Source organism: Ursus arctos, unplaced genomic scaffold (assembly GCF_023065955.2).
Source record: "Ursus arctos isolate Adak ecotype North America unplaced genomic scaffold, UrsArc2.0 scaffold_14, whole genome shotgun sequence".
NCBI lineage: Eukaryota > Metazoa > Chordata > Mammalia > Carnivora > Ursidae > Ursus > Ursus arctos.
In genome coordinates, this window is record NW_026622808.1 from 28,172,260 (window position 1) to 28,283,749 (window position 111,490).

Consider the following 111,490-nt stretch of genomic DNA (forward strand, 5'->3'; position numbering starts at 1 on the left):
GATTGGGACACCTGGCTCAGTGGGTAGAGTATGCAACTTTTTTTTTTTTTCTTTTTGAGAGAGAGAGATAGAGAGAGAGAGAGTTCATCAGCAATTGAGGGGAGGGGCAGAGGGAGAGAGAGAATCCTAATGCAGACTTCCAGACTTCTCTCTGAGCACAGAGCCCAATGCGGGGCTTCATCCCCAGGACCCTGAGATCAGGACTTGAGCCAAAATCAAGAGCCCATGGCTTAAAGGACTGAGCTACCAGGTGCCCAGAGCATGCAACTCTTGATCTCGGGGTTGTGAGTTTGAGCCCCACACTGGGTGTAGAGATTATTTAAAATAAATAAAAAATGAACTTAGAAAAAAAGAGAGAAAGAGATGTAATCTTCCCGAGAGCCCCTTGAGATAGGGACTGACATTGCCAGTTCTTAGAAACTGATAAGACTCCTCCCTCATTTTATAGATAGGGAAGCAGGCATGTGTGTTTGACTAGCTTGCCCAAGGCTCAACAGCAACTGAGGGTCAGCCCGGAATCTGTGTGGTTGACCATTAGGCTATGTTGTTCTCAAACACAAGATGCACTCATCTGCGTCTACCTGGGAGGGTCTGTGGAACCAATCCAAGGCACGCGATGAATCTCTAGGTCACTCCTGGATACATGGATTTGGACTTGAGTTCATGATAGCGGTTGCCTGCGGCTGCTGGCTAAAAACGGTATTTTGTTTTATTTGTTAGGCTTTATTTGTTTATTTTTGGTAAGATTTTGTTGCTTCCTCAAGTATTTACTGAGTGCCTTCTGAATGCAGCAAAACTGGTGCCCTTGAGGAGCTGATGTTCCAGTGGGGAGGGCGCCATGAGCCGTTAAATTACCAAATTTAAAAGCGGTTAGGAAATAATAGTTCAATGGAGAAAAAGTTAAACAGAGTGCAAGGGGATTTGGAGAGCAAGATGGGGTGCTTGGCACCCAAAACCCACAGTTTTGAAAAAGTTAGTCAAAAAGACCTCCGGAGGAAAAAAAAATGCAGAAAAAAAGAGGAAATAAAAGATGTGCAGGTCAGATTCAAAATGGGAAGTTTTTGGGGTGGTAGGGGAACTGGGTGATTTTTTCTGTATTTTTCTCTCTTTTTTTGCCATGAAATAATTCAACACATAAAAATGGAAGTATATATTTGGAAGCTGACCTGGTGGCATGGGCAAGGTCAAGAGAAGCTGACAACATTCCAAGTCTGAAAGTTGAGATCTCAAGAGCTGTTCCAAAGGGGCACCAGGGCGAGGCCTGCGGGGACCCTCAGGAGTTGGTGCTGCGTGTCTCTGCTGTCCTCGTGTGGCCAGACTCAGAATTGCAAGTCCTGGTGACCTTGGCAGAGGCAGAAAATTGACCTCCAGACTCCACCCTGGCTAGGGAGGATGGTAATGATGGGAGGATGGTAATGACAGTTTGTGTCACAATCAGGCTGAGACCCCTGGGGACGCTGGAGGTGTTGGATCCCAGCACAGGGGGGCAGTGGTAATTTTTAATTCATTTGTTTAGCAACAGGTATTTATTGATCTCCTGCTGTGTGCCAAGCATTGTTCTAAGGACTGAACAAAACATTCAAATCCTCTGCCCTCATGGACCTCATGGATTACTGGGCACATGGGAAATAAATGTGCAAAAACAAGATTTTCAGGAAAATCCAACGTGACCCAGGTTGGAGGGCCTCTCTGAGAAGACATCGCTGGAGCTGAGGCCAGTAGGATGAAGAGAAGCAGGCTATGGGAAACAGCTCGGGGAAAGTTGTCCCAGGCAGGGAGAACAGACATACAAAGGCCCTGGGGTAGGGATGAGCTGGATGCATACAACAGGATCGTGGACAAAAAGTACCCAATTTCTGGTGCTTAGCAAGTATCCATTCCCCGATGTTGTTATTAAGCTGAGGGTCTTCCAAATGGGGGAAGAAAAGACTCCTCCCCTTTACTGCCCAGAAAGAGAGTGAGACCTTAGGGTGCCATGGAAACTCTTTCTTCTGCTGCAGGAAGAGACCGGAGCTCTGGAGAGGAGAGGTAAGGGAGGGGTGTTGACAGCGCACTCCAGAGTGGGACCTGGTCCTCCACTCTCTGCTGTGTCTTCAGGCAAGTTGCTTCCCTGTGCTGAGCCTAGTTTTATCTGCAGAACTTTCTCTGTAGCTGCTACAGGCTCCCCCCCCCCCCACATTCCTCTCTTCCCTGCTTCTCCCCCCAGGCCTGAGGTTTCCACAGAACGCCTCCAATTTCCCAGAGTGAGTATCCCAGACCCAGACAGGGCAGGCAGGCCAATGGGTGAAGTGCTGCCTCTAGGTCACCTATGGGACCCCCTCAGTACCTCTCAGGGCTCGGTTTCCCCATTCTATAACATGGGGAGAAGATAGGCTGCCTCTCCAATGAGGTTGCTGGGTGGATTTTCCAGGGATGATCTGATCCCAGGCCGAGCACACCAATTTCTAATGATTGGTTTAGCTCTGGAATTCAAGTGCAGGGAGGAGGGGCAGGAGGGGCATTTGTGGGCACTGGAGCCCCCAGAAAGTTCTGGAAGCAGGGCAGTGTACTGGCTCAGGCTCAGCCTTGTGGAGAATGGACACAGGTGCTGTGGGGGGAGCTGTGGGGTTGGTGGAGGCTTCTCCTCCCAGTCCTCATGGGTCCCTTCTCTCGCCTAGAGTTCCTCGCAGCTCTGCAAACTTGGGGGTTCAGTCGCCTCCTGCTCAAAGACTCACAAGCGGACCTGCACAGTCAGGAGTCAAACCCAGGCTCATCCTCCATCCGGGGACTTCTGCCTCCAGGCGATCGCTCTTAGAGTACAGGAAACTGAAACTCCAAAGGGTTGCGGCTCCTCTTCAGGGAGCCTAGCGCGTCTGAGCGAGCCTTTGCCCCCCACCAACTCCCCCCCCCCGCCCCAGGCACTGCTGGGTTGGGGGCCTTGCTCCTCCCGCCAGGTCTCGGAGGGAACTCCCACCCCTGCTCTAGCGCTCACCGGCTGCTGCGGCTTCTCCCTTCCCGGTGTTGTTTGTGTTTTAATTTTTGTGTTGCAGTTAGAAAATTACCCATAATTACAGCTTCTGAGACGAAACATCTCATGGCCCAGACCCTGCTCCCAGCTGTGGCCCGCCTCCCACGCTCGGCTGGGGCGGGGCTGCGGGAGCCGCCCTCCGGATCCTGGCCCCTCCCAAAGCCGGCCACTTTAATGAGGGGGGGGGCGCTGCTTCCATCTCCAGTGGAGAGGAAAAACCATCATTAGGAAAACCCAAACCAGACTTGCGAGCGACTCCTGCAACATATTCACCGGCCGCCAGGGCTGTGCCTGTAGGGAGGACAGATCCAGTGGGAGGTGGAGGCTGCCAGCAGATTCTCTGATGCACCATTTTATCGTTAACAGTGACAAATCCAACCAGGGCCAGTGCAGAATCCGTAATCTAGGGGAGATGGCCAAGGAAGGCAAATACAAGGGAGGGGAGGAGAAAGAGGGGAAGGAGGGAGAGGATGGGGGGAGAAGAAGGAACTAGAATAGGCCAGGCCAGAAGCCAAACTGCCCTCCAGGCAGCAGGAACAGCTAGGGTAAAGGCCGTGAGGTGGGCCTGTGAAGGGTGGGTATGAAGAATGGAAGGACTGGAAGGGAGTGGGGAGGGACAGCCTCCCCTCCAGGCAACCCCCCCCAGTCCGACAAGCGCAGCCAGTTTCAGGCCCCCCCCCAGGCACCGCCCCCAACCCCGCTGGTAATCCCAAGAGGTAGAGAATCAGCTCAAGGCTGCCCGCGCAGCCACACGGGGGCGACCGGGAGCTGGTGGAGGGATCGCAGGTCTACGATCCAGCCTAGACCCTTAGCCTTCCCTGCTTGCGGTCCCCACCGGGGCCCCTTAACCAATTCCCGGGCCTGCCATGTGTACTTGGGCCTCTTACCGGGGCAACCTCCTGCATCCTCCAGGCCATCCCAATCTAGCCAGGAGCCCCATGGAGCTTCTTAAAATCCTGTTGCAGATCCTGCTCCTCACGGCTACACACTTTCCCGTGGCTCCCTAGTGCTTTTGGAACAGATCTCAACCCGTCCCCTCGGGAGTGATCCGGCTCCTCTTTCCCCTGCTCCAGCCAAACTGCCCTCCTCGCTCTGCGTCCAAAACCTTAACCGTGCACCCACCCACCTCAGGGCCTTTGCACTTCTGTGACTGCAGTCTGAACATTTTGCTTTCAGATCTTTCAGATCCACCCCTCCCCTTATTAAAAAAACAAAACAAAACTTTCCTCCTCCTCCCCATGCCCCTCCTTCGTATGGGTGCGGCGGGGGGGGGGGGGGGCTCTTCTGTGGGTTCGGCTTTTGCAAGGCGTGTGCCTTGTTTGGATGTGCTTGCGGCTCAGCTTCCCTGACGCTGCGTGGGGCCCAGAGCTCGCTCTTCTCGGACTTTTCCGCCGGCACCGAGGCTGTGTTTGGAGAACCGTCCCCGTTGCCATGAGAACCGCGCTTGTCGCTCCAGCCGGCCGCGCCTCCCCCTTCTCAGCTCGCGCCTCCGTCTCCCTCCTCCTCTCCCCTCGCCTCCACCCTGCTCCGGGAGCCGGGCCCACTCCGCCGTCGCTTGGTCCTCCACCGGGAACCCCTCCCTCTGCCCAGCATGTGGTACTCCCTGAAATCATCCTACTGACTCGCCAGCTTTAGACGATCAGCCTTCCCCGTCAGAATCTCTGCTCCACAAGCAGTAGCAACGCGTCCTGCCTGGGTCCCCAGAGCCCTGCACACAACAGACGCTCAGTAAATGTTTGTGGGGAGGTTGGAGACTCACAGCGACTCAAGGAACGGTGGCTCAGAGAGGGCGAGGGACCCGCGCAGGACACAGAATCCTGGGGAGCCACGGAGCATTGAGATATAAATAGGGGGTGCCTGGGGGTGGCAGGGGAAGCGTCCGCAGGGCCTGGGTGTCCCAGTTGTCACCAATACGCTGTGTGACTTGGGTGAGCCACACTTTCTCTGTGTCTCGTTGAAAGTAGGCACTGGAGAGCGGTAGTGGGAGCGGGTATTACGATGAGGGTGCCCTTGAAGCCCACGTACGCCGGTGGCGTCCGGGGCGCTGGCAGTCGCCTGCTCAAGGCCCTACAGATGCTTGGCGGCCGCACCCCCACTACCTCGCAGCGCAGGCCCCTCCTTTACGCCGGCCCAGGGCTCGGGGGGCCCCGCGGGAGAGGAAGCGGGGGGAGGGGACGACCGGCTGGACAGGAAGTGGGAAGGGCTGGCGTCCCCCTCCAACCCCGGCGGAGGCCCCTCGGGGATGGAGGCGGGGCTGGGGCCAGCCTGGCCCTTCCCTTCCTCTCCGCCTGTCTGGAACCCCAGCGGCTCCCGACTTCCCGACTGCCAGAAGGCCGGAGGGGTGGGGATCTCCACTGGGGGGCGCAGCCTCTAAGAGGGAGGTATAACAGGGGGTCAGCTCACAGTGGGAGGGGGCACTCCCATCAAGACGCGCGCTCACACACACACACACACACACACACACACACACACGACCAAGAAACCTGAGCACACAATCACCCAACACGGGTCCCAGGGAGCTCGCAATCCACCCACGCGCGGAGGCACAGGCACATGCACACAAACGCACACACACTTGTGAACACAACCTGACGGTGTCACTCCGTCCCCACAACTGCCAAAGACACACAATCACTGGCCCGCAGAGCCAGGGTCAGGTGACCAGACAGCAACCTTTCACTGGGTCCCTTCCAACCCTCAGGCATAATGATGCTCACGTGCATTCACGCGGGAACTGCTTGTTCACACACAGACACACACTCAGTCATGCACAGGAAAAAAGAACACCTATGGCAGATATTCACAGAAACATCCAGACCTGGAATCACAACTGGACTGCCTCCCCCCACCCACGGCAAGCAGGTCCAGTGCACAGGCCTCCACCCCTCCCAGGCACCCTTGCCCTGGGGCCCTTACCTCAGTGTCTGCCCCCATCTCACACCCCCTGGAGGGAGAAGGGCCCCAGGAGGGGGAATGGGGTACCCACTGCCTACTGTCCTGACTCCTGCAGAGGGGCAATTAAAGGTGGGCTGCGCTCCATTTACAGCTGGCAACACAGAAGTTGAAAAATGGCAGCAGGAATGACCCAGTTGACAATCACCCAGCGACTACTATTGACACAGGGTGTGACTGTGGAGCCGTGCAGGATGGCTCCCTGGGTGTGACCCGGTATCCCTGTGTGGTTTTCTTTGTGTTTTGTGTTGTGTGTGTGTTGTGGGTCTGTGAGTGTCCACAGGCCATGTGACTGTATGATGCTGACTCAGCTGTGGCACTGTGAGACCCCAGGTCTGTGTGTGGAGCCCTGGATAGGCCCCAGGGGGACCACAAGTAGCTGCAAGGGCTCTTTCCCCAGCATGTCGGAAGCTGTAGCATAGCTGAGCCTCCTTGCGTCTGTGTGTTTGTGTGTCTATGTGAGTGGTGGTCTGCGTGTTTTGTTGTTCTGATAGCCACTGTGTAAACGTCCGTGTATATGACATTGTGTCCCTGGGTGAGCTGTATGTGCGGCGGTTCCCTCTCAAGCTGTGTAGGGGTAGTTCTAAGGGGTGGTACATCCCGTGTGACTGACTATTGCTTTATGGAACTCTCACTAATTGTTCCAGTAGCTATGTGGATCTGTGTGTGCAGAGTTCTGTGTCCGAGAGTGTAGCTGCAACTGTGTGTGGCTGCGTTCCTGGTGTACAATTTGGGTGGCTGGTCCTATCTGGGGAGTGTGTGTGTAGCCGTGATCATTTGTATCCTGTTGTGTGTCCCCAGGTGGCCGTCCCCACCCGTGCGTGCGTGTACCCGCCCCCCCCCCGCGGCGGGCACTGCGCGTGCGCGCCCGGCCCACGGTCCCCACAGCGGGACCCATCCGCGCGCCCGCCATCGCCCCTTTAAGAGCGGCGCCCGCGGGCGGCAGGGAGGCGGCGGGCGGGGGCGCGCGCGGCGGGAGGAGGGGGCGCGCGCTTCCCGGAACAGCCCGCGCTGAGGGAAGAGAGGAAGAAAATAAAACCCGTGGCTGGAGCTGAAGCTGGAGCTGCCGCCGCTGCCGCCGCCGCCGCCTTGGCCGTCTGGAGCTCCCCCGCGCGGACGATGCCCGCGGCGCCCGCGCGGGGCTCGGGGCGGTGAGGCCCGGGGCGCGGGGTAGCTATGGCGACCGCTAGCGCGGCCCGCGGTGCCGCCTGACAGGTGTGGGCCCCGGCGGCGGCGGCGGCGGCGGCGGCGGCGGCTCGGAGCAGCATGTACGCCAAGGGGGGCAAGGGCTCGGCCGTGCCCTCCGACAGCCAGGCCCGCGAGAAGTGAGTCGGTGGGCCGGGGCCGCGGGAGCCGGGGGCGGGGCTCGGCGGCCGCGCAGCTTCCGTGGACCCCAATGCCGGCGGGCACGGCGCGGGGCACGTGGGCGCGGGGGCTGGGCGTGCGGGGCCCGAGCGCGCTCGAGGGGTCGCGAGATTTGCGGGGGCGCGCGAGACCCGAGGGGCGCGAGATTTGAGGGGCGCACGAGGCCCGAGGGGCTCGAGGGGTCGCGAGATGGGTGGGAGTGCGTTGGATTTAAGGGGTGTGAGGAGCTTAAGAGCGAGATTTGAGGGGCGCGTGAGACTCCGGGGGCGCGAGGCGCGCAAGGAGTCGTGAGGTTTGCGAGGGGGTGAGCGAGAGCGGAGAGGTCGTGAGAGTTGAAGCGGGCGCGGGAGACCCGAGGTTCGCGAAATTTGAGGGGGCACGTGAAACTCGAGGGCTGGGGAGACCCGAGCGGCTCGAGGGGTCGCGACATTTGCAGGGGCGCGCGAGACACGAGGGCGCAGGATTTGAGGGGGCGCGAGAGACCCGAGCGGGACTCGAGGGTCGCGAGACCTCCCCGACGGTCGAGACTTGGGTGCGCGAGTTTGCGGTCGCGCGTGCGCGTGAGGTCGCGTACCCCGCGGCTTCCCACAGTCTCCGGCGAAGTTTCCGGGGCGGGCGACACTGACCATTTAGGGACCCCTGCACGTCAGGAAGAGCTCGAGAGAGGCGAGGGCCTGAGGGGTGCTAGCCCCAGCCCCGCGCTGGTAGCTGGGTGGGGCCCCCGGGGAGGCCACACTGGCTCACGGTGGGAGGATGGCTCGCAGTGGGAGGACGCTGGGATCTGCAAAAACACCTCATGCGGAGCCTAAAGGCCCAGTCGTGCCTGTTTTCCAGTGCCCTTGGTGGCCAGACCTGTCCTGGGCTCATCCATTGCTTACAGAGGGCCCCGTCTAAGCCTTGGTTTGGAGATAGGGTTCTGCTGCTGAAGAAAGTTGGGGAAAGACCTGATGGTCACCTCCCCTCTTTCATCCGTGGGGGTGCCCGGGCCCTGGAGAGGAAGCGATGTGCTGAGGTCTCAGGGTCTGGGGTGCGGGAGAGCTCTCAGGAGGCGGGAGTGGGGCTAGGAGCCCGGGCCACCCCGGAGAGGTCCCCTGGTTGCTCTGAGCATCGGTTTCTGAAATAGGGACAACTGGCCTTGTAGGATTCTCACAAGGAGGGGTGAGAGGCTGCAGGTAGAGCACCCCACACAGGCAGCCACCAGCCGAGCCACTTCCTGTCTCTGGGCCTCGGTTTCCTCCTCTGTGAAATAGGTGTGTGTGTGTGGGGGGGGTTACACTGCTCAGGTCCTCAGCTCTCTGGTACTGTGTTGTTCTCCCTGCTCGCAGTCTTGCCTCCTCCTGCCCGTCTTCCTTCTCAGGTCCCTGTCCTGGGCCTGCTTCTTGGTCCTCATCTCAACACTAGGTCTGGGACAGCCTGCCCCAGAAATGGACTGAGTACCTGCTGGGTGCGTGGATGGTGGATCCAATAATAAACACTCCCAGCCTACAGGGTAGCCTGGAGGGCACCTACCACCCGGAACTAGCACTTGCTTTTGGTCCTTGGTTTGGGGGCTTTTTAAATAAGAGGACGAAGGTGACAGGGATTGTCGAAGGCCCTTTTGTCCCCTTTATATCCTTCCGCCTGTGGCCCCAGAGGTTCTGCCCATGTGAAGGGCTGCCAGGTAGGTTTAAATAGTTCCATAAATGACAGCCGTGGTTGGTGTCTTGTGTTTTGGGACTGGTTTTGAGAAGGGGTGCATGACCGCGGGTAGTTTGTTCCTTAGCCCCTCAGGTGAGGGAATCACCTTGTGTTTGCTCTCTTGCTGGGCTTCCAGGTGTGGCTGTGGGCATCCTTGTTAGGAGGGCAGATGGGCAAGAGGTTCTTGAGAAAGGAACCCCCGAACTGAGTCCTGGAGGCTAAGCAGAGCCAGTGGACACAGGGAAGCTTCCAGGGAAAGACTTGAGAAGTGGAAGGAACAGGAGGAGGAGGAGACAGAGGGGAATTTGTGAGTGGGGGTCATCACCCAGGCCACTGGCTGGGCGAAGGGCTGTAAGGGGCAAGCATGGAGGCTGCCAGACAGATGGTGAGGAGACACCCAAAGGCCTGGCCTTGAGGGTGGGGGGGGGGGCTGGGGGAAGAAATGTGTGGGCTGGAGCGTCCCTCTGTTGGAAGTGACAGGAGGCCCTGAGTAGAGGGCGTCTCCCAGCCCCCAGAGCAAGTTCAGAGGCTTTAAGGGGGAGGAGGACGCTGTGCTAGTGCTCAGAGCCTCCGTTACCTCCCATAATTCTTGCTAATTACAGTGGTGGGGCCGCACTGTAGTCTCCGAGGCTCTGACACCCCATTCTGTCATCCGAGTAGCCCCGTGAGCTTTTCTTCCTGTGAGCACTTGGGGTCTGGGCTCCCCATATCCTCTAGGTCACTCGTTCCTTCCATCCACCTGCCCTCTTACCGCAGAAGCCCCTCCCATGAGTGTGCTCTTTGTTCTGTAGGTCATTTGCCAGCCTTGGTTAGGGGTGGGGAGGCCAGGATTTGGATCCAGAGCCCAGGCCCTTCCCTGTAACTGAGATCAGGGCCTGGACAGAGACACCTCAAGCTGGAGGCCGCGCATGGGGTGGCGCCCTGAAGGTCTCAAAACAACATGGTCAGATATCCAGGCTTCAAAAATTTTCACTCAAAACAAAACAAAACAAAACAGCTCATGATCCTTCCCTGAGACTCTATCCTGGTAAAAATTAAATATGAACACATAAGAGAAATCAGCAAAACTTAAAATCTTCTCTGGCTTCTCTTTGCTTTGGGGATAAAACCCCAAATCCTAAACGTTGAAATACTAAGCTAACTTTTACTGGTGCTTACCAGACTGCTTGTGTTAATCCTGACCTCGCAGGAGGGAGTCCCCGTGTTGGTTTGTTCATTCATTTCAGGTAGCTAGGGTCCTGAGATGCCCTGGGTGGTGTTGTAATTTCAGTAGTGAACGAAAGAGACCCAAGTCCCTGCCCTCCCAAAGCTATATTCCAGAAGGAGCTGCAGGCAGTGTGTCAGACTAGGGGGAGGATGGGGCAGGTGGAGGTTTGGTGTGACAGGGAAGACTGTGACAGGTGACATTTGAGCCACATAGGTCTCTAGGTGCCCGTGCCCTGGGTGGGGGAACACCCTGTGCAAAGGCCCTGGGGTGGAGGAGGGCCAGTGTGCATGTGTTGGGGCATTGGAGGGAATGAAGGAGGAGTGTTATAGGGTGTGTGTGCGCATGTAGACTAGAGGCTGGGGAGAGAGCAGCCCTGGGGGAGCCCTGTCGAAATCCAGGTAAGAGATGGTAGTGGCCTAGACCAGGTGTGGTAGAGGAGGCAGGAAGAGGGCTCCAAAGCAGAAGACAGAGCTTTTTCCTTAACTTTTTTCCCTAAATTCAGTAAGTGCAGTGATGTCAGGGGGATGACCGGGTGGGTATTCACACTCCTGTGTACCTTTGTGAGTCAAGGCCAGACTACCCAAGTCAGATTGGGGCGGGGGACAGGGGAGGTGGGAGAGGAAGAAGCTAGGTGGGGAGCATGTTGAGGATGGGCCACTAGATGTTACGTGATCCCCAAGTTCGGTGGGGCCAGGCTGGAGCACCGCATGGGGAGCTGCATGAAGATGTCATCAAAGCGAGAGAGGAGGCTACCCAGAGAGAGAAGCGAGGGCCCAGGGTTGAGCTGGGGCAGGGCTAATGGAGCGGGGAGGGGAGCAGGCAGGGGTGGGGTCCTGCATCCTGGATCAGATGCCACCCCTGAACAGTCAAGGGCAAAGGGGAGGTGTAGGAAGACCTGATGGCTGGCAGTGTGAGTCCTTGGTGGATGTGGTGGGAGCCAAGGGTCATTTCTTCAGGAAGCTTCCTGAGTCAGAATGTCCCCAAGGGCAAGACTGCAGCCTCCCTGCCCCTATCCTTACACCTGCCTACCTGGATCCCCCCATCCCATCTTGCTCCCTTATCTCTGGGCATCTCACCCCCAGACTTTCCTGCTTCCTGCAGTGACCCCCAAAAGGGGTGAGGGACTGGCTGGACCTCTCTCAGCCTCTCTCCTTGCCGGGGGGGTGGGGGCAGGCCTGGGCTGGTTGGCTCTGCTTCAGCCTGTTGGCTTGTCACGTTTGTTCCTTCACTGATGGACTGGGGGCTGGCAGATGCAGACCACTTGAAGGCTCAGGAAGCCTCTAGAAAGGAAGAGAATTATGGGAGTGAGTTGGACGGTTAAGCCTGGAGGCCATGGGGTCCAAGGGCTGAGAGGTGTGTGGTGACGTGGCAGAGTCTACAGCCAGTCTTGAGGAAAACCCACACTTGGAGTATCGTGACCACTGCGAGCCATACCCCTCTGTGCCCTGTCCCTGTTGGTGGCTGTCACAGCTCACTTGGTGTGGTGTAAGCCGGGGGCACACCTTGCCCTGGCACAGCTGCCCACCCCAGTCCCTCAGATGTCCACCTCTGTCCTTCCCTAGCACATGCTACCTTGGCTTGAACTGCCTCAGTGAGGTCTGAGGGCAGCTGAGGAAGGGGGGGTGAGTGGATGGGGGGCGGGTACATGAGGATCAAGAAGCCTGTCTGGGAAGGTGGGAGAGAACAGGAACATGAGTCAAAGCAGGGTTATTTTAGGATGGGGCCCTCAGCCAGGGAAGGGTGGCCAGCTGAGTGGGAAGGCATCCTGGAAGGGCTTCCAGCTTAGGCCCGCCCTTGGGGAGCCCCCCGGGTCTTGGATCTAGACCCTACCTTCCCAGCCCACCCCGGGGCCTGGACGGACAGTAGGTCCCTGGGAGCACGGGGAGGGGCCGGTAACTGTGATGGTTGGGAAATGGGTGACCGCAGGAGGCAGGCAGTTGTTTCTCTGCTTGCTGGTGGGGAGGACTGCTGAGGGGTGGTGGGCGCCGAGGGTGCGGAGGCTCAGAAGATGGTGTAGAGGGGCCGGGCCTCCCTGTGCGGCCTGTGAAGGACACCGCTGGTTGGGACGTGGCCTGTGTTCTCGGGGCAGGCAGCAGCCAAGCTGGTGTGTCCAGGGGTACTGGGCACTGTGTTTCCACAAGGCAGCGCCATGGCAGCCAAGTGGCACCGGAGGCCCTACTGCCCCTCACCTGCCCTTGCTTCTCCACGCTCCCTCTGCAGGGCTGGTATAGCTAGGTCATGGCCACCACAGGTGGATGGGCACTGGTCCTGAGAAAGAGAATGGGGGTCTGGGGACACCTGGAGGAGGATGACCTCAGGTTAGAGGGCCCCTTTCTTTGCCTAGCAGACAAGGCTGGAAGGAAGTTAGGTGTTGGCCCATGGCCACATGGCCTCGGGTACCCGCTGGGAGGCCCTACCCAGCGCCGAGTCTGGAGTGACCTCCAGGAGTCCTTTCTCTTGGCCAGAAGACCTCCCTGGGACAAAGGCAACAGCACTGGCAGGACAGCGCCAGGACTTAGTCCACGAGGGGATGTGGAACTGAGCAGAATGGATGGCTTGCAAGTCGGGGGTCAGGGACTGCTGGGAGTGCTGCGTAGAGGAAGGGCCTGCCGGCTGGGTATTGCTGGGTGTGTAGGAGTTGGCAGGTCTGAGCACCTGCTGAAGCCATCATGTCTGGGATAGATGGGGGGGCGTTGGTGAACCATTGGAGGGCAGTAAGTGAGGCTGAGGATGGTGTCACGAAGGGTTCACTGAGGCCTCTCCCAGGGACCCTTGGGGAGGGGGTTGTGGGGCCGGCCGCAGGCCTCCAGAGAGCCTGAGCCCGCCCCCACCCTTCCTGCCTGCAGGTTGGCGCTATATGTGTACGAGTACCTGCTGCACGTCGGTGCCCAGAAGTCAGCCCAGACCTTTCTGTCTGAGGTAAGCCAGTCTCGCCAGCAGAGCCCCCCGCCAGCTGGGTCCTTCCTTACTACCCATACCCCTTTCCATTGGGGCTCTAGTGGTGGGGTTGGGTTGCCCCTCTGCTGGCCCTGGGAACGGAGGGCTGGGGTGGGTCAGGGCCTGTGGGCTGGGGTCGAGGCATCTGTCTGGCCATCTGAGGATCTGTGCTCACTTCTCTGCCCCTTACTCAGTTGTCCCGGGCGCCGCACCCTTGCTCAGGGCTGCTGGTTCCCTGTTCCCCAGGCACCAGGATGGGCTGGGGCTGCCCCAGGTTGGAAGAAGTTGGGCAGGGCCGGGCAGCAGGCACCCTCACTGTCTTGCTTTCCCCCTGCAGATCCGATGGGAGAAGAACATTACGCTGGGGGAACCCCCAGGCTTCCTGCATTCCTGGTGGTGGTGCGTGTGGGGCTGACCAGGGTGGGCCATGGAGGGGGGCTGGGTGGGGACGCATGGGGAAACTATCGTCCCCCCTTGCCGCCCACAGCGTGTTCTGGGACTTGTACTGTGCAGCGCCCGACCGCAGAGAGGCATGTGAGCACTCAAATGAGGCCAAGGCCTTCCAGGACTACGTGAGTCCCTGCCCCAGGGACCGGGACCAGGGCTCTTGGGCATGGGCCGGTTTGGGGGCCTGTGGCCTTGGGGCTGGCTTGGGTGGGCAGGTGGGCCTGGTGTTGGGGTTTGATCTGGGAACTTGGCCGCTTCTGGGGAGTCCCTATGCCCTCTGCTCAGTCTATGGTCACTCATGGGGTGGGGGAGGCTCCTTCCATTGCACCCAGTCCCTGAGGGTCCCCACAGCTCCCCCCACACCTTCTGCGGCCAGCCCTATCTCTCCTCCCCCTCATCTGAATCCCTTGGGGAGCCAGGAGCTCTGCCTCCCCATCTGCCCAGCTGTGTGTGTGTGTGTGTGTGTGTGTGTGTGTGTGTGTGTGTCGCGCGCGCACACGCATGTGTTGGGGGTTGGGTTCACCACTGCATATCTCCTCCCACCCCAGCCTTCCCGAGCCCAGGGGGCGGTGCGGTTGGCTAACTGGCAGGTGCACCCTTGAGCAGTAGAGGCCCAGCACTGGTCACAGTTCCTGACTTTGCTTGGTCATTGGGGCTGTTGACCCCACCTCTTTGGCCTCAGTTTCCCTCCGGGTTGAGTGGGGCTCAGAGGCCTATCTGGAGAGGAGGGGGGATAACATGAAAGGGCTGGTGGCATCTCATTGTCATGGGGAGCAGATGGCCCCTGCCTTCATCCTCTTCGTCCTGTCTGTGGGGCTTGGCCACCTGGCTTCTCAGAAAGGTCTCCGGCCAGACGGGAAGGGCTTGGGGGGCTCTGGGCCCACTCAAGGGGGAAGCAGCGGCTCAGCTGTCGTCCAGGGGCGGCGCAGCTCTAGGCGAGTTCCCCCTTCTCCCCCTCCCCCTCGTGCACCCACTCTCCTACAGCTGGCGTCTTCACAGCCTGAGCAATCCGCCTTGCTGTGCCCCCTCGGGCCTCCCAGGGCGTGGCCGTCCCCATCTCGCTCTGCAATTGGTCAAGGTCGTGCACCGCCCCCCCACATAAAGCGCTCCCCCACCCCTCAAGGGCAGGCCTTTGTAGAGCCGGGGTGCAGCCCGCGAGGGGTGGGGGTTCATCGTGCCCCTGAAGACGCTTCGCACCCGCTGTACAATGTATATGGGAGCCAGGGTCACACTGATGGTCCCCATCGGGTTCTACTGCTCGTGTGCCGTCCCCCTGACTCTCTCCTGCCAGAACTGGGGCTCCAGGGGTGTCTGGAGCTGTGTGCGTGCATGACTCCGCGTGGGCGCGCACTCCCAGTCGAGCCCTAGCTCCTCCCAGCCTGTGCAGCGCCCCCTTCCCTCCCCACCCCTGCCCCTGGCTTCGCCTCTGCCCCCGCCTCCAGCGGCCTCTCTGGGCCCCTCTGGGGAGGGCAGGGCGGCGGAACGCAGTGTTCTCCACATCGACGGGAGCGCGCTTCCCGGGAGCGCGCTGGTTACCATGGCAGCGGAGTGCGTCGTCGGGGGAGATGGTGCAGGCACAGCAGGCGTGGGGTGGGGGGAGCGCCCTGGCCATGGTGTGACGGGTTCCCTGTGGCTGCAGGCGCACATCCTGCCCGGCTGCTGCTCTAACGTGGGGGGAGCGCCGTGCTTGCCTCCCCTGCGCGGTCGGGCCCCCTCCGAATAGGGGCTCAGTTCATCCCCTCCCGGCTCTGCGGCCGACCTCGGCGTCTCCAGGAAACGCTAGCGCGCCCAACCCATTGTCATAGCAACGCGGGATGGGCCAGGGCGTCTCCGAGTGGATGATTGACGTGGGGGGTCTAGCTCGGGCCTCCCGCCAGGGAGGGTGGGCCTGCCCTGTATTAACCCTTCTGGGCTTAGAGTTGGGGAGCCGCATTGGGTGAGGGGTGCCCCTTGTTCTCCCTGCCCCCACACCTCATCGGCAGCCCAGAGAGTAGCTCTTCTCCCCCGCCCCACCAGGAAATGCGCTGGCGCCTGCTGCGGCTTGAAAGGGGGGAACTGCTCTCCCACCCTCCCTGTGGGGTAGGTTGGGGGGAGCGGACAGACCGAGGGCTCAGAAGTACCTCCTCCAGCCACTGAGGCAGGCGCCTGCGAGAATACAAGAGCAGCTCCAGCTGTCAGGCTGTGTGTGTGTTGGGGGGGCGCGTTGTGAGGTGGAGGCAGGAGGGACCTGACAGTTTGGAGGGGGTGAGAGTTTTATCCCCCCATTCCTAGGGTCTCGGGCTTTTAAAAGGTTGGTGCTAGGCCCTGGGAGTGTTTTCAGTCACCTTAGGCCAGGGAAGGTGTCTGCCCCCACCCCCCAGCTTGGGGCCTGGGCAGGAGTCCTTCGGAGGTTCATCTTTGGGAAGGGGCAGGAAGGGAGGGGGGCAGCTTGCAATACCCAGGGGAAGGGTTGTGTCTCCAGGGGTCCAGCTCTGACCCAGCCAGAGAGCCCTCTCCCCACTTCCGTGGGGACAGGAAATGCTGTGTGACTGTGGGCAAAATACTTAACTCCTCTGAGCCGAAGTGGCTGCAGTTTTGCAAATTCCTGAGCGTCCCTGTGTGATGGCTTGTGCCAGCCCCAGGGGTAGCCACCACACAGACCATACCCTTCCTCTTGGATCCTGTTGGGGGTGGAGTGGGGCCAGATGATCCAGACAGACAAGAGTCAAGGGGCCCCCAGAGAAGTACTGTCTTTACTCAGTCCTTGCAGAGTCCTCCTCCTCTATCCTTTGATGTGTCCCCTCTACCCTGTAGGCTAGGCCTCCATTTCCCCCCTCCTCCCTGCTCTGTTCCCAAAGGCAGACAAGCCTGGGACTTGGAACCTATCAGAGGAAGTGGCCTGTCAGCCTGTCCCCCTGCCAGCTCTGGCCTGCCACCAGCATCTCCACCCTTGGCTGACATGGGAACTCCCTTGTCTAGCACCCGGTCTTCTTCCCTCCTCCAACTGAAGAGAGGTCTGGAGCCTGGAGACCCCACCCCAGTAGTCCTGCTCTTCCTTCCCCTCCCTGCTGGAGGAGGAGGGGGGTGGTCTGCTCAGCAGCTCCAGGGAGGAGCCCTCTGGGACGGAGTTTCATCTCGAAGCTGCCAGTTGATTTTTGTGTTTATTTGGGGTGTCTTGGGTAGAGCTGGGAGTCCAGCTAAACCACCTTACCAGCCAGGAGGATATGGGGCCTGTTGGGCCGGGGCTAGAGTCAGGGACGGCGCCCCCACTAGTCTGAGGTGAGATTTCGATGGAAAGAGCAAGTCTGTGCCAGATGCAGGAGGCACGTACCCACGGGGTCCTGGGTCATTGACGTTTTTAGACCCCCCAGAATCCTCAGGCTTGGGACTGACTCCTTAGGAGCCGGGATCCCCAGGTCCCTGGCCTCCTCCCTGGGCTGTGGGCTACGTCTCGCAGGGCCCCGATCACCTTCAGTATCTTGGGTACAGCAAAGAGGCAAAGCCTGGGTCCTCGGCCACACCGCACATTTGAGGAGGGCGCTGAGTCAGGGTTGCTAAAACCAGGGTGGGGACAGGGGCAGCTGCTCCTCCTTCACGTAGAGAACCTTCCAGGTCTCTTCACATCCTCACATGGGTAGGCGATCTGATGGCCCAGGTTCCTTGTTCTGCAGAGTGGGCTGTTTGCGGATAGGAGGGGACACTCAAGCAGGAAGTGACATGACCTGGCTCTCCTGGTCTTCCTCACCCCTGCAGAGTGCTGTAGCGGCCCCCAGTCCTGTGATGGGGAGCATGGCCCCCAACGACGCAATGGCAGCAGGCCCCATGGCACCCGGCTTCTTCCAGGTACAGCCAGGGCCGATGACCCTTGTTCTCCAACTCAAGTGGGCATGTGTCTCAGAGGGTGACCAGCACGGGCCATGATGGGGGTGAGGAGATCCTACGGGGAGAGGCCCCAGCCTCAGTGGGGTAGGGGGGTTGTCACTGAGGTGGGTATTTGCATGCAGGCTTTGGTGGTGCCGGCAGGGGAGGGGCCGCAGGGGACGGGTCGATCGGACCGGGCGCCAGTGCGGGAGAGGGCAGGGTCTCTGCGAGGTTGGTCTGCGCGGGCCTGGTTGCTCAGGGCCTCAGAGCATGGCTCTCTGAGCCATGGGTCTTGCCCGTGACTGTTCCCATAGGGCCCCTCACCCCAAACCCCGTCTTCCACTCGGAGGAGTGCAGGGCTGGCCCACCCTCCCGCCTCCATGGCGTCCCCTCACCCTCCCTGGCCAAGCTCAGCAGGGCCACAGAGAGCAGTGAAGCTTCGGTGGACCTCGCTCCTCCCAACCCACCTGGTTCTGTCCTCCTAGGGCCCCCCCGGCTCCCAGCAGCCCCCCCACAACCCCAACGCCCCCATTATGGGGCCTCATGTTCAGGTAAGGACCTGTGACGCCCTGCCCCTTTGCACACGCACGTCCCAGCCACTCGAGCCCCCCGCCCCATGCACTCAGGCACCGGGCACTGGCTGGCTGCGCTTTGCTGGCTGGTCCCGGAGGAGGGGGCTGTCCAGGCTGGGGCCCCGGGTGCTGCAGGAACGGGGTAGCTTTGGGGGGGGGTGAGCGGGTGGCGGGAGGTGCTGATCCCCGGCCCACCTCTTCCAGCCCTTCATGTCACCGCGGTTCCCAGGGGGCCCCCGGCCCACCCTGCGGATGCCGAGTCAGGTGAGAGAGGGATGAGGGGATGGGGGGCAGGAGTTGGGCCAGGGTGGGGGTACCCACACTCAGTGCTGCCACTCCCTCCCCCTTCCCGCAGCCTCCTGTGGGCCTCCCCGGCTCCCAGCCCCTCCTCCCTGGCGCCATGGAACCCTCCCCGCGTGCTCAGGGTGAGTAGGGAAGCTCCAGCTGCTGCCACCCCCCACCCATTAGGACCCCAGCTCCAAGTGCCTCGTCCCTGCTGCCTCCTGGTGCAGAACCACCCTCCTACAGCACATGTCCACCCTGGGGGAGTGTTACTGGCCTGAGCCCCCTTCCTTCTGCCCCCACTTCAGGGCATCCAAGCATGGGCCCGATGCAGAGAGTGACACCTCCACGGGGCATGGCCAGTGTTGGACCCCAGGTGAGGGCTGGGCCAGGAGAGGGGGTGCGCGTCAGGGGCTTCCCCCGACACCTTGAGCTGCACTCACAGCCCTTTTGCCTTCCCAGAGCTATGGAGGTGGCATGCGGCCCCCACCCAACTCCCTCGCCGGCCCAGGCCTGCCCACCATGAACATGTAAGGCCAGGAGAGACCCCTGGGGTGTGCCCGTGCAGGCCACCACCCAGCTTCATGGGCCAGCTCTGCTGGACCAGACTCAGTCTGCACAACAGCTCTGGTTGTTTACTCTGTTTTGGGTGGGGAAACTGAGGCCCACAGGCCAGTGAGTGATAGGCTGGGATTTGAAGGCTGACTAGAATCCATCCCTGGTTACCAACTCTCAGCCATGGTCTGCTGCTCTGCTGGCCTATTTGGGGGCACATGGGGCAGGGTGGGGCAGTCACGGAGTGTGTCGTGGGGGGCTGCGTACCACCTGGCCTCACCCCAGGGTCCACCCGCTATCTCTTCTAGGGGCCCTGGAGTGCGAGGCCCATGGGCCAGCCCCAGTGGAAACTCGGTGAGTGGCGGGCGGAGGGGGGCAGGGGAGGGGGAGGGTGGAGGGGTGGGTGAGCGGTGTGGGGGGTAGAGTGGGCCAGCTGCTCATAGCTGCCCTTCTTCCCAGATTCCCTATTCCTCCTCCTCCCCCGGCAGCTACACGGTGAGTGACGCTGTGGCTGGGCCGCTGGAGCCAGGAGGCAGGGGGGTGGTTGGCAGATGGGGGGGGGTCTTTCTCACCTTCTTTTGTCTCCTTCCTTGTGCAGGGACCCCCAGGAGGAGGTGGGCCCCCTGGAACACCCATCATGCCCAGCCCTGGAGGTGCTACAGCCTGGGCGGGGTGGGGGGGGGGTGTGCTTGCCTGGAGAAACCCTCCCACCCCAGCCCCTCACGCCCCAGTCTCCCCCCCAGACTCCACCAACTCCGGCGAGAGCATGTACACGATCATGAACCCCGTTGGGCCGGGCGCCGGCAGGGCTAATGTGAGTGTGGGGTCCAGGGTGGGGGCTGCGGAAGGCGGTGGCTCCGCCGGGGATCTGGTGGCCCGAGTCCCACGCTGCCCCCCCGCCCGCAGTTCCCGCTCGGCCCTGGTCCGGAGGGCCCCATGGCGGCCATGAGTGCGATGGAGCCTCACCACGTGAACGGATCCCTGGGTGAGTGGGCCTCCCGAGACACGCACCCCACGCCCCAGCCCCGCCGCTTCGCGAGCCTTTTGCGCCCCCTGGCGGTTGCTCCCGCCCCTCTCCCTGGCTCTTCTGTCGGCGTCCTGGTTGCACCCTGAGCCTCCGCGGGCCGCTCACTGACATGAGCTGCGATGGGGGGCACGGGGGGAGGAAGTTCCACTAGCTAAACCAAGAGTGCCATCACTGACCCCCGTCCGGACCCTCCATCCGGGACCCCCAGCAGCGCCCCAGCGGGCTGGGCCCAGAGACGGAGGCACGGCCGCGGGGCAAGTTCAGGCAGGGGTTAGTTGACCCTGAGCTGCGGCGGGGGCGGGGGGATTGGTGCTGGGCCTGGCGCAGGCGCATCTGAGCCGCGGTCTGCCGTCTGTCGGTCCACAGGCTCGGGCGATATGGACGGGTTGCCGAAGGTGAGGGGCCGCGCTCCTGCGTGGGGCGGGGCCTGGGGCTCCCTGGGTGCGGGGATGCGGGCTTGGCCAGAGTTGTGAGGCCTGGTTCGGGTTGGGCCGAGCGGTGGGCAGGGCCTGGCCCGCGGGGCGGGGAGTACTGCGCTGACCGCGGCCGCCCCCAGAGCTCCCCCGGCGCCGTGGCCGGCCTGAGCAACGCCCCGGGCACCCCGCGGGACGACGGCGAGATGGCGGCCGCCGGGACCTTCCTACACCCGTTCCCGAGCGAAAGCGTAAGCGACTGCGTCGACTCCCCCCCCGCGGCGGCGTCGGGCCGGAGGGGCCTGGCGGGCAGACCCCGGCGGGGCGGCCGGGGGGCCAGAGCAAGACCGTGACCGCGGCGGGCCAGGTGGGGGGGGCGGCCGCGGCATCCTTCCCCTCCCCTCTCCTCCCTCTCTCCCCCCTCCCGCCCTAATCTCACCGGCCCGCCCCCTATCCCAACCCCACCCTGGGACCCGCACCCCAGGGCGGTCTCCCCACGCATCGCCACCTGTCTCCTCCCCTCCCTCCGCCCCGTCCCCCATTCTCCCCGGGGGGCGGGTCCCAGTATAGGCCGGAGCTGAGCCCGCCTCCGCGCGCCACCCCCCTCGTCTCTCCGCAGTACTCGCCCGGGATGACCATGAGCGTGTGATGGGGCAGCAGCCCCTTGCCCACTGCCGGCCTCGGCTTCTGCCCAGTGCCCCTGCCTGGGACCAAGGTCCAGGGGCTCGGGCAGTCTGCTGGGTGAGGGTCTGAGGTCACACCTCGGGCGACTGTACTCCATCCAGTTCAAGGATTGGACAGCTGGGAGGCCCCGCACGAAGGACTCTCATTTTATAAGAAAACAAAAAACAAAACAAAACGCAAGGACCTCAGAGACGTTTTTTCCTGTATAGGCCCTTCCCGCCATTTCTATTTTGTCCCAGGGGGCTCCTTGTCCTTGGGGACCTCCTTTCCCCTGGACGGCAGGGGTGGGCCCCATCAATAAATGTAACTTGGTTTTGGTTTTTGGTATCTGGTCTCAGATTTCTTCGCTGTGGCTTGTGGCCACGTCCCCCCATCATGGGGTTAGGCAGAGGTTTCTAGGGTCCTAGAAGTTTCAAGAGCTGGGGCATCAGTTTCTCAAGGGTAGGTAGGAGCCTACCACGTGAAAAACGGGCGATAGGGCTGGAGTTGGGGGGGGTTAGGGTTAGGTCGCAGGCGCTGAGAACCCACAGGTGATGCTGTGGCTGATGGTGGCACTGGCTTTATTGTCTTCGGGGGTCTTGGAAGGGTTGGGTCCTGAGGGGCAGCCGGGGCAAGAGTTTTGGGGGAGAAGGATGGCCATGGCCTTAAGTGGTGGGCATCTGGGGTGCCTCGGCCTGCGAGTGCCCGTTGGCATCCCCTGTACAGCCGTTGGGGGCAGTTGGCGCCGGTCCTTTCTTGCAAGGCACAGGGCAGGTGACGACCACAGGCCCCACTCGCTTGAGGCCGGGGCGCTCCATCTTGTGCTCCAGAAGCATGTGGTTCTGTGGCGGGAGCCCCACACAGGCCCTGGGGGAAAGGCTGGGGCTGAGCGGGGCCAGACCCCGAGGCTGGGGACCCCACAGCCTCCAATCCCTAGAGTCCCGGTGCCGAGCGGGCCAGTGGACATGAGGGCCTCGGACGGGGACCCCAAAGCCGGGGCACACCTGAGGATATTCTCGATGCAGCTGCGCTGGCGGAAGAGCGCATTGACCACCGGGCTGCCCGGCGGCACCAGCGGCGCCTTGAAGAGGAAGCTGAGCAGCGACAGCACGGAGTGGAAGCCCTGCGGCTCGGGGTCGGCGTCCGTGCAGAAGCTCACGCGCTGGCACAGCTCGGTCAGCAGCACCAGGTCCAGCATGATGGGCGCGGCCAGGAGGGAGTCCTGCGGGGCCGGCGGGTCAGAAGGCAGGCGGGCCGGCGGGCAGCCCCACTCCCGCCCGGCGGCCCCGCACCTCGCACGTGTTGTGCAGCACCAGCGTGTTGGTGCCGCCCAGCATCAGCTCCGACGTGTACTCGTCCAGCGCCCGCTTGCTGTCCCCCACGTACGGCACGTACTTGATGACCACCTGGGGGGCGGCACGAGGTCACGGGGTCCCCGCCCTCCTCCGCCAGCCCCCCCCCCCCCCCAGCGGCCCCTGGCCCACGCACACAGTGGTCGGGCTCCTCCCCGGGCGCGTAGAGCACGGGGTTGCCCTGCACCAGGTCGTCCACAACGCTGCTCTTGGACACCTCCTTGGAGCGGAACTGTGGCGGCGCCGACAGGTTCTGCCCGTCATTGTTGCCCAGGTGGTTGTAGCTCACGATGGACATGGTCTGCGGGAGCAAGGGGTCCCGCGGCAGCTGCAGGCCCCACGGCGCACAAGCCCCGCGGCGCACAAGTCTGGTGCTTGGGGTCCAGGCCCCCCCTCCTGAGCTGTGCACCCCCCAGGCCCACACACCTTGAGGCCAGAGCCAATAAGGAAGTCCACGAGCACGGACTTGACCTTGGTCTGGCCGGACTTGAAGTCGTCTCCGCCCACGAAGACGCGTCGCTGCCGGGCCAGCTCGAGCGCCCCAGGCACCAGCGTGTTCTGCGGGGACCCATTGAGGAAGGCGCAGCCCTCCAAGATGCTGGCCACAGCGAAGAGAGTGGAGGGCGACACCTCCAGGCCCAGCTGTGGACGTAGGCGGGCCATCAGCACGGAGGGGTCCTTGAGGGCTTGTCCTAACCCCTCTCTCCAACCCTGGACGTACGCACCTGGATGGTACGCAGCAGGTTCTCGGCGGTGTCATTGAGGCCTGGGACCACTTCGCAGAAGCGCTCCGTGTTCGCTGTCCACAGCACGATGACTTTGTCTAGCCCAGCACTGGACCGGAAGTCACGGATGTCCCTACGGATCTGCTCCAGCTGGGCAGGGAGGGAAGGAGGTTGTACAGGCCCCTCGACCTGGGGAGGTCTGGGCTACTCGGTTCCCCAAGTGCAAAGTGAGGTCTGGAAGCTCAGGATGGGAACGAGGAGACAAAAGGCCAATAACGTGGGGGGCGGGGGATGGTAGGGGTGGTGGGTGATAACTCAGGGGCAAAAGGCAAGAGCAACAAGTGGCAAGGGATACAGGGCTTTGGGCGGGGCCGCACCTGCTGTGCGCGAGTGCCCAGTATGAGGTTGTCAGCGCGCGCACTCTGGTTAGCTGCGATGAACTCGGGGATGTAGACAGAGGGCCGCGGGCGCAGGGCCTCCAAGTGCGGCCACAGTTGCTCCTGCAGCCCCCAATCCAGTACCTGCGCGCGCCGCATCGCCTCAGCCAGGTTCAGCGAAGATATGTCCCAGCCTGGGGCGGGGGGACACCCTCAAGCTCCGCCCAACCCAGAACGTGGGCCCCTCCAGGCCCCGCCGCCCGCCCCAGCCCCCTGCCTAGGGCCCCGCCCACCGTCGAACACGAGGTCGTCGGGTGCCACCATGGGCAGCAGTGCGCTGAAAGGCACGAACACCTCCTGGCCCTCGGCGTCCAAGCCCAGGCTAACGGTGCCCGCCTGCGTCAGCGAGCCGTAGTAGTTGGCCTCCTGGGGGGCGGCAGGCGGGGCGGAGTGAGGTGGGGCGTGGCGAGAGCCACTAGCCGGCCAGGGCCCCGCCCGGCACCCTCAAGCTCCGCCTTCCTTCTGGGCGCCTCCGCTCAGCGCTCCAAGCCAGGGCAGAAGCCGCTCCCCGCTTTGGAGGTTCCCCCCACCCCCGGGAGCCCGCCGGCACCTTAAGCTCCGTTCCGGGAGGGTCTCCTCCTTCGTAGAGCTCCGCCCCCTAAAGGCCCTTCCCCCTCCGGCAGGGACTCCGGCCGAGCCCCACCCGACCCCCCACCTTGCGGCCGGTGCGCGTGGGCCAGGACAGGCGCAGTCGGTTGGCCAGCACGGCAGCGGTGAGCGTGGAGCCGTTGTTCCCGCCCCAGCCGACGAGCATGACCCCAAGCCGGGGCACCTGCCGGGCGGTCCGAAAGGTGAAGCGCGTGGACGTGGGGTATACCTGGGGGCGGGCGGTGCAGTGAGCCTGAGGCCACAGGCCCTTCCTCCCTCACTACAGGGACAGAGTCTTCGACGTTGGGTAATTCCCGTCCCCTCCCGGCTCCCTGGTTCCCCCATTCCCACCCCCCACCTCGGGTCCCTTGCCTACCTTGAGGACACTGCCCTCGCGGCTGACGCACGTTGTCCGGTACTCGTACTGAGCCTCGATGGCGTCGGGGCCGTAGACCACGTCGGGGCTCTCGACCACGAAATCGGCTGTGGCCTCCATCGCGGAGAGCTAGGGGCGCGGGGTGGACAGGAGGTCAGCGGGGACACGAGAGCCGGCGGACCGAGCCGACAGCGGTCCCCAGGGAGCCCGCACCACGCCCCGGGGCCGCACTCACCGGCGCGGATTCAACTCGTACAGTGGCAGACGGCGAGGGCTCGGGGCGCGCGAACTCCAGAGAAAAGAGCCGCGGCCCCGCCCCCGCCCCGCCCCGCCCCTCACCCCACCCGCGCCAGGGAGGAGGGGCGCGCGGGGAGGAGGGGCGCTCCGGCCTCGGACAGGGAGGACTAGGAGGACTCGGGTTCAAGGCCCCGTAGGCCCGAGCCATCGCTGCCCTTGGGTTCCCGCCCCACCGGGGGCGGCGGGATATCCACGTGGGCCACAGACCCCCGCCCGCGCACCGGGCGCGTGGATTCCATTCTCACCGCAGCCGGTTAGGGCGCGCGGCCACTTTTCCTCATTTTACAAAAAGAGGGCATTAAGGCTGCAAGAGAGCGCCAGGCCCAGCCACCAGGCAGGAGGTGGAGCTGGGCAGGAGGGCTGGGCACCTGGGTCCGAGACACTGCAGCGCAAACTGGAGCCAAAGACTGAGCCGGGGCTCAGACTCCACAGCCAGGCCCTCCTCCAGCCGCGGCCGCCTCTGCTCCCCCTTCCTGAGCGGGACTACCCCACCAGGCACGCCTGACAGGGCTCACACGGAGTGTGTAGGCGGCGCTGCGAGGCCTGGGTTTCCCTACCTGTAGCAGGAGGGCTTGGCAGGGCCTGGCTGAAGGGGGCCAGTGTTCGGTGGGGAGAGGAGGGGAAGGGAGGGGGCAGGGCCAAGGAGGTCAGCTGGGGAGGAGCTAGGCAGGCACAGCACTGCGCCCCCCTAGCACCCAGTGATAAGGGAGCGTGGGAACCCAGCGGGCGGGCGGGGGCGGCTCCCCCAGGAACTTTCCAAAACAAGCGGCCTCCTCCGGCTGGAAAGTTTCCACCACTGGAGCTGACCCAAAAGGTGGATAGTTGGGAACGCTCGCAGGAAACATGGTCAGGGCCTGGCCTTGGAGGTTGGGGGCTCCAAGGCTCCGGTTCCAGGCTTTGTCCTCAAGGGACTCCAGTGTGGGGGAGCCGGAAGGAGACTGGGGCACCCCTAGCCCGAGCCAACTCAGAAGTAGGGTCTGACCAGGCAGGTTGCTGGGAGGAGGTGGTCGCTGGAAGAGTCTTGAGACTTGAAGACGTCCGTTATCAGGAGAGATGAAGAACTGCCCTGGCAAAAACCTGGGGGAGAGGGTGCACAGGCAGATGAAAAGGAGGCCGGTGGGCGGGGGGAGCAGTTTGGGGACCAGTGCAGACCCGCAAGGCTGGGGACAGGGAATACTGTGTAATAAATACTAGGGTTTTGTTCCTGGTTTCTGGCTGGAGATGGAGTTCAGTCGCCAAAGGCTGGTGATTTCATCATACCTGCTAACGGAACCTCCATAAACACCCCGAAACCGCACATGGCGTGTGGGAGGGGGCACATCTGGAGAAGGGCATGGGCGCCCGGCGCTGTTCTCCACACCCTGCCTTCAGCATCTCCCTCCATGTGGCTGTTGGCAGTGTTTTCCTGAGCTCTGTGAGCCATTCTAGCAAACCTAAGAAGGAGCCGTGGGAAGCCCTGGTTTATATCCAGTTGCTCAGAGTATGGGTGGCCAGATACTTGGGGCAGGTGTCTGGAGTGGTGGGCGGTCTCGTGGGACTGAGCCCTTAACCTGTGGGATCTGATGCCAGCCCCAAGAACGGAAATACAGTTGGTGCCAGAGGGAGGGAGCGTGCGCCGCCAAGTGCCAGCTGACCCGGGAACGTGCCGACGCCCAGGCCTGGGGAGCCCTAGCGTGCACTGGGCAGCCTGTGGGAGGTGCCAGGAGGAGAGAAAGGGCAGAGCAGTCCGTCGGGCACCGGACAGTGATCGCAGGGACTGCCTGGGTGAGGGGAGGGGGGAGACTGTGTTGCCTTGGAGCAACTGGGGACCCCTGTCCCCACTATAACGCAGGCTCCTGAGGGCAGGGGCAGGGCTGTCTCCGTCACTAAGTGCCAGTGCCCAAGCGGAGCTCGGCACACAGGAGGGGCTATGGGATCAGAGTGCTGGTGAGATGGGAACCAGGGACCTTGGCCAGCAAGTGGCAGGCAGGGGTGAGTGGGCGGCCCCAAGCCCCTCTGCCACGCTACAGGTTGTGAGGTCGGGAAGATCTTTCTGGGGCCCCTGGGGGGCTGGATTTGTGGCATCCTTGGCTCAGGAAGGATCCTGATGGGACCCCCTGCAGCTATGGTGCACTCAGGGCCTGATGGCCACAGTGCCTCTGGGCAGTGGGAGGGGCTGCAGGGGAGTCGGAGAAGGGCCTATGGGAGCACGTGGGCAGGGCCAAGCTGAGGCATGACAGGGTTCAAGGAAGCAGACATTGGCCCTGGACCCTGTACTGTCGGGACAGAGAGGTTATCCCCTAAAAGGGGGAGCAGGGTATGCTCTGCCCCACAGGGCCCGCCCGACCTTGCCTCCTGCGCCCCTTGGATTCCCGGGCCACCTTAGAACTCAGGCCAAGGCTGGGGCCAGAGGGGCTGTCCAGGAGGTTAAGGCCCAGAGCCCCTGACCCCTGGACCCCTTTCATCCCAGGCTTATTCTTTGTCTGTTTTTCCTTTCTAAAATAAACACCCACCCACACCCTGTCCTTCAAGAGGAGGACCCTGACCCCCGCCTTCCTCTCCTCACCTGGAGCATGGGGCAAGGACAGCCATTGCTACCGGCATCCTGGGCCTGGGAGATTCCACTGGGCCTCGGCATCCCCATCCCCATCATGGGCACAGGGGCAGCCCCAGTGAGCCAGCCTGGCGGGAAGAAACAACAGAACAGTGCCATCACTGCCGTTTTCCCCAGCCACAGCTCATTTCCCCAGGGAAGGGCACTCCCCTGGCCCCATGTGTCCCTACTACTCCTGGGGGCTGTGGCACTTCGGAAGGCCCCGGCTGGACCTGGTCTACCCTGTCGTCGACACTGGGGGACACAGCCCTTCTCATATACCCACTGTGGCTCCCCACTGCCCCCGTATCCCGAGGCTTCATCCTTTCTTACCTACGACCAGGCGGTCTGACCTCATGCCTCGCACCAGCAGTGCCCATCGCCTCGGCCAGTCAGCCTCCACCTGCCGGCCTCCCTGCGCCCCCACCCCGGCCACACACCTGCTCATCGCCATGGTGCTCCAGGGCTCGGTACCCTCCTGACCCCAGCCCACCCCCACAAGGGAGCCAAGAGGCCCCGGCTGTGACAGACAAAAATGCTCCCAGGCACTTGGGGCTTCTAGGTTCGGTTCAGTGAAATTTATTGTAGGTTGAAAAAATCAGCATTCACCTGGTTTAGTGTACAAAAAGGACACTAGATCTTTTAAGAAAATATTAGGAAACTGAAGACGCGGATGCCTTTCAATAGTAACATTTTGGCAAAAGTGAAAAGTTCTTGTAAACACCAACTCCATGGCTCAAAATAGTTTTTCTCCACAGTACAATATTAAGGGGGGGGGGAACACAGTATCAATAAGTTAGACCATATTTAATCAGCTAGAACTTTTGTCCATCAACCCCCAAAGCACAAAACTTTTCTTAGCTTCATAATTCCTTAAAAGGAGAAAAACAACAACAACAAAAAAACAACAAAAAGCCAACAACAAAAAGGAAATTCAACTTGGAGTCCCTTGAACTGGTTCCCAGGGTGGAGGGCCGGGTCAGCCCTCCAACTGTGGCCTCCTTAAACAATCCTTCAGCCGAGTCTGCATGTCCGGCCGAGTAGTCCGCGCACACGACTCGGCTGTCTGCAGAACTCGGGGATCCCTGGGGTCCGCTCGGCCCTCCCCCCACTCCATCCCAAATGAAAAAACAAAACAACAGCTATTGAAACATGAAGGATCAGCTCCCTCGGTGCTCCGGGCATCCCAGGGGTCCCAAGGAAGGAGCCGGTGGGGGGGGGGGGCGGACTGCAGGTGCCTGCTCTTTGGGAAGCCATTAGGAGACATCCCCGTGGCTTAGAAAAATAGACACGTCTACTGAGCATTTCTGCTCTCCCTGCCTCGCTAGTGTTGGCGGCAGCAGCCCCCCACCTCCCCCCGCTGGCGAGCCCCAGGCTCCAGGTTGCAGCCACTCCCTCCGCCTTCCCCAGTCCTGGGTGGCTTCGCTGAATGTGGCCCTGAATGTGAACACACGCCTCAGGCCCCACTGCACCCCGGCGGGGCCCCTCACACACACATACACACATACACGCGTGCACATGCGCGCACACACACGCACGCATGCGTGCGCGTGGTCCCCCGACACTTTTGGGGACACTAGACTAGGCACAGCTACTAAGCAGCAATTATGGTGTCCATGGATCCCCTGCCCCCAGAGTGGGCGGAGAGGGCACGTTTTCTGAGCTCGCTCTCGGGGGGTCCCCTGACCCCATCGACCCCCAGCCCCTCCCTGAGTGCAAACCCTGCGGTGGCTCTGCTAAGATGACCCCAAGACCCACAAGCAAACTGAGGGATGGAGTGAGGTCAACAGCATGGAGACCACACGGTCTCGGCGTGAAAAGAAAAGCAGCAGCAAAGGGGAAATCGAGAACATAATAAAATAAAATTTGACACTGTTGTTGCAGTGTGAGCTCGTAGCACAGAAAACCCCCAGTGACCCCCTACAGCTGAGGGCCTGAAATAGCAGGGCAGGTCTGGTGGGCTGAGAGCTGCTCTGCTCCCGCAGCTTGGCAGCTGCTGCTCGGAGGCCAGCTGGAGTTCTCGAAATAGACCTGGGCGGGCCTCCACCCCCTTCGGGCAGAGACCCCGTCCTTGCCTAGGCGGGGAGAGGCTGGAGACCAGAGGGAGGGCTAGCGGCAGGAGCACAGCCAGACCCCAGCCCGGGAGGCGAGCCGGCTGCACCTCCCCACCCCCCACCCGCCACCCCCTCCTCGGTTCTCTCCTCAGCCCTCAAGAACAACTGAACTTGCCGCCGGCATCTGAATACTGCAGGAAGGACACAGGGTGGCATCCGGACCCTGGTGTCCAGGGAGGGGGGGCACAGGTTTAGAAAAGATGCTTTCTCTCTCATACAAAAATAGACGGAGTCTCAGAAGCAGTAGCTAAAAGTGGCTGTCTCTGTAGAAAACTAGAAAAGGCAGGCAGGCTGGCCCTGGAGTCTTTCCGTGAGGGGGCACTGAAGCCCCTCGGGCTGCGGGCCGGAGAGGAGGTGGGCTTCCTGAAGAGCCCATCCCGGGTGGGGGCTCCTCAGACGTGGGGGGGCCGAGGGAGTGGGATGAGACGCCGGCCCCCCCACCTGAATCTGTGAGCTGCGGGCACCAGGTCTGCGGGGCTCCCCTGAAAGCCGGCGTTGCTGGCTCAGATGAACGTGGTCTTCCTCGTATTTATTTTTTTAAATAAATCTCTTTTTCCGTTCTGTAGCTCCCCCCCCCGCCCCCGCCCCAGCTCCCCCGCCATCCAGAAGGGTCAGCCCGGCAAGGGGAGCTGGCCTAGCGGGCCAAGCAGGACCTCCTGCCCCGCGGCCTCAGGCTAGGGCCAGGCCTGCAGCTGCCGCTGGTCGTACTCGGCGATGAGCCTCTTGATGTGGGCCAGCTTGCTGTGCAGGTACTCGCAGCGGTGCTTCTCCTGGCTGTAGTTGGTGTTGGTCTGTAAGAGAGCGCAGGCCTGAGCCGCGTCCTCCAGCCCGCCCGGCGTCCCAGAGCGCGGGGGGCGAGGACAAGCACTGCCTCGTGGGGCGCGTGCCAGCCTAGTGCCAGCCTACGGGCCACCTTGGGCTCCCACTCCCCCTGCCTGGAGGCCAGTGCCCACCACACAATGACAAGGACCCTTGCTCTACCTTAGGCCAGAGCCCTGGGCGGGTATCCCTCCCCAAGCCCCATCCTGGGAAAGAGGGTCACTGCCAGGATGAGGGTGGCCAGAGGCAGGATTGTCATGAAGCCTCCTTCCTGGGCGGGGGCCTGGCTGGCACAGAAATGCCCTGGCGCACAGGGGCACACACGTGGTGAACCCACAGCTAGTGGCCTTCGGAGCGAGAACTGATAGAGCCCTGAGGAGACATTCCTTCTAGTGGCACATCTGGGGGTGGGGAACTTGAGCTCCTCCCTTGACCTTGGAGGGAGCTGGCAAGAGCCTGGGGGCTGCAGTCACTCGAGTGGGAGTGCCCAAGGGTGCTTTGCTGCCAAGGGAGGGATGGGCTGAGCTTCTTGCTGTAACTGGGGGGGAGGGGGCAGGAGCTGCTTTGAGGACCTGAGACCCCAGCCCCGCCAAGGCCCTTCTCTAGGGCAGCTCACCTTCAGGAGACAGCTTCGTGTGACCCCACCCCACCCCCCACAAGGGGTGGAGACTTACCTTTTTGATTTTTCGATATTCTTGCAAGATCTGCCCCCGAGTAGTCTGGAGGAAAAACAAAAGAGAAAGCGAACAATGCCTTTGCCTGCAGAGGCCCCCACTGAGTGATCCCTTCTCCCCGATAACCTGTGACCTGCAGAGTCACCGCCAGCCTTGAGACAATAGCCTCAAGAGAAGCTGACCAAAGTAAAGAGAGGCAGGCTGGGGGGGGGGGGGGTGAGCAAGGGGAGGTGGGGGAGGATGCCAGGCCAGGGGAGTGAGGGGCAGGGGCCGGCCTCAGCAACAAACACAATGGCCAGCACAGTAGGAGGGAGAGGGCGAAGAGCACGCTGGGCGGCCTCCTTCCCTCACACCCAGCTGGCCCGTCCACTGTTCAAGGTCAAGCACAGAACCCCCCCTCCCCACACCTGGGGATACAGGGGGATATTGGGGAATGCTCATGCGGGGGCTGCAGGAGGGAGAAGAGTAAGACCATGGGATTCCTCTGTCCCAGACCCTCAGAACCCTCATTGCTTCTCTGATTATGGGCTGTTTCTTCTGGAAACCGAAGTGGCCCCCCCAAGAGGAGACAGACCCCAACACCCCAATTAATCAGACTTGCTCTGAAAGGTGGTATGAGGGGAGGCTGGTGACCAAGGGTGGAGCTCCCCCCACCCCCAGCAGTGAGCTCCCAACATGGGCCGGCTTGGGGAGTGCCTTTGATCAGAGGGTGAGGGGGCCACAGGGACTCTTCAGCCCCATCCCTGTGGCTCTGACAGCATGGATGGGCTGTGAGCTGCAGGGAGGACCCCAGGCACTCTTGCAGAGGGACCCATGTGACCCAACTCTACAGGGCCTGGCTGTTTCAGTGGCTCTGAACACGACTCCTGCCCCAATGGGTCATCTCCCACCTGTGGAGTCAGTCTCCAGTGTCCCCACTGTACAGAAGGCCGAGCTGGGCCCGAGAGCCTGTGGACTCCCATGGCAGAGCCCCAGGGACGCCCACACCAGCAGCCAGGGACAACGGCCTGCCAGGCCCTGCCAGGAAGAAACACTGGTAGACCTCCTCACCTGGGAGGGGCAGCGGCCAGACTCTGGGGCCACGGGTGGGGCTGGAAGCCTTGGGTTTGGCTGCACCCACGAGAAAGGGCCCATCTCACGCAGGTCGGGTGCAGAGCATGGGAGGAGAGCACACCGCGGTGGGACGGGGAACACTCGCGCCGTGGTGCGGGGGGGAGGGGGGCAGCTATGGGCGGGGCTCTACCTCATACTCCTCAGAGCCCTGCGACAGCTGCCGGAGCTGGGCGTCCAGCTGCGTGAAACGCCGTGTGATCTGCTCGATGCGAGCGTGCAGGTCCCGGTACTCGCTATACTCCGCGTTAAAGTCGTTTTTGTAGCTCTGGCGCTGCTCCGAGGAGGAAATGGTGGCGTATTTTCTGAGGAGATGTAAAGAGGGTCTGGCAGGGCTCAGGGCACTGCAGGGAAGAGGCTGGAGTCCCCACGGCTGCCTGGCAGGCCCCACCCAGGCCTCAAGGTCGCAGGTGACTTCCTGGCTCCAGCAGGAAGGTTGTGTGGCTGAGAATCCCCCCCCACTCCATCCATGCAGTGCAGGGGAGAGTGCGGGGCGGGGAGAGAGCGGGGGCCAGCGAGGGAAGTACTCACAGCAAGTAGTCGGGTGTCTCTGAGGTCGACGTGGGGACGCTTGAACTGCTGCAGGTCCCGTTCAAACCTACAAAGAAAGAGCAAAAGGTCTGTTGTCTGAAGGAACGGAGGGATAGCAGAAGGGGAGTCAGGATGGGCAGAGGGAGTGAGGGCCGGGCAGGGACCACCTCGGGGGCCTCAAGGGAGGACGTGCAGAGAGCCCACGGGGTGCCGCGTGCATGTGTTCAGCAAGCAGCTGCAAGGCCAAGTTCATCACAGGGCCAGTGCCTGGGCAACCTGGCCAGAGCCTGACCACCCAGAGACCCTGCTGCCTCTGCGGACTGCACGTAGAAGGTCATTACTCTGGGAACCAGCAACCCCCCTGCCCACCTCTGGCCTGGCGGGACAGAGACAGAGGGCCACCTGGGGAAGCCCTGGCTCCTGCCCGCACCCCAGGCCACCCACTAAGTGGAACCGAAGGACACGGGACTGTCCACGGCACTTGGTGGGCAGTTGACCAAAACTACAATCTAGCCTATTTCCCAGCACAGAAGAGATTTTGTCACCATGCAGCGTGTCCTCAGTATGCACCGTGTGTCCCTCGGACAGGAAAGCACCTGGGACTCCCTGTGCCACAGGACTCCCACCAACGGACGGAGCACACGTCTCCCACCTCTCGGGGCTGCAGGCCAATGACCACACATGTGACGGCTTACTCCATGCCGCCACCACACATGCTTTGTATGAGATGCCTTCCAGAGTGTTCTGCCATTTGTGGGCCCAGTCAACATGGCCTCATTTAGCCCTTCTGAGATCTTTACCAGGTGAGGGAACAAATAGGGAAACCAAGGCTCAGGGACAGATTCTCCTGGCACCTAAGACACCCTTGAGCTCTGGCCTGAGGCAAACCTCAGAGGCCCTGCTCCTACTGCAGCCCTCGCTGTGCTTGGGCCATCGTTCAGCCCCGGCTGAGCTGGTTCCCACCACGGGGCCTGGGCCTAAAGCGAACCCTCCCCACTGCTGCTCTCATCTGCCCCTTCCACTAGCTTCTCCTGTTCCTCCCCCGGGTCTGGGCCCCATGGTGAGAAGGCTCCCCCGCCCCCTGCACACCAGCCTGTCCAGGAAGGCACGCGGAGGCAAGAGGAGGGGTCCACGGACGAGCAAGAGTGGGGAGCAGGCACGAGGATGGCCAGAGGGCACAGGGGGACAGGTACCCTGAGGGGCATGAGTTGGGGCTGTGAGTGCAAGGGGGCGCCAGCGTAGGGCCGGCTAAGGAGAGCATCTGCCGGCCAGGCGGGGGGCTGCTGCTGTCTGGGGCAGAGGTGATCGCGGGGGGCGGGGCCGGCCCGTGCCACACAGAGGAGTGGGTTAATCGACGCCGTCCCTCCCACAGGAGTCACGAAAGCAAGGAAGCTTCCTCACGTGCTGACCTGGAACTTTCTCCAGCGCGTCTGAGGGAGGGGCACGGTGCACAAAGAACAATGCCATTGTTAGAGGGAGGTGGGCGGCTCCTGCTGGAGCGGCTGCCTGCACAGGCAGAGCACCCTGTCCCCGAAGGAGCCCGGGAGCGGGCCGGGAGGCCTCCGTGCTCAGCCATTACTGTTACATTTGAGGCGCCGGCCAGACGCAGATTAAGATGGATAAAGCAGTATTTAGTGCCTTAGTTGTCCTTATCTCTTCCCTTGGGCCACCTACTCCCTGGTTTGCCTGAGTCCAAATCTCACTTTCCCCACTTAACCTGGGGACAAGCTACCCAGGCCAACGTGCCCTGGGCAGGATTTGAAGCTGTGTGAGCGCCATGTGTCCTCCTTCCCTGGGCCTTGCTTTCACCATTTGGGATGGGACGTGCTGCGTGGCTGGGCCTGCTCAGGGTTTGTCTCTCCGGGCAGGTTCTCCAGGGAACCTTGCCTCACCCAGCAGCTGCCAACACCTGCCCTCCGACCAGAGGAGGGGCTGGCAAAGGCCTTTCTGGAGTGCAGTTGAACAACTCATTAAAAAGCCTTAAGGCGAAAGCAGCTCTACCCTTGCCCCAGGAATGCCTCCTGCTTGGATCCTTCCTCGGAAATAAGCTGAAAGCAGCAGCGAGTTACACAGACGGGTCGGCGTCTTGGCTGCCACCATGCTGATGAGGTCAGCAGCCACACAGGGTGCCCAGCTTGGGCTCCCCGGGCTATGAACTCCAGGTGGCCCAGGCCCTGGGGGTGAAGACCCCTACTCCCACCCCAAGTCTGACCTGTCCACACACCGCCCCAGTATCTCTGGGCCTAACAAAGTTTCTCTGGCTCAGCAGCACACAGCCCCACCAGCCTCACACCCCTCTCATCCTGCTGCTATGATCCCAGATCTCTGAACGTCTGGCTTTCTCCCCTGCTCTGTGACCTCCTTCTGACTCCTACTGCCTGCTGTTCTATGGACAGCTTCCCAAACCCAGTCTCCATGGGCTGGAATGTTCACTAGTCAGCAGGCTTACCAGAGGCCTGTGGCAGTCCAGGCACTGCCCCTCTCCAGCCAGGCCCTGTACCCTCCTGCCTTCCTTGAACTCCAGCCCCACCCTGCTCCCTTTCAGTGTCTGCGACCTCCCTACAACAGAGCTGAGCCTGGAACTAATTCCTCTCCAGGTGCACTGTCCCCTCCCATGGGCCCCAGCTCAGAGGTTCTGTGCTCCCAGCACTGGCCTGGCACACAGCAGGACCGCAGAAGGCTCCAGGGCCGAGACCACTGAAGCATTCACAACCTTGTGTAAGAACACAAGGTGCAGGGGCACCTGGGTGGCTCGGATCGTTAAGCCTCTGCCTTCAGCACAGGTCATGATCTCCAGTTCCTGGGATCGAGCCCTACATGGGGCTCCCAGCTCAACAGGGAGTCTGCTTCTCCCTCTCTCTCTGCCTCTCCCCCTGCTCGTGCTGTCTCTCATAAATAAATAAAACATCTTAAACAACAACACACAGGGTGCAGGGATGCCTGGGTGGCTCAGTTGGCTAAGTGTCTGCCTTTGGCTCAGGTCACGATCCCCAGGTCCTGGGATCAAGCCCTGCATCAGGCTCCCTGCTCAGCAGGGGAGTCTGCTTCTCCCCCTTCCCCTGCTCTCTCTTCTCTCACTCATTCTCTCTCTTTCAAACAAATAAAATCTTAAAAAAAAAAAAGAACACAGGGTGCAAAGAAGCTGAATGTGTAGGGCGTGCCAGTGTGGGGGCTCATGGGGTGGTAGAGCCCCTCTGAGCAATGGTGGGAGTGGGCTGGAGCGTCGCCCATCCCAGGCCTGCTTCCTGGTACGTACCCGGGGCGTCTGGTGGGGCTCCTAGGGGGCTGGGCATGTGGTCTGGCAATCGGGCCCGGTGTCTGTCCTCAGCGGCTCTCTCCTTGTCTTTGTGCTTCTTGGACTTCTTCTTGGATTTGCTGCGCGATGAGCCACCGTGGGGCCTGCTGGGCTGGGCACAGTCCGTCAGCAGGGGCAAGCTGAGGCACGTAGTCGGGGCCGGGGTGGCCACTTCCCCGTGCTCGCAGTCCCGGCCACCGTGGCCCAGGTCATTGCTGACGTCAGCCAGAGGGTCATGGGCCCTTGGGGGTTCCAACCTTGGCGGCTCCAACCGCGGGGGCTCCAACCGCGGGGGCTCCAATCGCGGGGGCAGGTGGGTGTCTGTGCCAGCTAGTGGGCCCGGAGTGGGCAGCAAGGCCTCACGGCCATGGGGTGCACTCAGCTTCCCATTGATGGGAGGCTGAGCTCTCTGGGTAAAATGTGATATCCTGGTTTTCTTGCTGACCAGGGAGTCGATGAAATCAGGAGGCTGTGATCGTTTCTGCAATGGGAGGGAAACAATTTTAAAAGGGAGACTGTGTCTGGAGCCACTGGTGTCTCCTGAGAAGTGGCTGGAGAACAACAGGCCTTGAGCTCATGAGGCCCTAGGAAATCCAGTGTCTGCCTGCAAGGCCCACTCTGGCCACAAGGGGGAACCCAGAAAAGAGCCAGGCCCTTGCTAACTTAGGCTCAGCCCACCCTGAGGACAGAGCCAAGGAAGGGCAGCATCCGCCGAACTGCCCAGCTGAGCACTCAAGAAGGGCCACCTCCAGGGACTGGTCTGCAACATTGCAGCGTTCAGTATCGTCCCTAGGTGATGGGGATGGTGACAGAACCAAGTCTGAAGGACACATGGCAGCCCCACCAGCTGGGACTCCCCCCACCCCCCACCAGACCCAGGACTACTTGGATCCCCAAGGGACTCCCTGTGACATGGTGCAGGCCACACCCCCACTTCACAAGGGAGAAGGCTGAGGCATGTGAGGCAAGGCCAGACCACAGATTGCCCAGACCCTAGGAAATGGCTAGAGAGTAAGATGGTAGGTGGCAGGCCCACCACCGGGGGGCAACAGAGTAAGGAGGCTGTCAGCCCTCTACTTTGGCCCAGAGCCAGGGCAGGCACAGACCTGACCTCTTCACAAGGAGGATTCAGGGCCTTGGACATGGGCTGGGAGCCTCCAGGGCAAAGGAGAGAAGGGGGGTAAATAAGGGACATGGGACGAGGGACTCACGAGCCAGAGCGTGCAGCTGGGGACACCTGACTGCCCGTCCTGACTACTGACTAGATCAGCAGTGGCCACCACTCACGGGGCTCTGTGCCTGCAGCCGGCACACTCGATTTTACGGAAACTTCACACAGCCTGGAGGGCAAGGGCACCTACCGTGCCTGCTGCACACAGGGCACGGGGCTTGGGGCAATCCGGGAGGCTGCCCTCCCTTAGCCACGGCACCCACCAGTATTCGAGGGAGCTGCACCAGGGACCCAGGAGTCTGGGGACAGCCAGGCAGTTGCTCACTCACTGAAGAAAACACCCAGCTCTGAGCCAAGGGCCCCATGGGCTGCCCAAACACTGAGGTCAGGCCTGGCCCACTGGCCCTTATCCTGCCGCTCCTCCCTCGCCACTGCCATGGCCTCTGCGCGTTGTCACATCCTCGCCCACCGCTCCTACCTGAGGGGGTGAGGCTGAGCTTCCGTGTTCTCTGGGAGGACTGGAGGCAGCAGAGTCTCCAGGGAGGCCAACTGCGCTCTGTGGCTGGCAGAGCTTCCTACGAAGGAGAGCCAGGGTAGAGGTAAGGCTGCACAACGTGCGGGGCGCGCCCAGGCCCCCCTGCCTTCCCACAGACACCACACTGTCCCACCTGCACCCAGAGATCTGCACTGGGCCCCACTGTCCCGATGAACCAGAACAGGGTCAAGTACACTGGGTACCTCAGGGCGTGGCACACAGCTGCCCAAACACAGCCCACCCCAGGTTCATCCACAGCCCGAGGACTGTCCCCTTGGTGTCCTGTGTGCCCAGAGAAGGGTCAGTGGACCAGCCACTCATGTAGACACCCAGAGACCCAAGTAAAACTGACGGAGTATACAAGCTTTGTGCTGTGTCCCTGTGGGAGCCGGGTACACTGGGGCACGGGCCCCTCCTTTTAAAAACAATCATTCTGGGGCGCCTGGGTGGCTCAGTTGGTTAAGCAACTGCCTTCGGCTCAGGTCATGATCCCAGGGTCCTGGGATCGAGCCCCGCATCAGGCACCTTGCTCGGCGGGGAACCTGCTTCTCCCTCTCGCTGCTACTCTGCCTGCTTGTGCTCTCTCTCTCTGTGTCAAATAAATAAATAAAAATTCTTTTAAAAAAATTCTTCATCCTAATAATGCTTACTGCAGAAACTTTATTTTATTTTATTTTTTTTAAAGATTTTATTTATTTATTCGACAGAGATAGAGACAGCCAGCAAGAGAGGGAACACAAGCAGGGGGAGTGGGAGAGGAAGAAGCAGGCTCATAGCGGAGGAGCCTGATGTGGGGCTCGATCCCATAACGCCGCGATCACGCCCTGAGCCGAAGGTGGACGCTTAACCGCTGCGCCACCCAGGCGCCCCACTGCAGAAACTTTAGAAAATGCTGAAGGGGACTGAGATGCCCTCGCGTGACAGGAAGGCCTCCCGGATTCAAGACCCACCTTCTTGGGAGCCAACATGACAATACCTCCTCAAGGATGACAGGGGCAGCCACCGGCCTAAGTACCTGAGCATGATGATGCAGCCGGGGATGAGGGAGGAGACAGCCCGACACTCAAAGGGCAAATGGAGGCCCCACTAGTGACCCTGGCTTGAGGCCCCTCTCTGATCCCCTCTCATATTCCCAGAGATGCGAGTCTCATGGGAGCCCTGCAGCCAGCCCGGTGTCCTGTGCGGTGCCCTGCCGGGGTCTGGGGCTATGGGGACCGCGTCTGCACTCACTGCTCTTAATCAGTGATGAGCCAAGCAGACCTCCTTGACTGACAACCACATGATAGACCGCTGCTGCTGTTCCCTCCGTGGTCGCCCCAGATGTAAGGAGAGCCCCAGGAAAAGTGCCTGCAACGTGCAAGCACTCACCAGGGCAACACGGTCCAACGCGGCCAAGACAGGTACCTCGAGTCTGCTGTCCAGCCACACAGAAGCAACCACAGGCATTTACATCTGCTCTCTTTCCAGCCCCCACTAAAAAGGTATGACGGAGTAAGGGAAAAGAGAGCAGCACGATCTAACGCTGAAAGCAGAAGCGGTGACTATCCTATAGAAACCAAGAAAATGGGGCCCCAGGCTGTAAAACCCCACGGGTCTGGGCTCAGAGTCTCAGAGACCTCAGAGACCTCAGAGAAGGGGCTCCTGCAGGGCTGTCCCTGCTCTGCTCTGGGGCTCTGGGGCTGTGGGGAAGGAGCTCACAGTGTGTCCAGGAGTGAAGGAGCCCAGCCTTCTCTAGGAAGCCAGGAGGCTGCTCAAGCCACCCCTGGACAACAGGATAGACAGACGTGTGGCCTCAGGAGACGAGGGAACAGCGGGGCCCGTGGGGGTTCAGAGAAATCTCAGCAGCTCTCCTGAGGAAACGGAACCACTCAGGAAAGCCTGGAAGGGCTGCACCGAGGCTTCCAGGTAACAAACGTCAGAGTTCAAAAGAGAGAGACAAGAGAATGCATTTGAAAGGGTAGAGAGACTCTATAAGCAGATGAAAACTTCAAATCCACAAGAGAAACACCAGCCTACTATCCACAGAAAGACAAAGGACTTGAATAGATGTTTCTCCAAAGAAGATACACAAATGGCTAATAAGCACATGAAAAAGTTCTCAACATGATTAGTCGTCAGGAAAACACAAATCAAAACCACAATGAGATATCACCTCACACCCACCAAGAGAGCTAGAATAACACAAAACAGAACAAGAACATAACAAGTATTGGTGAGAAAGTGGGGAAAGCAGAAAAACCTTTCTGTGTGTTGCTGGTGGGAATATAAAATGGTGGAGCTATAGTGGAAAAAAGTCTGGCAGTTTTTCAAAAACCTCAACTCCACCCCTCCCCCTGTACTGGAGAGAAGTGAGAATCTACGTCCGGACAAACCCTTGTACACGAGTGTTCTCAGGAGCACTGTCCACAATCGCCAAAAGGCCGAAACGACGCAAGGGTCCAGCAGCAGATGAGTGACGGACGGACGTGGTGGCCGTCCGCACACGGCAGCGCGCCAAGCCGCAGGCGGGAACGCCGCTCTGACGCGCTACAGCCGAAGTGAGCCTTCAGAACCGTATGCTGAGTGCGAGAATCCAGACACAAAAGGCCACATGCTGTAAGATCCCACTGATATGAAACGTCCAGAACAGGCAAATCCACAGAGACGGAAGGATTAGTGGTTGCCAGGGGCTGCGGGGCGCCTGGGGATGGGAGTATCTGCTAACGTGGGGTTCCGTTTTGGGTACACGTTCTGGAACTAGCAGAGACAGCAGTTGTACAACACTGCGAATGTAATTAACACCACAGAATTGTGAGAAAGAACAACAAGGTTGGAGGCATCACAAGCCCAGATTTCGAGATACACTAGAAAACTATAATAGTCAACACAGTACGGTACTGACACAAAAATAGACACACAGATCAATGGAACAGAATAGAGAGCCCAGAAATAAAGTCGCGCTTATATGGTCAATTAATCCATGACAAAGGAGGCAAGAATATACAACGAGGAAAAGGCAGTTTCTTCAATAAATGGTGCTGGGGAAAGTGGACAGCTACTCGCAAACGAATGAAACTGGACCACGTGATTACACCATACACACAAAAAAAACCTCAAAATAGATTAAAGACCTAAATGTGAGACCTGAGACGATAAAATTCCTAAAAGAAAACACAGTCATCTCTTGTCCATCAACCTTAGCAACATATTCATGGATCCGTCTCCTGAGGCAAGGGAAACAAGGCACAAATAAACAATCGGGACTACACCAAAATAAATGTTCCTCAACTAAGGACAACATGCAGAACAGGAGAGGATGTTTGTTTTTTGGTTTTTGTTTTTTTTTCCTGGGGAGAGAATATTTGTAAATTATATATCCACTAGGGGATTAATACCAAAAATATACAAAGCACTTACACAACTCAACACCAGAAAGCACAAATAATCTGATTTTTAAAAGGGCAGAGGACCTGAATAGACGTTTTCCCACAGACACACAGACGGCCGGCAGACATAGGAGAAGACGCTCAACATCACCCATCATCAGGGAAATGCAGACCAAAACCGTGAGCTAGCACCTCACACAGGTCAGAATCTCTAGTATCAAAAAGACAAGACTTAACCGACTGGGTGGCTCAGTTGGTTAAGCATCTGTTTTCAGCTCAGGTCATGATCCCAGGGTCCTGGGACTGAGCCCCGTGTCGGGCTCCCTAGTCAATAGAGAGCCTGCTTCTCCCTCTCCCACTGCTGTTTCCCCTGTTTGTGCTCATTCTCTCACTCTTTCAAATAAATAAATAAAATCTTAAAAAAAAAAACAAACAAAAACCACAACAACTAAGTGCCGGCAAGGATGGGGAGAAAAGGAACCCTCATGCCTTGCTGGTGGGAATGTAAACCGGTTGCAGTCGCGGTGGAAAACAGGATGGATGTTCCTCAAAAAGTTAAAAACAGAAATATATGATCCAGGGGCGCCTGGGTGGCACAGCGGTTAAGCGTCTGCCTTCGGCTCAGGGCGTGATCCCGGCAATCTGGGATCGAGCCCCACATCGGGCTCTTCTGCTATGAGCCTGCTTCTTCCTCTCCCACTCCCCCTGCTTGTGTTCCCTCTCTCGCTGGCTGTCTCTATCTCTGTCAAATAAATAAAATCTTTAAAAAAAAAAAAAAAAAAAAAAAGAAATATATGATCCAGTAATTCCACTACTGGGTACTTACACAAAGAAAACAAACAAACAAACAAAAAACAGTTTCAGAAACACACAAGCACTCCTATGTTTATAGCACATAATCTACAGCAGCCAAGATAGGGAAGCAGCCCAAGCGTCCACTGAGGGGTGGATGGATAGAAAGATGCGGTATATAAAAACAAAGGAATATTACGCAATCATAAAAAAGAATGAGATCTTGCCATTTGCAACAATGTGGATGGACCTAGTGGGCATAATGCTAAGCGCAACAAGTCCGACAAATACCACATTATTTTGCTTACGTGTGGAATCTAAAAAATAAAATGAACAAAGAAACAAACAGAAACAGACTCGAGTTCAGAGGACAAACTGGTGGCTGCCAGAGGGGAGAGGCATGGGGGGATGGGAGGAATAGCTGAAGGGAAGGAAGAGGCACAAACTTCCAGTTACAAGGTAAGGAAGTCACGGGGGCAGGCACGTGGAGTGCAGCACGGGGACTGTGGGCGCTAACGCACTGACAGTGGGCTCTGGTCACAGACAGCGACTACGCTATACCTCTCACTTCTCGTGGTAAGCACCGTCCAAGCACTGTGCCACACGCTGGGAACTGATGTAACACTGTAGTCAACTAGACTTCAACAATAACAATTTTAAAAATAAAAATTACATCATTCCCATGGCATAAGAATGTGATACTACAAAAGACCAGAAGCTAGCGGGAATTAGAAACAACGGCGAAGAGATGTGCTAGGAGGAGTTGAAGGGAGAAGCTGAAGAGGCAAGCAGTGACAATGGGAAAGGCAAGAAGGTGACAATTTACCGAGCATAGCCCCCCAGGCTGTGCCTCCCACCCCCCACCCTATGTAATGCGAGGACACCCAAGGGGCACAGGAAGCCTTTTCGGGAGCACAGGCAGGGTTGGAAGAAGGATGGGGTGAGTTTTCTGGCTGTGAGGGCAGAGGCGCTCGCCCCCCAGTGCCTGCCAGGTCACCCTGTGACCACAGACATGCACGAGGCTGGGTGGGGACCCAGCAACCCCTGGGGGCCAGGCCTTCAACATGGAGGCAAAAGTCCTTGGGATCTGAAGGTCCAGACCCGGCCAACTGTCAATCCAATTTGAGCACGCTATGGTAAAGGGACCTCCCAAAGCCCTTTCCTCAGGAGCTGCATGCCTTGGACACCAGGGCAGAGCCAGACCCAGGAACAGGAGAGCTCGCAGGAGAGTGAGCGAGAGGGGAGCGGCTCCTGCAGGAATCCACAGGACCTCTGATCTGCTGAGCGTGACAAAAGGCCATGGGACCACTGGGGGAAGCTTGGGGTTGGAGTGAAGGACAAGGAGGACGCAGAGCAGAGAAAGCAACAGTGCAGCTAAGCAGGTTAGCAAGTCCACGGAAAGCACGTGTGATGGTGACCGTGGCTCGGCGCATGGTGCAGACACCTGCCCCCGGGGAAGCAAGGCCAGGACAAGTGCAGATGGCAGTGGGGTTGAAGGGAGTGCCTGCAGGGCTGGGCACAGTTGCCGAGGCCTCATCGTGCACTGGAACACCTGGGACAGGACGGGCCCCAGCAGCTACACGCACGGGGAATAGAAACACAGAGGAAGAATCAAAATGATGCTGGAAGGGGCGCCTGGGTGGCTCAGTTGGTTAAGCGTCTGCTTTTGGCTTAGGTCATGACCCCAGGGTCCTGGGACCAAGTCCCGCATTGAGCTCCTTGCTCAGCAGGGAGCCTGCTTCTGCCTCTGCTTGTACTCTCTCTGACAAATAAATAAATAAATAAAATCTTTAAAAAAAAAGATGCCGGAGTGGGTATCCATATAGAGCAGAGCCTGAGGGGTCCAGCCGACCCTGGAAGCATCAGCATGCGTAACTCAGGTATGAATTTTGAACAAGCTGTAGGAAAAGGAGGTGACCCAGCTTCTGGGGTGATATTGGTCCCCACCAGCAGAAATACCCCCAGGCCCTATTTTTCCTTCTTGCTGCAAGGCTTCAAGAACCGCTGTAAATGGGGTTTTCTTCAGGGAGGGAACCACCTAAACTGAAGAAAAAAAGACTGCGCAGATGGGTGGCTGGGGTGACCTTCAGTATGGCTGCGGGCATTGAGGATGCTGACCCTGACCTTTGCAAACCAGCCGGTTCAAGCTTCCCAGGACAGTAGGCGCTGCTGGCAACAAGCGGTCTGGGCACGGCTGGTCCCTAAGCTGGCCCGTGCAGACAGAGAGAGGAACACCAGGGGTGCCCAGGAGAAAGCGAAGTGCCTTGGGTTCACACAAGTCCTAACCGCTCATTCAGCGGAGCAGGGAGGAGTACGAGCCCTGAATTACACAAAGCTCCAGAGCCGAGATTCCTACTGACCCCACCTACACACACACACATACAATAAGGCTACTTGCTCTTGGCCATGCCCCTTCTGGAGAGCTCAGTGTGGCCAAGGCCCTTGGGGTCCGAGAACAGCAGCTACCTATCTCTGAACGGAGGGAGGGCAAGAACAGCCATGCAGTGTCCCTCGTCACCTCAAAGCAGTTGGGTGGGTAAATTTGACCATTTCAACACCAGACTCTTTGTCCAAAAATGTCTGATGAATGAAAACACCTGTAGGAGGTGACAGTACCGACCCTAGACGTGTTTAGCCAGGGCAACAGGAGACGCCAGAGAGGGGACAGGGGGCGCGAGCGGTCTTCTGCTGAGAACAGCTCCTCAGCCTCCGCAAGACCTTCGGACAGTCAGAGCGGTGACCCCGGGCTGGCTGGGAAGCAGGTGCTGGCTTGGGGAGGAGTGCCCTGCGGGGTTGAGGAGAAACTCCCGGCTCACCTAGAGTAGCCCCAAGTCTACATGCAATTACTGCTTTAAACAGCTGAACTTCAAAAAACCCAAAAAACACAACCTCATAAATAACTCAAGTCCCTGAGAAACCATTTAAAGACTAATTAGTGTATCAACCTGCTCTGAACGGCGCTTCACAGCCCGTGCTCCCAAGTCAGGCATCAGTTGAAAAGGAAATCATTAATTGCTCGCCTGAGCCAGGCAGGGGCCTACTTAACCACTCCTCCCCTGAGCCACCAAGGCCACTCCTGACCTCGGGTCCCAATTAATCTGAGAGGGAATGTGTTTAATTAATGCTGCTCAATCACGCCTGTTGGGAGTTTTGTTTTGCTTTGTTTCTCTCTGCTTCAAGTTCTTGAGAGGTTCTTTTTAAGAAGGAGGCAGCCTGTAGCTGAAGCCCGTGGTGATGCGCAGGTTTTGGAAGGAGCTTGATGGGAAAGCAAGCGTGGAACAAGCTGGGTGGACTGAATCCTTCTGTCTGGGCCTTCTGGTGTTCGGGTGCATAACCCGCACCCTCCACTCCACTCCACAGGGGCTGGCCTTTCCCCCAACAGGAAGCCACAGTGGGCTACCTCAGCACTTGGCATCCCAGGTAGTGGGAAAGGCTGCCAGAGTCTCCACAGATCCTTCCATCCTGCTCAAGGGCCCTATGGCCTTCGGGACCACACAAGACCATCCAGGCATCCTCAGGATGCCATCTGTCCCAGAACCAGGGTGCGGGGACACACCCAGGCGTGGGAGGCAGCATTACCGGACAAGCATCCGCTTCAGTAGCTGCTGGTCCCCTTCCGAGTATCCAGGCCAGTCCTTCTGCACGTCCTTATACACACAGTCCTTCAACGTGCACGTGCCATCCTTGGCATTTACGTTGGCCACCTGTAAGACAGAGACAGGATCACCTTGCTGGAAGCCCAGGAAAGGCAGAAGTTACTGGAACTATTTGATGGAGGGTGGGAGACAGAGACATACAAGGGGAAAGAGGACAGCACCCCCCCCCCAATCCCCTGCACACTGGGGCAGCGAGCCTTGGGATGCAAAAGGATCAGAACATCAGGTCCTGATGCACATGTCTTATAGCTGCTAGAAGACAGGTTGGCTCCAAAGCCGGGGGGACTGCCGACTACACTCCCAGGACCCCATCACCAGCCTCCCCTGTTATGGGCTGATTGTTTTTGTCTTACCAAAATTCATGGTAAATCTCAACACCCAAAATGATGGTAGGGCCTTTGGGAGGTGATTAGGTCATCTGGGTGGAGCCCTCAAGAATATGAACAGTGTCCCTATAAAAAAGACTCCAGAAGGCCCCCTCCCCACCCCTGCCAAGAGATGACACAGTGAGAAGACAGTCTGTGAACCGGGAAGGAGGCCCTCACCAAACCCCCAATCTTCTGGCACCTTGATCTTCGACTTCCCAGCCTCCAGAACCGTGAGAAGTAAACTTTGTCTGCTGTTTGTAAGCCACCCAGTTTATATTACTCGGGTACAGCTGAACAGACTGACACCCCCCTCTTGGATAGGCACTCTTGTGCCAGAGATGACAGCAGATAGGGGAGCCGGGGCCTCCAGGGACCAGGCTACACCCACCTTCCCCGCAACCAGCTAGCCCTGCTCGGGCTGATTAACAATGGCTGAGCTTGTCTCCAAGACCGCAAAGATGGACTCAGGACATTGACCTTAAGGATGCTTGGAGAAGTGCAGGCCCCGCTCCAAAGTGGGTGCTCCCGTGACCATCTCGCTAGGCCTCTAGCGCATGGCCATGGGGAGCTGACGCGCCAGCTGCTGTTTTTCACTATCACAGGCTGTTAAGAGGACTCTAGGTCACAAGGGTTTCCACAGGGAGCATTTTTTAATGGCTGAGTAATATTCCACCAAGCAACTGCCTTGTGATTTACTCAGAGATTTCGCCTTTGTTGGATGCTGCCGCCACTTGCAGTTTCCCCGTAGCATAAACAGACACCATTGCGGGCAGGTTTTTCCACGCTTCCTTCTGCCAGCTTTCCAGAAGTGGGATTAGTGGGTCAGAGGCTCTGAACATTTTTATGGCTCTTGATGCGTTTTGCTAAAATGCTCTCCAGAAGAGCCACCCACCCATCAACACTCCCACCCACAGAGGATGAGCCTGTGGTTTCTGTGGGCCCATCCAGCACCCAAGACAGATGCTTTCAATCTTTGCCTCGGATGTTTTCACAGAAGGCAGAGGGAAGGTGCCTTTGAAGAGTGTGGTGTCATCTGTGCTGCTCATCGGAATCCCTGATCACTTAGGGGAAGCTGGAAATGACCAGCCCCGGCAAGGCCCAGCCCATAGTTTCCCCCGAGACCTTCCCCTCCCTCAAGCTGCTGGGGTGCCGCTACTGCCCACAGCCGCCGGGGAGGACACGCTGGGTAGTAAATACAGAAGCGCAGAGCAGACGGGGCCATTCAGAAGAAATGGGAGTAGACACGGGGAGAGCGTTCTGCCCACAGACACCAGATCGGCTGCCCCCCAGGAAGCTGAACCCAAATCAACCAGAGAAGCCAGAGCCCAGCATGGTGCCTCACTGATCCCAGGAAAGGGCTGGGAGCAACAACAGCATCTGAGAGGTTAAAAAAGCGGGCACCCCTGGGGTGCCTGGGTGGCACAGCGGTTAAGCATCTGCCTTCGGCTCAGGGCGTGATCCCGGCGTTATGGGATCGAGCCCCACATCAGGCTCCTCCGCTATGAGCCTGCTTCTTCCTCTCCCACTCCCCCTGCTTGCGTTCCCTCTCTCGCTGGCTGTCTCTATCTCTGTCGAATAAATAAATAAAATCTTAAAAAAAAAAAAGTGGGCACCCCTGGCAGAACGACATCAGTACCAACAGACAGATCCCCATCTCTTTGGAAAACCGAGCCTGGCACTCTGGCCACATTGGAAGATTGCTCAGAGGGTAAATCTCAGGTCTAACCGTGTGCTTGGAAGGCCAAGTTTCACATTCTGCGTTTGAGGGGCTCATGTGCTGATTTTTTTATTTTGGGCACAAACAGGACAAGAGAGGAAGGTGGGAGCAAGGGCATTTCCAAGAACGCTACACTAGGGGCTGATGGCGGCCTGACCGGACAGCAGTGTGGGCTGCAGGCACGACCAGGGGCAGGCCTGTGTCTTCAGTCCTGGCTCACGTCTAAAGACCCAGCATTTTGCCAGCCCTGCCTCATTCTCTCCAAGTTCTAGCCCAGGGCGAGGGCCTCCCTTGTGCTTCCCTTGAGTTTCCAGGGATAAGGCTGACACCTGTGACTTTCCAAGGAAACAAGCCCCCTAGGAACATCATTCCTGGTTCTGGAGCTTTCTGGATGCTTTGGCAAGTCCCTCTGCCAAAGAAAACTTCAAAGCCACGAAGCTACCTATTTTCTAATAGGCCTTGGGCCAACTCATATGCTCAGAGGGAGGAACTGTGCAGTTTGGTCCTCACCTGCATGAGCTCTGAGTAGGGGACAGTGGCTCAAGAGGCCAAATCCAGGGGCATCTGGGTAGCTCAGTTGGTCAGGCGTCCGGCTCTTGATCTCAGGGTCGTGAGATCAAGCCCCATGTCAGGCTCAATTCTAAGCCTGCTTAGAATTCTCTCTCTCCCTCTGCTCCCCTCCCCCTGCTTGTGTGCACACTCTTAAAAAAAGACCAAAAAAAAAAAAAAAAGAGGCCACATCCACAGAGAGTTTCCTGGCAAGGCCCCTGGGGCCAGGGTCCGGGTGACAGGGGGCAGCGAACCTCGCGGCTCATCCTCAGATACGACTACTGATTATCGCAGCATGTGAGTTTGCACTGTCTGTGCGCCCAGAGCGTCCAAGGCAGGAGGCAAGAGGGGCAAGTGAGCTGTTGGACAGAACCCCTAGAGATTCGACCATGCCTCCTCTGCAGGATGGGACCCTCACCGCGGGGCTCCGAGGTACCTGCATGGCCCAGCTGATGTGGCGATGCCGGAGCAAGCTGCCCCCCTTCGCAGGGGTCCTCACGATCCCTCCATGGGCTCTGGGAGACAGGAAGGGCCCAGGGAAAGCAGCCAGGCCTACAGCTCTTGCTCCAAAGCCCGAGCTGTTCCGTAACAGCAGGCTCCATCTGTTGCCATCACGCGCCCTCCAGCTCAGCCTTCCACCCCTCAAGAGGTGATGCAGTCAAGCTGCGGCCACACACGGCAGCCCGAGGGTCCACAAAGGAAGCCCCTGGCCCAGAGCCACGGCTGGTGAGTGGCAGGGAAGCCCACCTGACTGAGGAGCCTGAGCTCTTGTTAATTTATTCTGTGGTTCCCCGGGCTTCTTTTGATTCTAAAATCCTCAGGCAACTGAAGTCTAGGACCCTCTGTGCTGCGCCTGCCGCCTGTGCATTAGTAGATGGTGAGGAGGGTGCGGACCTCACTCTGAGCCAACCTCAGGGCCACTGGACAGCAAGCATCACGGCCAGGGACACGTCCGTGCCAGCCCTAAGCACGTCCTAACCCAGGAGGCCGAGGCTCTGAGGCAGCTGAGAATCCTGGAAGAGACCCGGGAAGAGCCCTTCCCAGCTGTCCTGTGTCCAGACTCTGTGCAGAGGCCACTTGAGGCTGACCGGACCCTCAACCTGGCCCCGGGCAAGCACGAACCTGCTGGAGGAGGCCATCCAGCGCATCCTTGTCCGCCTGGGCCAGGCCGTCCTTCTGTAGCCGCAGCAACAGCTCGGCCTTCCGGTAGGGCCTCAGCGCCAGGAGGTGCAGCACCCGGTCCCGGAAAGGCCTCTGAGACACCCCACTGCCCCCGCTAATGCCACCGACACTGCTCTTCTTGATGGCACTCGCCAGGTTGATGGGGGTCGCCCGCTTCCGGGAGGGCACAGCATCCGTGGCCCCCGGGGCTGGTTTCCGAAACTGAACCTTCTTGCCTGCAACAAGAGCCAAGGCATTAGGGATGTGAACAGGTGAGGGGGTGTGGGCCTCTGTGTCCCTCTGCCAAGTTCTGAGCGAGTGTGTGGATGCCCACTGATGGCCGCCAGCCCAAGGGGAAGGCAGTTCAAGCCCTGCCCAGCCTGGCCAGGTCGATGGGGACCCGGGACAGCTGAGTGCACCACCTGCTGACCACATACAGCTTATCGGGCGCTTGCAGGGCCCCCAGGGTCAGAAGCAGGAGCCGCAGGAAATGGACTTCATCACGGGCAGCCCGACCACTACAGGGAGAGGGGGCTGACGGTAAAAACAGTGGGGTTCTGGAATGGCCAGAGGCAGGTGCCCCCAGAACCTACACATCACAGCACCGTGCTGTCCTTACAGGATCTCCCATTCTCTCTCAAGAAAAAGGAGGAGTGAACAAAGGTATCAGGCTGCTGGGGCAGATTCTCTGGAGACCCCGGGGTATGAGCAGCTCCCCAGCTGCAGCCCGACCAAGCGCTTCTTGGGCGGACATGGCTGTGCTCAGAGTCCCAGGGGCAGCAGCCTGATTCCCCACCCTTCTAGAGCAAACAGACTCCAGCTCTACTCTGGAGGGAGGGGCCTCCACTCAGAAACTGTTAACTCCATCCTGGACAGCAGCACTGCCACGGAGAGAACACGCTCAGCCAAGCGAGGGCAGCGCATGCCTCGGGACCTTGGGCCAGAAAGCTCTCCGTGAGGATTTTTTTGTTGTTGTTGTTGTTCTCATCCCTTAAATCTCATTTGTCAAATTAATACAGGAAGAAGTGCTGTCAGAATCCTCAGGGCCAGGGAGAGGCCTGACACAGTGGGACATGGACGTCTGTCCTCAGAGGCCAGGGGACAAGTGCCTCCGGCAGAACCGAAACCACAGCAAAACTCTTGCTGCACCCAAAGTGGCAGAAGAAGCCACATTTCTGACCAAGTTTTAGGCCGAAAGACCAGAAATTTACTGAGCTGTATACGCATGTCCACATTTGCACCTCGAGGTGAGAGCAGGCAGAGGAAGCATTTTTGGATTCTGGCTGCTGCTCTCGGGCGGCTCTGTCCCCAGCAGCGGCTCACAGCCCAGAGCACAGGCTCCCTCGGCACACACGGCCACGTCCACCCGGACACAGTGTTGGCAAGCTAGTGAAACCCCTTGCTCCTCTGGGAGGCTTTGAAATCCTCCTACCTTTTCTTAAAAAAGAAAAAACCTCAAAAGCCATCAAGGTCCTGGTTTGCTGTAAGACATTTTACGCCTCCCTCAGGACTAACACCCTTCCTCCTGGCCTTGAATCCTGATGACTCTTGAATTTGTCTGGGCCTAGGTGCTGGGAAGACTAAAGCAGGAACGGAGCTTCCTACAAGTAAACACTTTTCATGTTGGTGTCTCAACTTCAGCAAAACTGTTTCTAAGCAGACGCTGTGCCGCCAGAGCCTTCTCATCCAGCAGGGAGTCAACACATTTCCTTCCCAGGTGCGACCCGACGGCCCCTCACTGGCCCCAATCCAGCAGCAGGCTGCCTGCCACAGGGTACATCTCGCCATCTGCACCTTGCCACTCGCCGTGTCAGTCTTGGGGAAGAGCCGGCCAGGCAGGTGAGGGCAGGGTTGGCCTCTGGAGGAGGACAGACCGCAGCCCTGCTGTCGGGGAGTGTGTCTATCTCTCTGATGGGTAGAGATCCCCAAGGCCAGAGCCCGGGAGAGGGGCCCGTGGATTTGGACTTCCTAGAGTTCTCAGGGCTCTTATTCAAACTGGGCGATCAACAGATGCCACAGCCCCAGCTGACTCAGCCAGTGTACCAGGACCTTCCTTTCTGACCCGACAATGATCTGGTTCACCCTGCTCGGGCCACCCCGGTCAACCCATCACTTCAGCTCCTGGCCGGGACAGGCCCCGAGTCTCTCCTGCTCCCCACCCCCACAGCTGCCCAGCAGGCATGAGCCCCCCGAGAGGTGGAGTCCCAGGCCTCATCCTCACCCAGGTAGCGGCCTCCAGCCTTGATGACGATGGCACCACGGCTCCGTGTCTCCTCCTCGGCCTGTGCCATGCTCTGCCGTGCTTTCTGGTAGGAGTCGTCGGTGGCACACACCGTGATTTTGTCCTGGATGCTGCCCAGGCAGTCCAAGTGAACATCCCCATGGCTGCAAGATAAGGGGCCAGGAGCCAAGGTGAACTCCTGGGATGACAAGGAGGGACGGTCTAGGAGCCTGTGCCCCCCCCCACTACCCCCAGCTGGGAAATGGGGTCAGCGCTAACTTGAGCAGCCTGGTTTCCACACGGCACATCTTGATCTGGAAGAAACAAGGCAACCCAGGCCCCTGCGCAGAGGCAGCAGGCCAGGACCTGCCCCCGTGCCCCAGACACACTGAAAGTAGCAGCAGCAGCAAGGCTCATGTAAAGGAAGGAAGGGGGCACTGGGGCGGCCTGGCTGGCTCAGCCCACAGAACGTGCAGCTCTCAAACTCATGGTCGTGAGTTCAAGGCTCGTGCTGGGTGTAGACATTACTTAAATAAATAAACCTAAAACAAAGAAGAAGAAGAGAAAGAAGAAGGGGGCACTGGGCCCAGGCAGGACCTCACCTGGAGACATATTGCTGGATGCAGTCGAAGCTGCCCTGGGGGCTGTCACGGCCAATGTTGGAGAGGTAGAAGGAGAACGTCCGTGCCTCTGTGGGGCAGTCAGGCTGGGGGATAGAGATGTGCTGTGTGGAGAATGGGAGACATCACTGAGAGAGAGGTTCACAACACGGGGGCATGGGGGAGGGACAGACCATAGGGTGGCCCCTCCACTGGACCCCAGACCATCTCCACAACTTGACACAATGAGAATGTGCTAGCACTTTCTAAGCAGCAATGGCATCTCGGTCTGAGGAGCACAGAGCGCTTAACATACACCTAGAGACAGGGACCCCACCCCGATCTGGGCCATGATCCAGGTTCCTGCCCAGCAAATGGGGCAGATCTGGCCTGGGACATGCGTGAAGATGAAATGAGACAAGATGGGCATCAGGAGCCATCAGGGCACACTGGGCAGCCAAGATGTTCCGACCCTTGCTCCCCTGTGGGATACAGACTCCACTCATTGCCCTGTAGCTCAGAACAAGGCAGGCGCAGGCCCTGAGGGGCTCATGGATGGGCAGCACTCAGCCCCAACAAACCATGACACGGCTACATGTGACACAGGATGAATGTCTTGGTTAATGTAACCCTGACTTTAGGCAGTGCCTCTGCAGAAGGAATGGACAGCCTGGCTGGCAGACAGACAGACAGCCATGGTCCCAGCCAAGGTGCAGGGCTCAGTGCAGGTAAGACAGCCTCATGCCCAGAGGCCACTGCCGGATTCCAGACCAACCTTCCCTAGGTAGAGGTCCCAGGAGCTATGGAGGAAGCTGGTAGGAAGACCCCATGCTCTGGTTGCTGGCCCATATTGGGGGTGCAGGGTGGGCCTCTAGAACCCTCTGTCACCAGTGGTAACCCCTCATAAAGTAATCCCTGGGTTTTGAGTGCAGGAGCTCATCACAGCTGGGAGACACACAAGGGGGGCACAAGTGGTAAGTGGAGGTTAAGGGGATGCACAAGCCACATTCCAGTCTCATCCCCAGGCTGCCAAACCACCTCAGTACGCCCAAGCCCTGTTTCCTCTCCAATGAGATGAGCACACCAACACCCCTCATCAGCACCGGATGGAACATGGCCTAGCTGAAGTCCACCCCTGCCCCGCTGTCACGGATAAATAAGGGCAGTTCAGCCTGAGGACTGAAGGACTGAGGACACAGTGGCTCAGGTCACAAGGAAGGACGCTGCTCTTGACCTGGATTCATGGCCTCCCTGTGCCACCCCTCAGGGTAGTGCATGGACCCATAGGGAACCTGCATGTGCACCTGGCCTAGAGTTGGCCCCCAGACACTGAGTGAGCTGCCGAGCATACGGTCAGTCCCTGCCCCAAGGAGGGGCCCGGATGTGCACAGTGGAGCCAACCTGGCTCCGAGTGGCTCCCAGGCATGGCAGTTGAGCCCTGTCCTGCCTGCACACAACATCTCCTTTCCAACACCTCTGGCCACCCTGTGCTGTCCGCTCATCCCTTCTTGGATGTGACTTTTGTTCTCCATCATAGAAGTAGCTGGAAACACGCCGCCCAGATGCCAAGGCTCAGGCTGCTGAGGGCCGCTGCAGGAGATGCAGCCAAAGACACACACGGACACGGCAGCCCAGAATGCAGCAGGAAGCTCACGTGCCAGGAAGTCAGCAAGTAGAAAGCAGCTTCCAGTGGAGCCTGACACCTGCTGCTGTAGGGGGCGCTCTTTCTCCACCCCCTCCTTGACCCTCTCCCTCATCCCATCCTGCCTCAGGTGGAGCTGTGCCCCCTCCCCTCCCCCAGGCGGCATGTTCCACCTCAGTCTGCTCAGAGGACAGTGGCTGCCTCGAGGACAATGGTCCTCACTGGGCTGTCACCCCTGAGAGGAGGGAAGGAGGTCAGGTCTGAGTCCCAAAGTGACTGTGCTTCTCTCTGGGTGGGGGCTACGGGGGACTCTTCACTGTGACCCTTTTACCCCATCTAAACCTTTTCCACACAGGCGCATATGCCCACTTTCAAAATTCATTCTGGAAGTGGGGGGGTCCCAGTGCAGAGCCCAGAAGTAAGGGTCTGTGTAGCCACTGGAGCCCCAGGATGGTGAGGAACCCAGGGCTTGAACCTGATGCACAGGAGAACATACATGCCACTCGTGACAGGGAAGGACGCACACAGAGGTCTCCGGTATCCTCGGGACAAAGCAGGGAGCACCCGAGTGGGGGAGGGAGGGAAGCAGAAGGGAGGTTTGCCGGGAGCCTGGTGTGTCCCGTTCCCTCGGTCCCAGCTCCTCCCCAGCACTACCACGGCCTGTGGAATCCTCTGGTCAAGAGGCTGCTTCGCCGCTCCCTAATGACCCTGGTTGTTGGTTAGCAGTCACTGGGAACCAGGCAGGGAAATCAGCCAGCTGGGCACGAACAGCCCAGGAACGCGTGGCTTTCTCTGGGTCAGCGAAGAGTCTGACACATGTTCCAGGACGTGGCCCGAAACTCAGCCCTGCTCAGCCAGAGCATATGCCTTCTGGACCAAGTCTCAGCTGCCCCACGGGGGCCACCATGTGGCCCTGAGCTGGCCTGAGCACGCAGGTTTGGGTGCGTCTGAGGTCAGCCCTGACTGTGGGGTAGGTCACTCTAACCTAACCGAGCATCTGTGTGCACCGACCTGGAGCAGCGAACAGGTGTGTCCTTCCTGGGCGGTCCCGAGCACCTCTGAGCCTGTGAGGGGCACAGATTCCTGCCAGTGCCCTTCCCTTTGAAATCTGTCAGGAGCGGGGCCTGCCTCTCCCCCCCCCCCCCGCCCCGCAGGGCCCCGTGTTCACTGTAGGTGGGGGCTGGGAAGACACAGCAATTCCTGGGGGTAAAAACTGGTGAGCGAAAGCACTTGCTATTCCATTCAGCTAAGAACGAGGTCAACAGGCACGTCCGGGAAGCCAAACACCAACTGACCAGGGTCTGCTCTCTGGCCAGAGTTTTCAGGCGACACTTGTTTTCTTAGTTACTCTCACTTCCCGAGGAAGCTTCAGAATAAAACATATTCTGGGTAAACAGAACTACCATTGCCGAACTTGACTTCCAAGCGCAGAGCATCCTCTTCCGCCCAGGGGCACTCCCTCAACCCCAACCCCAGCGTGCACTGTAAGCGCCTGCCTGCATTCCAAGAGCTGCTCTCAGGCTCTCACTCGCCCAGGAAGCTCAGGAGAGGGAGCGCACAGCCCCCGCACTCTGTTCAACCCTGGCACACAGCTGGCTCCCAACTTCGAAACCCCCCATCATTAGAAAGTTTTTAGACCATTTCCAAATTGTCCCTGTTACAAACAATGCAGCAACAAGCAGCGGGGGGCTCAACCTTGTGCGCGCCCTTAACTGCTGCCACAGAGACGGCTCCTAGACACACACAGAACTGGTCAGACGCCTCTGACCAGAGCGGACAAACCGCATTCTGGAAAGTGCAGTTCAGGCTTCTGCCACAGCACAGGGAAACTCCGAGACCCTTAACTGCCCTGGATACCAACCCTACTTCTCTTTTTTCATCAGCTGAAGAGTTTCAGGGCGGGGCTGGCCAGGTGGGGGTTTCTCTTCCCCTCTGGAGGCTGACTTTTCAGGTTAATGACTTAGAAGTGACCCCCGGACAGCAGAGGGGCCCAGGTCAGCCAGCTCAGTGTCCGAGAGAAGGCAGAGAATGCAAACACAAACATGTACATGGCAAACGAAACAAAGATGAACATCTGCTCTGGCACCTCACACCCTAGAGGCCCAGCATGCAACAGGTGGGCCGGGCTCTCCGGGCACCCTGGCAAATGCCGTTAGTCACTCCAAGGAACCAGCCAGCGCCGGGGCCCAGCTGCACACCACAACCTCCTTGGGCAGGCCGGGCTCTCACGGTGCTTGCAGACACAGGCAGGGAGGTTGCCGGGCCAGATGGGACTCCCACCCCAGGCGGTGCTCAATGCTGAAGCCCGACGCTGGCTGTGCACACCAAGGGGGACACCAGCACACCAAGGTGAGCTTGTTCTGGGCTGCAAGGAGGACACTGGTTCTCCTAAGGCCCCATTAAGGCACACATACAACCCCTGAGGCAGAGAGCCCATCTCCTGGGCGAGGAGGCTGAAGGATGGTGAAAACAACTGGCCAAGGTCCCTGAGCTCAGGAGCCTACAGATGGGGTCTCAATCTTCAGTCTGTCAGCTTCATGGGCCTCTGGGAAAGAGGGTCCTTATCACCCTCTTACAAGGAGCCAAACATGGACTCAGCCCATGCACCATGAACACTGAATGAGCCTGCCCAGCCCCATCCCACTGACCGCCTGCTCCTCGCTCTGTCCAGCCTACCCCACTGGCTTCATCTCCAACTTCAGCTATGCACAAGTAACTGAGCGACCAGGAGAAGTGGGAGGGGAGGGCCCAGGTGCCCTGCCTCCTCCGGCAGCAGGGTGACGAAGCAGATGTGGCCTGCTCTGTGCCTAGCACCAGGCCAGGCCCCTCACAACTGGCAGGGGAGAGGGGAGGCATCCCATCAATGCCCAGGAGGAGGAAGACAAGGTCCAGAGGACAAAGAGGGTAGACCTAGTGCCTGACCCTTCACAGCAAGCAGGGAAAGAATAGCACTCCTCTTCGCCGCTTGGCGCCCTCCAGCCCTCACATGGGCTCACATAGGGAATAGCCTCCTAGTGGAGAATCATGGGTCTGGCTTGACCAGAGCTGTGGCACAGAGCCTCTGTACCCTCAGAACCTTCTAGAAACTCTGTTACACACGAGAAAATCCAGAGAGAAGGAAGAGCGGGTACAGCATGATTCTAAATTTACGGTGATAGGACCCCTATGTTGAATGGATATGGCTCTCAGGCTTTGCACATAAATTTGGGCAACACAAGGCACAGCCCAGGAGAACCTTGTGGTGCTTCTCTGGCTTATGTGAGGGGTCATGTGGTGTCTTGATGACCAGAAAATGCTGCTCACTAGATAAGCCACACTCAGTGGCCCTTTCCGTGGATCCACTTCCTCTTCTTTCCCTGACTGCTGAGGGCACAGAATGACCACTGGCCACCAGAGGGCGCCATGAGGCCAGTTTGGCAGCAAGCCCAGGGAGACCTGCCCCCAACACTGACCTCTGCTCTTGGGGAAATGTCCCAGGGAGGATAAAGGGAAGGCTGCCACAAGACTCTGAAGGGGCCTGACAGAGGTGCAGATGTCCCAGAGGAGGCACTGGGGGAGCAGGGACTCTGGGGCCTTTCAGGGGGTCTTGCTGACCTTCACAGGTCTTGGTATGATGGTCAGTTCAGTTCACATGTGCACCTGGCCAGGCCACAGCCCCAAGTGACGCCATGAACACTTATCTGGGTGGAGGTATTCCACAGATGTGGTGACATCCACGACCAGCTGACTTTAAGAAAATGACCCTCAGTGATCTGAGTGGGCCTCATCCAATCAGCTGAAGGCCTTGAGAGAGAAACTGAGGTTTCCCTGAAGACAAAGAAGTTCGTCTGTGGACCACAGTGCCCATTCCTGCCTGCCGCATGGATGGACTTCGGCCTCACCAGCCCCACAACTGCGGGAGCCAATGCCTTGCAATGGATTTCTTGGTATCTTTGCATCTGCACACACAGACTCGTGGATCTTCTAGAGGCCCTGTCTCTCCAGAGCACACTGGCAGGGCTGAAACCCACAGACCTCCCCCAAAAGGAGGCAGCCAGCCAGCTGTCAGGTGGAAACTGACTCAGACACTTGTGGCGACACTTCAGATTAAAAATAAATAAATAAAAAAGACTTGCAATAAAGACCAGGGAAAAAAACTGAAATGTTCCAAAGTATGTTTGGTGGATGAGGGACACAGGGGGGTCCCCCAAGCCTTGGGGGGCAAGGACTGAGAACAACTCATCCTTTTTTTTTTATTCTCCAATTTTTCTGTAAGATGGTCATTTAGAATGAAATGGATACATTTCAGAAATAAACACGTTTCTATAACAACCCCCTCCCCCCATCGGCAGCCCAGAACTAAAATCAGACACCCATGGTCCCAGGTGCACCAACAAACCAGCTCCTGGGGAGGCCATAGCTCCAGGCCTCCTTGGCCTAGGATACCTCAGTTTTGAATCAGCGCATAGATCAGATCAGAACAGAGACTTGGGGGCCTGGGAGTCAGCTATGCATTGGCTACAGGAAGGAAGGGGAAACTCTGAGGGACCGCTGGACAGAAAAGCTGCATTCGCCCCCAGAGAGCCTCTTGGTTTGGCCCTGGCCATGGGACCAAGCTGGCAGACCTTAGCTCGGCACAGCGCCTGGCCTGACACACAGGTGGATGTGACCAAAATGCTGCCGCCAGCCTGCTTCTGTGCCCAGCACACGATGACAGGCCAGAGAGCACACTGTCACAATTTCAGATATCCTTATGACAAAAAAGACTCACCCCTTGACTTCCTTGAAATCGGATTGACGGTCTCAGTGAAACAGACTCCTGCAAAAAAGCAAAAATGGAAAAATGTCAATAACTATATTTCGAAATCCAGAGACTCACTTCCCAGTTATAGAAAGAGTAGGCTAAGGACAGTGTTTTCAGGAGAGGTGAGAGAAAACACACACATGTCTGAAAATTACAGGAAAGGTCACTGGAGCAGGATTTTGAAGGATCAGCAGGAGTTCCTGAATGGCATGGGGGCCAAGTATATAAGAGGTAAGAGCAGAGACACAGGCAATGGGCAGCCCTTCACTGTTCCACCCAAATCAACATCAGCCCAGACCGCCCTGCTTCGGAGACACCCCTCAGAAGCGAATTACAATGGATGAGCACCGCTGGCCAGAAGGTAGGGTGATGAGGTGATGCCCCCCGCCAACCCCAACCACACACCCTGCCACGACAGGGCCCAAGGCCTGCTCAGCTCCCACGTCACAGCTTCAGAGCAGTTTGTCACTGAGCTTCGGGTGGCGGAATTTCCAAATGTCACAAGAAAAAATACACTTAAAAACTCAAAATACTTTAAGCTTCAGCTATTCAGAGATCAGCCTTCTGTCAGAATTTTAGAAAGAACATGGATCCAGATGGAGGGTCGCACCTCTCTTTCTCACCCATCTTGGGCCCCGAGCACCCACCTTCTGTACAGCACATATCACCCCACAGTGTGGTCCTGGTTTGTCACCATGGCCCCTTCCCTCAGCCCCCAAACCCTCCTCACTTCTGTGCCCACTGTCCTCCCCAGCCTCCTCCAGATGGCTGGGCTCTCCCATCTCCACCCGAGCCTGCCCCTTGGGCCTGCGCCCCAGCCACACCCCCACCCATAGTGAGAGGAGGCCCTCCCAGCTGGCCCCTACACTCCCAGACACCGGGTGTCTGGAGTGACTACCTGTCTGCTCCCCACCCAAACCATCAGGTCCACCGCAGGCCCTGGGTGGGTGAAGCAGCTCTCCAGAATCACAGGAAGAACCAACCAACGGGCAGGTTGGCCTCTCGGTGTACATGGGTCCATTAGCTGCTGGGCTGAGGGCTGTGGTTGTATGAGGCAGACATGGCTCAGCCAACTGGGACCACACAAGCCGCACATATATCCGCCCCCCCGCACCAACACACACACTTTGTTTACCAAGAGCCTTCTCTTTTGCCAAATCTCAAGGACTCTGTCATCTGGAGCAGTTTGTCAGTGACCTTGGGGCAGAATTTCCAAATGTCCTGAGAGATCACACCAAGCACTAGCACTTACCCCCATAGGATCTGACCCTCTAGAAACTACCCTACACTTCCAAAGCACATCACCTCTCACTGCCAGCCTGTCAAACACGGGATATCCTCCAGTCCCTTGCCCCGCTCCAGCACTGAAAACCAGCCCCTGCTTCGGAGGGTCATCGTGCTCTGAAGACAGGGGCCAGGCTTTCCCCGAAGCAGGAGCAGGACCAGCTGACCCATCCTATAAGCCACAAACTGACCCACCCACCCCTGGGCTGACATTCAGAGAATGAGAAACACAGCGCCTGCGGGGTCCCCGGGCTGGCTCGGCCCTTGGAGACACAACATTTAAGAGGGCTTTGCTTGGAATTGGGTTAAAGATAGAGACCAAAAAGAAAACCTGCAGGTGGCCAATGAGCACATGAGAAGCCAGCAGCCGTCAGTGAAGTCCAGGTTTCGCAGGGAGATACCATGCATCTATCAGGATGGCTAAAACGAAAAGGACAATACCCAACACACTGGTGGGAGCACACACAGCAAAGCCACTGTGGAAAATGATCTGGTAGTTTCTAAAAAGGTTAAACACAGTTACCGTATGACCCAGCATTTTCCACTCCAAGGGACAGACCCAAGAGAAATGAAAATATAGGTCTACACAAAAACGTATATAAAAATGTGCACAGCAGAATCACTCTTAGTATCCAAAAGGCAGCAACAACCCAGACGTCCATCAATTGGTGGACTAAATAACAACAGAATACTAGCCAGAAAGAAAAGGGAACAAATTCCTCATGGACACAACACGGACAAACCTCAAAGCCACTGGCTAAGTAAAAGTACCTCAACATAGGACATCCTGCATTGTTTGATTCTGTTCATATAAATTTTCAGGAAAGGCAAAACTAAAGAGACAGAAAGCAGATCAGTGAGTGCCTGGGCCACGGGTGGGAGCAGGCAGTGGCTGCAGGCTTCCAGAGGCAACGTCTAGGGTGGTGTATGAACACTCACAGACTCTACACCTAAAATGGGTAAGTTCCATGGGCCATCAACACACCTCCATGACAGCGTGACCTGCCCTCAGGCTCACAGAGGGTCTTTCTCTGAAGACTCCTGGGCTTTGAGCAACATCACCTGAACAGAGAGGACTCCTGAACACCCAGGGTAGATATTCCAGTCTGTTAACCATTTCCAGGGCAGGATACAGAGTAGATGGAAGGAAACAGCAGAAGACACAAGAACACCACAGCAAAGGCAATGCTAAGGCAAAACAGTCCTCTGGAACTCTCTACGGACCTCACCTGATCATCAAAGACAGGAAGGCAGGCCGCTCCTGGCGGAAGGAACAGCAGGAACAAGGCCCAGAGCAGACACATGGGACGCCACAGTGGCAGAAAGCAGCTGGGGCTTGCTTCTTGCACCTCCAGGTCTGTTAGCCCAGACCCCCGTGGAGGAGCCAGCCTGGGGCTAACTATTGCCATGTGTGTCTCCTATTAACACAGGGCAAGGCCTGTGTGCTCCAGGGGCTTGGGGGACCGGGGACATGACAATGGTGATGATGCAAGTCTGGTTGTAGAGCAATAATGGGGAGGAACCCAAAAGGGCGCATTTCCCCAGAAGGAATTCCACCAGGGCAGCCCCCTCAGAGCCTGGATGACAACAACCAGCACCCACACCAGCTGGTGTGGTGGGCCACCCTCTCCCTGGACCACATGCTCCCTGTGGGCCATTTAGTGAAGCATCTAACTGGTTTGGTAGCTGTCAAGCAAGTTATCTAGAAGACTCCTTTCCTGAGAAGACTCATTTCCCAACGGCGGTGACTTTACCCATTGAAGAAGCTGGCAGCGAGGCCTAAAAACCCAGACTTTCTCAACAATGCCAAGTACATGTCCCCATGCAGCCTGGCTATCATCACAGAACCAGGCCCCTGGTTCTCATGGTGCCTCCTCCCTCCAGCAGGAGAACCAGGCCCTTCTTGTCAACAGCAGAGCAATCCACATACATACCTGGGTGACTCCCCGCAGGCCCCGTCTATAGCCACTAACAAAAACAGTCACCAGGACCAGACCCAACTACATTCTGCCAGCCCTGTGCAGGCAGGGGGAAAGGGGCCCCACCTGGTAAGACATTAGAACAAAGGGAGAAGCAGCCCTCAGTGCCCTCACACTCACTGGATGACAAGGTGTATTCTAACGGCACTCAGGCCACGCCACCCAACAGTGGACAGCCGGTCAGTCATAGCCACATTTACGGGCCCAGCAGGGCCCACCCTTGGTAATCTGGGTTAATGAGGATGCCTGAGTCAGCTGTAGCTCTTGCCCATACGCTCCTCCACCCCAAGGCAGACTAACTCGACCTTTTGTGCAGACTCTTCCACATGGGGCACCTGCTTGCCACTGTGCAACACCCCCCCCCACCTTAAGATTTCGGAGGAACCACAGGCGCCAGCTGGGCCGCCTCTCCAAGGGCTGCAGGGATCTGATTTGCGGTGTCCTGTACGCTGGCATGTGACCGCTGCACCTGCCACAAACTCCCCGCTCAGAGGCCCGGAAACATTTCATTGAAGCATAACAAAATTAAGATTGTTACAAGAAGGTTTAAGAAAAGAGAAATCTCTAAGACTTCTAAAATGTACTGAAACCACTGTGTGTCTCCACCATCCACTAAAGTGGCCTTTGGCACACACTGTTTTGTTGGGGGGAGGGGGTTGCTACTTGCAATGGAAATCCGTTTTTAGATCAAAGTAAGGTTTTTATTTTTCTGAACAAAAGTTCTCAGCTATTTACTGTAAAGCAAATATATTTAATTTGAATGACTCAAAACACATCAAGCCTGTCAACTCCAAGAACCTACTGGAATAAAGCTGGCTGCGTAATTCACCAATTCTTAACCTTCCCTCTGAGTCAGGTTCAGGGTGGGGCAGACAGGCTGAGGGAGAACCCCAAATGCCATGGGCCCCTGTGGCAGCCTCTGACTGCCCAGCTCACTGCCTCAAGAAACTTTCCAGATCTTGGGCTGGGGAGGCTGAAGGGGCTGGATGTGTGGGCAGAGGCCCGTGGAAGAGGGGGCCGGGCAGGGCCTCTCCCAGAGCCCGCACAGGGCTCTGAGCTGCTCCACTTGAAGGCTTGGGGCCACTCCCCAAGGCAGGGCCCCAAGCCAGAGGAAGTGGCCTAGGAGATGCCATATGTGTTGTCAGTCCAGGGGAGTCCTCGCTCTACCCCACTTGGCAGTGGAGCGAAACTAGCCAAGTAAAGGCTTCACTCAGTTGCCTTTACTAAAAACTTTCAGAAACAAGCTTCCGCAGGATCAGCTGATCCACCACCAACCAAACTGCCTGCCAGCAGCCAGCGCCAGAACCAACACACTTCCAGAAAGACAACGAAATCCAGCACACGACCCCATGGAATTTACAACACTCAGTATCCAAAACCAAAAACCTCCAGACATGTGAAGCTATAGGAAAATGTGACTGCCCCCCCCAAACCCGGGAGAAAATTCAGCCAATGAAAACAGACTCACAAAGGATAGAGACAATGGAACTGACAGACAAGGGCTTCGCTTTAGAACAACATTTGAAAAATGTTCAAGGGCTTAAAAGAAACTTGACTGGTGAGAAGAGAAATATGAGGTATGAGAAGAGAGCCACATGGAACTTCTGGAGCTGAGAAATGAAATCTCTGGAAAGAAAAACTCACGAGGTGGGATTAATATTAGACAATGTGGAAGAAAAGGTTATAAACCTGATGACAAACTACCAGAAACTATCCAAAATGAATCATACACAGAAAAAAGTCTACAGGAAAATGAACACAGCCTTGGTGAACTGTGGGATGATGGTACCAAGAGTTCCAACATATGCATAACTGGAATCCCAAGAGCATGGCATCCGAGGAAATAATGGCCCAAATGTGAGGAACACAATAATTCCATAGATCCAAGAAGCTCCAGCAGGAAAACAAAGAACCATGTCACAGTACACCACAAGCAAATCAGTATGACTGATGACTGACATGCTACGAACCAAGGAGCAAAGATAAGACTCACAAGGCCAAGTATCAGAAACAAGCCTGGAAGACCGTGGAAGGACATCTGTAAAATACTGAGGGAAGGGAGCCTGGGTGGCACAGCGGTTAAGCGTCTGCCTTCGGCTCAGGGCGTGATCCTGGCGTTATGGGATCGAGCCCCACATCAGGCTCCTCCGCTATGAGCCTGCTTCTTCCTCTCCCACTCCCCCTGCTTGTGTTCCCTCCCTTGCTGGCTGTCTCTATCTCTGTCAAATAAATAAATAAAATCTTTAAAAAAAAAAATACTGAGGGAAGAACAATGAATGCCCCTAGAGTTCCTTATCCAGTGAAAGAGAAGGTGAAACAAAAACTTGTTCAGGCAGACAAAGGCTGAGATCATCTCTGCAGATCTGCACTGCAAGGAAGGTTCCAGAAGTCCCTCAGAAGAAGGAAGAGTGACACCAGATGGACATGCGGATCTGCATACAGGATGAAGAGCACGGGGGCACAGGGAATGTGTGTATGAACATGGAAGACTGTCTCGTGGTTACATTTCTATAGAAAATCAGTGACCATTCAAGTAAGGATTTGGAAGTGTAGCCTTGAAAGGGTGGCAGTGAGGCACAAGGACTGGGGTGCGTGGGGGTGCGGAGATAGAAGCAAACTATCCCAGGGTCCTGACACCATATGACCTGATGCACGAGGCTAACTGGAGGGCTGCATTCTCCCAGTGCCAAGCTAACCCCGACCTCCCTGAGCCATGGCCCTGGGGGAGTGCAGCAGCCAGACTCTGCACATTTGCCTGCTGGACATGCCGGCCGTGCACCTCTAGCGTGGCTGGACCACTTACCCCTTTATGCACTGAGTCCCTCCGGTCCCAGGCCGTGCCTCACAGAGCATGGCAGGCAGGGCAGGACAACTGGACACAGGCCACCCCACCCCGTGGCCATGGCCGCACATGGAAGGATCAAGGGAGGGGTACGGTGCACAGGGCAACAGAGCAGACCTGAACGGGGGTGGGGGGGCACGGAGGCTGGTGTGGCACTGCGGAGCAGCAGGGGCTGCAGAGGGAGCAGCGGGACAGCGGCCCTGGGTCAGAAGGCATGCTGCAAATGGAAGTCAGCGGCCGTGTGGCGGGTGCAGGCCTTCCTCCTGGGCTCTTGGACCCCCCACCAAGGCGGGGCACCAACAGTGTCTGTGGAGCGAGCAGCCACAGCCCTTGTCAGCGATGCCTTTGCAGCGGGACCAGCGCTCCCTCTCTGCACCCGCCTGGTAATGCATGGGCTCACCGTGCTAACACGGCCGACCACTGCCTTCTGGCTGGCTGTTCCCTGCAGGGGACAACAGCTCATGGGACCAGGGACATGTCATTTGTTAGGGGAGCCTTGTCACCTATTACCTTGCCTCCTCAGCAGGACAGAAGGCAAAAGACAGAGAACATGTCAAGGCCAGGAGGGTCCAACAGACTAGCTGGGGAGCTGCCCATTTCCCTGTTGCCTTGGGAGCTTTTGCATTATTTCCCAGACTATGATTAGCAAGTCACCAGGTCATGTAACTTCCTAGAACAGTCTCTGGGACACGGTCCTACCTGTCTGTATGTGTCACGCTCAGTGCCTGTGTGGGCTGCGCTTCAGGCTGGCCAAGTTACACATGATGCCTCTAGTTCCTGCAGACCCTCTTGAGGGGTCACGTTGCTCCCACCACAGGCTCAGAGGTCACATCCTCCCCAGGGGCCAGGCAGCCCAGTGACTGCAGTGACTGCAGCAGGCATGGAGGGCCGTCCCTCCCACTGGCCCTACCAGGACCCTGCGTAGCAGAACGCCATCTCCTATTGGGCGTGTGCAGGGTTTGAAATCAGAGTTCACTGGGACAAGTGTCACTGTTGGTGCTGTGCTTCAGCCAAGAGCCCAGGCTGAGGGGCGCATGGGTGGCACAGCGGTTAAGCGTCTGCCTTTGGCTCAGGGTGTGATCCCGGCGTTATGGGATCGAGCCCCACATCAGGCTCCTCCGCTATGAGCCTGCTTCTTCCTCTCCCACTCCCCCTGCTTGTGTTCCCTCTCCCGCTGGCTGTCTCTATCTCTGTCAAATAAATAAATAAAATCTTAAAAAAAAAAAAAAAAAAAAAAGAGTCCAGGCTGAGTCAGGAGGCCTGGTGGGGGTGGCCAGTGAGGAGGCATCACCACAGAACACCCTGCAGTCTTCTGGCCCCAAGCAGCTCCCACAGGTATCATGAAGATGATGTGGGTAGGAAGACACAGGGAGCAAGCAGAGCAGGGGAACAGGCAGCCCCATGGAAGGAGGCAGGAGAGCTGCTCAAGACCCCTTTATGCTGGGACTGGGAGAGGGCGAGTTGGAACCTCACCCTGGCCAGAATCCCGGTATAGCTCCCCACGAAGAGCACTTCCTGGGTGAAGCCACAGGACACAGCTTACAAAATCCACCTCCAGGTCCAGGAAGCACACTGGGTAAGGCACTGAGTTACACTCGGTGTTCTCAACTGGGTGATCCTGCCCCCGGGGACACTGGCGATGTCCAGAGACATACTCAGCTGGGGAGGACGGCACTCCTGGAAACGGGTGCAAGGAGGCCTGGGATGTTGGGCCCACAAAACCCCCCCAGAGTGATCTAGCCCCCAGTGTCAGCAGTGCCAAGGCAGAGAAGCCCTGAGCTAACTGCTGCCATGAGGGAAACAAAGGGGAAAGCAATCGTCAGAGCAGAATGTGGGCCATAACGTGGGACATTCCACGGGACAAATGACCTGGTTTCTTCAACAGATGGATGGCACAAAAGGCAGAAGGATGGAGTGCTATAAATTACCAGACTTGACATGCACATCACATGTGGCTCTGCATGGGCCCAGCCACGTGAAGACCCAGCGGAGACTGCCTGCAAGGGTGCCAGGGCCTGCGCCTCAGGTGCTCTCACAGAGACGCGTGATGTGTCTGAAAAACACAGTCCGTATCTGTTAACAGTCCCCTCGGTCATTGAAAAAGCCAAGGATGACATGAAAAGATACCTGGGATTGTTTTACACATGCTCCGACAAAACTAAACAAACAGAAGGGGGAGGGCACGGGAAGAGCTGCGACGAGAAGGGCCAGGCCCTCACGGAGGGCAAGGCTGGGTGACGGCACAGGGCCGACGGTTATCTCTGTCATCTCCACATTAACATTCCCACGTGAAAGGTTTAAAATAAAAAGTGTACATGCGCCGGACCTCCCACACACACAGAATGGACACGGGGCAGGCCAGTGAGAGAGACAGGCACGGAGTCTGCACATCATCTGGGGAAGAGGGACAGAGCCGGCAGAGGCAGGACAAGTGAGGACTGGCCTGACCTGGACAGAGCCCCAGGACATGCGCCACGGGCCCTGCGTGAGAAGCAGCACTGAACTTCACCCCTCCCAGTCGTCAAGTGCCTGTTGGGCTCAGTGTCAACTCTGCCCCAGGAAACACGCTCCCTGCAATCTACACGGCCTGACCCCCATAACACAGAAGTGCCTGTGGAAAATGGACCAAAAAGAGGAGTCTGCTCCTCCTTAAAGAGGGTCTTTCTTGGCAAAGCACAAGTGAGGCGCCCCAGCACTTCTCAGGGGCTGCAGTCCATCCATCAGTCCTCTCCTGAGCAGAATGTGGCCAGGAAAGAGGGCAGTTTGGTCCTGAGAAAGGCCTGGCTGCCGACCTCCTGGCAGCTGTCCCCCCCTTTCCAGTAAAGCACAAACAATTGGGAAACTCCTTTCAAGGAATCCTCCCTGCAACTTCCTGGCAGACTCTGAGCAGGATGCCGAGGCTGTGGAGAGTTTAGACAGTGTCTGTGACCGTGAGGGGCCGTTTCTGTGAAGTACAGACAGGGAGAACGGCAGCACATTCACCACTACGTGGAGGGACACATAAAAGCAAGAAAAGAGATTCCGAGTGGCCAGGGGTCAGGTGTAAACCAGGACCCACATAATGGCCAGCACAGCACATATTTCTATCTAAATTCATGGAGGTACACAGAGTATTGTTTGAGGTTTAGAAAAGTCTGAGGATTAGAGAAAAAAAAAGATGCAAATCACCTGAAACTGTGACCTGGACAACCCCCACCCCCGTGCGTTTTGTTTGCTCTTCTGGGGTCAGAAAATAAAGGCAGGCTAGAAGGACTACCTTCTTTCTGTTGATTTCCCGCACACCCACCTGCACTCCAACCCTCCACCATCCCCAGTAGTCTCTGGTGATCACAGATCTCTTTTCTGTCCCTGTGGTTGAGCCTCTCCCAGGTTACATAAATGGAATCATACCGTCTTAGTTTCCTGAAGCCAGTGTAACAAATCACCACAAACTTGGTGACTGGAAACAACAGAAATGTATTCTCTCACAGTACGGGAGGCCAGAAGTCTGAAATCAGTATTCCCGGGCTGAAATCCAGGTGAGAGCAGGCTGCACTCTGTCCAGAGGCTCTAGGGGGTGATCCTTCCTCATTTCTTCCAGCCTCTTGGTACCCTAGGCATCCTTCAGCTTGTGGCCACATCACCCCAATCTCTACCTCTGTGGTCATACTACCCTCTCTTCTGTGTCAAATCTCTTCCTGCCCCCCCCCTTTTAAGATTTTGTTTATTTGACAGAGCACAAGAAGAGGAGCAGCAGAGGGAGAGGGAGAAGCAGGCTCTCCGCTGAGCAGGAAGCCAGATGTGGGGCTCAATCCCAGGACCCTGGGATCATGACCTGAGCCAAAGGCAGAGGCTCAACCAACGGAGCCACCCAGGTGCCCCTTCCTGCCTCTTTCTTACAAGGTCACTTGTGATTACATTTAGGGCCCAACCAGATAATTCAGGACAATCTCCCCATTTAAAGATCCTTAACTTAAATCCCATCTACAAAGTCCTTTTTTTCTATCTAGGGTCACATTCACAAGTTCTAGGGGTTGAGTCCTGGACATTTATCAGACCCTTACCCAGCTGACCACATACACTTTAGCAGAATGCCTCTGAGATCCATCAATGCTGCTCTCCAAAGCCCATTCCTTTTTACTGCTGTTAACCTGCTGTATTGTACCAGCTTGTTTATCCATTTGCTGACTGAAGGACACAAGGCTCATCTCCTGTTCTGGGGACTAATGAATAAAGCTACCATAAACGCTCACATACAGTATTTTGAACAGACATGAGTTTTCATTTCACCCAAGAGCACAATTGGGAGGTCCTCTGGTAAGCATCTGTTTAACTTTACAAGAAGCTGCCAAACCATCTCCCAGAGTGGCCACATCATTTTGCGTTCCCACCAGCAATGAGGGGAGTCCAGCTGCGTCCTGTCCATACCACCATTTGGCATTGTCAGCTGTTTAATTTTCGCCATTCTCATAGGTGTAAAGTGGTAGCTCATTGTGATTTCAATCTGCATTTCCCTATTGACCACTAACGTGGAATGTCTTTCATGGACTAATCTGACATTCTTGCATCTTCTTGGTGAAGCTACACAAAGCTGTAACGCATTTTTAAAAAAATGGGTCATTTCCTTAGCATTGCGTTTTGAGAGTTCTTTATATGTTCTGGATACAAGAGCTTTATCACGTGAGTTTTGAAAAGTCTCTCCCAGTCCATGCCTTGTCTTTGCCTTCTTATAACAGTGTCCTTCAAAGAGAAGTTCTTAATTCTGATGAAGTGGCACTTATTTTTTTCTTTTATGGGACTTGCTCTCTGGTGTTATAGCTACCCCCTTTCTTTTTTTAAATAGTTCTATTTTATGAAAATCTTCTAAATTGCTATTTTTACCAACTCTCCCTTCCCTTCCCAGAAAAGAAGCTCTAGGGAACTGCCGGGTCCAGCTCTCTCATCCCCCCAGGCCCCACTGAAGTGTCTCTCTCAGATTCCCGTGTCTGCGCACTCTGGATCATGACCACGGATGCTCCCTGGATGCTGACCACTCAGACACCGTCTGGACTTGGCCTCATGACCCTGGTGGGGTGGGCCAGGTACTGTCCTCCTCCCACCACACCTGCCCCTCACCCTGAACTACAGCTCTCACTACTTCAAGGCTTATACACTGGTACAGCCAACAAGCTGGGCTGGGGCCACACGGGGCCAAGATCGTTCCCCCACTGGGTTCCCTGTGTCCCCTTGTGTAACAGCCAACACGACTACCCCTGGGTGCCCAAAGCAATGACCCTACAGCTGGGACACCAAGTGAATCAGAACACAGGGCACATGGGGACACAGGAAGGGCAGAAGGACCCGCAGGGCAGGGTCTGGCGCATGCTCCACTCAGATGAGAGTGGGAAGCACCTGAGCCCTGACAAGAGCGGGTGCTACATGACTCTCTAGGCACAGACTCGGTACAGAATCTGCAGCCAAATCGAACACAACAACTTGTGATATCTGAAACCACCAGCCTCCATCGTAAAACGCCATGTTCAATTACTCAGGTATTAGATAACCATTGTTACAAGAGAGGAAAATGAGGCACAAAGAGAAGACAAGGCTGCTGGAGGTCATGGGGGGCTGGGGTCCCCACTCCACCAGCAGAGCTTATCTCAACCTCACAGGAAGACCAGCCCTGGGGTCCCTGCATGGCTCATGCTCAGTCACTGCCCCATTTGATCTTAATCCAATTTCACAATTTATCCAAACTCCTTGTGAAAGGTGCATGACCCCATGATAATGGGATGAGACACACATTTGCTAAACAAAACTCTTCACACTGAAGTGCTTCTATGCCGCTGAGCCCTGCTCCATCAACAGAACACACGGCCCTCTGTAAGATGCCCTCACAGTCTCAGGCCTGCTCCCAGGGGAGTGTGGCTAACATGAGCTGCCAGCCCTTGCCACCTCTCTGAGTGGTGCCACCCATGCCTAGGCCAGGCCCTCTTTTCAACACCTATGTCTCATTATTATTTTTTTTTTAAGATTTTATTTATTTACTTGACAGAGAGAGAGGCAGCGAGAGAGGGAACACAAGCAGGGGGAGTGGGAGAGGGAGAAGCAGGCTTCCCGCTGAGCAGGGAGCCCGATGCGGGGCTTGATCCCAGAACGCTGAGATCATGACCTGAGCCAAAGGCAGACGCTTAACGACTAAGCCACCCAGGCGCCCCTCATTACTATTTCATCTTTCCCCTCTGCCTTTCCTCAAACAGAAAAATTAAGAGCTGCCCCACGTTGATATTTGCTGCATGACCGCAGTGCACACGGCCTGCAGTGCTGAGCACAGCCTGCGGAGGGGCCAGGTCCACACACTGGCCTCGGTCCCTCTATCCCCACGGTGGCAAATAGCCAAATTGCCAAACCTCAGATCTCGTTTTGTGTGTTACCACTCACCTTCTGGGACAGAACAAACTCAGGCACAGAACCCCAGTCCCCGGCCCCTCGCTCTGCTCCTGGGACCCGAGACTTCTCTGTCTAGGCAGGAGCCAACCTCAGGAAGGTGTGTCCTTGGCCTCTCATCTCTCTCACAGTCCTTGACCAGGCCAATGAAAACACATGGGAAACGCGGATCAACGAGCAAGAAAACACACAGCACTTTGCAATAATGCTCTTCTGACAGCCTCATGAGGAGCCTGAGTGCTGGGTGGGCTTCTTTTGTTTTTCTAACTTGACTAAAACTCATCACACCGGGCACTGAATTCAGTGTCAACCTTCACTCTACCCAGAGCCGGTGGGCAGGGGTGGAGAGCATGACAGCCCCGCCCCCCAGACAGCTGAGAGAGGATCGAGTGACGGTGGAGGAAGCTGAGGGCCTGACCTCACCGGGTCCTCCGGGGTACGGCCCAGGAAGCGGGCTGCCCAACGCTCCACATCTCACAGTGGGCACAGCTTGCACGTCTCCCGTCTCATCGCCCACTCCCTGCTAAGTGCCACAAACTTATCCCCAGAGATGCAGGCCCAAATCACAGACAAAGAAAGCCCTGGCTGCAAACCCAGCCTTCTCTTTCCTTTCAGGCGCAATGGTACCCCATGGCCTCTGGTCAGTGCCTACTGAAAGATCACTCTCCTACATTCCTATCACACACACAACATGACCTGCAAGCAGGGAGCCGCCAGGTCAGGGAACTTTCCCAGCCGCAGCACTCAGTGTTGGTCCAGCCCTGCCACCTGGGCATGCGCTGATTCCATAGTGTCTCCACCCCCTCCAGCCCTAGCGAAGCCTCCAACCGGCCTGGGTGTCAGCTCCAGGCCGTGCTCAACATCCTCTGCCAGCTTTATCAGTGCACTGGAGTAAATCCTAACTGCTCAGGAACAAAGAGAAGGCAGACCCTGACACTTGCCAGCCAGCGCCCTGGGAACGGGGACTGCCTCTGAGCCAAGGAGGCTGCTTCTGCCAGAAGGTCGGTTCAGAGATTCAACCTTGGAACACAGGGCGAGGTTCACCTGGGAAATCCCTTCTGAGACCTCCAAAGACATCCCTGAGGCTTCAGGGGAATGTCTGGACAAGCCAACCTCCCCAGAGAGCGGGGTCACTCTCTCTTGTTCTAGAAGCTCTAATACTTTGAGCCAGAACACTCCAAACATCTCAAAGAAGTGTCAAAATTGTCTGGGGCTCTGCGCCCACCCACATGGCAGTTCTGAGTCCCTCGGTCATTGGCAACACACTCTTGCTGACACCAGACGGAGGGCACTGGGTCCAGGGTTCAACTGGACCTACTCTCTAATGAGAGCAGAGCAGATGTGACCAACGCATGTAACGTGGGTACAGTGAAGCCTCAGAAAGCCAAGCCGGCTGCCCTCAGCCCATGGTATTCCTTCTCCTGGAGGAGTGAGCAGGCACTGTGCAGCGAGCCAGGCTTGGGGTTCGGGGGTCAGAGCTGGGCTAGGTCCTGCAGGGAGGCTCCAGGATCAAACAACACCCTGCATCCTGCACCCACAGAGTGTCACCATGTCTCCTCAGTGAGGTTCCCTGCAGCCGCCAGGCACTCAGCTCTCATCACTATCAGAGCCAAGGACAGATCAATCCCTTAAGATCCTGGCTTGGCTTCTAGGGGGCCTAACTGTTGTCTTTGGGACAAGATCCTCTATCAGTTGGGACAAACAGAATGGACCCTCCCAGAATAATCTGGACTTTCGGACTCTGGAGGCTCAGGAGCTGTGGCGCCCAGAGGGACAGAGCCTATCTACCCATCCAGCTATAATCTCAGCCACGGGCTCCAGACCTATCCCAAGAAAGGCACTCCGCCTGCTAGCCCCACCTGGTGCTGAGTGTGGCCCCTCTAAGTGCCGGCAGGCTGGCTGAAGAACATCCGAGGGGCACACACCCTCAACTACCCACCCCCCGAGGGCGCCTGGCAGGGGAGCAGCTGAGGGAAGTTCGTCCCACACTGCTGCTTTACGCACGGCAGCTGCGGCCTGGCTCCCATGACACAAAAGGATCGGTCCCTTCTTGGGTTAAGTCATGTGTAAGCATCCACCAAGATCCACCAACCGACTACTCCACAGAAAGATGGGCCATCCCTTCGAGCACACCGCCCAGTGAAAAAGGGCGCCAAACTGGGCTCATCCTGCAAAGCACACGGGGCAGTGGTACCGCCTCTTGTGTGGTGAGGGCACAGAGCAGCATGGGCTCTGCTAGGTGCCCAGTACCCCCTGGGCCTCAAGAGCCTGACCATAGGGACCTCCTATGTACAAGGCCATGCATTTCCAGGGTCAGCTTCAGGGAGACAAGGAAACAGGCCCAGGGAAGCCAAGCAACTTGCTCAAGGTCACCTACTCAGTAAGCAGCAGAGGACGCACTTGAACTCAGGACCCTCCTCAAATAAGGAGGGAGCAGGGGTGCCTGGGTGGCTCAGCCGTTGAGCGTATGACTTCGGCTCAGGTCGTGACCTTGGGGTCCTAGGACTGAGGCCCCCATTGGGCTCCCTGTTCCGCAGGGAGTCTGCTTGTCCCTCTCCCTCTGCCCTTCCTCCTGCTTGTGCTCACTCTGTCTCTCTCTCAAATAAATCAATAGAAAATTCTTAAAAATAATGAGAGAGCAGGCCCTCAGCTACTTCGGATGTGTCTCTTCTCCTAACTGCCCTTCCTTCCACATCGATGGGGTCATGCTGCTTTGGACATGCCTGCTACCCTCCAAAGCTGGCTAACCAGCCTCCTCAGCTGGGGCTACGCGGGGCACTCCCCATTTCTGCAGCTCTGCTTTCCTTAACCCACCTGCTGGGGAAGAGCCTTGCCCCGAAAACACGAACGAGCCAGAAGTCTGAAACTGTCAACAGCCTTTTTACAGAACATTTTGTCACCTGCCTAAAAAACAAAAGTGACTGATCTCAGCTCAGAGTGACAAGATGAGCATCACGTAGTTGCCAAAAGCTGATGCGCCCCAGAAACCAGGAGGCAGCTCAAGTTCTGCTGAGCAAACTGCAGATCCAGGTAAGAACTGCGTAGTTGTAACGAGGAGCCCTTCCAGGAGCTGTAGCACAATCCTCGGAGCTTCACAAGAGTATTTCTTAAAGTATGTAAAATCAGACAATCTCACTGTCATGGAGAGGTCTGCGGACAGCAGTCCAAGCCCAGGTGGACTCCAGGCTGGCCACCTCCCTGTCAAATTGACCAGGCTCACCCCTGCCATGTTCCCTCCTGAGTGGACCTTCTCACTCAATGACATCCAGACACTGTACCCCTTTCCCAGCCAGCTCCACCAGCTTCCCCAGCTCCTCCCAGCCTCCTAAGAGGTAGGCTCCAATCTTGTACAAGCATCCGTCAAATCTTGCCCTGCAGCCCTCGGGCCCACACTGGCCCCCTTTAGGGTTCTCAAACCCAGCACTTGTGTGAACCCCCGTCTATGGCATTGCTCCTGGGATCCACCCCACTGACTTCTCAACAGAAGGCTCCTCAGATAGACTTCCCACCAGGCACACTCCCTCAGACCCCTGCCACCAACTGAGGACATCTCCCTGACCAACGTGCTAAAATAGTCTCTCCCTATTTGAAGGTGAGTCCTAGGAGGAGACTATGTCGCATCATAGCTGACCCCCAGGGCCTAGAGCCTGGGACCAGGCTGACAGAGGCTCAAGGCAGCCCCAGCTACACCGTGTGGCAGGTGAGACATGCTGCTTCCAAAAGCAGGGAATAAGCGCCACTGCCCAGTTCTCTCTCCTAGACGTGATCTGAAAACAAGCCCAAACTCACAGAAAAGCCGCAAGGGTGCAAAGAACACCCAAATGCATTTAAACCCCACGCTGACCATGCACACAGGCATGTGGGTTTTCTCCCTGCACCCTCCCAACACGCACACCATCATATACCAACCAACTCAGGTGCGCATGCTTGCTTTCCTGGATCACCGGAGAGCAAGCTTCACACATCACCACGTTTCAACCCTAACACATGGCATGCTTTGGGAACGTGAAGGTATTCTCTTCCACAACCGCACGGCAGCAGCCAGCCTCACTATGCTCATTATTTTTTTTTTTAAGATTTTATTTATTTATGTGACAGAGAGACAGCCAGCAAGAGAGGGAACACAGCAGGGGAGTGGGAGAGGAAGAAGCAGGCTCCCAGCGGAGGAGCCCGATGTAGGACTAGATTCCGGAACGCCGGGATCACGCCCTGAGCCGAAGGCAGATGCTTAACAACTGCGCCACCCAGGCGCCCCACTATGCTTATTATTAACAGGACATTTCACACCACTGTCCACCTTCCACGCTGCAACCCAACTCAGTGGTGTCCTCGCATCACTCTCCCTCTGGCGAGGAGAACGGCATACCACAATGAGCCACCCCATCTTGAAAGCCAGCTTTAATCTGGAAGTTTCTCAACAGTTCTTTGACATTTAGGCACTGCCATTTTTGGATAATTCGGGACAGCACCCCTTTCTTGACTAGAGTGTGCCACATTTCAGGTCGGCCTCATGCAACCCACGATGAAACTCACTGTGTGTTCCAGCTGCAGGCCTCGAGGTGACAGTGGTCCTCCATGGCACCCCACCTTCAGCACACGGAGTCGGTCTGCCTTCACAGGGCTGTGAATACTGATCACCCTGGCAGGGCCGCCCTGCTCAGTCCACCTTCTCCCTGTGCAGCTCACGGTGGATGCCTTCTCCCAACTCACAGTCCGGGTTCGACCCTGCCATCCACAGCTTCAGTGTTGCGGCTAGAAAACCAAGTTCCTGTCTCTAGCAGCCTCAGCATCCTATAGTAAGCAGGAGCCTTCCCTTCTCCTCGATCATTTATTTCCATGCTTGCCATCGGCAGTGTAATGGTTAATTTTATGTGTCAACTTGGCTAGGTCACAGAACCCTGCTGTTGGCCAAACACCAGTCTAGATGCTACAGCAAAGACATTTTTTAGATGGGAAAAACATTTAAATCAGTAGACTTTGAATAAATTATCCTCCACAACGTAGGTAGGCCTCATCTAATAAGTTGAAGGCCTTACGAGCCAGAAGACCACAATCCCCTGGAGAAAAAAGGAATTCTGCCTCCAGACTGCCTTTGGACTCAAGATACATCATCAGCTCTTCCCTGGGTCTCCGGCCTGCCAGCCTGCCCTGCAAATTTGGACTCACCACCTCACCACTGCATGAGCTGATTCCTTAAAAATAAATCTCTCTCCCTCTTGTTCTCTATTGGTTCTGTTTCTCTGGAGAACCCTAATACAGACAGATTTGTGGAGTGCCTTTTGCAATGGCCTCAAATGCATTACAATCCTTAATTATCTTGATGCTGAGATTGTCCCAGGCTGGCTCTGGAGCCCTTGGTATTAGCTCCGGACCCATCCCTGCTCTCCTCTAAGCCCTCCCTGAAGTCCTGGCACCACCTGGCCTGTTGCAGCCACAAGAGTGGCATTTCCCACCTCTCTGAGGAGTCCTGGTTCCAAGACTGAGACGTGGAAGCTTCCTCATCTGTCAGAGCAACTTTCAGAAGCCCCCACCAGGATAGCTCCTGAGGGCACTGCATCAGAGAAAGTCCATAGGACAGTGCTTGAACTTGGGGTGTTCCTGCATTTGAGTGGGAAGGAAAAAAAAGTATCTATTTCCACTAACTGAAATTTAGCATTTCTTTCAGTTACAAACACAGTTGACCTTGAACAACACTGCCTTAAACTGCAAGGGCCACTTACACATAGGTTTTTTTCGAGAAATACAGTAATAGTACTTAAATGTATTTTCTCCTCCTTATGATTTTTTTTAAGGCAGAGGGAGAGAGAGACTCTCAAGCAGCTGTATACCTGGCTTGCCACAGGGCTCCATCTCACCACCCTGAGATCATGACAAGAGCCAAAATCAAGAGTCGGACACTTAACCGAATGAGCCACCCAGGCGCCCCTCCTCCTTATCATTTCCTTAGTAACGTTTCCTTTTCTCTAGCTGACTTTGTAAGAATACAGTATATAATACACAAGACATTCAAAACATATGTTAATTGTGTATGTCATCGGTAAAGCCTCTGGTCAATAGTAGGCTATTAAGTTTCATTCTTTTTTTTTTTTTAAGATTTTTATTTATTTATTCGACAGAGAGAGACAGCCAGTGAGAGAGGGAACACAAGCAGGGGGAGTGGGAGAGGAAGAAGCAGGCTTCCTGCAGAGGAGCCTGATGTGGGGCTCCATCCCATAACGCCAGGATCATGCCCTGAGCCGAAGGCAGACGCCCAACGACTGAGCCACCCAGGCGCCCCAGGCTATTAAGTTTCTGAGGAGTCGAAAGTCATACACAGATTTTCAACTGTGTGGCGGGGTCAGCACCCCCAATCCCCACATTGGTCAAGGGTCAACTGTGCAGCAGCACGAGGAGCGTCAACTCTGATACGCTTTAGCACATCCAATGACGGTTGTGCTGATACCTTCAAATGTCGTTTCACTCACCACTATTTTGAAATTACAATGTATGTAGCGGCAATTAAACCTCATCATTTAACACATTAAGTTTGTTACTAGGTCACATATTTCTCTTTAACACTTTACTCGTTCTTCACATAGCACATTGCTTTGGTAATTCTACATATTTTGGGCATCTGAGAGGGATCTGTGTCCAGAAAAGACCAAGGCTCCTGCCTAGGACTCGCTGTCTTGACAGGACCTGCCCCAACTAAGGTTCAGCCATGGATGGCTTCACTGGAAGGGTACTTATAAAGTCAACTGGAGTTCAAGAAAGAAAAGAAAGAAAGAAAAACTTAGCCTCACTAATCTGCTGTTTCTAAACCAATATTTACTCCTGGTGGCAGAAAGTCAGAGTAAGGACTCACCAGAAAAGCCACGTAACGCTAGCTCAGGCATGGAACATCGATACCCCAATCTCCATACCAGTGCTGCTGGGAGACCAACATCCCTGGTGTTTCCTGGTACCTACAAGGGTAGGGTAGGGGGTCTCCATGCAGCAGGGAACACATGGACAAATTTCACAAGCGTTTGGTTCTAGTTACTAAAAATGCCATAATTACATCATGAACACAGGTGTACTTGAGCACAACAAGACATCACATGACTGAGAGGTCTGCCCACCCCCCACCCCAGGCTCTATTGGGAGCCCCTGCCTACCCCCTGCCTGGACTCTTTTGAGCCTCCCCTTCTTGGGAGCCTCCCACAGGTTTCCAGGTTGGCAAAAACGGTGCTCCCTGGAGTGGCTACCCCTTCTGCCCCAACTCCCCTTACCCCCTGGCAGCCAGCGCCTGTGCACTGTCCTCAGCTCAACCTCCATCAGCATGCCAGGCTGGGAGGCCCTGCCCAAACTCAAGTACTCTGCACGTACTCTGCACATCATTCTCTTCACCTCTGAGCCCCACCTAGGCCTGACCACAGGCAACTGAGGTATCTTGTAAACTCAGTGACCTACTTATAAATTCGGCATTAAGTAATGAGCAAGGCAGCTTCCGACGCCAACCTCCAGCATTTTGACCCAAATGAGGTGCCACTTTGCATGGCCACCAGGGCCCAAAGCACATGGGTGCCCCCTTGCCCTCTCTGCCCAAGATGTTCCCAGACCCTTCAATGACCAAGGAAGAGAGGTGACAACAGGCAAGCTGAAGCTGGGGAGGGCAGCTTGGAGCAGAGAGCAGGGCTCTGAGTCCAGCGGCCAGGCCACACACCCAGGCCTCTGCCTTCCTATCCTTGTGGCCGTGGGTAAATGGACAAGCTTCCCTGAGCCTTAGTTTCCTCTTCTGGAAAATAGGACCATGAAGACCTACTGGCCAAGCTGAGATGACTCCAGGAAAGGCTGGGACAAGTATGTGCCCCAGGCCCACCCTCATGATTCCTCCTTAGATCCCCTCCAACCCCTAAAATGAAAAGCGCGGCTCTGAGTACCTCAACGAGCAGGCCAGGCCACACAGTGATCTCACCATGCTGCCGCTCCCGATCCAGTGTGGTTTCTAAAGCCAACAGGGACGAGCAGAGGCAAGCACAGGCTGCCTTCGTCTACTGCATCAAGACGGGACCGCTAGGGCAACCAAGAAGGTGAGGGCTTATACCAATTAAGATAAACCATCTCTACAAGCCCAGGGATTTGTCTGAAAAATTAAAAAGGAAAAGGCAGGAGACAGAGGCAGCTGAGAGACCAGAGTGACAAGAGGGGCCACTGTCACCAGAGCTGCCCACCAGGCCATGCTGGAAAGCTCTGCCTTGCACCTTCCAGAAAAAACCCTCTCTGTACCACGGCTCCACAGAGCTTCCCCTGGACCCAGGCAGTATGATGACACTTCTGTCCCTCCTGGACTCTCCCAAACACACAGCCTGAGGCCTTCCTCTTGGGTGAAAACAGAGACCATTAAATGGGAGCGAGACACCCCACTCAGGAGGATAGAATGACATTAACGTGGCCTATTTTTCCATTTCTAACCTACCCAAGTGACCCAATGAGCAGGGCAGGCAAGACAGCCACAGAGGTGTCCCTTAACAAGGAAGACTCGACTCAGACCCACCAGGTTCCCACGCAGACACCTACAGGCACCCCCAAGTCAAATGTGAGAATGTGACAGCAATGAGCCAAGACCACCATGCCTGAGCGTGTAACACGTGGCTTGTCTGAGGGGAGGAGAGCTCCATGCGAGCCCCTATGGGCAGAGTGTGTCCTTGCGTTATCCAGAAACCTCCTCCGCATGCAAAAAGGGCTCAAGCGCTGACCTGAGAAGATGCTGGCCAAAATTCTGAATGCGGCAGGAGCTCCTGGAGCATTTTACAACCCGGGTGCACAACGGAGCAACTGCTGCCCTCCAGCAGCACTCCCCAAGGGTGCCCCGGGAAAGTGCCACTGCGACCACTCAGCGGCTCTCAGGGCTACACCAGGCCAGACCAGACCTGAATACAAGCCACACCGGACAGTTACCTGCGCTCAAAGATAAATAAAACCAAGTCAGATGCAAGAAACAACTTTTTAAAAAATTACTAGAAAGGTAGTTTGGGTAGAAGGAACAGTGAGGTGAGCCTCGGTGACTGGAGGAGCACGGTGGCTCACTATGGCTATAATATCAAGTCTTCCAAGTAAGCAAACATCACATCAGTAACAAGAAACATCCAGAAGGAAAGATCAGGTCTCCTGTCTTCCTACTCGCCAACCCAAGGTCATTATAATCATTTTACTTCAGGCCTGAAATTAAATTTTGGGAGCAGCTCATGATGTGCGCCATCACAGGAGCAGAAGCTGGCCGGACTCCAGGCCAGCCGCATCCGCCGGAGGAGGGCCAGAAGGTCTATTTAGGAAAGGAAAACGGAACTGTCTTGCTGGCGCTGGGCAGCCGCATGTATCAGCAGTGAGATGCACAGTACGATCCAAACCCTTTCTGGACTTCTAGGCTAGGAACCCATAACTGACCAGGACAAGAGGTCTGGTTAACTCTCAAGGCCTTTTAAGGCCCTCCCTCATGGCGTGAGGCTGGTCTGGCTTCACACCACCACCTTGCTGCCCACCATACTGGGAGGTGAGCAAATGTCACACAGCCAGGGGCCTGGGTTACAAAGAACTCAACATGAAACTCACAGACACAGGCAGGAATGACAAAGTTAAAGGCACTAAAACAGCCCTGGTCCCGAGCTCCCCCCTCCACACCACTCCTGGACACTCAAACCCAGCCCAGGGCTGGAGGGAAAGGGCCCGACTTCCCTTGAAAGCTGAGGCAGTGCCTGAAGGTGTCATATCCCTTCCTTACAGGAGATCTAGATCTGAGCAGCACCCCTGCCCAGCTTCCACATCAATCGACCAGTCCTAGCAGGGACAGGGAACCAAGGGCTCAAGAACAGGAATGATACACTAGGCCACTGACAGCTACTGGGAACTGAAAGCAAAACTTCTGTCTCCGTGCCAGAAGCTGAGATCAGAAGATTCACTTCCGCTTCAGGATATGCCATTTAAAAGCTGTGTGACAGGGGCGCCTGGGTGGCTCAGTCGGTTAAGCATCTGCCTTCAGCTCAGGTCATGACCCCAGGGTCCTGGGATCAAGCCCCACATTGGGCTCCCTGCTCAGCATGGAGTCTGCTTCTCCCTCCCCCTCTGCCCCTCCCCCAACTTGTGCGCGCATGTGCGCTCTCTCTCAAAAGTAAATAAAATAAAATGTAAAAATTAAATTAAAAAATAAAAGCTGTGGGACCTAAGTAACATATTTAACGTCCCTGGCTTGGTCTCATAGGGCTGGTGATCTAGCTCTCTAGGCTGCTGACACAAAGTATGGAACAGCACAAACCAGCTCTGCCACACACGTGACCTCTAGCTCCCACTTCCAAGTTTCTGAGTGCTGTAAAATAAAGCATTGCAACATTCTTGGGGAAGAAGAAACACACAAACAAAAACCAACCCTGACACAAGCAAGGGGGCAAGGCCACCAGGGTCAGGGAGACCACCCCTTAACTGGCCAGGTGACTTTGGGTGATGATGGATGTCATGCTTGCGCTAATCAGTTTTCTCATCTGTGAAATGGGAATGATCCCATTTTTGACTTTCAAAGGCTGCAGTCAGGGCCTGGCAAGTTTACCCCCTCAACCTTGAGAGGCAATGCAGAGGTAACACGCACGTGACCTCACTGCATCAGTTCTCTCTGGGTGCACCAGGAGGCCCCACCAGGGACAGCCGATGGGACAGGCCCTAACAAAGGGAGTGCCCCTGCCCCCAAACCAAGAGAATCATCAGAACCACAGAACCTTTCCCAAAATTGCATCAACAACTTCAAACAGTATTCAGCATTGTAATAACAAGCAATCAATAATAATAAGTGCTCATTTAAGTAAAACACGGCTACCAGCCATGCTCATGCTCCCACACCTGTCACATATGTGGTAGGTATCACCACAACAAGTCTGGTGCATGTTCAACATCTGAGTGAACCCCCTCAGGTGATGCCAAGAACTCACCATGTGGATGTCTGTCGTGGATTGCTTTAACAGCTGCCCCACCAGCCCTCCAGTCATGATATATGAAATCCTGCACACCGAATGTGGTTTTCTCCAAGCAGGACTGCTGGCACCTTCCTCCTCCAACTACCTTCTCTGACAGAGGCAGAAATGGGAAATGTCCTTGCAGGAGGAAGGGATGGAGGGACAGAGGAGGAACCATGAACTTTAAGGAAGAGGCTGTGTGGTCAGAGCTGACAGTGCACCCTTGACCCTGCAGAGGTCACCATGGCACAGGTGCCCAGACCTCCCGGTGAGCCTCTGCTCTGCACCAGGGACAGGAAGCACTTCACATGGCCTAGCACGATGGCCCTGACTGACTGTCCCTGCTTCTAAGAGTCAGCAGTTGTGGGTTTGAACGTGATATGTGTATGAACTGACTTTGGGAACCATCAGGGGCCATACAGAATTTAGTAGTATTTTCCAATTCACAAATGCCACTTTAGTTTTTTCAATAATATGTCACTAAGAGAAGGTGAAGCAAACCCAAGATCCTGGAAAAGAGCCTGACAACACGGCCTGAGTGCTTCAAAGTCACCAGCTAGCTGGGTCCACAGTCACACTCAAGGTAATGACAAAAGGCCGCTGGGTGCCAACTTCACACATTTAATTCACCAGAGCAGAGCCTTAAGTAAGCGCCACTTCCAGCCGCCAACTGAGGCCAAAGCTCACAGCAAGAGAGGGGATCCTGCTCCATGAGGAGCATGGTGGGTCACAGCAGGGAGAAGGAATGAGCATACCACGATGCCACCCTCACCCTCTCGGCCAGCAGACAGCACTCAGAGAGAGAACCAGGGTCAACCCGTGCTGGAGAAAGCCCCATTAAAAGACAGACCAACCAACAGGAAATGGCAATGAACAGAGCACAGACTGAAAAGATAGCTGCAAGTGGTTGAAACACATGAGAAGTCATCAGCAAAACAACGAGAGGGAGGTATCATTTTTGCCCAGCACTACCACAAAATTAGGAAGAATCAGATAATCTGGTGTGCAAGAGGAAGTGGGAAAGGCATGGTGGAGTTGGGGGGTGGAGGGAATAAGTCGCAACCCACGGGGCAGGAGCTCAGAGCTGGGCCCTCCCTTGGTTCTGTGTGGGCAGGCTGGGCCAGCGTCTCAGGCCAGGGGCCACTTGCTTAGGCAAGGATGGACAGGAGTCATGAGGTGGGACCCACGGGCCTCGGCAGGATGTGCATGAAGAACGCAATCCCAGGCACTTCCCGCAGGTATGGCTGACACACCTGGCTGGTGTCCAAGAGCGAGTTACAACATGTAAGCAAAATAAAGTCAGAAGCCACTGATCCAGAAAAGGAAGGTCCAATCAAATCTACAGGCTCACAGCAAAGTCCTGGTGTGTGCTGCCCTCCCACGCACACTCTGTCCTGGGGAGAGTCCTGGGCTCTGGGAATGTGCCTCTTGATGGGTAGGAAGGTGGGGAGGCAGGGAGGGCATGGACGCTGGAGAGGAGACTTCCAAAGAAAGGCCCTGGGCAGCCAAGGAGACCACACCGGAGTCTGAGCAGCAGAGTCCCCAGGCACGCTGGGAGGGTGATTTGGGCATGGGAGACACATGACCAGCAATCACTCACTGCTACTATAAGCATCCCCCAGCGGCACTGAGTGGCACCACTACCCAGCTGGCTGAGACAAGGTGTTTGCAACCAGTGGAAGAAGCCCTGTGTTAGGCCATCATATGTCCCAGAGCTGTGGGATAGGAAGGCCCCAGGAGTGGCCCCTATCACTATGGCTCAATATCCTCCAGTAAGAACCCACCCTCTTGGGGCACCTGGGTGGCTCAGTCGGTTAAGTGTCAGACTCTTGATTTTAGCTGAGGTCTTATCTCAGGGTTGTGGGTTCGGGCCCTGCACTGAGCTCCACACTGGGTGTGGAGCCTACTCAAAAAAAAAGAAAAAATAAATAAAATAAAAAGAACCCACACTCTCAGTCCAGCCGGAGATGAACAAGGGCTCCAAGACAGCAGGGGACCCAGGGAACACGCACAGCCACCCTGGGGTGATGAGCCACAGGAACACAGGACAGGCCCCGTGGCTGTGGGTAGAAAGAGGCTTCCGGGAGCCGTGACCACAGAGCTATCTATGCTGACAGGGCACTTTCTATGGGGCCTGGGCATGACAGGAGTGAGTCAGGAGAGGATGGAAGGCTTCTCAGGTGAGGGGGGCGGGGAGCACAGGCCCCTGAGGAGGGAGAGGCACAGGTCTGCACTGACTGCAGCCCCTGCTCCAGGCAGAAGCACTGGTAAGCAGCAGGCACTCGCCCCGAGGTGTACTGCGATGACAGTGCCACAGGCAAGGCAGCCAGAATGCAGACTGAGCTGGCCTCAGTCAATGCTGCAAACAGGACCACTAACCCCACCACCACAGAAAATCCTGCGACCAGCTAAATTAGGAGCAAATGCTCAGAATTGAAAAGCTAAATGTCCCCCACCAAGGATGTTCCAGTACCCCAAACATGGGAGCTCCCCAAACGCCATCTTTGAAGGAAGACAAACCTCAATGAGGACATCTGCCACCTGTTACATCGCAAAGTGCCAGGATATGGGGCATGCAGCATGGTCAGTGTTTTGTGAGGAAAACCCATGACCTCCATCTTTCTGCTTCTGAACCAACTTAGGGAAGAAGTTCGGGGACCATAAATGCAGAACCCAAAAGCCCCTGCCCAGGGAAACCACTCAGCAGTCTGGCCATGTGTGCCAATGCTGGGCACGAGCCTGGTTGCTCGGAACATACAGGCTGGGGCCCCAAGCAAACGGCCCTGATGCTGCTGTCCAGGGCACCCCCGCACAGACGGGTTCCAGGGACTGGGAGCACCCTGCAGGGGAAGGCAGTGTCCGCAACCACACAAGGCCAAGAACTTGCCACGGGCCACCAGCTCCTGGACAGAGCCAGGGTGCACTGTAGGACTCCCTGGCCCCCAGTCCTGTCACCTACATTATAAAGTGGCACTTTACATCTGGTTTTACTTGGTAAAAAGGGAATTCAGCTCAAAAAGAAAAGCGTTAAAATCAGTGTGGCACACCAGGCGCAGGCCCACTACCGGGAAGACGCCCTGAGCAGCCATGCCAGGGCACGTCTAACTACACTGGCCATCCGCGGGCCCAAGCTGCTGCTGCAGGCAGCTTCGGGGGTGAACACCACCTTCCTGGGCTGAGAACCGGGATAATGCAAGTGAAAAGGAGGTGGCAGGGCTTTTTTTATGGAAAAGGAATCTGGCAGAGCTGGAGAACAGCAAGAAAATCAAACACGAAATGGAGAGGCCTCCACCAAGGAGTTACCAGGTGTCACCAGGCCAGGGCTCTACCATGGGAGCTGAGCTGCTAGTATCCAGACCCACAGCAAGATGCTCACCCTTGGAGCAACAAAAAAGACTGTGCAAGGTGAGCTGGACCAGGGGATCACACAGGACCTGCGTCCCTCCTTGACATGGCCCTCCCACACCTTCATCCGATAACAAACGATTCACCGCGCCCCCATGTGCTGAAGCAGACCCAGACAGCTGTGACAGAAGCAGGCCGACCTCAAGGGACACACTGAGTGCTGGAAGGCACATGGAGGAGGGGCCCTCCGACCAGAGATGTAACAGGAAGGGGCGGGGGGAGGGCCAGGAAGACCTGGAGGAAGAGCGTTCCAGGTGTGGGCACAGTGCACTGTGTCTTGAAGCCCAGAAGCATGTGATGCCCTGTGGTGCAGTGTGTCCTGGTTACCCTCCCGCCTCTCTGACCTATCACCCTGACCTTGGTACCCGAGGGAGAGGACCAGGCTGCTCCCTCGGCACATCCTTCCAGGCCTCCTCAGGGTATAGGCTCTTCCCCACCACCTGCTCAGGGCCCAGAAAAGCCACTTTTCCTGCAGGTCCTGGCAAATATCCTCTCACCAGGGAGCTTTCCTGGCCCACAGGCAGTATTAGAGCCCATGAGCCTGTTACTCTTCACCTGGGACCCTCACTGCCCAGCACATGCTTGCTTCATGGTCATACCTGGGACCTGGCTGCAGTCTGGCCAAGGTTAAGGACACACACTGTGGGCCAGATGCCCAGGTCTGACTGGGACCCCACACGTGGACATTCCACTCACTCACTATCCACTGTCCAGGCCTCACCTGGGCTGGAGAGTCTGGGGATGACCCACCAGGTGGCCACAGTGCATGGAAGATACGCACACACGGCTTCATTTCAGGCCCTGGGTGATGGTTGCTCATCCACTGTGCAGATGGGCCAGGCTGGCACAGGGGCTGAGGAAGGCCGGTCCCGTAAGTGGGCACAGGACAGGGAGGCCAGCTGCTCTGTTAAGCGATCTGCCTGTGTGGGCTGACTGATGTCACTCCTGTTCTGTTTTTTAAGCGCAATCCTGTGACTCTCTGGGTTACCAAAATCTCAACACACATCCTGAGTAAAAACGATGACATGGGGCTCACTTTTCTAAATTTCCCCTAAATTTTCCGCAGACTTCAGGATTCCTCCTGGACTCCTACGTAAAACTGCTGTGCACATCTGATTTCTGTCGTGTTCATCTGTGACTGGGGCAGACAGAAGGGGAAGCAGCTAGAGGCTTCAGAACCCTCAAGTGTGGAACTCGGTTTTCAGAACAGCAATGCTCATCTCCCCAGAACTGGCCAACTTACAGAGTTCGGACTCTGGGCCTCCTGACCCCACCTGTCAAGCCTAAGGTGAGCTCACCACCACCCACAGGGTTAATCAATAGGTTAAAAAGTAACAAGAAATGTTAGGCCCAACTTCACACAAACACAGCTATCCAGACTGCATCCTGGCTAAGGCCCAACAGTGTCTACACGGGAGTCGTGTCCCCACTCCCCACCCCCAACATGCCTTGCGGCTGTCCTGAGACAGCCCCCTCTGTGGGAAGCCCTCCATAGCCACCACTGAGTCCTGCCACTAACTTGTCCAGTCAACGGGTCCTGGGGACTCACACAGACCCTGTAGCCTTGAGCACCCATAGAGCCAGCTGGCCTGGGGTCTACGGTGTCTGTGCCAGGAGACCCTTCACCCAGGGTACCAATGGAGGAGGAAAGTCCTAACTTTCTGAGACATTTCAGGCCTTAATTATTCTCCTGAACAGCCGGGGCTACAGCATGTAAGGAAGACACAGACATACAATGTAATGATGACCCCCACCCTGCAGGGTGGTAAACTGAGGCCCAAAGGGTGGTATCACTGTACAGTCAGTCCCTTCTCCCCTACTCCTCCCAGCCCTGTGTCCTGCTCTGAACTTCGCAGCCACCTAGCCATGTCAATACCAGTGAAGGCTGGGAAGCAATATAGACTGTTCCCTACCCTGGCCTTCAGCTGTCCAAGGGACAGCAGCTCAGACAGCTGGAACGTCTGTGCCTAGGCCCACTGGACACCCACGTGAACACCAGGCAGTGGCAACCTCCTGGGTCTGCAGGCTGCTTCAGAACCAGCCCCAACTCACCCAAGGTGAGGCATCCTGTTCCACCACCTCCCCGCCTGAGCCCTGCATCCTCCAATGACCTGCAACACCCCCAAGCTTGTCCGCCCCCTGAACTTCACAACAGCAGAGGAACGCCCACACCTGCAACACGCAATGTGCTTGCTCCTGACTAGCTGAGCCCCGAACAGCACCAGGAGCCCCAAGGAGAGAGCACGGAGGTAGTACCACATCCACTCAGACCAGCCACTCCCCAAAGCTGAGCTGTGCCTAGCAGATCACACGCCTGGCAATTCCTATCACCCGAAAACATCCAGGCCTCAGTGAATTTACACGTGAGAGACCAAGACAAGAAAGAGGAGAGGCAGGTGGCAGAAGCCATGTGAAGATTCCAGAATGAAATGTTAATCAGAGCCACGGATCTGGGAAACAGACCCTAGTGAGTTGCCATCCACCCGAGGAGATAGGGGTCCAAAGCCTCGGGTCTTTTCAGAACGGCATCAGCCCAGCCCAACTCTGCTGACAGCCTGTGAGCCTTGCCCTGCATACCTGGGCACCAGCAAACCCTGTCAACTGGCCACATTCTCACAGCCCAGGATCACCCAGAGGACAGGGTGGGGGCATTAACCTCATCTGTTCAGAGGCCAGACAGGACCCTCCCCACAGAGACACTAGTTGACAGAGCTAAAGGGTGGGAGGGCCAGTATTATCAACTCCAGGCCAAAGCCCATCTCAGAATCCTTCTTAACACAGCTCCACTTCCTGTCAGGAGAAACTGCCACAGATCACTGGGTCATGAGGCCCTGTGCACAAGGCCCCCAACCAGCAGGACCCTGTGCACAGGTAAGGGTGCCAGCAAAGCCTCATCCTAGTGCCAAAGCAAGCTGGAGCCAAGCTGAACACAGGCGACCAGTGCTGGTTGTCCTCATCCCACTTGCCAGATCCACTGTGAGCTGAGCACATTTCGCTGGAACAGGCAGACATCTGCGAGCGTCCAACACCAAAAATAGTGTGACCAGGGGAGGAAGGAACACATTCTTCTAGCTGTGACCTGTCTCTGCCTCAGACATCTCCCTGCAGTCTCTCCAGGCGGGGACGTCCCCCACCAGATCCTCCCCACCACACTGCAACCCCCTCACCCACCCAGCCTGCAGCAGTTCAATAGTTCCACCTGATTTTGAAAAGGGAGAAACAAAGTCAAAAGATAAGAACAGCAGGGGCACCTGGGTGGCTCAATAGGTTATGTGGCCAAACCTTGATCTTGGCTCAGGTCCTGATCTCAGGGACCTGGAATTGAGCTCCACTCAGCAGGGAGTCTACTTCAGGATTCTCTCTCCCTCTGCCCCGCCCCCACGCCTGCGCGCTTTCTCTCTCTCTCTCAAATAAATAAATCTTGAAAGAAAGAGAAATAAAAGGAAAAAAAAAAAGAAAAGAAAGGAACAGCAAAATCATGCCATTTCTGCTGACAGAACCCAGAAACCTCAGCCCCTTGGCAGAGAGGCCTGCCTGAGAAGCCCTTCTCCAGGTTTTTCAGGCTGCTGGTATCTAATTCCGAATCCATTTATAGATGATACTCATCCTGAGCTGAGAACGCTCTGGAAGATTCACCAAGGCCCCCCAGGCCATGGAAAGCTCACTCCTAGGGAACAGGAGACACCTGCTGCCCACTGTCTCCACACAAGGGACTCATCTGAAGCCGCTGTCATCTGCTTGTCCTTCATGCCATGAAGCACACGTTTGAAAGACGCCAATACAAACAACCAACCCTTAATTGAGCACAATCCTCCCCTGGAAGATGACACTGGTCCCACTATATCCCCATGGAACTGAGGCTGAGGAGAGGAAGGGAAGGGAGGGGGATGCTGCAGCCAGAGCCTGACTCCAATGGGAGGCAGAGGCCCACCCTCCAGCTCCACCAGGGACACCCATGCTGGGCCCTTCCTCCCAGGCTGTGTGTGAATGTGTTTCCAGAGTTCACCAGGAGGTCACAAACAAAAAAGCCAGGCCCACCAGAGGCTGTGTCAGTCTTGCCACTGTGCCTGAGAAAAGCTCCTGGGAAACTCAGGGACTTGCACATGGGGTGGGAAGCATTTCAAGTCTGCACGAAATCGGGAGGAGGAGGGGGACACTCCCAGAGCAGACACCCTCAGGTCCGAGACAAATTAATCTACACTGACCACATGCCCTCGGGTTAGCTACCACCCTCCAGGCATCCCATCAGTGAAATGAAGGGGCCAGAACAAAAGGATGTGCCAAGATGTCAGTCCAGCCCTGAGATGTGACAGGAAGCCACGACCCACAGGGTGGCATGCCACAGCACAGGGGTCCAGGGTGTGAGGCCTGGACAGCACACTCCACTAACACACATAGTCCTCATGTCACACACCCATCCCAATACTCCAAACCAGCAGCTCTCAAACTTTTTCCATAAAGGGCCAGAGAATCGATATCATAGGTTTTGAGAATTAGACAATCTCTGTCACAAAGACTCAGATGTTGTCATACAGCAAAAACAGCCATAAACGATGCTTTTGTCCCAATAAAATATAAACACGGTTGGCAGGCTGGATTTGTGCCTTGGGTCATGGTTTACCAACATGTTTTAGACTCTAAGGTCGGCATTGAAAGAAGAGAATGCCATAACAGTCTAGTTTGTTGGCATCCTTATCCAATTCTGTTCACCTAACATGGCAACAAACATGCCAGAGGCCTTCGTTTTAGGGGCTAGCAGCTTTGGCAGCAACACTAGGCACAGCAGACCTCAGCTTCCTTGAGGACAAAAAGAGGTCCACTACCACAAATAATATGGGGAAAGCTCTATCACTAACAGCACAGAAAACAGAGCCACCATGGGGTGCCTGGGTGGCTCAGTTGGCTGACTGTTGATTTTGGCCCAGGTCATGATCTCAGGGTCCTGGGATTGAGCCTTGCAACAGGCTCCATGCTCAGCAGGGAGTCTGCTTGGAGATTCTTTCCCTCTGCCCCCCATCCCCCTCACCCAGCTCACTTGCATACATGCTCTCTCTAAAATAAATAAATGAATCTTTAAAGAATAAAACAAAGAAAGAGTAAGAGGGAGGGGGGAAAAGAAAAGAGAGGAGGAGAGGAGAAGAGAAAAGGAGAGAGGAGAGGAGAGAAAAGAGAAAAGAGCCAAGAGCAGAGCCTGGATGGCTCAGTCAGTTAAGCCCCTGCCTTTGGCTCAGGCCATGATCCCAGGGTCCTGCTCAGCAGGGAGTCTGCTCCTCCTTCTCCCTCTGCCCCTCCCCCTAATCATGCTCTCTCTCAAATAAACAAATAAAACCTTTTTTAAAAAGGAAGGAAGGAAGGAGACAGAGCAGCCAGGATGGGGACAAGGCATGGGATCCCTGACAGGACCTTGAGAACATGGTGGGGAGGTCACCCACTGTCAAAGGCAGGAGGTGCCCACTGTCAAAGGCAAAGCCATGTTAAGCTCATGTTCCAGCCCAGCTACTGCAAACCAAGCTGTCCTGACTTCAGTCAGTGGGCATTCTCATTGTAAGTTTTGCTATCAGACCCTTACATCATCCCCTCCAGATGTGGGGTGAACCACAAGGTCCATATCAGGAAGCTGAATTTCCTCCAAAAAGTCACTGTTCAGAAAAAAGGGGAAAATAAAAAAAGGAACCTCCCAGCCCACTTATCCTCCTCAGGCCAATGGCAGGAGGCGAGGCTGCTCCAAAAACCCCCTGGGTCCCAGCAGTACCACCACCACCAGGAAGGGCGGCATGAAGGGACAGCTGCCTCAGCCCAGTCCCTCAGCCCCTCAGCCCCTCTGATCAGCCTGTGCTTACCCATGGGGCCTGAAAGCAAGTGTGGAGCCCCAGGCACACACACATATCCCCCTCCAGGAGAAGGGGAGACGGCAGCATGACAGAGGCAGGGAGCACGGCCTCCACAGTCAGAAGCCCTGAGGCAAGTGGACTGCATCTGCCCACAGGGTCAGAAAAAAACACCACTCCTCCTTCCCATCCACCTTCAGCACCAACACAGGCCCCAGCCCAAGGCCAAGCCAAAGGCAGGAGCAAACACAATGGCATAGCTCCCTACCTGTCCAATACCCCGCAAAGGGCAGCACCCGACCTGAGGGGCCTCCAGGCCACTTCCTATCTGGAAGAAAGCCCATTTCCCACCAGACACCTTGTGATTCAACATGGGACACAAAGAGGTAAATTGACCATAGCACAAATTCTGCCCTATCTGAACTTATGGCCAGGGAAGGGCCCAGCAGCCTCAAGTGCCGAAGGGCAGAGCCTAGCCTTGCCCATCACCCTCAGGGCCTCTGTTTGGTTTGAGGACAGGAAGGGACACAGAAGTCCTGCCACTGGGAGGGCTGGGGGATGGTAACAGCTCTCCTTGCCCTTCCTCCCATCTGCACCCAGGTGACTCTGATCAAGATCCTCCCTCAGGCAGGACCTGAAGCTACCCCAAGCCCACCTCAAGTGTGAGGACCAACACGGCCACATTCCACTGGGGTCCAGCTCTCTGTCACTTACAACGGGACTCTTGAGCCCATCAATGGTCTAGCAGGTGTCAGAAGCCTAAAAGACCCTAACTCTCATTGGAGAGGCGCACACTTCTTTTTTTTTTTAAGATTTATTTATTTGACAGAGAGAGACAGTGAGAGAGGGAACACAAGCAGAGGGAGTGGGAGAGGGAGAAGCAGGCTTCCTGCCAAGCAGGGAGCCCAGTGCGGGGCTTGATCCCAGGACCCCAGGATCATGACCTGAGCCAAAGGCAGACGCTTAATGGCTGAGCCACCCAGGTGCCCCGAGAGTCGCACACTTTTAAAGGCTCAGAGACCACTTCACATCCATCAGTATGGCTATTAGCAACAAAACAAAACACAACACAACACAAAAAACAACCCAGAAAAGAACAAGTGTTGGTGAGGATGGCGGGCTGGAGAAACTAGAGCTCTCAGGCGCTGCTGGTGGGAATGTAAAATGGGGCAGCCGCTGTGCAAAACGGCGTGGCAGTTTTTTCAAAAAGTTAAACACAGAATTACCATATGATCCAGCAACTCAGCTTCTGGCTATATACTCAAAAGAACTGAAAACAAGGACTCAAGTGAAACAAATCAGACAGAGAAAGACAAATACTGCAAGATCTCACTTACATGTGGAATACAAAAAAAGAAAAGAAAAAGATAAACCACAGAAAAAGAGATCAGACTCATGGTCACCAAAGGCACGGAGTGGGGGGAGGGGAAATTGGAGGAAAGGGGTCAAAAGGTACAAACATCCGGGGTCCGTGGGTGGCTCAGTTGGTTGAGCGACGGCCTTCAGCTCAGGTTGTGATCCTGGAGTCCCGGATCAAGTCTCACATCTGGCTCCCTGCTCAGCAGGGAGTCTGCTTATCCCTTTGACCCTCCTCCCTCTCATGCTCTTTCTCTCTCTCAAATAAATAGAATCTTAAAAAAATAAAAAAGGTACAAACTTCCAGTTATACAATAAATAAGGACCAGAGATGTAATGTATAACATGATGACTATAGCCAACACTGCTGTATGATATACAAGAAAGTTGTGAAGAGTGTATCTAAGAAAGGTGTTAAGAAAGTAGATCTTAGGGGTGCCTGTGTGGCTCAGTCAGTTAAGCGTCTGCCTTCAGCTCAGGTCAAGACCCCAGGTCCTGGGACCAAGCCCCGTGTTGGACTCCCTGCTCAGCAGGGAGTCTGCTTCTCCCTCTCCCTCTGCTCCTGCCCCCAGCTTGTGCTCTCTCTCTCTCTCATTCCTCACTCTCGCTCTCAAATAGATAAAATCTTAAAAAAAAAAAAAAAGTACATCTTAAGAGTTCTTTTAAAAAAAAGTTTTCCTTCTGTTTTTGTACCAACATGAGATTCTAAATGTTAACTAAACTTGCTGTGGTCATCATCTCACGATATATTTCAGTCATATTACTATGCTGTACACCTTAACCTTATACAGTGCTGGATCTCAATTACATCTCAATAAAACTGGGAGAAAAAAAAAAGCAGGGACTTGACCAGAGGTTTGTATGCCCATGTTCACAGCAGCATTACTCACAGCAGCCAAGAGATGGAAACAATCCAGTGCCTATCAATAGACAAACAGGTAAACAAAATGTGGTATATCCATACGATGGAATACTATTCAGCCTTACAACAGAAGGAAACTGACACATGCTACAACATGGATGAACCTTGGACACATCATGATCAGTGAAAGAAACCAGTCATAAAAAGATAAATACCAGGGCGCCTGTCTGGCTCAGTCTGGCTCAGAGCATGCAACTCTTGATCTCGGGGTCATGAGTTCGAGCCCCATGTTGGGTGTAAAGATTGCTTAAATAAACAAACAAACAAACTTTAAGAAAATTTAAAAGGACAAATACCATATGATCTCACTTATATGAGATCCCAAAAGTTACCAAATTCAGAGACAGAAACCAAAACCGCAGACACCAGGGGCTGGGGGGGGGATGGGGAGTTCGTGTTCAATGGGGACAGAGTTTCAGTTTGGGAAGACGGAAAAGTTCTGGGGATGGATGGCGATGATGGTTGCATACGCACCTAATACCACTGAGCTGTACACTCAAAAATGGTTAAGAAGGAAAAAAAATGGTTAAGATGGTAATTTTATGTTATGTGTATCTCACCACAATTTTTTTAAAAAGGCTCCAAGAAACCTGAATCTCCCTTTACAAGGAGAAGACCAAAAAAATAATAAATAAAAATAAAAATAAAAATACAATTTAAGAAAGGCTCTAAGAGGTTCCAGTAAAGACTCACTCATTGGTCTTAGCACTCCCAAGGCCTCCCTGACCATGGTCATAGGATGGAACACCCCAGAAAAAAAGTTTGTCCATGCAGTGGAATGAAATCAGCGTTGGGTCAGTCCCCCCCCAGTGAGCCTAGGCAGGGGATGATGGAGCTCGTCTACACCCGCATAGGTCACTGCAGTCACAATGCTTAGTTGGCTAGATGATGAAATTAACCCCAACTTCCTGCCTGGACACCCCTTACCCCCACGCCCTCCAGCTGCCCCACTACCCCAGCCTCCCTCCTATGGCCACCCTCTCAGATCTCACGCAGACTTCGGCAATCTCAGCCTCTTCCCAGACGGTTCTGCCTGCCCCACTTCCCACGGCACCTCCTGCCCACAGCCCACTGTGCTTCTCCCTCCTGGTAGTCATCACCCATGGTCACCATCACCACCATGTGGGCCTCCCCCACAGAGATGTGAGGACCTTGGGATGCAGCCTGGCTAGCCTGCCCACCATGAAGCCCCCAGGCCCAGAATAGCACCTGGCCTGCCTCAACCCACCAGCAAATCCCAAGTCAGTCTAATAAACAGAACAACGAGGCCACATGCACATGTCCAGGTAAGGGTTGCGGAGGACACATACCCATATCAGAAAGAGGCCAAGGAGTGTGAGGAAATATAAGGGATGGTCCCTTGTTACTCAGCCCTTACACACTGGGGCTCCGCTTGCCCAGGGTAGACGATGGAGGAAACAGAACCCCCACCTCCGATCCCTAAGAAACAGCATTCTTCAGTGGAGAGGGGGCTTGGCCCCCGAGACTGCCCTTATGTGACTCCCCGACAGCCAAGAGCTCACATGTAACCTGAAGGCAAAGGCGGAGCCACTGCATCCAGAGCTCTGGGCCTGACTCCTCACACTCCATACGCAGTGGCCACCAGCCTGGTGGGTCAGCAGTCACCACCACCCCCCCACCAGGTCAGGTCAGAAGTCTCTTCAGAAACTCAGCCAGCACTTCCTGCCCCTCCTCTGCTCTGTATGGCCCCTGCTCACTGCCCACTCCACCATCACCACCTGGTGAGGCTGCTCAAGGGATAGAGAAGGGGAACATGCAAAAGGGCCCAGCTCCCTCAACACAGTGGGGTGGGCTTCCTGGCAGGAAAGTTGCTAAAGAATCTGGGGAAAGCCATTTCTTAATTTAAAAAAGAAACCCTTTACAATAGACACAAACAAGCAGATATTTTAAACTTGTGGTATACCAACATGTGCATACAAGGCGGGGGGGGGGGGGGGTGACTGACCAGACGGGATGGGATGACAGGACCCTCTGACCTGGGGTGCCCACTACTATCTTAGGTGCTGCTTCAACCCAGGAAAACTGAGACTAAGGAGGAAGCCTGGGTCCCCAGGCTGTCAACTGGAGTTAGCTAGAGCCAGTTTACCTGACCCCAACTCATGGTCCTCAGCATCCTTTGAGGGAGGCACCTCCTTATTAGAACACCTTCCCTTCGTGTCTTAGATGGACCCAGGGACAGCAAGGCCAATAGTAAGGAGCTGACACCCACCGACAGCGCAAGGTAGGAGTGGGGGTTGCTGGAAGGGCACACATTCAGGAAAGGTGTCCCCGAGTCAAGCCTCAGTCTCCCCATCTAAAGAACAGTGAAAACACCCACAACAGCACAAAGGCATGGAGGATTAACCACAGTCCTCAATACCAGGCAGCTCATTAACTTCTCAAGGATGGGGTGATCCAAGGCCGCCTGTTCCACAGCACATCTGAGAAAGCTGGGAAGAGATGAGTGGGCACAAGCCCCTTGACCCAACTTTCCCAATGCTTTGGATGGCATCACTTGCCCTCCATCCAGCCTTGGCTCCCCCAATATCCTGAGCACCCACTAACCAGAAACTGGTCACACCAGCACAATAAGGGAAACCTGGCATCCAACTACCCCCGAGCAAAGAACACCATCTAAGAACTGGGAAGAAAAAGGCTGCTGGCTTCCAGAACTGCCACATCAGTTCAAAACACCTTCCACTTAAAGAACCACATGACATCCACATCTGGGGACAAAAGCAGCAACGCAGAAAGGTGTGGGCTCCACAGCCAGCATCAATGAGGCAGCACAAACACATCTACTACCCCATCCCTCGACATCGATGGTGACAATGAGACGCACCCACCACAGACCTGCAGCGGCTCTCTGATCAGCTGTCCTCATCTTTCCTCCAGCCCAGCGTCACTCCAGAGACAGCTGTCAACATCTTTTCAAGCCACACATAACCCGACTCTCACAATCCGGGCTCAGGCACAACAATCAAGCTGAGTGTGAAGATGTTTCTGCCACATGGCCAGAATCAGGAAAGGTTAGAAATGTCTGCCTCCCCAACTAGCCACAGATGGCTGCCCAAATACTTCTCACATCTGTCCCCTTGCCCATTCCCCAGTGCCACCCCAGCTCAGGCCCTCAGAGCCTCCTTCCCCAGCCGCCCGCCTCTAGCCCTGCCCTCCCTGACCATTCACCACCACGGGCCAGACCACATCTCTCCCGAACCTCAGTTTCAACATACAGAAGTGGTGTCCACTCGGCCACACGCAGCCTCATGCTCCCCTTTGATTCACAGGCACACCAGAGATGCCGCTCACTGCCGTGCAGCGCCTCTGCACAGCCCATAGCGCGGGACGGCAGACAAGGCTCCCAGCACACGGGAATCCCCAGGATTGGTGTGCTGCCCCAAACACACATACTTGAGGAATACTGATCCGTCACGGTGCACACTGCGAGGGAGACGCAGTCACTAGAAAGTAAAGCTTACGGTTATATTCAATAACAGAACCAAGATGGTGTCAGGGAAGAAGTAAGATCTGACACCATATGAGGGTACCGCTGTGATGATGAGCTGCCTGGACACAAGGCAGAGGAAGGCGCCCAGGTGTCAACAACAACCATGGCCTGTGCCCATGGGAACAGGAAGTCCTTTCAGGTATTTTGCAAGTTTCCACGCTGAACTACACTCCCTTTACAGTAAACTTCTTAACATGTGTTACTTTTAAATAAGAGTTCGGTGACCCCACGAACTTCACAAACATACGATGTCCACTCCCCTCCAGAAGGGCTGTGGGGAGTCACCAACGTGCCCCGCTGACCTGGTGACTCAGCCGAGATCCGTGTCACAATGTGGCCAGGGAGGGACCGAGCCCAGAGAATATAATTAGCATCAGACTCCAGTGCGGCCACTTGGTGTGGGCACAGGAGGTCTCTCTAGATGGTTCATTTGGACACCAGCTTTTTTATTAAAGAGTAAAGTGACAAAACAACTACACATTGTAGTTGTCTACCACTCATTGCACCTACAGGTCAGAGGTCATTTGGTCTCAAAGGCGTCCCTTTGGGCACTTGGTGACTGTAGAGCAGTCACATATCACAGGAGGTCAGACAACTCCAGGCTGTGCTCACCACAGACTAAAGGGAAAATCCTAAAGGTCAGGGGGGGGAGCAAGGCCCTAAAAATGAAGGACCCAGAGGAGGCCAAACCCCAAAGGCACAACAGGGATGGCCAGCGTGGGCCCGGCCAGGCTGCATGAAGCAGGGCTGCTGCCACAGAAGCAGATTTCCCGAACCCAGTGTCTGCTCCAGGACCAGAGTTACTCAGAACGGGAGAAGCAGTGTTATTTTCAAAGACTCCCCAGAGATGTCACAATCCGGGTATGATGTCAAAACTACTTCAAGGGTGATGAACTCTGGCCTTGCCGATGAGTCAACAGAGGGTGGGTTTCCGCCAAGCAGACTGCTGTTTACACACAATCGCCACAGTCACCGTGGTGCAGGATCAGCATGCAAGCCGGAAGCCTAGTCAAGGGTCACAGTGGCTGAAGCCGGGTTTGGGCCCTCATATGCAGCCTCACTGGCTGCCTGTGGAAACCTCCATCACTTACCCCACACCCAAGGTCACTCACACATCCTCCCACGGCACCTACGAGACATGCACCTTCTAGGAAGGACTCACCCCAGCCAGAACTATCAAGAGCCCACTTTGAAACACACAAGTACACTGAACCCCTACAGCCAGAGGGCAGGAGACAGGAAGCCATGCTCTTGACACATGGCCCAGCCCACCGGACCACCTCCCTTCAGAGAGGGCAGAGCTTGGAGCCACGCATGGAGTTCAAGCCTGACGACTGGTTCTCAGTCCCGTCCGAGCTGGGGATTTCCTTCCAGTGACTTGGCCTCCCAGAGTCTCTTCCGATCTCCTCACCTGAGAGGTGGGAACCATTCCCCACCACAGGGCTGACAGACAGCGGTGAGATAAATGAGCGTGTGCAGCTCGGGCCAGTGCTGGCATGTGGGGTGTGATCCACAGGTGTTGGTTATCCCCGTCTTTAGGCGTTCTCAGGGGCAGGGGGCACTGCAGCAACCTCAGGAATCTGCACAGCCATTCATGTCACCAGGGCTTGCAGGAGTCCAGAACGCTGGCGTTTAACGAGAACTCGAGACCATGGTCCCAACTTTCCATAGCTGCACCCCGGTGGCTCAAACTCCCTCCCAACTCAAGTGGCAGCCTGGGCCAGTGAGGACAGTCCAAGTGATCTTGGGCAGGTAGACGAGGACCCTCTAAGCCCCAACTGCCCCCAATGCATAGGGGAAACAGCAAGCTAGCCTTCCTGCCAAGGTCACCAAGAAGATGTCAGAAGCCTGGACAAAGGGCTTAGAGGGGCCTGGCCCACAGCCAAGAGGGGCAGCCCCCAGCTATTCCTGAAGACAGCCAGTCTGAAAAGCAGACAGGGCTGGCAAGAAGCTGCCCTGCTTGGTCCCAGTGACCCCTCTCCAGAAAGGGGAGACAAGCCTACCTCCCAGGGCCTCGCTGTGGGAGGGGACCAGAGGCTAAATTAAGGCTCCTCCTGCCACCAGTGCCCGAGCTGACATCCACACAGCCGCCCCCTTAGCAGCGGGTGAGCAGCCCCTCGCACAGCTCTACAAGAGTCATGGACTATTTGCTGCAGGTCCCTTCCACCTCCTCTCCCCACACACCCTTCCCCAGGACAGAGCCACAGCAGCTGCCCTCCACGCCCCAACACCCTCCCCAGCCTCTTGGGTCTTAAGGCTTGAAGGTAGCATGCCTGGAACCCCCACCCCTCCCTGCACAGGACCCCTCACCAGGGAGACCTCAGCTCTGGCATCTCCTAGAAGCACCTCTCTCAATTGGTACCTTTCACACTGCCGTGCACCATCACATCACCCCATTATATTTCCTTCCTGATGCTGACTGCTGACAAGTTCTTTGTACCAATTTCTGTGCTGCCCTGTTCACAATATGTCTCCTGCCTCCAGAATGTCAGCTCATGATGCTAGGGGCTCATCTTGGTCACTTCTGAATGTCCAGCACTTGAGCAGTAGCCCTGTACAAGTCAGGTGCTCAATCAGATTTAGGCAGATGCAGGAGCCCAGGCTCCCTGTCTCCCACAGTCTCTATTCAAACCTCCAGGTGGGAACCAGCTCTGGGTATAGGCACCAAAGGCTGAGAACACAGAGGGAGGGAGGGAGGTGTCAGGGCTGCACTGATGGCCACACATGTGCCAAAGAATCCCCACAGCCCTGAGAGAAGAAGGAGCCAGAGCTTAGACAGGGCAGGGCACTGGGACCCTCAATAGTCCTGAGAAGGATCCAGAGGTCAGAAAGAAGCCAGGCACTGGGACCCTCACAGCCCTGAGAGAAGAATCTGGAGCTGGGAGGGGTTGGGTACTGGGACCCTCACAATCTTGAGAAGGAGGATCTAGAGCTCAGAAATGGTCAGGCACTAGGACCCTCCCAGCCCTGAGAAGAATCCAGAGCTCAAAGAGGGTAGGGCACGGGGACCTTGCAATCCTGAGAGAAGAAGGACTCAGGGCTGGGAGGGGTCAGATACTGGGACATGCACAATCCTGAGGACAAGAAGGATGTGGAGCTGGGAGAGGTTTGGGCACTAGGATCCTCATAGCTCCAAAGAGGAGGATCCGGACTGGGAGGGGGTCAGGCACTGGCCCAAGGCCTCAAGCAGGTAGCACCAAGATTTAAACCCAGATAGGCTACAATCCTCAGGCTTCCTGAGTCCCTCCCCGGGCCCTCAATTTTTACTGAACAACAATATGCTCCTCTCCACCAAGCAGCTTATAAACCAGGAGGAGAAAGTCACTCAGCAACAGAGCCCACCAAATCCAACAATGAAATACCCGGTGGTTGAGGCAGGCGCCCCAAGGAGGGACACTTCCTCAGAGTGGCCAGGGAACATTTCTCTGAGCAGGTGCATGACGCTATCTTGGAAGAATGGGTCCACACTTCCTCTCTCTTCTCTCCCAGAAGTAGCCCATCACAGTGAAAAGGGAGATCTATGGGAGTAGCCACATCAGGACTCCCTCGAGTTTTTTTATATTCAAGGAGAAACTGCATGAAGCCCAAGTCTAGACAGTGGCAGCTGCGTATATTACCTTCTGCCACATTCCAGGCTGGCCACCAGGTCTGCACAAAGGCAGTTCAGACTCCACACCCCTCTGGACCATGGGGGACTTTGACTCACGCTACTCCAAGAGCTAGGATTACAGGCTCTCTTGGGCCACAGAGAAAGTTTCACAGGAACTTCCTCTCCAGTCCCCTGCCACATCTGAATCTGTAAAAGCCTCTTTGCAATTAAAAGTAAAAATAAAAACCCTCTCCACAAGTTGCCATTGGCAAACCATATAACCACAGCACTACAGAATAGAAAACTCCAGACACTATTGACAGCTGTACATAAGAGGTTTTGTTAATAATCCATACACTCCTCTAGTCACACAAACCAGTTCTTCAAGTCACTTTCCCCATGCCCACCACTCAAAAGCACCCAAGCTGCCCTGATTTTAGCTCAGTCCACTACAATGCCCAACAAGTAATGTTAAATATGAAATTGCCGAGTAACTTAAATGACCAATCAGCTTCTGAGAAAAATGCAAATTTGGGTCACCCTCAAAGTTTAGCCCAGCTAGCCAAGATGCCCCAACTGGCTTAGAGAAGTTCTTCAAGGGAGCCCCTCTTGGCTGACATACACAGCTGGGCTCCAAGTGGGATGAGGCGGAGTCTGCAGTTACCTTCACCCTCACATGAGGAAGATCCAGCTTAGTTAGGGGATGTAACCAACACCCTAAATTAAAAATAGCCGTGTGACAGCATGAGGTGGACATACAGGCAGGCCTTCCGGACGACTAGATCAAGCGAGGGCAGCATGGCTGGGAAGGCGGGGCACATAAGTGACCAGGTACCAAGTTCACCTTATTTACATGACTCATGAGCTCTCCCCCAGCTGTTTCTAGGAAAGCCTGTCTTCCTGCAGAACAAGTCAAAATTGCCTAGGGAAAAGACTCCAGACTGGAATTCCACAAGGAAGGGAGACTTAAGCTAGACAGTGTGTGTCGTTCCCCGCCCCCCCCCTCCGCAACTCCTCACCTGCAAGGGCACCTTAGCCTCATCCTGAGGAATCGTTTGGACAAGGGAGAACTCGCTCTTTAAAATAAAATTTAAAAAAAAAAAAAAAAAAAAAGACCCCTTCTACGAATGGGAAACTGTGACACCAGGACAGGAAGGAAACTGCCCAAAAAAAGTGGGAAGAAGCACGGGAAGGGTGGGCACCAGGAAAGTGGTGGGAACGTAACAGGGGAAGAAATTCCCGGCTTAGCTAATGGTGCTGAACAAGTCTGGGGCAGGAAGAAAGCCACATTCCTTCCTAGTTAGTCTCTCTCCTCACCCGCCCTCAGCCCCCCCATTCCCAGTATACACAAACACACACAAGGGAGCAGGGCCTCCCTAAGCCAGACACCAGACCCCTCCCCAGCCACTTCATGACTATAAACCCACCACTTTCCAGGCAACAAGGAAAAGGGCTCCCAAACCACTTCCCCTCAGGTCCTGACCACTCTGGGCACCTGCAACTTCTGTCCCGACACAGAGGGCACCACGACAAACAGAAATGGGAAGAAGCAGGTTTCTGACCAGGGCCCCAGATGTGCTCCCAAATCAAGCCTGAAAGAAGGTGCACAGCAGCCTCCCCCCAACCCACGCACCCTGGGCCAGGTGGCAGAAGTGAAACGCCTCTAACTTCCCCAGACGGGCCTAAATCAGCCCCTGAGAAGTTTGAGAGTAAGCAGCCAGGTGCAGTGGCCAGAGCTCCCTCCCAGGTGCCCACCAAGAGCTCCCAGCCTGGGAAAGGAACCGTGCCAGCGACCCCACACACATGCACAGCTTCTCCCCCACCCAAAACACTCCCACTCTCAAAAAATGTCCAGTGAGACAGGGTCACCTGGGAGGGGTAGGGGGAGTTGGAAACAAGCTGTCAGTTTCTGCCCAAACTCCCCTTCCCACAAACCAAGAACAGTAAGCCCAATTCCAAGGGGTTCATTGGTTTTAAAGCCGGCCCTCAAGTGCAGACTCAGCCTCCCTACACAGACGGAACAGGTTCTCCACAGGTGCCCCAAAAGAGGTGCCCCACTGACCCACCCTGCCTGGGACCCAGACGGAAAAGCCTCAAGCCTCCCCAACCCCCTCCCCCGTCCCCCAGCCAGGTGAACGAACAGCTCAGTTCCTGCTCAGGGGCTGGGTGAACCCGAGAAGGCTCCGGACGCCTCCAGGTGCCGACTCAGTCGCGCCTCCCCCCACCCCCCGCCCCGCAGACCAGATGCGCGAGCTCAGGGCCCCTCGGCCGCCCCGGGCCGCCCGCCAGTGTCACCTCCCAGAGCCGTGAAGGAACGCGGTTCCCCGCGCTCCAAGCCGGACAGGTGCCCACCCCGCGACCTGTCGGCCCAGGGACCCGCGAGCAGCACCCCGGACGCCGGACCCCGAGCCCCCAGTACAGGACGCCTCCGCGAGGGGCGCATGAGGCCGGCCTGCGCCTCGACGTCCCCGACGGTCTCGCCGGGCCCCGCGCCTCTCACCTGGCTGGCGCGGTAGCTCTCGAAGGCCCTCAGGGCACTGTCGGTGAGCTTCACGTGGAACACGGACACCTTGCTGCCGTCGCTGACCCGCCCGCACGACAGCCCGTAGCTCCGAGCCTCCTTTAGCGCCGCCATCTTGCGACCATCGCTCCCCCGCCCCCCCTTCCCGGTTCCAGCGCCGGCGCGCCGACCCGCCCCGCCCCGCGGCCCGCTGACGCGCTGCATTATTCATGAGACGCGGATGACCACGCCCCCTCTGATCTAGCGAAGCCCACAGTCACCTCTGTACGGCCCACCGAGTGTTGCATTATTCATGAATGCAGCTGGTCGTGCCCCCTATGGGCCTGGCGAAGCTCACAGTCACCGCCCCGATGTGCTGTATATTCATGAGGCGTGGATGCCCCACCTCTCAAGGCCCCAGAGGGGGCCACTTCCGTGCCCGGACTCCGCCCCGACACGCGCACACCTCCAGGCCCCGCCTCAACATGCATAATTCATCACCCTGGCTCAACCAGGCAAGGGCCGAAGCCACGCCCCACCGGCCTCTGACGTGATGCATTATTTATGAGGTCGCTCCTAGCCTTCTGTCCTTGGTTTCTGTTGAGAGCAGTAGCCAATGCATGACAGGGGCGGGGCAGCTGCAAAACACGTGGGGGGCGGGGCCGCTGCCGGCTTGATGAGTGGCCGTGGCTATGCAAACCGAGAGCGCGTTGGACGCTGGGTTGGGTTGGTGGAGCTTCCCTTAAGGTAAGTAGAGGGGATTCCCTGCCCCGGGCTGTTGAGGAATTAAGGGTGTTGGGGAGGAGGTAAATTTTGCTCATGATAAGGGTACAGTTTTAATAGAATAAAATTCTATATCCTCAAGGTTCCTGAGATATGGTGGTTGTCCAGCTTTCCCATTTTAACGAAACATTTTATGTATCATAAGATTAACCCATTTAAAGTGTACTATTCAGTGGCATTTAGTACATTCACAACACTGTGCAGCCACTACAACTATCTCATTTGGGGAAATTTTCATCACCCCTAAAGAAAAGCCCTACCCTACCGAACAGTCATTCCACATCCCCTCTTCTCAGCCCCTGCAACCATTAACCTACTTTCTATTGTTATGGTTTTACTTATTCTGCACATTTCATATCAATGGAATCATAGCATATGTGATCTTCTATGACTGGCACTCAGTGAAAGACTCAGCATGACTTTTTTTAAAAACTAAATGAAGACAACCTCAATTAAAATAGAGTCGAGGCACCTGGGTGGCTCAGTGGGTTAAGAGTCCAACTCTTGATTTCAGCTTAGGTCATGATCTCAGGGTTGTGAGATCAAGCCCCAAGTCAGGCTCTTTGTTGGATGTGGAGCCTGCTTTAGATTCTTTCCTTCACTCTCTGCCCCTTCTCTCTTTCTCTCTCAATAAATAAAGTCAGGGGGCACCTGGGCGGCTCAGTCATTAAGCGTCTGCCTTTGGCTCAGGGCATGATCCCAAAGTCCTGGGATCGAGCCCCATATTGGGCTCCTCTGCTGGGAGCCTGCTTCTTCCTCTCCCACTCCCCCTGCTTATGTTCTTTCTCACTGGCTCTCTCTCTCTCTGTCAAATAAATAAATAAATAAATAAATAAATAAATAAAATCTTTTAAAAAAAGAAATTTAAAAAAATAATAAATAAATAAATAAAGTCAGGAAGTCAGAAGAGGGAGCTCTGTGCCCTACTGACTCATTGTCAAGTGCAAACCCCAACAGAAAGGAGTCTACTTTGCTACCCCAGCAGGATGAAGGATGATTTTCCCCTAGCCCAGCAATAGCCCAGCCAATGAACCTGCCACAACTCAGCCAATGAGAAACTGTCACTACCTTGAACTCTTACTTTCCTCTATAACAGCCCCTCCCAACTTCCTCCTTCTTTAGGAGGTAATGTTTCAACTCCTTTGTTCGGTTTTGCCAATAGTTTTATCATAGTTTGCGTGTCCTGAGTTGCAGTTCCTCTGCTATTCCTGAATAAACCCATTTTGCTGGCAAAATAGCGGCTGTTTTATTTTCAAAATTGATATTTTCAAGGCTGGTGCCATTGTAGCATGTATCAATGTTTCATTCCTTTTTATGACTGGGTAATATTCTATTGTGTGGTTGGACCACATTTTGTTTTTCATTCATCCATTGATGGCCATTTTGGTTGTTTTCACCATTTCATTATTATAAATAGTGCTGCTGTGAACAGTCATGTACAAGTTTTTGTGTGACTGAATATTTTCCCTTCTCCTGGGTCTATACCTATGTGTGACATTATTAGGTGCTATGGTAATTCTATGTTTAACTTTTCAAGAACTTGCCAGACTTTTTTTCACAGGAACTGTGCAGTTTTATTAATCTCTCATTCTACAGGTGGGGAAACTGAGGCTGGAAAACAGCAACTGGCTTGCCCGGGCAAGCTTCTCCTGGGCTCCTGGATCTCCTAACCTATGGGAAGTTCTTGATTTGCTTTCTTTTCCCCTTCAATCTAATTATAGACAGTGGTCATAAGATGGAGATTTTGAGGTTAAGAGAGAAAGGTGAAATTCAGGGACCTTTTATGTATCTCTACCAAGGTGACCCCCTTAGTTCTGTCCACCACTGCCAAGTTGGCACTATCATCCATTTCCCCCCCCCCACCACCATAAATTGCTGAGCCCAAGGCAATGCTAGATTCCTGGAAACATTCTCCCATACCTGCCGTTAATATCTCCATTTACAAATGGAGAAACTAAGGCTCAGAGGGGCGAGGCAGCACTCAAGGGGAGAGGCGCTGCCAGTGAGCGGGCTGGCTGGAACTTGAGCTTAAGATCTTTCTGACCCAGAGCCCTGATTACCCTCCACTCTGCCTCAGGTACCTAGGTCCCTTTCTATATATTTCTTCATTGAACACCCTCAGCACAGGGCACAGCATGGAGTAGGTGCTCAGGAAATGTGTTGAATGAATAAATGATATCATTTAATTCTTACAACACAGCTATCAGCCCATTTTGTAGATGAGGAGAATGAGGCTCAGAATGGTTTTCCAGGCTGCTGCAGAGATTCCAACTCCAGCCTGCCTAAACCCAGGGTCAAAGCTCTGGAATCCTCTACCCTTCAGCTGGGATCAGTCCCTCCTAAATGGAAAGATGCCAGCACTTGCTCAGACACACTGAGCCCTCTGCCTGCTGTCTGGGCCCAGCTGTTTATCCAGGAGCTAGGCCAGGTAAATATTGGAGCAGGCAGGGCTGCACTGCCCAGAGGGATCACAGAAGGGCAAGGAATAGGGTAGGTGAGGCGTGAGCGGTCTGGAGTGAAGGATGGGGAGGATAGAGACAGCTGGACTGATGAATGGAGAACACGGGAAGAGCCAGCTTTGAGGGCTGACCAGCTCACTGTGTGACGTTGGGAGAGGCATGACCCCTTTCTGAGCCTCTGTGGATTTAGCTCATAAATAGACAACAGTAGTAACACTGAATGCTTAAAATGCACCAGGCTCTGTGTTCAGTGTCTGGCATCCAAGACTACCTTTTGGAGTGAAGAGAGTGGTTTGGACTCGTCCACCAGATAAAGAAACCGAGGCTTGGAGAAGTTAAGAGAATTAAGAACAGGGCTGCCTGCTGGCTTAGTTGGGGAGTGTGTGATTTTTTTATCTCGGGGTTGTGACTTCAAGCCCCACGTTAGGTGCAGAGATACTTAAATAAATATTTTTGAAAAGAGAAGGGGGGCACATGGGTGGCTCAGTCGGTCAAGCATCTGACTCTTGACTTCAGCTCAGGTCGATTTCAGCGTTGTGAGATCAAGCCGTCGGGTTCCTTGCTGGGTGGAGCCTGCTTAAGATTTTCTCTCCCTCTCCCTCTGCCCCTCCCAACCCCTCTCCTTACCTTCCCTCCCCCCCGAAAAAAAGAGAGAATTAAGAACACCACAACCATGGGCTGTGCTGCTTAGTAACAAACATTTCTCCACTTTATGCTTCACGCCCCAGTGGCTCCCAGTGGAACCCCAGGAAGCTGGTTGATCACCACTGGATGGCCCCTGGACACATACTCCACCTGGCAAGCTCATTGCAGAAGCTCTAGCTCTGTGAAGGGAACAGTGACCCCAGTCTGCTCCTTATTCCCTATCTGCTCCTTATTCCCTATATGGCTTCGGACATGCCTTGCCCTCCTCGATGTGCTCACATCATGAAATATGGATAATCACAACATTTACATAAGAGCCTGGCCCTGGAGAAATGGCAAATGGCTTCATCATGGAAATCATTATTATTAATGAGTTTACAATAAGTTATCTGTATAATCCCTTTCTGCCACCTATTTATGTTATCTGCAGTTTTTGTCTTTTTCAACCACACTGGGATGAACACCCACTATTCATTAGTCAGCAACTGCTAATAGCTATTGCCAATACATGTATTAGTTAGTTAGCTACTGCTGCATAACGAAGTACTTCAAACTTAGTGGCTTCAAACAACAAACGTTTATTATCTCAGAGTTTCTGTGAGTCAGAAGTCTGGCATGTTTGAACTGGTCCTCTGCTCAAGGTCTCATGAAGCTGCAAGCAAGGTGTTGGCTGGGCTGCATCCTCATCTGGGGGCTCAACAGAAGGGTCCATGTCCAAGCTTTTTCAGGTTGTTGGCGGAACTCATTTCCTACTGGTTGTAGGACTATGGTCCCCATTTCCTTGCTGTCAGCTGGGGGCCACTCTCAGGTGCTAGCCACATGGCCCCCTCCACCTCAGTGATAGAGAGCCTCCCTCTCTTGAGAGGGAGAATGTTGAATGTTGAATGTTGAATCCCTCTCATAGTTCAAGTCTCTCCGACTTCCTCATCTGCAACCAATGAGGTCAGGCCCACCCAGATTATTTCCATATCTTAAAGTCAACTGTGCCCAATAACAACATAATCACAGGAGTGAGATCTGTCCCACTTCTGGTCCTGGGATGATACATAAGAAGAAATCTCAGGAACACCTTACAATTTCTGCAGCCCACAGCCCTTGGAGCCACATCTCTGCACACCTGTCCCACAGCCTCCCACCAGCTCAGGTGCTCAGTCAGCCAATGAGCCTTAGGACTTTAAAATGTACTATTTTGTAACAGGGGGAATGCAAGGATCCATGAGAGCATTCACTTTGGAGCTAGCCCCTCTGCATGGTAGGGAAGCTGGCATGCAGCCCTAGGGTGCCATGCCTGCTCCAGTGCTCCCTCAGCTGGGCATCTCAGAGCCAGCAAGTCTAGCTGTGATATTCATGGCTATGATTGATCACAGTGAAAGGAGAAGAGCGCATAGGCAGAGACCAGGAGAAACCAGGCAAGCATCCAGGTGTGGACCACTTAATTCTCCCAGCAACCTTTGTGACAACATGCACAGAGTACTGCCAACAAGGGAAGCTCACCTGAGCCTCGTTGTCCAGGGTTTATTGGGAAGGAGGGCTGACCACCCATGTGCTTGATCTCAGTCTCCAGCCCCTCCACAGGTCAAGCTGAAACCACGGGACCAAAAGCCCCACCCTAAATTATATTGTTAGCATAGACTATTAGTCAGGACATCCCAAGAACTTAGACGTGACCTGCCAGGAGTAGCCCGAGGGCCACTCCTTTCTTGGGAATGTGCAGGGTTTGGACAACCTAGGCCTGCTTAGTTTTTCTTTACTGATCTACATTAGTAGGGCCTTCAAGTACCCCCAAACCTCCATTTTGCTTCATGAATCAGCTGTATTATCCTCACCATGAGCCATGAAGAAGGTAAGGCCTAGCATTACCTGGGAACAGTTTGTAGTGATGGCCGTGAGGACTCTTCCTCAAAGGTGGCCTATGTGCTTGCTAGGCCTCCTGAGAAATTTTCAATGTCAGTTAAAACACTTCCATCAGCCCAGGTGACTGATGATTCCACGGTAATTTTCTTCTACCCACCCATCTGCCCACAAACATTTATGATCACTCCTTTCTGTCCTCTACCCAGTGAGAGAGGCTCCCCAAGGAATACACAGCAGGCCACGAAACAAAACTGATATAACCCAGTGGACCCCCCTCCTCTAAATGCCCACAAACCAACAGAAAATCTAGTCTGACTTAGGCAAAAACAATTATTGGCTCTAATGATGGAAGAAATGACAGACTCTAGGCCCAGCTAGCTCCAGGACCTGAATGGGGTCACCAGGACGTGCCCAGGTCTCTCTCTCAGCTCTGCTTTGTGTGTGGCCTTCACTCTCAGGCTCCTCTTTGGAGAGACAAAGATAACCACAGCAGTACCAGGCCATCATCCCACCAGCTCAGCAGCCTCTAGAGAAGAGTACCTACTTCCCCATGGCTCCTGAAGTATCAGGGCAGGCTTTGATTGGCTAGTTGTGGGTCACATGACCATCTGCGAGCCAATCACAGTAGCCAGGGGGCTAGAATGCTCTGGTTGGTCAGGCCTGGGTTGCAGACCCATCCCTGAGGGCTGATGGGGAACCAGGCCCAACTGCATGGAAAGGTGTGAAAGGGAGTTCCACCGGGAGGAGAAATAGAGGATAGACATTCAGGGATCTCATGGTCCCACGCTGGATGACCCAGGAGGGTGTCCTTTAATGATGACATGAGATGGAGGCATGCAAAGGACACCCCACTGAAGTGCTCAGGAGATGCGAATGCCTTCTCCCTCTCCCTCTCTTGCTCACAAAGGTGCACACACACACACACACACACACACACACACACACACACAGCTCATTCTAGCATGCTCACTTCCAATTCACAGCCCACTGTGAGCTGCACCCCTCAAGGGCAAGGCCAGGCTGAGTCATTGCCTAAGACAAAGTATACAGGAGGCATTGGTACATGTTTCCATATGAAAGAAAAATCCATCCTAGCTGTCCTCTGAATGTATCACGTACTGCCCCGCCAGCACACCTTTGCGCATGCCACGCCAGTCCTGGGAGCACTCCTCACGCCTGCCAAAGGACTCCTGTGCCTTCAAGGAAACTTCAATGCCCCTCGTCCTGGACACACTGTCATCGTCCCCTCCCCCATTCAGACCACTGAGGATGGAATGACCAAGAGCATGAACCTACTAAAGTTCACACTCCTGGCCACAGCATTCAAAGCTTCTCGTTTCCTGGCTCTAACTTGCAGGGAGGTACAGAACTGACTGGTGGTCAGAGCATGGGCTCTGAAGGCAGACTGACCTGGGCCTAATCTTGCTTATTGTGTTCTGGTGATGGGACCCTGTGACTCCTTCCTGGGACTCGGTATGCTCAGCTAATAACAGGCACGACCAAAAGAACCTTGGAGCAAAGCCTGACTCTGGCATTACTAAAAAGCTACAGATTTCAGGACAGCATGGAGCCCAGTGTGGGACCCATGAAGAGGACACAGAGATCCCAAGGACACAGAGACCCTGGGCATGAAGCAGAGGTGAGAAGACTCACGCATGTGTATCAGTTGATTTTTAAGAAGGCTGCCATAATAACATGCTAGGAAAAAGAAAGTCTTCCCCGCAGATGTTTCTAGAACAACTGGATGGGCTATCTGGAAAATGAACCTCAACTCCAACCTCACGTTGCATACAAACGTTCACTGAAAGTGAATCGTGGATCTCCATAGAACCATAAACCATTTAAAAGAAAGCCTAGAAAATCCCTATAGGGGCGCCTGGGTGGCACAGCGGTTAAGCGTCTGCCTTCGGCTCAGGGCGTGATCCTGGCGTTATGGGATCGAGCCCCACATCAGGCTCTTCTGCTATGAGCCTGCTTCTTCCTCTCCCACTCCCCCTGCTTGTGTTCCCTCTCTCGCTGGCTGTCTCTATCTCTGTCGAATAAATAAATAAAATCTTAAAAAAAAAAAAAAAAAAATCCCTATAAACCTGGTTAGCAAATACGGACAAAAACATAAACTGAACTTCAACAAAATTTAAAACATCTGCTCTAAGAAAATGAAAAGCAAGCCCCAGAATGGGAAAAATATTTGTAATATCCCTACCCAACAAAGGACTTGTCTCCAGAATATGAGAAGAATGGGCACAGAATGAAGCCACTGCAGGTCCCTGGTGGACTAATGCCACCGCAAGCTTGGGAAGGACAGCAGCAGTGACCCTCACAACCCAGGCCAGGAAGTCCCCCTAGCCAGCCTACCGTCCCACTGGTCACCACTCAGGCCAGCTTCCCAGCCTGAGGTCAGCAAGACCAAGGAAAGAGGGGGTGTCCTATGTAGGACTCTGGCCCCCCAAGCCTGGCCAACCCACAGCCCCTGCCACAGCGCCACCCAGAGCCCCCCTGCTGTGTGGGTACAAAGTATAAGCCTAAGGGGGCTGAATGGTGGAAAGGAGCAGCAGGTTCAAGCCACCCACAGATCTGTGCCCAGAGAGTCATCCAGGTGGCTCACAGAGCAGGGGCCTGGTACAGGCAAGTTCAAGGCCTAACCGCTATCTCCTGCCAGGTGGCTGTGGCCGGTGGCTTTCCCTCCCGCGGCTGTTAGGGGACAGGTGCAGGACAGATACTTGTGGTGGTGATCTATTCCTGGAGCGCTCCTCTCCTGGAGGCAGGATGAAGCCGTGAGA

The 111,490-nt window shown here is 56.0% G+C and overlaps 3 protein-coding genes across 9 annotated transcripts; 1 reads left to right on the forward strand and 2 right to left on the reverse strand.

The window, feature by feature from the left end:
- The first annotated feature begins 6,883 nt into the window (after window positions 1–6,883).
- On the forward strand, window positions 6,884–21,290 carry SSBP4 (single stranded DNA binding protein 4). Of its 4 annotated transcripts, none has more exons than XM_048226669.2 (18): window positions 6,884–7,284; window positions 13,055–13,127; window positions 13,483–13,544; window positions 13,633–13,717; window positions 17,325–17,414; window positions 17,918–17,983; window positions 18,209–18,268; window positions 18,360–18,429; window positions 18,595–18,662; window positions 18,749–18,816; window positions 19,150–19,195; window positions 19,301–19,336; window positions 19,440–19,494; window positions 19,585–19,655; window positions 19,748–19,826; window positions 20,235–20,263; window positions 20,425–20,648; window positions 20,901–21,290. In XM_048226669.2, the coding sequence occupies exons 1-17, from the start codon at window positions 7,226–7,228 to the stop codon at window positions 20,632–20,634; spliced, it is 1,227 nt and encodes a 408-aa protein (XP_048082626.1). In that variant the 5' UTR covers window positions 6,884–7,225; the 3' UTR covers window positions 20,635–20,648; window positions 20,901–21,290. The 4 variants fall into 4 exon arrangements, with proteins under 4 accessions (XP_048082626.1, XP_048082627.1, XP_026356331.1 ...); XM_026500546.4 differs by having other exon boundaries at window positions 6,887–7,284; window positions 20,425–20,532; XM_048226670.2 differs by lacking the exon at window positions 17,918–17,983 and having other exon boundaries at window positions 6,885–7,284.
- A 47-nt stretch (window positions 21,291–21,337) lies between these two features.
- On the reverse strand, window positions 21,338–27,716 carry ISYNA1 (inositol-3-phosphate synthase 1). 4 transcript variants are annotated; one of them, XM_026500537.4, is made up of 13 exons: window positions 27,265–27,716; window positions 25,980–26,152; window positions 25,702–25,796; window positions 24,423–24,551; window positions 24,114–24,275; window positions 23,692–23,824; window positions 23,399–23,592; window positions 23,022–23,171; window positions 22,723–22,938; window positions 22,433–22,597; window positions 22,237–22,350; window positions 21,949–22,166; window positions 21,509–21,811 (listed from the first exon to the last, which is right to left on the reverse strand). In XM_026500537.4, exons 1-13 carry the CDS (start codon window positions 27,300–27,302, stop codon window positions 21,610–21,612), a joined length of 1,989 nt encoding a protein of 662 aa, XP_026356322.3. In that variant the 5' UTR covers window positions 27,303–27,716; the 3' UTR covers window positions 21,509–21,609. The 4 variants fall into 4 exon arrangements, with proteins under 4 accessions (XP_057167624.1, XP_026356322.3, XP_057167626.1 ...); XM_057311643.1 differs by lacking the exons at window positions 25,702–25,796; window positions 25,980–26,152; window positions 27,265–27,716 and adding an exon at window positions 25,277–25,663; XM_026500538.4 differs by lacking the exons at window positions 25,702–25,796; window positions 25,980–26,152; window positions 27,265–27,716 and adding an exon at window positions 24,658–24,739.
- A 131-nt stretch (window positions 27,717–27,847) lies between these two features.
- ELL (elongation factor for RNA polymerase II) lies at window positions 27,848–103,126 on the reverse strand. Its single transcript, XM_026500540.4, has 12 exons — window positions 102,970–103,126; window positions 58,361–58,408; window positions 51,972–52,093; window positions 51,370–51,533; window positions 49,110–49,384; window positions 45,277–45,401; window positions 37,484–37,580; window positions 35,796–36,315; window positions 32,540–32,606; window positions 32,142–32,313; window positions 30,899–30,943; window positions 27,848–30,196 (listed from the first exon to the last, which is right to left on the reverse strand). Exons 1-12 carry the CDS (start codon window positions 103,102–103,104, stop codon window positions 30,080–30,082), a joined length of 1,887 nt encoding a protein of 628 aa, XP_026356325.3. The 5' UTR covers window positions 103,105–103,126; the 3' UTR covers window positions 27,848–30,079.
- Window positions 103,127–111,490: the final 8,364 nt, after the last annotated feature.

Coding starts and splice junctions, on each gene's coding strand:
- ISYNA1 (XM_026500537.4), bottom strand. CDS start 27,302: ATGCCGGTAGCAATGGCTGTCCTTGCCCCATGCTCCAG. Junction 22,598..22,722: donor TTATTGGCTCTGGCCTCAAG/GTGTGTGGGCCT, acceptor TTGCTCCCGCAG/ACCATGTCCATCGTGAGCTA. Junction 21,812..21,948: donor TGCATCGAGAATATCCTCAG/GTGTGCCCCGGC, acceptor CCTTTCCCCCAG/GGCCTGTGTGGGGCTCCCGC.
- SSBP4 (XM_048226669.2), top strand. CDS start 7,226: ATGTACGCCAAGGGGGGCAAGGGCTCGGCCGTGCCCTCCGACAGCCAG. Junction 13,128..13,482: donor CCCAGACCTTTCTGTCTGAG/GTAAGCCAGTCT, acceptor TTCCCCCTGCAG/ATCCGATGGGAGAAGAACAT. Junction 17,984..18,208: donor TTATGGGGCCTCATGTTCAG/GTAAGGACCTGT, acceptor CACCTCTTCCAG/CCCTTCATGTCACCGCGGTT.
- ELL (XM_026500540.4), bottom strand. CDS start 103,104: ATGGCGGCGCTAAAGGAGGCTCGGAGCTACGGGCTGTCGTGCGGGCGG. Junction 45,402..49,109: donor TGGATGGCCTCCTCCAGCAG/GTTCGTGCTTGC, acceptor TCTGTCTTACAG/GTGGCCAACGTAAATGCCAA. Junction 36,316..37,483: donor GCTCAGCCTCACCCCCTCAG/GTAGGAGCGGTG, acceptor CTCCCATTGCAG/AAACGATCACAGCCTCCTGA.